Source organism: Ammospiza caudacuta, chromosome 5, assembly GCF_027887145.1.
Source record: "Ammospiza caudacuta isolate bAmmCau1 chromosome 5, bAmmCau1.pri, whole genome shotgun sequence".
In the NCBI taxonomy this organism is placed as follows: Eukaryota; Metazoa; Chordata; class Aves; order Passeriformes; family Passerellidae; genus Ammospiza; species Ammospiza caudacuta.
The window spans coordinates 70,469,223-70,613,401 of record NC_080597.1 but is presented as its reverse complement, the minus strand read 5'-3'; the positions used below and the strand labels follow the sequence as shown (position 1 = coordinate 70,613,401).

Here is a 144,179-nt window from a genome sequence, read left to right as displayed (position 1 = left end):
ACCCAATTTCATCTCAGTACAATTGGTTATAGTCACTCCATTTCAAATTTTCTGGAGTTTTCAATTTCATTTTTGGTTGATCATATCCCCTTTCAGGAGTGTTTGTTCAGCTCTATCCTCTGATTTCAAAATTTCATTCCCTTTCCTGAAAGGAAGAATTTGAGGTCTGTGCACAAGAGCTGCAAATCCCTTTTAGACTTTTTGCAAATTCCCTGCTGAGAAATACTGTCAGCTGTATCAAATAGAATTAATAGCCATATGTAATATCAGAATAATTGCCAGCTCTGGCAAACACTCCAGTGATTAGAAATCCTAGCAATTCAAAATTATTTTGGGAAAAAAATAGTTCTGGTTACACATATGTGAAAAAATGTGCATAAACACCTCAGTCCTCTTGAAAAGACAATAATTGACATCTTTAATAATTGATGTTTCTCTGTGGTATGTATTAGACACTACAGGCAGTTGTGAGGAGTAAATGGGAAAGTATCTAAAAAATGGAAAAAACCCAAGTACACTGCAATTCCAGTGAATGTTGAAGTTATCAATTTGGTGAGAGAACAAATAAAAGCTGTTGAGAAATATGTATGTATATGTGCAGTGATGTGGCTGAAATCCTTGATTGAATTTGTTGTTTTGGCTTTGGTTTTTTGTTTTTTTTTATCTTTATTTTCTTTTTTGCTTATCAGTACTATTCTTTTAATCTCAGAGCTGAGAGTCAAGTGTCTGAATCTGAATCTGCCTGCAGCAGCAGCTGAGAATCAGGCCAGTCCATCTGTTAGGTCTGGTGCAGGATGTTGAACAGATTCTTGTTTTTTCCCCTGTCTCTCCCCTTTTAATGATGTTTTGACCATAGAAGCTCTTCTAATTGACAGTAGAGATGCTGTAACCTTTTACACCCTGCTCTTTCAGGCTGCTGGAGTTGCCTTCACTGATCATTGGTGGCAGCAAGTCAGGCTCCAGCATTACAGAGCAGGTTTCAGGTGCAGATTTCCAATGTGAATTCATCTCTGAATATTTTCCAAATGTGGAGCTGCTTATGTCTGCAGCCAAGGCAGAGAGGCAGCAAAGGTCACTTGTAGAGATGATGTCTGCAGCCAGTTTTCACAGCATTCAGATGAAGGGATCTGGGTATGGTCGCTGTCAGAATTCAGTAGAATAAGATATTTTCTGAGCGCCATGTGAATTTGTGTGAAGTCCCTCTTGCTCTGTGACCTTCACAGAGTCTGCCAGTCAAGTTCATTTTGTCTGTGCAGCTATTTTTTAACCTTGCTGTGTGTGATAGCTCCATTATGTGCGTGAAGAGCCCAGAGAGAGGTGAATATCTCAAATGAAGTGACAAAAATGTGATGTATTTTCCCAGATGTTATTTCTGTGCAAGTTCATTGCATTCTTTAGTCACAAAAAAATTGCAGAGAACTATCTTCCCAGTAAATTAACAATAATATCTATTATGTGCTTTGCCAATGAGAGGCAGGGGAGTCAAATATATCAGAAAGAAAAAGCTCTGAAAAAAAAAACCCAATCCACCAACAGTTCAGCAGCATATATGAGAGTCAGACAGCTTTCTATAAAAATGACTGTGTTTTCTATTTGCTCATTGCAGGTAATCATTACATTTTGATTTGGACAGCTCTGTGCAAATTTGTTTTGCTCTTCTTCTGCAAATAGGAAATGGAAAGAAGTGTGATATAGTGGGGAAGCTGCACACAGAGCAGGTAAACCTGAGTTATCTCCTCACTGTGTGTTGCTGCCTAACCTTGCATGAATTATTCCCTTGTCCTGGTTGAAAATAAGAACTACTCAATTTTTAATTCACCCTTTTTCCAAAACTGGGGCCTTTCAGTAAAAAAAAAAGGTTTTGATTAAACCCTTATTGTTAATAATATTTGGATTTGATTAAAAAAAAAAAAAAAAAAAAAGAAGTTTTAAGATCTCTTTTCATCTAGACAACCCTAACCCAAAGTAATAATTTTTTTTTTCCTTTCTCTAAGAAGGAGATGTCTGAGCTGTTCTTTTAAAATTCATTAACTTTTGGAGCATCATCTGTCCATTTCTGTTTCTATGGCTGACATATCCCAGTTTGGGCTCCCATACAGGTTTTCATGGTTTCATAACATGGTTATAACACAGTTTGGTTCCACTCAAATGGACAAGACTGGTTTTAAGTGAGAGTCCAAGCACTGTGCATTTTAAAACTGAGTGTTTTAGCACCTCTTTCTCTTTATCTCATCATTGTCAACCTAGCAGGTTTTTTGTTTTTGAGAAAAGGAAAAAAATTCTTTAATGACTTAAAATGCCATGAAGTTTGATGAATATTGATGTAATATCCTTCATACTACATATGAAACTATATAACTAGCAAACAGTTATATTTATTTCTTCTTTGAGTTTGAAATCCTCTCTCTAATTTTTCCTTCTAGCTTGGCCACTTAGCCCATTCCAGTGTGAGATAATTTTCAGTGCTGAATGGTTCCTGTGCAGTGGTTGTAGGACTCTTCCATCATTTCCCCATCACAATTTGTGAAATACAATTCCCATTAGAGAATGGGGAGCTAAAGAAGAGCTTTTTTAACCTCCATCTGTCTTTGTTTCTGAGTTTCAAAAGTGAAAAGTCCCTGTAGCAGAGGCAGGACAAACATGGTAAATGGAGGATTCAGGATTGAATGCTGGCCCAGGGCAGTGACCCAGACCCCAGTATATCTCTAGAAAACCCCCTTGGCTCCAAGGCATGATTCTTAGTTTCTCCTGTGAGGTCTTTTACACTTTCTTTAATCATTTAAATAAACTTTGGGTCAGCCAGAGATTTCTCTGCCTTGGAAATAGCTGCTTTCAAAATAGTTTGGACTCAGAGGTACACCCCTCAGCCCAAGTAAATACATTTAATACAAAGGTTTTGGCTATTCTATTTTTTTTTCCCTCTACCTTTTCACAAATGAGCTTGCTCCATGGTGCAGAAAACAAGCTGACAATAGAGCCCAAAGGTCACATGATGGAAAAAAGTATTTCCTGCCCATCTGTGTTCAGGTTACTTCACTGGCAAACAAAGAAATAAATAATGAGATAATTTTTTCATAGAATTATTAGGACAATGATGGGATTTTTCTTGTGATAAGCATAAAATCTGATTATTACTTACAGCAATCTGAGGGCTAATGCTTCTCACAGGAACTGGGAGTCTGGATCAGTCTCCACATCCCTGTGGCTCAGCATCCTGCCCTTGTTGTGTCTGCACAGCTGCATCCAAAATCTCATCCAGGCAGATGGGGAAGAAACCAGCTCCAGCAATCACCTCATCGAGACCAAACTTCTCTGGGTTTTGACCTGCTATGAATTAATATCCTCAGAGTCCCTGTAAATGCTGAATCTCTTCCCTTCAACATCACTACTTGAATACCGGTGTGAGTTCTGTTTATTTCCAGGGGCTCTGCAGGCAACAGTGATTAAAGGATGAAATATTATCTGTTACTGTTCCAAGTGCTTCCTTAGACCCAAAGTGTCAAAGCCATGACCTGAAGCCCCTTGTGGGATCCACTACACAAAAAGAAACAATAGAAAGGTGGTTTTGCCTGCAAGCATTTTACAATCTGTTTCTGAGAGAAGGGATGGCAGAGGGGGGCAAATCAACACTTGAGGAATACCATGAAACAGGGAGTTTGGTCAGCAGGATCAGCAGCAGTTTCAGTCTCCCAGGTGCCTTTTCAGTGGTTTGGAGGCACCACTTCTGTGCCTGCTGTAGGGACTGGGGCACTGCTGGGGTGGGGACCAGCTATTTGCACTGCTCAAACAAATGGGCTTTTTCTGTGAATGACACTTCCATTTTATTTGTTATTTTGAACCAACCATGTTATTAAAGAGAAAAATTTGACCTTTTTTCTCGCTTTATCGGCATCCACAGTTCCAGCCTGTTGTTTATGACCATTACCTGAAATTTATATTTGTTGAGCCAGCTGCTGTTTGCTTTGGCTCTCTTTGCATCTTTTTCTGTTATGGCTACAATGGTGGTTTTATCTTTCTATCTCTCTGAGCTCTGTGGAAAGGGGAAATTTTTAACTTCTCCTTTCCACAGAGCTCAGAGAGATGATCAGAGAGAAAGAGTTTCTTGATTTTTCAAGTGGACGTTGGTAATCACCTTTAACTAACTCACCTCTTGTATAGCACAGACCTCCAAATCCCACATGGTAATTTCTTCATGGAGTAGAAAATTCTGTTTAAGCTCTAGTGGTTCTTTCAGAATAATATCTGACCATGATTTAAAGATTTCTGGTAATATATAACCCACACAACCCTATACATAACTTGCCTTTCCTGTTACCATTCTATGCCTTATTTATCTTTTTTTAATATGAAATTATTTAGCATCAGTTTCCAGCTGGATAGAATTCTCATTATATCTTTTTGGCGAGGGGGAAGGAACCACCTAGAATCCAAAATATGTTTCTTATACAAGCTGTGAACAAGGCACCTGTGAACAAAGAATATTTTAACATTCTTCAATAAATGGAGGAAAAGGGCTATCTTTTCCCTCTTGCTGTAAGCTGAGTTTCCCAGACTTAGATTAATTATGTGTCTAATTTTATTCAATTGCAGATTGGTTTAGGGGGCTTAGGTGCCTGCATTTTGGTTCTACTATTTCATAACCTCAGAAAATACCTGCCAATGGCTGAGCTTGCAGTCTCACCCTATAACCAGTCTGTGAAAAGGCACAAACCATTCACATACATATTTTATAGCCATTAGGAATTGGGAACACTCAGCGCTGCAGCTCCATGCACTGAATGAAGTGGTGATCATCTTGATCAAGGAAAGGCTCTCCCTGCTGAGTCAGAATTAAAATGAGCTGCAGTTTCTGGAGAAAGCCACTCCTTTATTATCAGAATTCTGTTAATTGTACAAAGGGAAATGAACCTCATCAGGAATATCCTTGATGAAATATAGTTGCACATTTCCATTTTCTTCAACAGATCTGAGGAGATCTGCAGGATCTTTTATTTCCTCCAAACAGCCCATTGTTTGACTTAGGACATATTAAGTCAACACATGTGTCCAGTGAATGGGGTATTTTCGGGGTCCCCAGGACAAAGGAGAAATTGAGAATCTGACTCCATGTTCTTAGAAGGCTAATTTATTATTTTATGATATATCATATCATATCATATCATATTATAACTATACTAAAGAATAGAGAAGGATAGAGACAGAAGGTTACAAAGAATGATAATGAAAACTTGTGACTGCTTCCAGTGGACACAGCTAGACAGTGATTGGTCATTAATTAAAACAATTCACATGAAACCAATCAAACAATGGCCAGTTGGTAAACAATCTCCACCCACATTCGAAAGCAGCAAACACATGAGAAGCAATGAGATAATTACTGTTTTCATTTTTCTCTGAGGCTTCTCAGCCTCCCAGGAGAAGAAATCCCAGTGAAGGGATTTTTCAGAAAATCTGACAGTGACAAGTGAACAAAAAGTTAACAGCTAAATAGTTTAATGTGCTGTCAGCGCAGGATTTCAGAAAAGTATGAAATAGTCAAGAAAAAAAGAACAGGGATATAAGGACTCACCAAGTCTCTTAAGCACTTTGCTAATTTCTGCCATGGCATCTTGCACTCAAGAGTTACCTCTCTTTACCAGTCACAGCAATCCTGACCCAGCCCAGTCCTACCTGCTGCCTAAAGGACAGCAATTTTGTTTCCTTTTCCAGGGCCCATCCAGCAAGGAATTTCTCTTGAAAATACTAAATCTTTTCACATGAATCTGGAACAAAGACAGTGATGAGCCCTGAAAGCTGCTTTTGCGATAGTGTGTCATCTTCCTTCAACTTTCAAAGTTTCAGGCATTAAAAAACGCTTTCCAGGCCAACTGGATGCTGCTGAGTGTTAATTGCACAATGCCCCTTGCCCTTTTCTTCCCTTCCTGGTTTATCTGAGCTGTGCTGTGGGTGCTGCTGGGTTGGGCAGGGCTGTGAGAGCAGCAGAAATGGTTCAAAGGCAGGGAGATGGGGTCAGTACACAGCAGTGGTACAGATATTGTAAAAAAATAGCTGAATTGTCACTCTATTACTAGAAGACAACATAGTTTAATTCTCTGTCAAAACGTGAAGTGAACCCGCACAGTCCAGGTGTTTATATCCTATAAAGATATTTAAATATTTGAAATTTGGAAGGAAGGAGAAGGAGAAGGGAGGAGGAGGGAAAAAAGGGGAAATGGAAGGGCAGGTTTATGTTTGAACCTGATCTCTGAGTACAAGCCATCTGGACCCTGCAACAGCCCTGACACACCTGAAAGTACAATACTTGATAAATGGAGGAAAACTCCCTTGCTACTTGTGTTTAAGTTTCATGGGTGTTTTAATACAATTGGGATGTTTTACAGAGTCAAAATATTAATAAAATCTAGTACCTAGCCTTCAGAAAATTGCTGATGTGACAATCCCTGTGTTACTTGAGCTCTGAAAGGAGTTCTGATGTTTGGAAAGCAGCCTGGAATAAAAGCACACGGGTTTTTTTTTTTGCCACAACATTGTTTAAATTTTTAATGAGAAAGCTTCCAGTATAAAAAATGTAACTGCACGTAAATAAGACTGCAGAGCAACAATATGGGAACAGGTGTGTTCCTCAGGACGGCTGTGTCAGAGGGTCAGTGTTGTGCATCTGCACTAATTTTGGCAGGGCTGAAGCAGATCTGGCCTGGAGGAAGATTTGGGTCGCCTGCAGAGCCACTGGAGATCTGCTCTGCACAGGATGGGTCACCCAGCTCCCATCATCAGTACCTGAATGAGCCAAGATGGACAGAACTGCCCTTTGAACAGATACTCCCTCCACACAGATTAGCTGTGGTACCAAAGAGAAATTTTCTGCCTGCTCTGAAGCTCTTTCAATCCTGGGGTTCAGCTTTGTGCTTTATTCCTAGAGGAGAAACCAGCTCAGGCTTTATTTTGCCAAATGAGTGAGAGCTTCCACAGCCAGGAGTGCCAGTGTGACACAGGGAAAATCCAGAGGTGACAATTCATCTCCTCCTGTTTCCAAATTTCACTTGCACCACTTTTTGTGGACATCCAAAGGGAAAGATAAAAATAAGTGAGGAACTCAAGACAGGCTTCTTCCATCAAAGCTTTCACTGTGACTGTGTTCACAGGGGTCTTGGGATGAGGGAAGAGATGAAGATCTGACTCCATGTTTCAGAAGGCTTGGTTTATTATTTTATGATATATATTACATTAAAACTATACTAAAAGCATGGAGGAAAGGATTTCATCAGAAGGCTGGCTAAGAATAGAAAAAGAAAGAATGATAACAAAGGTTTGTTTCTTGGACAGAGAGTCCAAACCAGCTGTGATTGGACATTAATTAGAAACAACCACATGAGCCCAATCCCAGATGCACCTGTTGCATTCCACAGCAGCAGATAATCATTGTTTGCATTTTGTTTCTGAGGCCTCTCAGCTTCTCAGGAGGAAAAATCCTAAGGAAAGGATTTTTCATAAAAGATGTCTGACATTTCACCTGTGTCTTTATTAGCAATACACTTTGCATACTTTGAGTTTCACTGATTGGCAGTACTCATCTGAATTCCTACAGGCAGCTTCAGCAAGTGCCTTAAAGATGTGTGATTATTAAAATTAAAAAAGGAACTGGTTATTTCTGTGCAAATTTTGCCAGAAATTTAGCATCCTACAAATGATAATTGCAAACCTTCACTATGAATATTCATCCATTACAAGAAAAGGTGATGTGAATGGTTCATTAGATTCTGGGCAGATTTGGAAGCAATTCTGCAGCTGGTAAAAAGGAAAATAATAAGTTTGTCTTCATGAGGCTGCAGTCATTTACAGACTGAAATAACCTCAGCATTTTCTGTTTGCTCCTTGAGGCTTTTACATGAAGGCATTCAGTGTTTTGGGGAACTCAAAGGTGTATTTCACAGGAAATATGACGTTCTTAAAAATCTCCTAACAATTACATCTGCTCAGCTTTACTTGTCATGGCAAAGGTTCAGATGTCTCCCATCCAGGCACCTCTGTTTACAGGTATGCACACCTTAGGTAATTTTTCCTGTACAAACAAGTGGCAAAGGGGGCAATAACAAGACCCAAATATGCAAATTAAACAGGAAAGTCAGAAATAATTGGAATAAACCCAGACTGGTCTGATCTTTTATATTCTGACATCTGTGTATTAAATGCTGTAGCAGCTGGAGAGGAATTTTGGCTTTTGGAGAGGAAATTTTGGCTGAGCATCACATTAGGAACTCCTAGGATCACAGAATATCCTGAGTTGGAAGGGGCACACAAGGATCATTGAGTCCAGCTCCTGGCCCTGCACAGGACACCCAGAGTCACACCCTGTGCCTGAGAGCGTTGTCCAAATGCTCCTTGAGCTCTGTCAGGCTCAGAGCTGTGACCACTGCCCTGGGGAGCCTCTCCCAGTGCCCAACCACCCTCTGGGTGAAGAAACTTTTCCTGATATCCAGCTTAAACCTCCCCTGACACAGCTTCAGGCCATTCCCTTGGGTCCTGTCACTGATCACCCTAGAAGACATCAGTGCCTGTCCCTCTGCTCCCCCTCATGAGGATGTTGAAGACCATCATAAGGTCCGCCCCTGTTGGGGTCTCTAGCTGGTCAGAATGACCCCGAGATACATTAGAAAGTCTCTTTTCCCCACCCAGCACTCAAAGAAGGAGTCAGAGCTCTTAATTTCTTAGTCTCAAGGTTGTTTATTGTATCTTATCTATAAAATTTTTTGTCCTGTCCTGCCAAGGTCCGTCCAGCAGGACAGTTCCAGGCACTCTGCCTGCCCCCAGGGTGGTGTTATCTTTTTATACTAAAAACTATGTATACACTATTTACAATTACTTTCCAACACCTATCACCTATGTTAGACAGTGAGCTTCTACTCTAAACCAATCCCAAAGTACCAACATCACAGCAGAAGATGGAGGCCAAGAAGAAGAAGAAAGGCTGGACATGCCCAGTTCCCTCCATCTTGCCCCCCTGAATCCCCATTCTAAAAACCCCAAAATCTACTTTTCACCCCATAATAAATTCACTATCATTCTACTTAATTTGTCATGGCTTGCAAATCTTCATCTAAGGTTGGTAATTTGCTCCATGGGTCATAATCAAAACCACTGGGGCATCCTGGGCTCGGTGTCAGGGGTCTTGGCTGCTCAGGACAGCCAGAGGGATGTCCTGGGTCCTGACATCCCCCCTGCCTCTTGTTCCATTGCCCTGGCCATGTCCTACCATGATTAAAGAGATCCCTCCAAGGTCATGTGGTGTCTCTGCAGTCAGGCATAGACATTTATTTTGACATACATGAAACTGTTTTTGAGGTTCTTAATCTTTGGGGGTAGAAGAGGCGTCTTTCTGCCATTTTACTTTTCTACTCAATCTTCATTTTGTACAGTATTCACTCTGCAATCTTAGCACGTTAGAATATTCAAATCCCATTTACATATATAGAAAAAGGCTCCTAAATGCTCTGTAATTAGATGATTCAGAGTAAGAGCCATTTCATTTGGTCTGACCCAAATCTGCTGTTTATCACTGCATACAGTCTGAGTACACGCCAGGGTTTTCTTCTGTGCTGTAACAAACTCATCAAATTGGTGGAGAAGTCTATTTTATTGTTCTCAGAGAATGAAATATTGTTTTTGCTTTCTTGGTCGTCATGGAAAGGAGTAGAGAAGCAATTTTAGAGCTGCCAACTTTTTATGAGGCTGATCTGGAATACTAATTCAAAACTCACATTAAACATCTGATCAAAGTGTTTTGGGTTCCATTATCGTGGATTTCTTAAATAGAAGCAGATGGTATTTTACTGTGTGACAGCATTGAGATTTCCTTTCTCTCCGTTTTATCCAGGGGGAGTACTATTCATGTGAATTCTTATGTAATTCTTAAAACCAAAAAGCCCAAATATATAAAAAGCTAACATGATGCATGCAACTTTTCCTAATGAGGTAAATTCTCCATCTCTATATCAGTCTTTATTGCACTTCCCAAAACAGAATTTGGAAGCCCCAGATCCTCCATGATTAAAACTTAAGGATGCAAACAGGTTTTGTGTGATTTATATTTTTTTGTGCAGTAATGTTCCTCTGGCAATAAAATTTGAACAAGAAATGGCGAAGGTCCTTAAGCATCACTATTAACAGGGATTAGCTAAGAAGAAAATCCCAGGTGTCAGGGTCACACTGTAGTGCTTTCTGTCATAGTTGTAACAATAACCTGAAATAGCATGTGAAATCTCCCATGGAAACATTGGTAGGGCTCCACCCAAATTTAAAGCTCTGCCCATGTAATCAGCGGGCTGTGAAAAGGTCTCATATCAATTTCCTGTATTTTCTTCCAAAAAACCAGTCATTTATCAAACAAAGTGGGGCATTGCTCCCTCTCCATCAGCTTTGCTACTGGTTTATCTATTTATTCCTTGCCCCAGAATTACAACTCATTTACTCTGTAAATCTGCAGGTTTGACTCTGCTGTATTCGGTGAAGAAATGTTGTTATTAGACTCCAAGTTTACATTGAAGACTAAGAGAGCAGCTTATGCTATTTTCTGTCCCAAGCTACTCCCTGAGGCAATCCAGGACAGTTCTGCATTACAGCAGATCTGAGAGGTGATTCTCCTAATGATGTGATTAAAAGCAGATCTTCTTTGGGTGGCAAAAGTAGATTTTCAGGGGATGATTTTATGAATTAAGCAGGCAGAACTAGTTCTATAAGCCAGAATTTGTCCTGTCTGGTCTAAATCAAAAAGAAAACGGAATATATATATATATATATTGCTTTGTTCTATGGGATAATAAAGTCTTCAGGAGTGTCAGACTATTACCATGACTGATAGAAAGTGAATCCTGGCTCCCAGCACTATGAATTTTGCATAGAGGTTAAGATAATGACCTTTATAAAAGCAGCTCCCAGAATTGCTGCACGAGGCCACGAGTTTCAGTGCCTGGAATGTGGATGAAGTATCCCCTGCCCTCGAGATTGCTTCCAGACCTGTGGTTCTGAGATTAGGAAGGGCTCTGCTTTCAGTTATCCTGCATAGTGGTATCATGCCAATGAGGCCATGCTAGTTTAATATAAATTGCACATCATAACTTTGCATTTCTGCACAAGACAAAAAAAAACCCCAAAACCAAAACCAAAACAAAACAGACCCTTCTCCCTGTCCAAAAATCAAAGCACTGTGAAACTTGTAAAGCACTTAAAATTCAGTTTCCTTGTGGAGACAACTGTGGGGTTTTACAGTTTTTGAGAATAAGGAATTCCAGACAGGGCAGTTCAGCTTTACCAACTGTGAATAATCAGTCCCTGCTGTTACTTGTAGACCCTAGTGTGGAGAAATATCCTCATGTTTGGGTACAGTCTTGGTGAAAACAACAGGCTTGGTATGGGCTTGAGTAATTTAAATGCCTTGTAGGGTCACTTTGTAGGGTCACTTTGTAGGGTCACTTTTAATCCTCATTGGAACAAGTGGAAATATTCTTAGCAATGTCAGTGATTCTTAACTATTCTCTGAAGGCGGGTGGTTTGGGATGGCCCTGAGCAAAGGTGTGTCTGCAGCACAGATACCTGCTTTTCAACACGTTCCTAGGACTATCCTAGCCAGAAAAAAATAGGTGTCTGCTGGATGTCATTCATCCCATTTTAGTGCAGGTGTCTGAAAGAAGCCATGTGAATCCAAATGCACAGCAGATGGTTCTGAAATGTTTGATACTCCAACAGCTCCACCTAAAAAATCAGAGAGAGCTTTAGGCTATTTTTAGCAAATCAGTGTAACAGGACAAAATCCTTCAATTCTTCAAAAGATAACAATCATCCCACAGTCTTTTTCAATGAAAACTGCAGTTGGTACAAAACACACTTATTGTTAGCTCACTTACTAAATTTATGTCATAGACTCAGTGCTACAATTGTGTGGAGGCCCCACAACCTCTCTCCACACGGTCTTGTTGGATATCGCAGCAGCTTTGGTTGATGTTTGCAAGTCCCTTCTCCATAAACTCAGTTGTCAGCTCTGGGAATTCCTGACACCACTTCAGGATGTTTGGCACAGCAGGCTGACTGTTTTAATGTTGCTCTTCCTTGGCTGTCACTCTGCCAAGGACTTTTTAAATCTCTGAAATTACTTAAGAAAGCTTTAAGATAAAATGAGCATCACTTAATAAAAAGCAAACTATTTAATCAGTTATTAGTTTCAAAGTGACATATCAAAAGATAAGTGATTATATATCTTAGAGTTTCCTCTGTGCTGGCAATGGGATGTCTGAAAACTATGAGGTGAATGTATTACAGATGGAGAAGGTCCTGGCCAGGCTTGCAGTCCATCAGCACAAAACTCAGAACGTGTTGGGTGATAAAAAGTGAATCAGACAATCAGACTTTACAATGGCTGTCACCATCATATTTTCTGAAAAATCCCCTTTCCCAGGATTCTTCTCCTGGAAAGCTGAGAAACCTCAGAGAAAAAGGAAAACAATAATTATCTGATTTTCTTCTCCTGTGTTTTGCTGCTTTGGAATGTGTTTGGAGATTGTTTACCAACAGGTGGTTGTTTCATTGGTTTAATGTGAATTGTTTTGACTCAATGGCCAATCAGGGCCAAGTTGTGTTGAGACTCTGGAAAGAGTCATGAGTTTCATTTTTTATCTTTCTAGTAAGTACTTTCTACTTCTGTAAGTACCCTTTCTGTATTCTTTAGTATAGTTTAGTATAGCATTCTTTAATATAATATAGTATCATAAAATAAAATCATAATAAATGAGCCTTCTGAGAACATAGAGTCAGATTCATCATTCCTTCCTTCATCTGGGCACCCCTCAAATACAATATATGCCTACATTTAATTAACTCTGAAGTTTGGCAGAAAAAATGCCTGGAAATAAGAATGTTCAGCCTGCAGGATTTGTCTCTGCATGTGGGAAAGTGATAGAGAAGCAACTTGTTCAGCTGCAGCAAAACCACCCAGTTGTTATGATGGGTGGGCTGAGCACAACCTCTCATCATCCTTTTGAAAAGGCTGTAATTTCATTACTCTGATAAATATCAAGGGTCACTTTAAGTCTTAAAACAGAGATTGCTTTCACAAAGCTTTTAACCTCAGGCTGACATTCTACCTTACCTCCATGGCAAAGCCCATTTTTTAGAGATTAATGCAAACACACTGTTCACTTTGCAAAGTTATTTTCAAATTCACTCCCTCTGATCTCTTGCAGGTCTGTGGGTTTCTAATGACGCCAGTGTTTGTATTTTTTACAGCCAGAGGTACTAAAGATTCACCTTGCCCTCACCTTCACTGCATCTCAGTAATATCTAGGGATGAGTTAATGCATAGTTTCATGAGGTGTTTAAACAAATCTTTCCATCCCTCAGCAGGGGAAGAGTTCTGTCATCTTTTTGGTCTGGAATGGGCTGTTTTGGTTCCATCCTGAGATGTTTGATCCTCCTCATGGCCCTGGAGGCCTGGCTAAAACCCACCTCTAATTAATTGTGCCAGGATGAGGCTCCTCATGGATCATCCTCTGCCTCATCTTGGGCAGGTCTAGGCTGCAATGAGCCTCCGTGTGCCAAGGGCAAACAGACAAATGCTCCAGCTTGAGCATCCATGGCTCTATAGAAGCATGGATCAAGGAGATTTGCATTCTACTTGCCAGATACTGAACTTTTTTGGATATAATCAGCTGGCAGACAAACTCCTCTTGTCCTGCTGTAAGTCCTTTTCATCCAAACATCTCAAAGGCTGATTAAATACTAATTTACAGAGACAGACATTGAAATAAAGAAATAAAAAGTGGCTTTCCTGAGACAACAGAAGCCACAGTAAGCCTTTAACTAAGGTGTAAGTTTTGAGGTGATGTTCTGAAAAAGAATAAATTTTATCTGGGATGAGTCAGTGGCAGTGATGTGAGTGGAAAGACATCCCTGGAGCTCTTGTTTTACCACCACACTCAGCTCTCTCTCAGGGACCCACCCCTGCTGTGCTGCTCTGCATCTTCATAAGCAGTGGGCTGGCACAGGAGTGGGATCTCTGTTCAGAAAGCTGGGTTTGAGATGAACCGGAGTGCCTCACAGACTTTTAATTCAAAGCATTTTCTTTCAGCTGAATTTGTAGGGAAAGGGGGCATTGGGAAAGATGATGGGGAAAATGGAATTACTACCTTTGGGTAAGGTAGTAAGGTAAGGAGTGGTTTTAAAGAGGGGGGGAAATTCAGGCACCAGCATAATCACAATGAAAGCAATGAAAGCAAACTCGTAAGGGAAAAATTAATAAATCATAAAAACTACATTTACAAGAATTCTACATAGCTTAGTGCCACTTGAACACCAGCATGTTAATGCAGCGAGCTATTTTTAGTGCAACAAATCACCTCATCCCTTAAACTGCAAATTCACCTTTGTGGATTTTGAAGGCTGAGGTGTATTACCAAATTTAAAAGTGCTGACAGAGCAATCAGTATTTTTGTGGAGCAAATCAAAGTGAGACTTTGTGTCAAAACAACGTCATCCTGAGGGAGCTGGAGAAGCAAACATGCAGAGAAAGGTATATTCCTTGTTTAAATACTGCCATATTCCTTGTAAGGGAAATAGGTTATACTCCGATATATATATATATATCCTAAAGATGATATATAATACTCTTTATAGGGCTCAGAGCACCTGCTTTAAGAGACAATTCTCCCTGAAACCACAGAGGGAGCAACCAAGGCTGACTCTGAGGCATCACCTGGAGGTAGGGACAGGGCTAACGTGAAATGTACAGGTCTGCTCCCTCCTCCTGCAGAAAACCATGCAAAGCCCAGCTGTCCCCCAGATCTGTACGTCCTTTTCTCCAGACAAGTGGTGTTCCCTCTGGGCAAGGGGTAAAAGCCCCCAGGATGGGAGGTGCTGCTCTGTGGCATTCGCATTCCCTGAACATGATTCCTTCACCCAGGGTTTTCTCCTGGGAAGCTGAAAGGCAGAGAGTGAAGCCTCAGAGAAAAGGAAAACAATTTTTATCTCATTTGCTTCTCCTGTGTTGTGCTCATCTGGAATGTGTTTGGAGATTGTTTACCCACAGGTGATTGTTTCATTGGATTCTGCTGTGAGTTGTTTGACTCTTTGGCCAAGCTGTGTCAGGGCTCTGGAGAGAGTCAGGAGTTTTCATTACTATCATTTTAGCCTTCTGTAAGTATTTTTTCTGTATTCTTTAATATAATATAGTATTCTTTAATATAATATATCAAAAACTAAAAAAAAAAAAAATATATCAAAAAGAAATAAATCAGCCTTCTGAGAACATGGAGTCAGATGCATCAATCCTCCCTTCCACAGGGCTCGCTGTGCATTTACAATACTGCTCCTCTGATGGGTTTGGCCCCAAACCTTGCTCTTTTTCCATGAAGATCCATAGAGTGAGCAGGGTCTAATGGATGAAAACCTGTGGGAGTTTTAGGAGAGGGAAGCTCAGCAAGGCAGGCAAAGAATTTACACAATGTTTATTTTTGAGCACGCCAGCATCTGCCTGCGGCACCTGAATGGCTGCAGAAATTGTTTTCAGAAATTAATCATAATTGAGGCTGATGCTCTGGGTAAATGCACCATGACTCATCCAGAGCTGAACCACAGAGAGCCTGCACGGTGACTGTCGCTGTGCTGGGCTAAAATAACTCCTCAAACAGATGATGCATGTGACACTTGGATGTGCTCATCTAATTGCAGTAACTGGCGCAGAGAAGAGGAGCTGTTATGAAGGTTTTTGCATTGGCACACACGTTTGAGGGTATTTATTGCTTCCAGGACTGCTGAGGATGGACAAAAGGCTCCCAGGTGCCCAGAAAGCTGCTAAGAGCACTCAGCATTTTAAGCTTTCCCTGTCATAGCTGCAAAATCATCTAACAGCATGTGCCTTGCTTTGCCTTACATCCTTACCCACAGGAGCAGCTTGATCTAGTGTGTGACATCCCTGCCCCTGGCAGGGGGGCTGGAACTGGGTGATCTTTCCAACACAAACCATTCCATGATTAGCAGTCAAGTGAATGTTGTGTCTTGCTCCTTCAGCCTCCTTACAGCTGAAGCCCCAGGAATGGAGATGGGACCCTGCACTGACATGTAGATCAGCCTTTTGAGGTAGATCAGGCTGCTTGGTGACAGCATCACCTTGAAATCACCTTGAAAAGTTGTATTTCTGTCACATGCTTTTGTAGGGCCAGCACAATTTCACACCCAGATGTGTGAGATCAGAGTCAGTCTTCTCACATGATGAATTACACCTCTGGCTTCTACTAAAATGACTTTATTACAATCTCTGACATTTAGTTGTGTGCTTTTTATTTGGAAAAACTGGGTTTTGAAAGTTTACAAAGGCTTTCTTGGGAGCAGAAAATCAATACTGTTGTTAATACTGAGTTGCAGTCATTTGCTGCCATTGCATGTGTCAGTGCTATCAGCAGTGTCAGCTCAATTCGTTTTTGCTACCAACCACAGCAATAATAAGGTGATAAAATATGTCCTATCTACAAAAAATCCTGTTTATCAAACAGGTGGGACTTTCAGAGCATTTTAATGTTGGCTCAGGATGGCTCCCATTGGTGTCCCTGGGAGTACCTGGTATTGTTTTGCTTGAAGCTTGTCGCAGACATCTTTTATGAAAAAATCCTTTCCTTAGGATTTTTCCTCCTGAGAAGCTGTGAGGCCTCAGGAACAAAATGTAAACAATGATTATCTTCTGCTGTAAAATGCAACAGGTGCATCTGTGATTGGTCTCATGTGGTTGTTTCTAATTAATGGCCAATCACAGCCCAGCTGGCTTGGACTTTGTCCGAGACAGAAGCTTTTGTTATCATTCTTTCTTTTTATATTCTTAGCTTAGCTAGCCTTCTGATGAAACCTTTTCTTCTATTATTTTAGTATAGTTTTAATGAAATATATATCATAAAATAATAAATCAAGCCGTCTGAAACATGGAGTCAGATCCTTGTCTGTTCCCTCATCCTTGGACCCCTGTGAACACGGTCACAGAAACTTTTGAAGAGATTTGAGGAGATATTGTCATTGATTCAGGGGATGCAGAAAGACCTTTGAGAAACCATTGAAAATGCAGTGTTTTAATCACAAAATTTCCATCAAGTTCAGGCAGGTCAATAGAAAACATGAGCCCTGTTTCCTTCCAGAGAACAGTATCATAAAATCATAAAATGTTTTGGGTTGGAAGGGACCTTTAAAGGTCATCTGGTCAAACTGTGTGAAAGCCTTATGATGTTTTGATTTTTCTTTTCCTTGAAAAGCAAGATGTTTCTGATAGGGTGGGTGGGAGAGGGAGTTCTGCTCACTACACTGTGGGATAGTGGCTTCTGACACTTTGGTGATGGAACAAGGGACAACGGTGACTGGAGAATCTGGGCAACATGGGGACCCCTTGGTCAGAAATACAGCAGTGCATGGAGGCTGCTTTGCTTTCTGCTCCTTCCTAGAGCCAAGAGTGCATCTGCAGAGCCCTTGCCAGCCTAGAGTGGATGTGATCAGCCTCAACACCCCTGCCATCACTGTTGAGATGAGTACAAAGTTACACCAAACTGTTCTCCTCTGCAGAAAGCAATTCAGTCCATGCCACTCCTCCTAACTTAGTTCACACACCAAACCAACACAGGCAGAACATGCAGATTTTAGCTTTCTAATAATTTACACTGCATTACTTTGCAGATTGCGAACCCTACCCCCCATCTCTTTGGACATAACCATGTCACCATGGATCCCTGACAGTCCTCTAACAAGGCAGGATTTTGCACACAAAGTCAAGAGGATCATCATTACTCAAAACCGTCTTTCTACCCAATAGCACACAAATAGGAAAAAGATGCCTGTGGATGAATAGCTGAGAAACCCTAATAACAGCAGTAAAAGTCTTTGGATACTGATCCTACTGTCTGTGCCCAGTTGTCTTCGAAATAATTACCCTTGCTATTCCTTCTTACTCAAAACAAACATGCTAACTTGATTTTCATGCAGTGATCATCTCTTTTTATCCTATATATGATAGGGAGGAGAATCAGATGGTCCATAGACTATAAAACTGAAAATTAGTATTTTTCCCTTAGTTTAGAAAGCAAAGAAAGAGCTGTCCAATCATGTGGCTATCTCAAAAGCAGAGAACTCAGAACTGAATTTCTTGTGATTCAGATTCAAGCAATCTTAACCTCTTTTCTCCAGGCCTGTGGATAGAAATGGTACAGAAGTGCTTTGGGTTTTTTATGTCTAACCTTTGCACAGCTCATATTAAATTGTATGTATTCAAGGAGCTGTTCTAGTGCCAAGCCAAGAGCAAGATTTACAGGGAAATACACCTAAAGTCACAATAAGAGAAAGGATGAACAGAGAAATCACAAATGGAAGGCTTTGAGAGGTTTAAAGTGGATCCAAAGGATGAAGTTTGCTAGAAAAGCAAAATATCAGGCACTCTAAACATCTCTAGGGAGAAAAGGCAAAAATACAGCATTGAGGAGCACAGGAGGGAAAGGGATAAATCCTGAATGTTCCACCTAGGAGTGGGTATTATGAAAAGGCTGTACAAGCTGATCCTGGCCTTCCTCCACCCAGCAAGCCTTGTTTTTCAGGTGTGGGTTTAAATCAGGAGGCTACAGCTATGTGATGAAGCCTCTCAATTGCGTCACTTGTAAACCCGGTACCACATCACTTCCCCTGTGCTGGGCTCTGGTTTGGAAGCAGGTGGCGCTGAGGGTAGGGTATAAACCAGCCAGACATGTACCAGTTAATACACCCCAAAGCTGGAAGATGTGAACCTTGTTTAAAGAGGACTCTCTCTAGATAGCAGAAAATTATTTAGGGTGGCTTCATTGCACCATGTATGAGTGTCTATATCAGAACCACCTGTACAGTTAATGGAGAGAAAAGACATTCAACTCCTCCTCAAGTAGATGATTAAAACAATGTCTGATGAAGGCTACCTTCACATTCAGCTCTGGATTCTGTAAGGTTCCCTTTAGAAAAAGGTTTCTGATGTGTTTATAACTTATATTTTAGGGGAAGGTGAATAGTGCTCCCAGAGCCCTACAAGCTGAGGGTGACAAAGTTAAATGAGGTGAATCCCAGCACTGGGTTCTTCCATGGGCTACAGGAGAACCTGAGAGAGATCTCAGTGCAAATGCCATCCATTTTTTACAGTGACTGCTCGGCCATCACATCAGCTGTCTCAGCTGGGCTCCCCAGATTATTCCAGCATGGAGTCACGATGGTCCTTGAATGATTTGACAGTATAAGTGATGTCTAAGTAGGTCAGAGGCCTGGGTATAAACATTCTTTTCGTATTGGTTTGTATCTTGAATTTCTAAAGAGCTTGAAAAGTTTGCAAGTACAAAAGTAAGAACATTTGTAGGAGCAAGCACATATTTTAAGGTTTTCTTGAACTGCACTCAGTAAAGCAGCAGAATGACACAAGGTCTTGAAAGAGTGCTGTTTTGTCTCAGATAAAGTATTTCCTCATGGAAGGTACACAGATGACCAGGTTATATGGGAAAATATATGGTTTACAAGAAAAAGAATAAGTCAGAGCAGGACATGCTGTGGTAGAGCTCACAGATGGATGTGTTAGCAAGCTAAAAGGATGGTACCTTCTGTGGGAAAGCAGTTACTCTTGCAGTGCAATCACAAAATTTAACCACATGGATAGTCAACAATGTTAGAAAACGAGTTTCAGCAAAGAAACTCCATGAAATTGTTCTATGTTGGTCAGCTTTTCCAAAAGTTGCAGTGAAATTTGTGTGCAGGCAAGGTTTTTAAGGCAATTTCACCAGAAAGAGGCAGAGCAGAAAGGGGTTAACAGCTTCATTTACTGCGTGATGTATTCTCACGAAAGGCACTGTCAGCCCACAGACCTGACTAATCCCCAGTGTGGTTACTAATTGCTGCCATCCAAACAGTAGCTGGCAGCCATTTAATTTTCCCTTTCACTTGGTGTCATTAACATTAGTGACATATGGCTCTGTCCCTGCCCCAACTAGTGGCTACCAGGGAAACCCATGGCCTGAGCTTTGCAAATATAAAAGTCCATGATTAACTTTCAGCATCTTGATGGTGTCAGGAAGAACTGTTTACAGATCTGGATCCTAAATGCCTGCAAGCTGTTGGGTTTTTTTCTGGGCACAACTTAGAATAGCAGTATAAAGGCACTTTTAGATCTTTAACTTATACCAGGCTGATGCACAATAAAATTCAGGTAATAGGGGAGATGTAGCTTGAAACACATTACAGTATAAATTAGTACTTGCTACTTTGCTTTTTTTCCTTTCTTTTTCACTTTAATGTAGTTGAGCTGAGCAATTGTTTATAAGTGAGATTGCATAAATCTTCTGAATTACTTTTGTATCTTTTCACTTGACTCAAAATATTAGGTCAAGATTTCAGATACAGATCTCAAAACTGTTTCACTCTCTGCTATCTGTTCTTACTACACTTAAAATTCCTTTATCTCTGCTACCTTATATATAGGTGCTACTCTTTTTTGTATGAAAGCCATACAATACATCTCAAATCCCTCACTGCTTTCCTCTACTTCATTTGTTCATGTCTATCTAAGCTCATTAATTTTTAAAACTTTTTATTTTCTGCTGGCCACATGATTACTATGCACTGCGGAATTTTTGCCATTCTGCTTTCAGATAAGATCTTCAGGATTTAGTATCACAGGCATTTCAGATCCTGTTCAGATAGCACAGCAACCATAGTGATGATATTGCTTTTAAAGATTGAGTAATTTCTGGACCTTGTGTCATCTGGAAACAAAGTAAGACAAAAAACAAAATCTCAGATCCTGGTGATTTTTCTTGCTCGGAAGGCAGCAAGTCCCACAGAGGACAGTAGAAAAGCTTTGGTGACTTTCAGCAAGTCTTGAAGAAGAGTATGTAGCCTTTTATTTGTAAATTTACTTAGCCCTGCTCTGAGTTTTAAGGTTAAATAATTTAGTGATGCAAAAGGGTGACAGAGCAGCTGACAAAGCACACTCTGGTACTCCCTTTCCTCACCTGTCCCTGTGCTGTATGGAAGCTGTGCTCACCTGAAGTGACTCTGCTGGCCCTGTTTCCTCCTGGAGGGTCCCTGGGAATCAGCAGCAGTAACCCCACAGTGCAGAGAGCCATTCTGCCAGCAGCCCCCCAGATCTGCTTCCCACTCTGCATTCTTACTCAGGGTCAGCCCCTGCAGCAAGAAGTTCACTTTTCTGCAAGCTGACCTTGTGCTGCAGCACATGCTTCAGTTGAGATGGCCACAATACACAGAGAAACACAATTTCAGAAGGTTTTAAGCACCAGCCCATACAGAGTAACACCATACCACTTCAGAAGGCTCCAAACACCTGCTCTTTATTGCTATTTAGCCCAACCTTTTATCCCCCTCATGTTGATGCACTCCCCTGTGTGCCCTCTGCTCCCTTGGGTGGTTGGTAGCACACCTGGGCACTCCCTGTCTCATCACCTTCAATGCTGCTCACATAATTTTCACAGCTGTACCCATTGAGGATGAGGCTCAGCCACAGCCCCACTCCCAGTCACCACAAACTGTGTGCCCACACCCTTGTACCCATTTTCCTTGTGTGAAAGCCGTGCTGTAACCAACCAATATAATTTTTCCCATATACTTTCAGCATTGCTGAAATTCCTGGGAGTGCCTGCAGTTGTGTGTGTTTTATTTTACCAAAGGTGAAGAGAAATGCTGCTCCAGCTGAAATCAGTGCTCCTCAGACACTGGATTTTATGCTGCAGTTAAGGTGAGCAACAAATCCTTGGGACCAATCTTGTGACCTACCCAGTGCAGAAGCACAAAACATAAAGCAGCAGCAGGATTTCTATTCTGTTTTCCACTTTTTCTGGAAAGATAATTTTATTTTTTTCATGTAACTGATTACACAAGGTGCTTTGTTTGTCATCCTGGTGAGCAATGGGGCCTTTGATGGAAGCACCATAACCCACTTTCCTTCCTCCAGCTGGAGCTCAAATCAGAGCAAGGTTCTGTACAAGAACAAAGGCAAATTGCAAACCTGTCTCCGTTAGCAGAGCATCACAGAGCTCCTTTCCTGACTGCTCCAGCAAGCGTCTCAAGTGACATAAAATGAGCAAATTGAACCATTTTTGTGTTAGCACACAGTCACAGCAATGACACCAGCCAGGGGTGGACAGGGAGCTTGCATGATGCAAAGATGTGACTATGCCCTTGTACCTGCATCTCTTTTCATGAGGTGAATAAAAGCTGAGTCAAACCTGAATCATGGTGAGCAGGAACTGCAGTAAAATTACTGAAAAAAGTCACTCCATGAATTGAAAGAAAAAGGAAAAAGGGCTATCTATTGGAGTCTGAAAAGTGGATCAATAAGGACAGGAACATCTTGTGCCAGCCATAGGAAGCCCTGTGCTGGGCTTTGCTAGTTAGAGAAGAGGAGGCAGAAAGGCAGACCCAGGAGGGATCAGGAAAGTGAGCAGGGCCAACCCCAGAGATGCCAGAGAAGCAGAGGATGATCCGTGCCTGAGGCAGTCACACACTTCATTAGCAATGAGTAGTTGGACATTGCTGGGGAGCAGGAGACAAAATTCGGACTGAAAGGCAACACCGAGGGAGAAACGTGCATAATTCTGGGGGATAAGAATAGTTTGGGTCAGGCCACGAGTAAGCTGCTTTCCCATCTCGCTGAGCCGGTCCCTGCCCTGCTCTGGCCATGAGCTGAGTGGTCCAGGGCACATCCTGCCCGTGGGATCCCACCTGGCCCGGGGGACAGAGGGCATCCTCAGCACATCCTGACCGTGGAATCCTGCCTGGCCTGGGGCACACGGGGCATGCTTAGCACATCCTGCTGGTGGGACACGGGGCATCCTCAGCACATCCTGCCCGTGGGATCCCGCCTGGCCTGGGGAACACGGGGCATCCTTAGCGGTCCGAGGAGAGAGGAGGTGGGTGCAGGCCACCATCCACTCCTAACCATCCTGGCTATCCTCTCAGCAGCCCTGGGAGGATGAATAGGTCAACCAAACACAAATCCGAAAAAACCTAGATTTTCTTCCATCTCCCACCTAGGCTGAATAGCAATCATTATCATCTACAACCTTAAACTCACCCTCCTCAACTTCTACCTATACGCTGTAATAACTGCGACCGTTCTCCTCACCCTAAACGCAATCCAAGTCCTAAAGCTATCTGCCCTAACAACTGCACGGACCAAAATTCTGTCACTACTCCTAACCCTGCTCTCTCTCGCAGGACTACCTCCCCTGACAGGATTCCTGCCCAAATTACTTGTCCTTCAAGAACTGACTGAGCAAGACATAGCCCCATCAGCCACACTTATCTCCCTCCTTTCCCTGCTAAGCCTGTCCTTTTACCTTCGTCTCGCATACTGCACAACAATTACAAACCCCACGCCGCCTGGCGCTGCCAAGGACAGGGACAGGGGTGCCAGCAGCCAGGCGGGGGATGCAGGCCAGCATCCCAGGGCAGGGCTGGGGAAGGGGGGATTCCATCCCGGAGCCTATCGACAGCAGAGGTGCCAGCGGGGGCTGCTGTGTGCTCCCCAGTGCGGGGGTTTTGGGGCTGGCGAGATGCAGCCGGAGGATGCTCCGCTCTCCCTTGGCCGCTCCGGGGCTGGACCGGCCTCGGCAGCGTGCGCCTGCGCTGCCAGCCTTCCTCCCCCTCCCGCCGCCGCTGCTCCTCCTCCCCCCGCTGCCGGCCCCTCCTCCCGGCTCTCCGGTGCCGGCTGCCGGGGCCGGCGGGGCCGCGGTGCGCCGGAGCCCCGGGGTTATGCGCAGGGCCAGGGGCAGCCCGCGGCCGGGGCTCGCAGGTGTCCGGCAGGAGCGGGGGGCGCTGAGCCCCAGCAGCACCCCCGGCCCCGGGAAGGGCTGAGCGGGGGAGGACGAGGATGATGCTGCTGAGGATGCTGAGGATGCGGCGGGCCGGAGGGTACCCGGGCAGCGCCTGGCTGTGCTGCTGGCTGCTGGGCTGGCAGGCGGCCGCCCTGCAGCTGCCGCCCTGCGAAGAGGTGAGATTTCCCGAGTGCTCTTTGGGTTTTCCCCATCCGTAAGGGCGGGTGGGGGGCACGCACCGGCTCGGGAGGAGGGTGGTATTCCAGCCAGGGGTATTCCTGGCTCCCCAGAGCTGTCCGGGGATGGCAGAGGGGTCAGACCCACGGGGAAGGATCCTCTGCGGCTGTGCCCCCCGCACCCCGAGCGGAGCCGCTCCTTGCCCGTCGGTCGCGATCCGCTCTCCCCACTCCCCTTGCCCGTGGTGATCCCTGCTCCTTTCAGTACATGGAAATAGCAGAGTCCTCCCTCCGAACCAAGAGGGCTCGCCCGGCCTCGCTGTTTTAATAAATACCGTGTTGGATCAGCGCAAAGGTGGAGAGTAAGGGAAGGATGGTGTGTGATGTCCCGCCCGCCCGGTGCCAGCTCGGTGTGTCCGGGGCTGAGCCGGGCGTGTGGCATGGCGAGAGAAACTTTCTGGCTCTGTGCTGCCGTAGGAACCCGAACCTGGCGGGAGTCGGTGTGTTCGGTGTGTTCGGAGCGGGGACGCTCCGCACGGCTGTGCGGGATGCGGGGCCGGACAGGGATGCGCAGCCCCGGGTGATCCCTGAGGTTTCCCGGGGAAGGGACCTGGGCTTCATGAAGGTTTTTTCCAGGGTTTCCAGCCTTACTCCTACATGCAGGGAAATCCTCTCTGCTGCTGTTAAAGAGCAAGTGGGTCTTTGCTGTGTTTTAAACCAGCAGCAGAGGTGAGCAGGCTGGGTATCACCATCCCAAACAGGTCTGGATGGCCGGAGCGCTGCTCAGGCAAGCAGAAACCTGTGAGTGCATTAACAATGGTCAGTCCTCTTCCTTTCTAACCCCCTCCTATCTGAGGGTGCTCTGGGACCACAGCTTCCCCAGTTTACCTCTGGCATTGCACCGTTTAGCGAGAGTGAATTTGTGCATTTTCAGAGTGGGCTCGGGCGGGTGACTGCGGCCAGAGGGGAGCACTCGGCTGATGAAGGGTCCTGATCCATGCTTGGAGGTTATTGCAGCTTGGGACCTCCTTGGCTGGGGGTGCAGAAGACCTTCCTGTGGTGAAGGAGAGCATTTCTGACCTGGGGAATATTCTCTCTTTGCCTATGAAATTTCCTTGTTTTCTTCCAAGTGGCAGAGCTCAGCGCTAGCCTAGCGTGGGAAATCTTGCAGCGGGGAGAGGTGATGTCTGGCAAATCAGTGTCTGTTTTGGGCATGTTTCTCCTAAATGTTGATCATTCTCAGGGCATGTTTTTCCTAAATGTTAGTCATTCTCAGAGAGAGGAATTTATGCAGCCACCTGCTTTAAATTACCTATCTGCCTTTTCAGCTAGCGAAGGGAAACAGGTACTTGTAGGGTTGTTTTCATCCTAAAGTCTTTGCATCAAAAAAATGAACCTCTGCAGACGGTTAAAGGTGAGAGCTGAACCTGTGCAGGGTACCAAAAGTATAGAGCTGGTATTTTGAGCATCTTGCACTGGGCTTTAGGTGTGCAAATTCTCTCTGGAGCCCCACTCCTGTACACCTGTGGATCTGGACCTGTGTGCTTTTGCTTTCTTTTCAGAGGGGCTGACAATGTGTTTTACTTGAATTGAGTGCTCTTTGAAACAGAGACAGGGCTCACTCACAGGGTTAAAAAGCTGTGTGTTTCTTGTGCTGGGGTGTGTGTCCCAGGAAATATAATTACAAACATGCCTGGATGGAGACAGAGGGGAGGAAAAAAAGGGAGCTTACAAAGAACCAGGATAGCAGATGAACTGCTTTACAAAAGGGAAGAACAAAAGTTAATATTTTTTGTCTCAAAACGTGTCCATTTGCCCTAGTTCAGTCCAATTTGAGTGACCTGGGTGTATTGTCATTTACAACCTGATGAGACTGTTTTGGGCAGACTCAGACAGGGATGAAGTTGTGCCCTAAGAAAGCGCAGCCTGTCAGAGGGCATTGCAGTCCTTTAAAGACTTGGTAAATGTCCTTTGTTTTACACCCAAAAGCTCTGAGAAGTACAAGGCTTAATGTACTGACAGGTAGCTCATTTTCAATCTATAGGGGATCCTTCTTTAGCAGCACTTTCCCCACTCCTTCCTTGACTACTTGTTTTGGGTTCCCTCACTTATGACAAATACAGATATCTGCTGGTTTGTGAGATTTCTGTGCTGGCACAACATTTGGAGCAGTGGGATCTCTGGCTGTGCCTGAGGCTCTGTGGTGCTCTCATTACATAGATGGTAAAATAATAATGTCTAGCAATGTCACTTTCCAGAAACCTTTTTGTCATTGACTCCATTGGTCAGGGACTGTAGTAATTGAGCCCACTGGATTTAGGAGGGGTGTGTTTGTGCTGCAAACCAAGGGTACAAGCAGCTTCAATGAATGCTCCTGTGAGATTTTGGAGTAAATTGACACAGCCATGAGCTTCTGGCACAGCAGTTCTCAGTCCAGGCTGTGATGGTCATTTACATCATGAGCCCTCCCTGAGCTCTCCAGTGCCAGCAGCAAGTTTAAAGGGGATTTGTGCATCTCCAAGAGATGGAGGCAGCCTCAGCTTGGATGCCTGGGGTACAGAACCTGGGGAGACCCATCACTGCTCCCTGTGCCTCTGGTGACCTGGCAGCTCAGATTAGGGCAGTGGTAGAAGAATAAGTATTTGGTGAATTCCTTCTGCTGTGCCAGTGACGATCAGGGTACTCATGCAAATGTTTCATGTGTTGCATAAATTATGACTTTGAGTGGAATTGATGACACCCATGCTTTTCACTGCCATTAAATACACATTAAGCTGTTATCTTGGAAATGATGAGGTATTTATGCCAGTCCCCCTGCTGCTGCAGGGACAATGGTTGTTGCATCTTATATTCCAGTGTTTTGTGCTTTTTCTTTTCTGAACTTTTCAACTGAATGGGTCTTCTTCAGCCTCCCCTTAGAGATTCACCCAAATCTGTGCAGATTTTGCTTTTAGGACATTTGATACTCAGCCTAAATGGATATTTTCTTCATTTCCTCTTTCCCTGAGTTGTTTTTTGCAATAATAATAAAAAAAAATTGAACTCCCTGAGTGACTCTTCTCTTGATTCCCGTTCAGCCAAATTGCTTTCAAAGAGATACAGAGTATCCTGCTGGCAAAGATGTTTTCTTTCATACTCCTGTGCAACTCTCAGTTATTATGCAGATTGAGAAGTGCCTTTGACATTGATAATAAATGTGATTCTGATACATTGCATGGTTTACCTGCTATTTTAGTAGACAGGTAAATTAAAGGGTAATGCTAAATGCTCTCTTTAAGGGAATGTATTTTTGCACTAGTCTGCTAGAATCCTTATGGAAAAGACAAAAACAATACAAGAAATGTTCCTGGAAAATAAGAGTCTTATAAAATCACTTGAAGGCAAAGGCATCTTAAGAATAAAGGAGGAGCATGAAATTGAACTTGGGTCAAGTAAGGGAGATTTGGTGTGTTGAAATAGTGCCAATTCTCATGAGGAGAAAAGGTTAAAAAATCTAGTATGCCTAAGCTAAGTGTGAAGTATTTTTAGTACATTAGTATGTTAAATCAGGATACTAGGTACTGAGATAAGCAGTGTGGGAAGCAAGGTGAAATTCTGTATTTGCAAGTAAAGGGTGGAGAGGAGATGTGTCAGTCCTGGAAAGGTGTCACATAAGCCAGCACACCTGTCACACATGGCAGGAGTGACAGGGATGTGTGCTGGCAGGAACCTGGATATCTGAAACACCTGAATATCTGAATATCCTGTGCTGTAAGTGAGCTGGACCTGCTTGGGAAGAGGTTTGGAGTCACTGCAGAAGGCTCTGTGGAGGCAGCACATGTGCAGGTGGTGAAGCAGTTTGGGTGGGTGATTAAAAGGAAAAGAGAAGAATAAAACCTGTCAGAGGGGTTGTGTGCCCTGTCATTAGCACTCAGGAACAGTGAATGCTGTGTTTGTTCTGCAGCTGGTTAATGAGCACACAGTGATCACAGCAGAGGGTGGGGCTGTCTTGGTGAGGAGGGAGTGACTTAAACAGAGCAAGAAGAAGAAGAATTATCCCATGTGTTAATGCATGGGATAGAGAAAATTAATGAGATGCAAATCTACGGGATAAGGTAGAAATAAAAATTACTTTTGTGCACTTGAAAGGCTAAATGTTTTTATTATTAAAAGATAATAATTTTTTATTTTTATGTAACCATAGACAACCTTTGGGTTGATCGAATACAACTATTTGATTTCTGTTGGCTTTAAAATCTTTGAAGGGATTTGCTCATTTAGGAAGGAATTCTCCCTCTAAACTGGTTTCCTTGCTGCCCCTTATTGGTACCCTCATCCATTTCTCTGAAGCATCTGCTGTTTTGGCAACAGAACAGGTGCTACCTAAACCAGCTTCTGGAATGATCCAATGTTGTATTCCCTAATTTCTAACCACCTTGAGAGATGTTAGACACAATCTATGAATGATTCATAGTCAGCAGAAGAGGCTGGGGAAAGGTTCCTGCACAGACCATTTTATTTCTTTCACGTCTTGCTACATGGATTTTGTGTTTGTGTGGGAAAGAGAAATGTACAGCTTCCATTTTCCATGGTGATGAAGGGTCATAAAGATGAGGAAAGAGGAGCAAAAAACAGGCTACAAAACTGCTGACAGTGAAGCTGGTGGAGTGGAAACATGTGCACAAAGTGTGAGGAGACAGATGCTAAAACACAGGTACCACAGCAGAGAGCACAGGAGCAGACCAAGGTGGGGGAAGTACAGGGAGATTGGTGAGGTGTCAGAAATGAAAACCTGGGAAGGAAGACAGATGCTGGCATAAAAGCTGGATAGTGAGCCATGGCTGTAATGATTCAAGGGTAAGAGATTTAGTCATAGTGGAAACTGCTGTAACAGACCATAAACTCAAAACAGGAGTAGCCATTAAACCAACACAAGATTGCATTTCTTCCACCATCAAATATCACTGGATCATTCAGGGTGAGATTTATCATTTATAAAGAAGGCCATGATTTTATTTTCTCTTTTCCCTCATAGGCTGAGGCTGAGTGAGAATGGGAGCTGTGCTGGGACTCCTGACACATCCATGAATCGTGGAGTCAGGATTACCAGCCAGCTAGGGGCCAGGATGGGTTTTTGCAGGATTTGGGCTCTCAGCTGCCTCATGCAGGCCATGTTTTCCTCCAGGTGTTGGTTGGGAAGGCTTTGGCAGTGCTGTGTGGTGCTTTATGCCAGGTCAGAAATTCTGGAATCACTTGAAGGGAACCTTTTCCATGAGCCAGAGCGTGTCAGGGAAGGTGTTGGCAGGGCTCCCACAGACTGCAGTGACCCTGGGGCAGAGCCAGGGGCTCCCAGACCTGCTGGGCTCAGCAGGGAATGCCATCACTGCAGGCTTCTCTGTGTCATAGGGTAGGTTGCTGTCAGCACCTGCTGAAGGAGGTAGTGAGCATCAACTAAGTAGAAATAAACAGATTAGAGGAGAAAAGATAATGGTTGGTAAAAGGAAAAGCAGCCTTGAGTGCCTCATGCTTGAGATAGGAAAGAAACAGTGTTTGGGAACAGGTCCCATGTGTCTCCCAGATGGTGCCAAGGTTTTTCTAGGGGTTGCTGCTGTGAAGGTCCAGTGTTATTATCCTGTTATTATCCATCATGGCCATATCTTCCCCAACTATTACATCTACTAGGAAAAGAGTGTCCTGCTCACTAGCCTTTGTTAATACCTTAGGTCTTACCCTGGACCAGAAAATGTGTTTAGATTTTGATTGCTGGTACTGGGAACATTTTGGTTTTCAAATGTTTGAAAACAAAACCCTCTGGTTTTGAAGGAGAGAAATGGATAAACCCTCCCTTTTGGTTTTTTTTTTATTTTATTTTGACAACCATCTTTTAAAGCAAACAAACAAACAAAACCCTTTCAAGTACAAAACATTGTCTAAATCTCATAATGACCTTGTTTCACCAGCATTGTGATACTCGCTGTGATAAATAGTGCCAGACAGTAATCACTGTGCACTTGGGACATGGCTCAGAGCTGATTTAAGATGATCTAGGACGACGTGTGCAGCTGAGCTGCTGGCTCTGCTGTGTTGGTGCTGATGATCCTGCCACTGTGCTGAGTCAGAACTGATGCTGATTTGGCTGCAAACTCACCTGCCATAAGGGAAAAATAAACCTAAAATAAGGCAAAAGAAAAAAAAAAGGGTGAGGGTTTAGCTGGGAGAGTGTCAGAGATGACTCAGGCAGGATTTAGGTTCTGGGGTGATAGAAGTGATACAGGTGGCTTTGGGATCTACTCAGGGGCACAAGTCTGGTCTTCTTTTATGTCTAGAACATAAAGTTTTGGTGGAATAGAGCTGGCCTGGATTTACACTGAGATAATGGCAAGGGGATTGCATTTTGTCATGTAGGAAGAAGAAAATGAGAGCTGTGTGTTAAAGGTGTGAAAGAACTGGATTGTTGCTCTCTGTTGTGCTTTGATTTAAGAGACACAAGTGCTGTCCCTGCAAGGAAAGGTATTTGCTGGCTGCAAGACGTTTTCAATGAAAAAAAATAATAGTTCCAGATGATGGTGTATTCCTAACTGGAAAATTTCTTTGGCATTGAGTTTTTACTGCTACAAAGAGAAGACAAATCACTCATCCCATTGATACGGAATTAATCTTACTTGTTAGTGTTTTGTGGTCAAGAACACAACGCACAACAGAGGTGATTTATGGTGACACTTGAAGACTATTGGAAAGTACCTATAAAAACGCATAGGAACTGTTATCTGGTGGTGAAAATGCTGGGTAATTCAAGTTTCATTTGGTTAGATTTTGTTCCACCTTAGAGGTACAAATATTTTCCAGGGATAACCCACAGGAAAGTGGCTCAGGGTGTTTGGGATTGGTTAAAAGGCTGTGCCCACCCTGCCAAGAACAGGAGCATCAGGAGAAGATATTCCTGTAAACAAGATGAGCAAGTCCATGAGTGTGGACAGATCCCTGGCCCTCGTCCAGTCAGCAGGGCTGACCCAGTCAAAAGAGCTATTTTCTATATGATAATTACCAATGTGGGCTACTAGTGCTAATCTCATAATCCAATTTGTTGAAAAACCCCTGCTTTAGGGAGAGGGTGAACTTTCCCTCTGAGGGTGGAACTGACCTGAACATGCTTGGAGGTGTTTTTGATGTAATGAATATGGTCAGAAAATTGAAATGCATTAGATAACCTAGCCAGAGGGAGGAGAGATGGGGAGTGCAAAACCTGGAGATGCCATTAACATAATTGCTGCTGGCTTGATAAAACACAGGACACATTTAATAGTGGAGAAATCAGTGTCTAAATTGATTGTACTGCCACAGAAAACTGAAGTGTACCAGGTGGTGACTGTAGCAGCAAACTGAAGGGTAAAGGTGATTTAGACCTGAGCTGTTGACTCTCTTCAAGTGTTAATTTCCCACGGTGTTTCCTGTGGTGTATGAAATCCTCCTGGTTTTGTACTTGCTCTCTGAAGTTTCTTAAAGGAAAGCCTTCACACAAGCTGGTGGTGTTTTATACACACAAGGGTGCTGCTGTGTCTTTGGAGAGATGTACAGCAGAAATGGATGCTGGCTGATTTTTCCCAGGCTTTTATATCCATGGCTCCCTCCTGCTGGCAGGTCAACAGTGCTGATCAAATGCTGCTTGTTTCTGGTTAAGCTGCTTTTTATCTCCAGCTCTGTGGCTCCCTGAAGCAAATGAAGAAAAGAAAGATTTCCCAGGACAGCTCTTTTCTTCTCCATTCTGTTTGTTCTTATTTAATCCAATTTTTTAAAAAATTCAGACTTCTCTTGAAAGGCAAGCATGAGGGGCTGTAACCAGACTTTCTTCATGGCAGGGTTCATGCTTGCATGGGGGGGACTGCGAGCTGATGTTCATCTCAGGGATGCTGGGGCCGGGCTGCATGACGGAATTGGAGTGGGAAATGAGTCAGCTCATGATGCTGCACCTTCCTCACAAGCACCTGCCCTGCAGAGCTGCTGATGAGCAGCTTGTATTCCTTGTGATGAATGTCAAGTGTCCTGATTAGCGGGAGAGAGGCTCTCCCCTAGAGCTGCTCAAGTAACAGCTGAACCCATTCCAGCTCTTTGCTTTTCCAGAAGTTCTGACAGGATGACTGTCAATTAATGCCTGGCTTTGGTGCTGAATATAGGATACACATGTGCTCTGAATTCTCCTTTTGTAGCCCACTGCTCTCTGTGTTAGCCTCTGCACAGTGAGGCAGTCGATCCAGAGGCATTTCTCCATCCTGCACCAAAGGAACACATCCTGTGGGAGTCAAACCATCCTTTCAGGGAGGCACTGACCAGGTATCACAAACAGCTCAACACTGAGCCTGAACTGCTGCTGAAATAGCTGTGATCAATGATCACACTCCCATTCACCCCAGCTGAGAGGGGGCATAATGCCAAACCCAATCAATTCCTGTATCTTCTTGTTTTGCAGTATTTTTAATAGCACTTAAAGCCAACTCTACTTAAATGTTTGCTGGCTCCTCTGAAAAGTCATTGCTTTGCAGTCAATTTCAGCTTTTAAATTACAAAAAATCCCAAACAAGTCAGCTGGTTTGCTGCATTGCTTATTGTGATACTGACCTGCAAATCTCTTGAACTGCTTTGCTAAACAAGGGAAAAAGATCTCCTTAAAGCCTCGTCATGTGCTCATGCAGGAATCACAACTTTCATTGAAAAGGTGGGAGAAAAGAAAAGTTAAGTTGGCTCCTCAGTATTGAAGAGTTGAAAATGTGAACTTTGAAAATCTGTAAAGTTAAATGAGGTGGAGCTAAGCTGCATAGTGTTTTAAGGTCCTGTGGCACTTAAATAGGTTATATGAATTTGATGGGGTGGAAGCAATGATGCCTGACTCAAGGTTTTGGGAGGCTTTATGTGACTGTTACTGAAAGTACAGTTTGATTAACAAACTTTGACATGATTTAAATTTGGCATTTACACTGTAGATAGTCTGATGGGAAGAGCAAGTAGTGCCCCATTGGGCACCACACATGCTAGAAATAGGAATAAATTACTGGGGTAATCACCTGCTCTCCATAGGCAGTCTCTAGCCTGCTGAACAGGACAGACCTGTGAAAAATGCGTATTTTATTATTGGCTTTTCAAAAATATTAAAATGAATATTATATGTGTTATGTTAGAAAGTTATGCTATATTAATTTTCTTAAGTAATGTGTTAAATATAATTTTAGGTTATAACATAATGTTAAAATAGAAACTATGCTATGGAAGATACTTTTTTTAAAGAAAGGACTCACAGCGAGACAGCAGCCACAGGACACCTGAATCTTTCAGAGAAAGAGAATTTATTGCTCCATTATCAGAAGAAATAAACTTCTTCCTGCCTTGCTCAGTTCTGAAGATGCCCTTAATCTTAGGATTAAGAGGAAGAAGCTGACACTGGCCAGACAGAATCCTGTGTTTGAATGGAATTTATGCATCATGTATGAGGTGTATGAATATGCAACAGGTTATTGTTTTTAAGGGTTAATCCTCTCTTAATGTGGGTCCTTTTTTGGGCTCATTTTGCCCAGAAAAGGCACCCGGCCATTTGTAACTATTTGTTTCTATTTTCTCATATTGTCCTAATTCAAATTTTCCAAATTATTGTTACTCTAATTATATTGCTATTTTTATAACCATTCTATTACTATTAAACTTTTTAAATTTTAAAAGCACGTGATTGGTGTTTTTCACAGACCCAAAGAGCTCTGGTCCCTGGGCTGTCAGTGTGTCCCCCTGGCATGGATTTGCCCATGGCAGCTGGCACAGCATGGGACACTGCAGTAGAAGCTCTTGATGAACTCTGGAATCCTGCAGTTAGGCAGTAAAGATGAGAGGAGGCAGTTTTGTCATGGGATGAGGATAACTGGGTACTTGCTAGATGTTAGGAAAGCAGGTAGCACACTCCTTGTTCTTCAGGACAGCAGAAAATCAGCATGAAGAGACCTTGTTCCAGTGATCCATGCATAGTCCAAGCATGTGTGTGCAAGTAACACAGGGCAGAACCAGCATTTCTACCATAAAAAGAACTTACCTTGCTTTTAATTGTACAAGTTGAGCACCTAGCTTGACTTTAGTGTCTGGCAGAGACATTCACCATTAAAGATTAATGTTTATCATCCTGAAAGTGATTTTTCTGTTGAATGTGCCCATTTTTTTCCACTGGCTACAGAGGGATGCTGGCTTTTGCCAGGTAGATGCTCAGCTTTTAGTTACCTGAAGCACAATAAGGAGGCATCAGTGGCATCAGATCAGTCCCCAGTGTGAGCTGCATTGGCTGTTACACAAGCCCCAAGGTCACTGTGCAGCACTCTGTAAGCTGCAGGGGTGAGGCTGCTTTGATAAGCTGGGACATCACAGCAGTGCAGCTAGGTCTCTGCAGTGACCTAATTATACTGGAGAAGGGATCTAAATCTTTGCCTCTGAACTGCTGAATTAGGAGGGAAACACAGCAGGAGCACAGTCTTGGTCCTTAGGTCTGGAGAGCTGTTTGTGAGCCAAGAGTTTTTATTGCTTTGCCTTGTAGCAGCTTCCTACCAAAGGTGCATTATCACACAGCAGGGTCCCTTCCTCTCCAGGAAATAATTAACACCAGGGTAAATTTCTGTATTATACATGCAGGATACATCTATGTCTGTCTGTCTGTCTATCTCTAGACACACACATTTAAGCCTGCCTGTAACGATCAGCTTGTAATTTGTCCAATGGGCTAGACCTTGTATTTGAGTTTAATTCACACTGCAAAAATGCAGCTGCAGGATTTTTCATGCCTTCCCATGTGTGTGGTTACAGGCTGGATGCATTGCCCAGGCAGGTGAAGCAGCTATGAATGCATTTCTCTCTTTGTGTCCCAGACTGGCACATTCAGCAGCAAGGGACAGCTATGGAACTGTGCCTGAGCAAAGCCCTGATCTCTCCCTCCTGCCTTTCCCCCAGTCCTGGCCTGATGAGTCACTGCTGATTGATTTGACTGATGCAGCCCTTTTGATAACACATTACCCTGCCCTGGAACAGGGTTTAATGGGGTTAGGGACAAAGCTCTGCCTACTGCTGTCACACCAAGCTCATCCCTCACCAGGCCCTGGCTGGATGCAAGAGGGAATCTTGCAGCTCTGGGCACTCTCTAGCTGCTAGAAATGCTAACAAATTTGGATTTGTAGCTGCCTAAGCTTCCTTAGCCCTGTGGGTAAATCTGGACTTCTGAGGAATAGTGCACTGAGCAAGGCTTGGCTAGACCCTGCTGCTGGAGGTCATTTCAGCTGCAGTCAGCAACACAGACACAGAAAAGAAGCTGAGTGTAGCTGATGGCCAAGTTAAATCTAAGATGTGTTTTCTCCACTGTTTACTTAGCTCAGGCTGCCTTGGGCTGCTAGTTTCTCCTTGGTTTTATTTATTTATTAGTTATTCTTGCAGTGGAAATGGACTCTGTGGGCTTGGAGACAGCCCTGGAGGGCAATATGGGATGAGGCTTGCTCATAATGTACAATGTTACATATTTCTCTTTGTCAGGCTGTGATTTAAGATATTGCTTTGTTCAATGAACAGGGTTGTTGCACATAAGGCAGTTAAGTGCTCACAAAGGGCTGCTCCTATCCTGGGATGAGTGGTTGCAAGTCAGGCAGAAGTTCCCAATTTAAACCTCCCAAGCATGATGTCCCTGTAGAGTTACAGGTGTCATCAGTCTCTATTTTGTCTTTTTTTTTTCCCCCCTCAAAATGGAATATTCATAAAAAACATACAGCATTTCCAAACGTGAATATTGATAAAGATTCAGCTAAATTTTATAAAGAAAAAATGTCTTATTTGCTATGGGGTTGTTTTTTTCCTTTCCTGTTTGAAAATACTCAGCCATCTGGTCAGCAAACAAATAAAATGCTGAATGATATTGGCAGCAAAAGATCCACTGAAAAACAATGAATGGGAGAAGGGAACAGTTCACAGTCTTTCTGTAGCCTGGTGGGTTTTGGTTTTGGAATATTTTTTTTTCCAAAGAGAAGACTCCTGGATAAAATTTGTATTTGTAAAATGCAGAACCTGTAATAATCTTCAAATGCAGCTTGGCAAAGTATAAAGTCAATGAAGTTATTTTTATTTTTACTTCCCCACAAGGATTAATTAGGTTTGGCAAAAGAAGCATGCCTTTCCTTAATTTTCAAAATGCTTACTTTGTAGTATTACATGTAAATGCAGTATTATATATTAGTGTAATATAGTAAGTAATACTGTATAGAAGTGTAACAAAGCCCTGTCTATAAACATGTTTGCTGTCAATGTGACCACTTTGCTTAAAATTGTGTGAGTTTGAGTGCACATCACTTGTTTTGACACAAAACTGACCAATACTTGTAGCTCTTCCTTTGGGGACTGTGTGTATGGGTGGAGGAGATTTTGGATTGGGCTAACATTCCCTTCCACACTGAAGGTTTATTTCACTGATTCTCTCCCTGGCTGCACCTAAAATCCAGCCCCTGAGGAAGTCAAAGTCTGAATGAAGGGAACAAGCTGAGCCCAGGAGTGAGCCAGACCCATCCATGCCATGGAGAAAGGGAGGAGCACGCCAGGAGCTCATGGATGTGGGTCACCAGGGATGAGGGATGAGGGATGGGTTTGTCACACCCTGCCCTGGGCAGCACAAGTAACTCATGGGCATTTTTTCATGTAGCAACATCTCTCAGGAGAAAGGGAAACGGGGAGCAAATGCATTTGGGAGGAAATTGTGGAGGAGGTGACAGGGCAGAAAAATGATACAAGATCAGACAAGTGAGCATCACATCACCCAGGCTTCCCTCTAATAATTGTGTTGTTCCTTTTCTAATAATTTTCTGGTGCCTGCTGTGAAAAATTCTTACACCTAATGGAAAGTGATAACCAAGAGCAGAGGGACAGGAGTGGAAGCTTTGCAAAATGCTCATGCATGTGCCTGCTTTTAAGCACATGAATAATTCCTCTGAAGTTTGAAAATGACTGCCTTATTTAAGATGAACTTGATGTTAAATACCATCCTGGATTAAAGTCAGGGAATTCTGTGTATTACAGAGTCAATGCTCTGACATAACTGAGATATATTATTGAATTTAAATCTTTTGCCTCCAGTAAGTTGAGGATTTTGCTTTAGGTTCAGTGTTGAAAAGAAAAACAATTGATTGGTGTTAAGAATATTTAAATGTTAAGTCAGTTTGGTTTAATTTCATGCTCTTTTGTGGGTTTTCGTAGAAATTTTTCTTCTGTATATATTCTGCAGATGTTTTAAGACTCACTAATAATGTCGTCCTATATGGTTTTTAAAGTGGAATTTGTGTAGCAGATTGGACAGGATGATGCTGTGGGACTGCTGCAGGAGGGGAACTGCAATGAAATGGGCTGTGTTGATTCCTCAGATGATTAAATCTGGCCATAGTTCAGGTCCTCACAGGATTAAAGCTGGCAACTTGTAAAATATTGTTACCTTTATCCTCCTCTGCATGAACCCCCTGGGAGCCCTGTGAGGATGAGGCAGTTTGGCAGTAGAGAACTGAATCACTGGAGATGGATTTTCCCTGTGGACGCTTTATTTGCACAAGTTGAACCTGGTTCAGAGCAGTGGCTCAGTGAGGAAGTGGCTGTACAGAAGGAGAGGCACAAACTCCTGGATGCACTTGCACATGCCCAAAAATATTAATGTTGAGCTAAATTGTTCTCTCAGATTGGAGGTAGATACATATGCTACAGAATTTGTCCTACCATTTCCTCCATCTGGTCAATTTTTCTCAAGTACATGGATATAATTTCCTCACTGAAGTTATCAGCTCAGGTCCTCATCTGAGGTAAGTTATTTTGTCCTACTCAGCTCTTTTATATCTGATGTAGCTCTAATTTGTGAATTCTACACATCTCAGGAGCACCCAAAGTGTGGGTTTGCCTGTGTCCTTTATTTTGAGATGATAAAAAGGGACCCCAATTTATCATCTTGTCTTGCATCTGATAAAGAGAGGCCATGACAAGGCATGAAAAGAAGTGAGTTCATTTGGCTGGTGCTTCAGGAAGCAGTGAAATTTGCCACTGTGTTGGTGTTCAGAAGAACAAGGAGCGGAAATAAAAAGGAAAAAGTTGTCTTGGGAGACGGGAAACTCAGTGCCCAGGGGAAACCTGGGCTGAAAGTTTATAAATCTGTTGAGTGGAGACTGCCTGGATGTGCTGGCTCACCTTGGAGCAGCTTGCTGTCCATCTCAGGCCTGGGATCACTGACTCACAAAATTATTTGGGTTGGAATGGACGTTAAAGATCCTCTGGTCCCATCCCTGCCATGAGCAGGGACACCTTTCCTTAGACCAGGCTGCTCAGGGCCCCCTCCCAGCCTGACCCTGATGGCCTTGAATCCTTCACAAACTAAAGCTCAGCAATTTTTTGCAGCGGCTTAATTAGAGCCACTTGGGATACTGCAGGTACCTTGGGTAATTGCTTTCTTAGGATTTGCTTCTGGGCTATTAAATAGTTATACCCTGAACCCTTTCTGTGCAGATTGCCTTCTGAATAGGCAACAGTCAGCAACATCCATGCTCAAAAACCAGAAGCTTCTCTTTTCATTTATGAGTCTTAAGCCCTGAATAGCTGGGAATAAAACATCAGGGTTGAAAAGGAGGAGGAATGAATAAAATCCAGCATATTAAAAGTTATAATTAGAACTGTGATCAACTTTGATACTGTCAGGCCTGTTCGACTGTAATAACAGAGTAGCTCTGAATAAAAAACTTCACCATATTGGTAGTGAAACATGAATCTTGTTCTCGGAGAACATTTTGGCTGATTGCACAGTGCCAGGGTGTGTGGATTGAGATACAGCTCGTGGGTGGCTTATCTGGTGTCCATATGCACGCAGCGTTTGCATAAGGCGTGCTGTAGACTGGATGGTTGGGAATAACAGGCACTAATATTTACTTTGCTGAAGAGAAAAGCTGGGTTTGTGTGTATGGAAGTGACCTTGTGCAAACAGATCTCTGCCAGCCTGGATGCTCTGTATGGATGCTGCTCTGTTTGTGAGGCAGGGAGGGACACCCAGACAGGTGGGGACTGTCCACAATGACATGTGGGGACACCACTGGTGCCACATTGTCATTGTCCCCTCTGCAGGGCACTTTGCTTTGTGCTCTTACTGGTGAATACCAAATGACAAAACAGCATTAAGTGAGCTTTCTCCTTTACAGTTTTGTAGGTAGAAATTTATTGCAGTGGGCGGGTGTGGCATTCCCATTCTCTGGAAAAATCCCTTTGCCCAGGATTTTTCTTCTGGGAAGCTGAGAAGCCTCAGAGAAAGAGGAAAACAATTCTTATCTCATTTGCTTCTCCACTGTTTTGCTCATGTGGAATGTGTTTGGAGATTGTTTACCCACAGGTGATTGTTTCATTGCATTCTGCTGTGAATTGTTTCGACTTATTGGCCAATCAGGGCAAATTTCTGTCAGGACTCTGGAAAGAGTCAGGAGTTTTCATTATTATCTTTTTAGCCTTCTGTAAGTATCCATTCTGTATTATTTAGTATAGTTTAGTATAGTATTCTTTAATATAATATAGTATCATAAAATAAAATCATAATAAATGAGCCTTCTGAGAACATAGAGTCAGATTCATCATTCCTCCCTGCCACAGGGATCCCTGCCAATACAATAGGCAGGAGGAAATAGTATAAAATTACACCTCTACACCTCTTTTTGCCTTTTTAAAATTGCTATAAAAGACTGTATAAGGGATAGATTTCCAGTAGTTAACAAGGCAACTATTTAAGCCATGAATAGGATGCCTAAATATTGAGAATTAAAAAGCTGTAGCCCATTAATGCTACTTTGATGGGCCTTTGTGAGATTGTGAATATTGGCATTAAAGCTGACAGTTTTTTCTTAAGCCTAACATTTCTGTTAATGCATGATCTTTCAATCTAGTTGACTTCAATAATTGCAGATTTAAGCCCTGAGAACCTATTTCAGCAAGGGGTTTTAGGGATTGGTCTTTTGGGGTTGTTGTCAAGGTGTGCCCTTGTGGCCCTGTTCTCCACCACAAACCTGCACTTGCAGTGACCTGAAAACCTCTTGTCACAAACAAGAACAAGTGAAAAAAGTGTTATTTTTTAAATGCTTTTTTTGAGTATTGGAATTCCTGCTTTGGAAGAGAGACCCTCAGGAAAATCACTGAAAAGCCTGGATCTCCTGAAAATGCTGATTCTTGCTGTGTGAAAGCAAAGTGAGGTGAAAGGCAGTGGGGTGAATATCTGTAGGATTGTGTAAAATCACCATATATAGTGAAAGTATCACTGAAAAAGTTCAGCCATGTAGGAAGTTGTGTGCATTTATTAAACTTAAAATATGATTATGTGTGGATTAAAATGTGTGTAATAAAAAGAAAGTAAAACCCACAGAAACAAGCCATGATGTATAAATTTTAAATTGTAAGATTTTCATGTCATGAATATTAAAGAAGAGTGTAATACATAGGTGATAATAAAAATCCTTCTCAGTTTGACAAACTACATTTATTTGGTTGTAAAAATCTGAGGAAAAATACAAAAACTCATAGAAAGCTTGTTGCAGTTAATGGAAAAATATTCAGTTTGTGGAGTTGGATTAAAGCTGTCCAAATATTACTGCTGGATGAGTAAAAGACTGGATGACTCAATAACATTAGAACAATGAAGATAAACTTATGTATCAACATCCTTTATGATCACATACTTTACTTCGGCTTTCTCTGTAGCCTGGTTTTGTGTTAGAAAATTTAGAAGCTCACTGAAAAATTATGATTTTCCAATCAGTCTTGTCTAAAACTTGTTTGAGAAGCAATAGAGATTTGCAGATGAATTTGTTAGGTTTCAAGACTGAAGGGTTAAAAACCCCATAACCCAAAACATGATGGCATAAAAGGAATAATTTTGGGATTTTTGCTTTGGTTGTGAGGTTATCTCCATCCTGTGTAAAGGACATTGGAGAATTCCCTGAGAAGGAAGGCTGGTGAATTGGGATGAAACCTCAGTGTTTATGGAGTAATTAGGGTGTGAAGCAAGCTTTCAAAAGAGTATTTGAAAGGGTCAACCCCTTCTGCCTGGTCACAAAGTAATGGTCAAGTTCTCTGTTAAATAAAACCCCCAGTTTGAATTCACAAGTGCAACAGCATGCTTGGTGGTATTTATTTTAATGGGTTGGGCTTCTCTCAGTGTGTGAAACTGAGTGGAATTCATCTCTCTGAGTGGGGCTTCTCCAGTGGGCAGCACTGCCCTCTTCACCAGCATCCCACCCTGTCCTGCCTGCACCAATGCATGCTCCACCTGTGCTTGCTGACCACAAAATAATTTGGTATTTCCTTTAGTGGTACAAGGGACTTTCACCAGCACACTCCTGGGGAAGAAAATGGAGAAGGGAGGGAAGCTCAGTCCCAGGGAATTCACCTTCATAGAGGTTAATTTTCAAGAGGGAAGGCTCTGAACTATCTGTTGGTCTCTTTTGACATTTGTGGAGCTTTGTGAGCATGAAAGGCTGTGAGTGCTCAGTGGTACAGCTCTCAGAGACTGCAGTGATGTGCTGCTACCCTGCAGAAAGCCAATGTGCCTCTGACAAGTCTATTACCAGGGAGGTCTGACTCTGGCTTATTGCATTCAACATCTTTTTACAAAGGGTAAACTGTTTTAAAGCATTTCGAGGAAGAACTGGGAGAAAATGGTTGCAGCAATTTCTTTTCTCCACACCAAAGACAATGCTGGTGTTAAAGCAGCTGACCTCCTCCAAAGCAGCTGGTATTTAAGGGCAGAAATGGTAAAATCTGGCCTTATAATCAAGTCCAAGGTGGTATTTAGACTGTAAAACCCTTTGAGCAAGGTCCTCTGGATCAGAAAGAGCAAGATCCTGGGTGGTTTAAGCATTATAACTGGATGAGTGTGTATCAGAAAAAACACAGGGTTGCTGCTGAGAATCCTGAAAGGCAAATCAACACATGGGATAGCCAAACCTTACATGTATCCTAGGGGCTGGAAAGAACAATTGCTAAATGTGTGGTGTAACACTGGCAGGTGGGAATACTGACATGCATGGTGTCCTGGCAGGAGCAGGGGCTGCAGAGAAGGGGAAGCTGGGGATGGGTGGTGGGAATGGCTCCCTCCTTGTGGAAGTTGTTTGAATATTGTCTGTGCTGTTTTTTGCACCACAATTATATAAAGCTACATTACAAACTAAACGAGATTCTATATAATATGGTCTCCTAACTAGGCAGCTTCTTATGTTTTCCTGCTCCTAAAGTTTCTCTGTGTTAATACAATAAATGCTGCTGGATTACAAGCACTGGTTATCACAGGAGGGGTCATGACAAGCTTGAAGCTTCAAGCTGCAGCTGTACTGGCTGGAAGAGGAATCTCCCCCCACCCTTGTCACAGACATCTTTTATGAAAAATCCTTTCCTTAGGATTTTTCTTCCTGAGAGGCCTCAGGAACAAAATGTAAACATTGATTATCTGCTGCTGTGGAATGCAACAGGTGCATCTGTGATTGGTCTCATGTGGTTGTTTGTAATTAATGGCCAATCACAGTCAGCTGGCTCAGACAGAGAATCCAAGCCACAAGCCTTTGCTATCATTCTTTCTTTTTCTATTTTTAGCTGGCCTTCTGAGGAAATCCTTTCTTCTATTCTTTTAGTATAGTTTTGATGTAATATATATCATAAAATAATAAATCAAGCCTTCTGAAACATGGAGTCAGATCGTCATCTCTTCCCTCAACCTGAGACCCCTGTGAACATGGTCACACTCCCTGGATGCTGTGCCAAGTTTTTTGCCTGTCCAGAGATGTATTGTGCCCCAGGCATCATCGCCTTTGAGCCACAAAGAAGTTTTGTGCCAGTACCCCTTGGTCTCTGAGGACTGGGCAGCCCCATCACTGCATGGCAGAAGTTAATTAAGCAAAGCACATGAGGCTTTATGTGTTTGGGGGCTACTGAAAAACCTCAGTTGCATGGGGAGATCACAGAATTACAGAGTGGTTTGTGTTGGAAAGGACCTTAATGCTTATCCACTCCCAACTTCCATCTTTCACTAGACCAGGTTGCTCCAAGCCCCATCCAGCCTGAACACTTCCAGTGAAGGAGCATCCACAGCTTCTCTGGGCAAACAGTTCCAATATCTCACTACCCTCAGAGTAAAGAATTTCTTCTTAATATTTAATCTAAACTTGCCTTCTTTCATTTAAAACCATTGCCCCTTCATCCTGGCATTACATGCCCTTCTGAGATGCCCCTCTCCACCTCACCTGCAGATCTCATTTAGGAAGTGGAAGGTGCTGGAAAGTCTCCTCAGACACTTGGAATATTTACCATAAAATATTCCTTGTATTCCCTGAGCCCTCTAAGAGGATAGGTAGTACCTTTGTGCCTCTCACCTCCTCATTAGGGAATTAATTAGGTGTGCTTTTCAAGATATATTGACAGTCCTGAGGTCTTTGTCTGTAATTATTATAATCTGTTTTGGCTCAAGTGTTTCACCTCTAGAATTGGGCAGCATTTTACTGCCTTTTGGGCAATTTGACTGTCAAAGCTGTTGTTTTCACTCAGTGTTATGGCCTGATATAATTCCTTGCTCTAATTCTACAAAAGAGAAAAATTGACATCTCAGTTTCTCAGCCTCCTACGCAGGGTAACACAGTGTTTGCCTTTTATTCCCAGAGTAACAGAGTTAGCAGTGGTAAAATCTGGTCTTGTTCTGTGTTACTGGAGAAGTAATAAAAATAAAATTATAGAGGAAATTGGCTTTTTTGTTTGTTGCTATGTTGGCTTGAGGATTGAGTGATGTGCTGCTGAAACTGGAGCCTTCATGATGTCCCATTCTCTCTCCATTGCTGCATGTTGCCTTTTGAATTAATCTCTAGGTCTTTGAACTAATTATTTCGAGAACATATGAGGATGTGTAAGTGTTGCCTCCCTTCCCCCATGCTGGCATGGCCTTTGGGGAGGGAAGGGACTTACACAAAGTCGGATATAAACCCTGACCCTGTCTGAGCAAATTAAGAAGGAGGTGGAATTACTGATAGGAGCGCTCGGCTCCGTAATCCGAACAGAAATGAACACTCTGATGAGAAATGCTTTGGGTGCTTAGGTGAATCCATAGTGAAGTTTTAATTGTGTCCTTTTGAGACTCAGCCTAAATTGCTGCCTTAACAACTTCCCTATCAGTAAGGCTGGATGAAATGGTGTTAAATAATATTAGTGTTTTGCCACTGACATTTCTTAGGAGCAAGACCTCTCTGTTAATTTTCCATAAGAAGAGCACTGAACCATTTTCTGCTCTGCTTTTGCTCTCTCTGATGCCATCAGGAAGGTGCTTGCCCATTGGAGTGGGAGCTGACTGTGCAATGGGCAGCTGTGATGGCCACAAGCTGCTGCCATCATTCCAAGAACAGCAGGGTCAGTTCAGACCATCAGATGTCCAGGGGAACCCCAGGTCCTACTGCAGTCAGGAAAATTGGGATCTGCATCTGAATTTTTTTATTATCAGAGCACAGTTTAGGTTTTGCAGCTATTTTTCTCAGCTATTATGAGACCTGCTTTGCTGTCTGGAAGTTAAACAAGCCCTAAGTGTGCCTTGCTTCTGAGTTTTCCATGTTCCCAGCAGTGAGGCATCGCCCAATATGCTGCAGCCCTTGGCCAGTTTATAGTGGGACATTTACAAGCCTGTGTGTGCATGCATGCTCAGATCTGGTAATACCCATTTCTTCTGGAGAAGGGCTTTATCAGAGCATGCTTTTAAGCTATTAGAGATGCAGAGATTTAAGTGGGTGGCCCAGTGGTACTCTCAAAGCCACAGAACAGCTCAGGCTGGTGGCAGAAGGAGGATCAGGAGCTTTAAGCCTTATTCCCAGTGTTTGCTCTAAACATTAATGAACACTTTTCTTAATGCAAAGCCAAAGCCTAAAGTCAGTGTTGTGAAATATTCAGGAGAGTGAAACTTAGGATGCTTATAAGCCAGTTATCTTCAACCCTCCCAGGCATTTAATGGACAGTTCTGACTCACTCTTCTGTACCATTATGAGTAATCTAGGTGGTAAAATTAAGTTAATCTCTGCTTACAGTTTTTTATAACAGTTTCTCAGGTTCAGGTGAAAGCATTCAACTAGTGTCTAGCTTAGGGTAGGTACTAAAACTACCCACAGCTCAAAGAGTGACAGCATTCATTCTAACATGTACATTTTCATTGTACTTAGTCATCACAGGACTCCTCAGGAAGAAATAAAAAAACATATAATTATTTAGATGGGATATTGGGAAAAAGTGGGTGGAAAATGAGTCAGTGACTGTAGTTGTTGTGGTACCCAGATGTGCATGTTATGGACAGGTCTGGTAGTTTCATTTGGATACATACTCATGAGTAATTCTCTGTTCCCTTCTGCCATGCAGATAAGAGCATCTGCACTCTCATTTATTATTTATCTGTGAGCAATGTTTTTCTTTTAATTAGAAATGTCAAAGTAAAATGATCTTTTCTGGGACTAGAAATGGCTCTTGTACGTGAAGGATAATGTGTGCTTGGAAAATGTTAATACATTTCAATTTCGTGAACATCATGTTAAAGCTGCTGTACTGCACCAAGATTTGTAGAAACGGTGTTTTGGAGAAGATGATGAAATTTGATAAAAAGCCCCACTATTTTTCGTCAATTTGTAACATATCATCCCCATAGGTTTCAAAGCCTTTTGCTGGTGGATGCACATGAAGTGTAAAATGTAAGATGAGAGGCAGTGCTGTACCACACCTCTACTCTGCACTCAGCCCAATTCACATTTGGTCACTTCTCAGTCTGCTGCCTTGATTGCTCTCTATAATTAAATTCTCAGCAGCAAATTCAATATCTGGGCAGCTGTGGCAGTGAACATGCTCCTCCTGTGTCTTCTTGGATGGTGCAGAGAAAAGCAAGGCAGCACTTGTAAAAACTGTCAATTGTCTCTAGCAGGAGAGTTGAGGAGGGAAGTGCAGTGAGATAAGGGTTAGTCCTGCCAGTCTAAAATAAATAAAAACACTCCTTAATAAAAGCACTCTTGAATTCATGGAAAAGGCATCTGTCTTCTTGGAAAAGGCATCTGTATTTGTGGGATATGGTTTCCATTCCCTTTTTCCAGGCAGTGTAGCTCTGGGAGGGTGGGTGCTGTGGATGTTGTATATTCAGGCCCATGACAGAAGTGCTGGAGCAGGGTGCTAGCAAAGGGGATCCAGTTTTTAGTGTTCAATGCCAGTTCAATAATCCAGTTTTTAGTGTTCAATGCAAGTTCAATAATCCAGTTTTTAGTGTTCAATGCCACCTGGGCACCAGGTCACTCAGGGGGATATCTGCCCATTCAGATTAACCTGGGCATGCTCAGTCCCCCTGTGCTACAGAGAGACCTTTCCATGTGGCTTCCCATTTTTTAATGTGGCTAAAAGGGGAGTCCACAGCCTTTGGGTTGCCAGACTTTGCTAAATAACCCAGGTTCATCAGCACTAAATCTTGTAGCCCTTTTTAAAAAGGAGCAGCTGTAGGAAGATTAATGTGTTTGAAAGCATCAGTCTGTGACAAATGGTGTTTTTTGGTAACTCTGGCTCACGTGAGCAATTTCTCTGGAGTCAGTGGGATGGCTTGCTTGAGCAGAAGCCATCAGTCACAGCTCCTGCACAGCCCCAGTGAAGTGTGTGGCACTGAAGGAAGGATGCTGCTTCTCAGAGGAAGGCACAGATCCAGCTTTACTGAGTAGATGATGCAGGCAATCATCCCTGCGCTGTGGTTTCATCACTTTAGGAAGCATGCCTAAAAAAATAGTTTCCTTCAAGAATTCCCAGTATGTTTTGAGTCAGGTTAGGTTAGATGCCATTGGGTCAGCAGGAAGAGAGTCTCCACTAGCCTAGAAGCTGTGCCACAAATAACATCTCTAGCCACAAATAAAAATCCCTGCTGTAATAATTTGTACGCCAGTGATGAGGGCTTTGATGGATTTGATAGCCTAATTTGGATGACTTTAATAGTCATAATTTCTTCATCAGGTTAAAAGAATGCAGATAGACTGGGATATTGTGAAACTGTTACCTAAAGGTGTTTAAAAGCAAATCCCTGGCTAAGAAAGCTGCTCAATTCAAGTAATATTAATGTGTCTAGATTTTCCCAGACAGCTGCATATGTTCTTCAAGTTGCCATGCATTTTCCATGGTGGGACGTAGGGTGAGAATGGCAGGAGAACTTTGCCGCCTGAGTTGGCCTTCTTTTATCATTTAGTGTTTTTTTTTTTCTCTCTGGTGATCTGATTCAATGAACTTTTGATGTGGGGTGTTGCAACATGCAGCTCATAGCATCAAAAAGCTGCTTCCCAAGGAGCTAGGTATGCAGCAAGAAATAACAACAACAACAACAACAACAGCAGCAACAGCAACAACAACAACAACAACAAGAAGAAAGAAATCAAAACCAACCAAACAAATAAAGCAACGTCAACAAAAAAACCAAAACCAAAACAAAAAACCAAACATAAATACCCCCCAAAAGCTTGAGCAGATCAAAAATATCAAAACTAGACTGCAGAACCACTAACTGCTCCACTAATCATCCTGGTCATGATGAAAGTGATGGTATTATAAAAACAGTGGGGATAAAGATGCCTGCTCTGAAAAAGGTAAACAACCAGGTGAACAAAAAATGAGGCATCTTTGTGTAATACAGGAAAAGTAGCAAACAGAAATGAAGAATTATATGTATTATATAAAATAGGTGATGTAGGGCTAAAATATATCAAAGAAATTGAGAGATATTTTAGACTCTTAGAGAAGAGTGAATAATGTTTGCTTTACACTAATTCCATTACTGATAATATCTTAACTATTTTATGATGAAAGGATACTGACTCATGAAATACCTTTATGGAAAATAATTAGTAGTAAAGGTCTTGTACAATAACTGGAAGGATGATTGGAATCTAGAGAACAAATATTCAATCAATGTATATGAAGAGTTTGGTATGATAATGAGTAACAGAAAATTCTGAGAAATATAAAAGAATAATGCTTAGTGTTTCTCTAAAAAAAAGACCCTGGGCCACCACTGGCCCATAAACCTGATGGAAACAGTGTAACAAATAACAGGGAGAGAAAACCATTATCTTGCAAATAAAAAATCATGGATTTCACTGGAACAAATAATGCCGATGAATTTCATTGCATTTTTGCACTTGCTATCCTATTGCATTGAAATATCCTCATAAAGGAAATTCAGCCTGTGCTTTGAACCCCATCACATTGATAAGTGACCAAAGAACTAAAAACAAAGCAGTGGCATGCCCAGACAGAGATTCATAGCAGGGAATTTATGCACAGAGCAAAAAGCACTTTCATTTAGCATTTCCTTTGATGAGGGCATGTTTTAACTGTGTAGATGGTACTAAACTGGCAGGCACAGGAAACACTGAGGAAAAGGGAATAATTCATGGCATGGAGAAATTTGGTTGCTACACATGTAACTTAGTGACAAAGCATCCACTAAATTATTTTTACATCCTCAGTGTCAGCTTTATTTTTTCTTCAGTATTTTAAGTGTACACAAAAAAAAGAAAGATGACATGAAGCTCTCCCTTGTTTCTATGCAGGAGAAAGGGTTGTCCATATGCAGTGAATCCACTCAAGAGCAGATTTGCAGTGCTTTGCTCAGAAGGAGACTGAGCCAAATGTGCCCAAATTTGCAATGGTAATCCAGTTCTGTCTTACATCTCCTTTAAGGGCTGTTCCTGCACCTGTAGGCAGCTTTTTGTCCACATGCATATTTGTTAATTTTAATTTTAAAAGTTCCATCTCTCCTGTAAAATGATTGAATCCAACAAACAGCAGGGAATGCAACTGACAGGAGAGAAAATAGATCCTGGTCTCTGATCTATCAGCCCTCTACAGATACATGCTTAGTGCTGAGGTTGGGCTGGGTATGAAATACCCAGTGTTTTGGGTTTAAATAGTGGATTCACATGCTGGAATGCTGTCCTGTGTAGCTGCAGGTGGAAATGCTCTCCCAGATGATTCAGTGTCTGCCTGATAGCTAATATCTAGCAATAATTAAAAAAATTACTTTCTAATGACTCTTTAGAGGAGAATTATATTAACCAGTAAAAATTACTTCCAGTGAATAATTAAAGTATCTGTAGTAAAAATAGTCTGGAAGACATGATTAGTGGAAGGTAGAAACCTGTAAATAGGAAATTCTAAATAGACACAGGGATAACAGATGAAATTCAGAGTAGTGAGAAAGATCAGTTTGGTGACAAAAAAGTGCTAGTCTGTCTTGTGGAGGCTTTCCCTGAAGAAATAATAGAAGATACCAGTGATGAAGGGTGTAAATAAACAGCTTATGGAAAAATCCAATTAAAATTCAAATTTGATTCAAGCTCAATTCAAATTAAATTCAAAAGTTCAATTCAAATTCAAATAGATTGTAAGTGGTTGTAATGGAGAAGGAAAATCTGGCATTAGTTTTATTCTATTTTCCTGTTTATGGCCCCTGAGCACTGAGTTGAAGCTGAGCTGTCTGGAACACCACCAGGATGAGATGAGGACATCTCACTGCTGGCAGGGTGAACAATTTGGGATGTCTGTGGTTGCTGGGGCTGGCTCCAGGACTCTTGGTTCCATCCCTGCATCCCATGGTGGCAGCAGTGGAGGCTTTCCAGGGCGCTTCTTTTTCACTGGGGAGCAGAGGTGTGGTATAAAAATACTTTCCTGGGAAACTGGGGTGGATTTAGCCTTTTAAAATCAAATACAGGTATCCTGAGTGACAGCATTGGTGGAACTGCTGGCTTTAAAACTGTGAAAAACGCCAATCTCTTGTTTTTAAAATTTTAAAAGTTTAATAGTAATAAAATGGTTATAAAAATTAGTATTACAATTCGAGTAATAACAATTTGGACAATTTGGATTAGGGCAATATGAGACAATAAATACAAAGAGTTATGGATGGTCCAGGTACCTTTTTCTGGGCAGCACGAGCCTGAAAAAGGACACACGTTAACAAAGAATTAACCCTTAAAAGCAACAGCCTGTTGCATATTCATACATCTCATACATGATGCATAAATTCCATTCAAACACAGGATTCTGTCTGATCAGTGTCAAATTCTTCCTCTGAATCCTAACAGCGCCTTCAAGGCAGGAAGAAGTTCATTTCTCCTGATGAGGGTGCAATAAATTCTTTTTCTCTGAAAGATTCAGGTGTCCTGTGGCTGCTATCTCCCTGCGAGTCCTTTCTTTAAAAAAAAAATATCCTACATAGCATCATTTCTATTTTAACATTTTGTTATAACCTAAAACGATATTTAACACACTACTTAAGAGAATTAATACAGCATAACTTTCTAACACAACACATATAATATTCATTTTAATATTTGCGAAAAGCCAATCATAAAATACGTGCATTTTTCACAAAAACCCTTGCAGATGCAGGTAAGATGATTACCAAAACAGTGTTGACACAGCTTCTGCCCCTTTCCCTGTTCCTTTCCCGCGCCCCCGTGTGAGCTGTGCTGGATCCCAGATCCAGCAGCCTGTCCTGGCTGGGATGGGATGGGCTGTGCATCCATGGAGGAACAGCTCTGCTGGCACCCACCCCACGTTGCTGAGGCTGATGGAGGGCTGGAAGCTCTGTCCCCTCCCGGCTTGCAGCTCCCAGCAGTGCTGAAGCCTTTAATGAGCCTCTGCCTCTCATAATGGCCCAGACCGAGGGCCAATTACAGGTGGTGTTTGGGTTTCAGGGTCATTAAATTAATCAGGAAAGCGCAGCCTAGTTCCTGTGAGGATGTTGTGTTTTGTGGCTGATGACACTGTGTTCTACCTGCTGCCTTTGTGCACTGCCCAGAAATGGAGAGAAAAGCTGGAAAAAAAAGGAAAAAAAAAATATCCTGCTGGAAAAAGAAGCAGCTTAATGTTCATTATGGTGAGATGAAAACAGCCCTGAATGTGGGATGTTCTATTGACTTCCTGTAACCATGCTGCAATATTAGCTGCATGTTTACCATTTACCTGGTTTACTCTGTGAATGTTTAACATGAGAGCTGATATATTTCTTTCTAATGTATCCCTTACAGTTAAAACAACCCCCTACTTCCTATTTGGCAGCAATGACCTTGCCTGCTGCCTCCATCTTAGTTTTATTTCTTCCTTCTCCTTATAATCCTTTAATTTATGTCCTTTCCCTACTAGGCTTGTGCTTTTCCCCCTGCTATAGCACAGGCAGGTTTAGAAATGGTTTTATGAACTGAAATAACAGAGATAAAGAGCCAGCTTGTGCAAGTCATCTGTACATAAAAGACCAATTAACCTTGAGAATCAATCCTGAAGGGAGCTGGGGAAGATTTCTGCTACTCATAAGCCTATGGTGCTTTTTCTTTTCCCTCTTTTCTTTGAAACGTGCTATTGGATCAAGCTGGAAAGAAACTCCATTGACTTCAATGGTGCAAATGAAATTACATTTTGATACTGAGTTTGTCTCAGTAGTTTCCTTTCAAGAATGCATGTTCTAGGGAAAAAAGCACTGGGACAAGTTGTAGCTTCAGTAAAGATATAAAAGGGTGACTTTGGACCAAAGAAATTTCTTTTAATCAAGAGAATTGTAGAAATCTTTGTGATTTGCATTTTTCACAGCTTGCTCTCTGGGGCAGAAATTCAGTTCTGTGAAGTTGGATGTAAATGCACGAGGGGTCATTTTAGTGTAGATAGGAGTTATCAAAATAGAGCAAGTTGTTTGTTTAAAGAAAGAAGAACATAGGCAGCAAAGATAAAGGCAAATGTTGGCAACCAATTCTGTTGTGCTCAAAGATAAATTGGTAATAATACCAAAGATTTAAATGAAAAGTGGCTTCTAGATGTGGGGTGAAATCTTTACATTTATATTGAAGGTATAAAATACATTGGAATCTCTCATTGCTTTCTTGGGGCATTACATTCACAGGGCACTGACTTTATTTATTTTTTTAATACACAAATGTGCTATATATAGATACCCTTGATTTCAATTAAAAAAATAACCCTTGGATTAGAGAACACTTCTCACCAGTCTAAATAATATCTCCTGTCTGACATGCTACAAGCTGGGAATTGTATTGAATTTGTAATTTTCCCTCTAACTTTTGCAAGACTTTATTTATGTCAAGCTAAAGGAAAGGAATTATCATTTGGTTATTGAATCATACTTTGGAGTTAAAAAGAGATCATATTAGGGAAATTCAAGGAAGGAAACTCTTACTACTAACAGGAAACTGATAAGAAACCTCCAGTGAAGCCAAGTTGGCGTAGGAGTCTGGAAATTCATAGATATTTGCAAATTGCAATGTGGCAATCCTGAAAAGCACTGAAGTTGTCCTTGAAGTCGATAAGAGATGAGAAGGCTTCTCTCCTCAGCTGAACTCCAGGACAATTTTCAGCTCTGAAGCAAATATTGTTGGGTTTTTATTTGAAAAAAATCCAAAATGCAAATCTCTTGAAGGAGGATGGACTCAAAGTGTGCTGAAGGCAGGGCAAGTTTTTCCTCTGAATTCAGGGGTTCCTTTAACTGCTCTGTGTCCTTCCCTCCCATCCATTTCTCACTTGGAGCCTTTGCTCTTGCTTCTGTGTTTTGCTTCTTCACAATGAAAACACAGAGCTGCTCTTTTTATAGTTGGCTTGGCAACAGTGTCATAGGATGCTGTGAGACTAAACTACATTAAAGATAAAAGGATGTATAAGCAGCTCCAGTCTATATCAAACCTCATCCTCAGTCTGTCCTTGATGTCCAATCATGCTAAAAACACACATGGCTCAAGGAGTGAGGTTGGGTGATAGATCTGAAGTTTTTTATAATTTGGGTAACAAAAATACAGTGACATCAATGAAGGCTATGTTGTTATTAAACTTTTTAACCAGGGCATTTTGGAAATGGTGAATGGCAATGGAGATTTTTCTCCTTCTCTTGCTTCAATTTTGTTTCCCCTTGGAGCTCATTGCTGCCCCAGAGGGATTTCTCTGGGGTGAGGTGGGGACAGGTGTGTCTCAGTGGTCCCTTTTAAAATAGTTTTTTCTGTGTGGAGAACTTTTCTTTTAAAAGAGGTTTTTCCTTCTCTCATTTAATTTCTTTATCCACACTAGATTTCTTGGTTCACGGAGTGAGGGTCCTGCTGTCAGCTTTGCTCTGCTCACTTTGGCTTACTTGGGACTCCAGAAATGTGGACTCCAAATGCAGTCAGACAGAACAAACCAAAGTGTGAGCTGTTTCTCCAGCAAAGCAGGGGACTCTTCCAGCCACTTCAGAAACAAATAACACATGTTTTATCACACAGTTTTTCTGCTGACAGATTATATTACATTTTTTTCTTATCAGTTGATGGGAGTACCAAATCCCCAGTGGCAGAAGGACTTTGTGGATCAAATCCTAGGTGCCCTTTCAGAGGTTCATTCTTTAAAGGCTGCAGCTTTATTATGCTGTGGAAATGAAGACAGTTTGGTGTATTGCATGTCCTGAGTAAGACATTTTTGTTTTCCTTTATGAAGCTAATTGAAAGATAGTTACTGATTTGGTGGATTTGGATGGTGGCCATTTTCTGAGCCAGTTAAAAGCTGAGCTTCTCTGGAACCAGCTGTTTCTCTGCTCAGCAAAACTCAGAACAAGCACACTCCCATTCATATAGAAGTCAAGCTTCATTTTGAAAACAAAAAATGTAAAAGAAATCTGAAAAAGACAAGGCTAGATGTTAAGAGTTTGTTTACTTGGAGGTTAAAGTATTCTATACCATTTAAATGAAAAAGTGGATCATGCATGTATGAAATGACTAGTGAGAATATGTGGGCCATAAAGATTTTCTAAAATGGTCCAGTTTGAAAAGTTTACAATGATGTTGTCACTTCCCACAGAATTTCTCAGGAAACTGATGCATTTCAAGAGAGCAATTTCTCAACCAGAAACTCCCAGCCAGTTCCTGTCCATAAGCACTGATCTGACTGAGCCAGAGCCTCTGCCATGGTGTGAGGCCAGATGAGGTGCCCTGGATGGGAAATGGGAAATGTGCCCTGCTGTTCTGGAGCATTTTGGCAGCAGCAGGAGCTTTGGGGGATGCTGGAGCCCTGGGAGAGCATCCTCCAGAGCCCTGCCATCACTGCATTCCCATTCAGTAGAGGACAGGAGGGGATCTGTATATCCTGGATGTATTTATGGGGTAAGAAGATGTTTTTTGAGGGTGATCATTTCCCTGGTAAACACTAATCACTTCCTTTCCTAAGTTAAAAAACAGGGTATTTTTACCTCTAGATTTCCTCCTGCTCCTATTCCCAGAACAATTTATTTTCTGTCTTTTCATGTGTAGCCTCTTAGCTTTAAGCTTACAAATGTCCTGTGTTTGTGCTGAATATAATCTGTTTAATAGAGAATGATTGCCTGAGGCTACAGATCTTAACCAAGCATTAGGCAGATCTAATTCAGCTCTGGTGCTTATTGGCCTGCAAAAGCCAGTTCTTTTTTTTTTAAATTATTATTATTTTATTATTTCCCCCTTCCTGGCTACATAAATCTTCAGAGAATCCTTAGTCATGTGTTAAAGCTTGCTGGGCCTGAGGAGTTAATCCTTTCTAAGACAAGCCTTTTCTCCCTCACATGTGTGGGTATTCATGAAAGCTTGGTGTAAATCCAGGAGAGCTTTCTTCAGAAACTCATGGCCTTTGCTAAGGAAAGCACATTATTCACCTAAGGAAGAGGCCACCAAAGCTGAGCTCTTTAACATTTTCCTCATTTATCATGATTTCTGATTATATAATAATCTCTTTAGACTAATCTCTGCCTTAACTTTGGACAAGTAAATTGTTTAATTGCTGGAAATTTGTTTCTTTCTCTAAGACAGGGAGCACAGAATCTCCTGCCCAATCTTCCTGCAGCAGCCCCCCAGCCTGAGCTCCAAGGGTTAAGAACTATTGCGAGTTCTGTGATTTTTAGTAGGGTTTGAGATACAATACAATACATCTGTGCCTCCTTTTCTTCCTTTCCTAAATTCTGCTCATGAAAAATAGTTTTTTAGCTGTTTGGGCTCACATTCATTTCCATGAAGTCACTCTGGTTCATCAGGACTTTAGGGGGAGCCTGTGACTGAATGTGACCATAAAGGAGCATTTTCCCCCCCTTAGGATGAAAGTGAAATGGTTCTGTGAGCTGCAATACTGAATAATGATTTTAAAGAAAAGACAGCTGTGCCTTGCAGGCTGCAGATTTTTCACCACTTACCAAATGGTGGGACCTTGTTTGGCAGAGAGCTTCCCATGGGCAAAAAAAAACACTCTAAAAAGCTGCTTTCCTGCCTCTGTCTGCCACCATCTAACATGGTGCAGCATATGGTTTGGGTAGCATGTGGTGGTAGAAGAAAAAGGTAATTAGAACTTGATTATGTGCCTGGTAGCATCATCTGCACCATTTTTCCTTCTTTAAAAGCTGCTCTGCGTAAGTGCAATGGCCCTGTGCAAACAGCTGGTGGTCAGCCTAATCATTACTATTCCAGAATACTGAGAATTATTCTCTGTGCAGGAGGTTAGCATGGTGTTTAATGGCCCTGTTACACTCACTTCTGCCTACAAAATGTAGGTCCAGAGTGTTTCTCTGTTTGGGATCACTTGCAGTGAGAGCTGGTGTGCAGCTCCTGGCAGCTGGGGGGCTGCAGGCAGGACCAGCCACTGATGCTTATAAATTTCTTCTGGGCAGCAGAAGGTGAGGATGGGAATTGTCTGTGTGTCTGCAGTGTGCTGGGTTCCACAGTTGCACAGCTGGAGTGAATGGCAGAAAGTGTAAGAGCCAAAATGAGGGATATTGGACTCCAGGGGCTCTCCAAAATGCAGTTTATTACATCCAAGAGTTACAGCAGTCCAGGGTCATGGGTGGCAGAGCCTGTGCCTACAGCTGTCAGCTCCAGACCCTTTGGATTTGGTTACAATGCATTCTATACTTTTCTTTGCTGAGCATCTTCATACAGTAGAACCAATCTATACCTTAACTTTTATCTATAGCCTGTCATAACTACTGTAATTACCATATTCATGTTACTGTTCTCCAATCACTAAAAGTTAGTACATTACAGTTTAAGCTAGAAGTTGTTTTTCAGTTTTCTTGCAGTGGAAAATTCTAAGACCTTTTTTTCTACTTGCACCTTTGCTGACTTGTTTGCCTGTGCTATCTTTCTGCTTGGTAAAAACATCTTCTTGTTTGGGGTGGGTTTATCCTTCGCTCAAAGTCATAAAAACCCCTTCTAACTAACACACCCTTTGGCTTCTTGGTTTTCCAATAAGAATGGCTCAGCAATTCTTTTTTTCTATATCAAAACTTGCTTCCATCTCTATTCCTTCATCAGACTCTGCATTTAAAATATTTCTGCTAAGCACACACATCTGTGAGACTTTCTTGTCAAACCTTCATCCTTTCCAATAAGAAAGGAAAAGGCATCAGGATGTGCATCACTGTCCTCCAGTGTGCATTCATCACTGATCTCAGGCAATGAACAGCATTTTCTCTGTCCTCTCTGTGAGTGGGATGAGGACATCTCCCACTCTGTTGCACTGATAGAGGGTTGCTGTTGTTGCACCTCTGTGATTTGCCCTGTCAGGTTGTGCCTCTTCACCAGGTACCTTAAAGTGCTTCCTTGCTTTAAATACAAAGATAATCCTGGTATTACACCTTCCTCCTTCACTCTGCAGGGCACCCATCACCCACCTTTGCTATCCTATGGCCCTTTGGTCTCCAGGAGGAGGACCTGACCCCTGCATCCCTCAGTGATTCTGCTTCCTGGCCATGGCTTTCACACCCAGCAAGCAGCCCTGTTACTCTGCCAACACGGGGAAAACATCTCAGAGCTTCTCCTCTGGCCTGGCTTCTGCTGCTTGCTGACAGCCCTGCCCTTCCTCGTTTGCTTTTTCATCCATAAGGGCCAATTAAATCCCTAATGCCATCATTTGCCTGCCACGTGACTCCCCCTTACATTTTGCTGTGTAATAACACAGAGGCGCTTGTTTCTTTGAGGCTGTCTCTGTGAATCACTGTAATGTGTTTGCACAGTGAAAGGGATTTGGAATTAATGTAGCCTGGATTGTGGCTATTGATTTAGTCCCCCTTTCAGTTTGGCACTGTGTTTTTAACAAAGAAACGCTGGCCAATCAGTTCATATCGTGCTGAATCATTGTTCAGGGGTGTTTTCTATTTTAATATCCTTGGATGGTGGAGTGCTGATAGTGGTGCTCCAGGGGCAGCTCAGCCCCAATGGCATCAGCCTCTCCTGGGTTTAATTTTGTCCTGATTTACTGCAGCATCATACAGTAAAAAACAAAACCAAAAAGCAAAGCAAACCCCCAAGCTCGGGCAGATGGCCTGTGCTGGTAATCCTTCATCATAATGGCTCCTGACAGAGCAGCTGTGGCTCACTGCTTCTCAGGGTATTCCATCAGAGAGAACAGTTTTCCTGGGATATGAAACTTAGCTGTAGCAGTTTGCTTCACTCAGGCATCTCTCACAGAAAGGATAACACAGAAGAGGAAATTACTTTTTTGGAAAGGAAAGCAACCTCATTCCTGTTGAGATAACCTACCAACATGTGACTTTTTGCTTATAACTTGTGTTTATGTATTTTTAAAAATATCTTTCAGCCTTTTAATTGGAAAGCTTTTGTAGAGGCTGGAGGTAAAAGCCTACAGAAGCAAAACAGCTTAAAATGGTCACAGATCTTCACAGGAGGCAGTTGTGAGTTAGGGGCTCTGGCATTGCTCATTAGGGATTTGATTAAGCAGTTAATTCCTGCTCTTTATGGATTCCATGGATGTAAAGGTAATACTTCTGCAGGAAATCCCCAGGATTCTTCACTGGGGGTTTCCTGCAGAACCCCCCTGGTTATTTTCTTCAGGAAAGCCCCAGAATGCCTCGCTGACTTTGCCATCCCTTGTGTTGGATTTTCCAGCCCTGCTGGAGGTGTCAGGTGGGTAGAAAGGCTGTAACTGAGATTTGCTGCCTTTGCTTCTGTGTCTGTCTGTGTGTGTGTGAAATACTCAGCCAGTGGTGGAAGATTCATAATTATTTCCCTGTCTCTGTGCCTGATGGTGCATAGTTGTATATTGATTTGCTGTGGTTGAGATGAGCAGACAATTATGATGTTTCATTACAAACCTTGAATTATGGCATTAGGCAGCCAGTTGTTTGGTGTGTGACAGGTTATGAATAAATATGATAGGATGTTGAGTTTGCAGGGGTTCCCAGGACGAGGTGAGAGATGAGAATCTGACTCCATGTTCTCAGAAGGCTGATTCTATTCTATTCTATTCTATTCTATTCTATTCTATTCTATTCTATTCTATTCTATTCTATTCTATTCTATTCTATTCTATTCTATTCTATTCTATCCTATCCTATCCTACTGTACTAAAACTACACTGAAGAAAGAGAAAGGATACAGACAGAAGGTTTAACAAGAGTGATAATGAAAACCTCGTGACTGACTCCTCAGTGTCCAACACAGCTGATGGTGATTGGTCATTAAGTAAAAACAATTCACATGAAACCAATCAAACAATGACCGGTTGGTAAACAATGTCCAAACCACATCCCAAAGCAGCAAACACAGGAGAAGCAATCAGATAAGTCTTGTCTTAATTTTTCTCAGAGGCTTCTCAGATTCCCAGGAGAAGAAATCCTGGCAAAGGGATTTTTCAGAAAATATGACAGTGACAATAGGACATTGCAGGGAGATAGGCACAGGGAAGGTGGTATGTTGGGAAGGGATGGAGTGGCTTTGTCAGGGCTGCTTTATCCCTGGAGTCTCCCTGTGTGCTGCAGGAGACCCTTAATTCACATTGATTTGCGTTATCTCTGCACTGGTGTTACAATTAATTAGTGCTGAGGCTGTCTCCATCTGATGTGATAAAGCTTTGGCTGGGTTCTGTGGGTTGTGCTGTGGTTGTATTCTGAGTCCTGAAAAAATCTGATGTCTGCATTATTTCAAATGAGGGAAAATGTCCACTGGGTTGGTTTTGTGCCTTTTTATTTCCTTTTTTTCTTTTGCCTTAGAAGCATATGCTATTCTGGGTGGGATTTTCAGTCTTCCACATTGAAGGGAATGTTTTCTAATGCATTTTGACAAGCACACTTTTGTCTGGAAAGCAGACTATCTCCTGTTGCACGAGTATTTCAGAATGAAATATCCTTTGTTTTTCATCTGAGCAAACCCCACAACTCAAACCCTTCCTCCTCCTCCCCTCCTTCCTTCCAGCCTTCAAGGTGAATGACTTTGACATCCTGAGTGGTTTCAGCTTAAAGACTCTCAGGTGGCAGGGACTCTTCTGGGATGACAGGTACCATCCTCTGGAGGCCCCACCTCTCTCCTTGGACACCCAAAAGAGACATTTAGACTCTTTTAAATGAGGACAGCAAACTTCCAGACTCCCAGCTCAGGACAGATTTGATACTGTTGAAATAGGTGCAGTTTGTGGGGAAGAATGGAAATGTAATTATGCTATAGCTGTTCTTAATTCTGATTTTAGTAGCCAACTAAAAATATGTTTGGTTGCCACTTCAAAATATAATCACGTCATGCCCATATAACATCTCTTAATTTCATCTCTTAATTTCCACTGCTCTTCGTTCAATGTTGAACCTTGCTTAAAACTTGAGAGCTTGCAAAGTACCAAAGTACACTGTGGTCAGGGGTGGGAGGAGGCTGTGGGAATCTGTGCCAGCACTAGCCTGAGAATTGCAGAGTTCACAGTATTGGGAAATTAGCTTTCTATATGCACGTTGCCTTTCAATGTATTATTATCCTTTATTTCTTCTTTTTTTTTTTTTTTTGCACCTTGACTACATTAACCTTGTGCTGGCTCTCTGGGGCTGGCTGACAGAAGATGGATGGTGCTGGTGGCCTGGCACAGCACCACAGGCTGTGCCTGCAGAGGGGAAGCCTGTTCAGCCTGTTTGCTCAGGCTGGGCAGCACCACCTGCCAGATTGGCTGGAGAACCCTGTGCCCCTGATTCTATGTGATGAGCTTTCCTTGGCAAGAAAACAGATGGATTATCAAGAAAGCTTTGCAGAATTGTAAAAGTGGGGCTAAATGTTCCTATTTTGTTGCTTTTTGAAGCTCTGCAGAAGTGCTCTCTGGAATTGCCATGGCAGGGCTGCTGCGAGATTTCCTCCCACGGCGAAAGCAGCTCCCTTCCAGCAGTGCCTCAGGCAGGATCAACACTGCAGATTTAGAAAGCTCTTAGCAAAGAGTTTGATCCAGTCTTTTGACCCTCAGCAGACCTGCATTTGATCTTCTTGTGTGCCACTTGCCACAGCACTTGGGACATGATTCCAAGCTGGTGAAGAGCCCAGCTGCTGTTGTAACAGGTGCCTGGATAGGAGCAAAGCTCTTTTGTGCCTTTTACAAATAAGGACCTAAATGTCCTGGCTTTTAGCTCCTGGGCAGAATTACATTTGGTATAAGAACACTTGTTTTTATTGAAAGTGTTCAAGGCCATGTGGGATGGGGCTTTGAGCAGCCTCGTCTAGCGTGTGGCATCCCTGCCCATGGCAGGGAGGTTGGAAGTAGGTGATTTTTAAGATCATTTCCAATCCAAATGATTTTGTGGTTCTGTGTTGGAAAGATGCTCTGAGGATAAAATTACCAGAGCACCCAAGCTGTGCTTCAATGTTCTGTGTCACAAGAAAGCAGATGTAAGTTAAACACTGAATTATCAGGGTTTTTTAATAGCTGAGCTGAGAAGAGCACTACAGAGCAGGTGTGGATATCAGGGCTGTTCTCACCCATTTCACTGGGTGTCAACACTACCTCAGAATTCAGATTTTCCAGTTAGGGTAGGAATTTGAACCCCTGCAGACAGATCCTTCTTTGGACGTGAATTTGCAGCAAGCTTATTGAAACTGGTTCAGAGCTCATGTGCTGAACTTGCAGCATGCTGGGAAAACTTTTGCTTAATGGAGACTGACTTGAGTAGGGAATAGTCTTCCCTCATACGCTGGCCTCAGGTGATGCTTTGGGGAGAGGCGTAGGTTTGTTCTATTCTTACAATTTCAAAATTGCTTTGAATTTTGCCTTTGGTGCTTTTGGTTGTTTCTTGTAGATTTTGATGTTAGGGCGTGCATCTCCCTCCCTGCTGCATGGCAGGGATGTGGAGCCCGACTGCGGATCTGTCTTGGAGCAGTGCAGCAAGCCTGAGCCTACTGTTCTGTAAATCCCTGATTATTTAATTCCTTATGCAATGAAACTGCTGATAATCTCAGAGGGAGTCACATGCAAATCCTGCAGCCCCAGGAGCAAACATGACACCTCTTTCAGCTCTGTGTGCACTCGAGCCCGGGCAGCCCTTGCTGTGCGCTGTCGTGGCAGTCAGCACGGTCTTGTTTCTATTTTCAGCCTAAATTGATTGAACTTCTGTTTGCTGGCTTTTGGCTCCATTTCTCCACGCTACCTGAAAAGGAACTGAGGGAGCAAACAGCTTTCCTGAGCTATTGTTACTGCCTGGGGCAGCTCCAACCCCCGTGCTGGGGGCTGGCCAAGGGAACTGGGACAACAGGGGAGTCTGGCATCTGCTCCTTGCTGCAAGGATCAGGCTGAGCTGGCTTGGCAAGGATGCAGGGAAAATTCTCACTGGAATCTCTGATGTCACAAGAGAGGGAGGAGGGTTGTCATTGCCCCAGGAAAAGGGTTGTAAATCGTGTTTCCTGCTCCGCTTGCTGAAGGGTATTTCCATCCAAATCTTTTGTGACCTTTTCCCATGGGAGTTATGGATAGAAATAGGAAGTAGAAATAATGAAAGGGATTATGTGGAGCTTGTGGGGAAATATTACTGCAGCTATTTTAGCTGGAGCTTTAGGTCACAGCCCTTAAAGGAAAGGGAGGAGCCTTTGGTTGTTCCTGGTTTTTCATGTGGGTCTGAATGCCTTCATGATTTGTCCCAAGTTATATATTGTTCCTCCTGTATTCCTGGGGCATCTGTATCCGCTCTGCAAATACCTGCTCTTGTCTCAGGCCAGGTTAGGGTGGTCTGCTGGCAACTATGCTTTTCCTGAGCTGTGATTTTTATCTTACCAGAGCCACAGGTTTGTCTCCAGCAGCTGAGGTGAAGCACTCATAGTGCTATGAATGGGCAACTGCATTGCCTTCATGATGTGTTTCCCTCCCAGTGTCCATGGGGATATTTTCTATCCAGCTCTAGATGCTTGTTTCCTTGCTCCTGACAATCCCTTGTGGCTGATCTGAACCTCTGTAGAGGTTAATTGGAGTGGAGCCTGTGTATTTGCAATTTGTTGGGGTGCTGCAGAGACAGAGGCTGCAGGAGAGATCACGAGGCTGGAGTAGCTCTGGGAGAGGAGAACAGATTTGTAATCAACAGAAAGGAACAGATGGCTTTGGTTGTAATGCCTATATTTGTATTTGATGTTAATATTCCTCCCTGAGCACCAGCACTTCAGTGATATGTAACACAACTTAAAAGCATCTGGGGAGGGAGGGGATAAAATAAATAGGGTTTTGAATCCCGTGAGGAAATACAGCTGTGGATTTAGCCACAAGATTTCAGTGGGTGTTAGCAAGCAGAGAAGGCAGAAGTTTGCTGCTATCTTCCTTCACAGCACTGTGGGCATTGCCTTGATGTGCCCACGCCACAGACCCCAAGGAGCCGTGGTGGGACCCTGGAAGGGAGCAGCATTTGTGCCCAGGGCTCCACCTGCAGCAAGGTGTTGTGCCATGACAGGAGCTCTTTCTCAGAGCAGTTTTTGATTCAAATGTGGGGGAAGACATCAAGACCTTTCTCTGTTCATCCATGTTCTGGTGAGGTCAACCCCATCCTTAGAGCATCTTCTCCTGCTTGTCCATGCTGGGATTTATTGGTGTATTTGCTATGGTGAACTGATTCATTCTGTGAATGCAATTAGTCACCACCAGCACACAGGTGGAAGATGAAAGTTAATTCTGCCCCACCTAATTAGCTGCCATTGCTGGAAGGGCTCAAGAGCAGAGCCAAGATGTTTTGGTTGTGGCTGCACCATCAGGGGCTCTCATGGAGCAATGGTCAGGTACCTCAAACTTCCCCCAAGACCTGTGTGTTACTTTGACAACCTTTTGTCATTCTGTTAAAAGATAAACAAGAAGCTGGATTCTCCGTGGGTGTAAGTCAGTGTGGCTCTGCAGGCAGCAGAGCTGTACCAAATTTTATCAGCCAAAGAGAGATGGAGCTCGTGGGTTAAATGATGGCAGAATTATCCTTGTGTGAGTTGCTATGTGTGCATAGAGAAATGCACAAGCAGGTGTGTATGTGCCCACACATTCATTAAAGGTGACTGTTTTTTTTATTTGCTTGTATTTAGTGCACCTTGGAGGCTTTACCTAGACAAGAGTCGTAAATGAAATGTCATCAGATTGTTAACACATCCCCGACTTGTTAACAAATAATCCCATGATTTACAGCTAAAAAAGCCAGTTGAAAGACACGCTGAGTAACATTCTTCCAGGTCCCCTGGCATGTGCATATATTAGAAATCCATGTGATACAAAGCACAGGACAAAAATGATTGATAGCAGGTTACAGTGTTCTTCATTACAATGAATTAATTGATCATGTCTAGCAGATTTTCCTCCCAGTGGAATCTCTGGATATTGGACATGTCTGTCTCATTTCTCTTCTATCCTCTCTGTTGGAAACAAGCCAGGCAGTTTTATACCATCATTTAAATTTATTTGTGACCTGAGAAAGTTGTGTTGCCCTTGAGACAGCTAACTTTATAACTTTCAGCTGAAAAGTTTGGTGGTATTTTAGGAGATACAGGTATGGATATTATAAAAAATTTTCTGATGAGGTGGAGCTCCTCAATCCAGTCATGGCAGCAGGTCCCACCTGAGTTCAAGTGTTTTTCCTGATGCTTGAACTGCTCTTATTTGACTGGCATTCTGTTCTAAACCAAATATACTCCAAAGACATTAATCAGCACTGTTTTCCATAGTTCTGAGCAGTGGAAGCCAAAAGCCAGTGCTTGCAGGAAGTATTCCTTCAGCACAGGGATGGGACTTCTTGAGACAGATGATGACAGGGATGTGATGGTAGGTAACTGGAGTGGGAAACCTGCTGCTTTCTGTGCCATGCTATATCACTTCTTATTCCCTCTTTCTGGTAGGTGCTTTTGGTGGCTCTTATATGTGGAATGACCTGCCAGAGGTAGAGAACATGTTATTAACCTGCTGTTTTTACAAGGTTTCTCCTGGCAGAACTATCCTATTTATTTCACTTGTGACTGGCCTATTACAGAGTCTTAAATGTAAAGAAAATAAGTGCTCCAAGCTTTCCATTTCCCAGAAGCCATGCAGACAGTGGGCAAAATACTGTGGAATTGCATTAGTAAATTCAAATCTGGTTTGTGGTTTTGCTCTTTGCCTGTGGATAAGACATTTATTATCTGTTTAAGGACTCAGCTTCTGGATTCCACTCCTGACCTGCCTCAGTATTTGGCATTAGGTAAGACAATACAAAGTGGTCTGGTTCCCAGAATAATTTGCAGAGAAATATATCATCTCCAGGTGTGCCAAATGAGATTATACTTGAAAGGCAGGTGAGTGAACACTTCTCTGGTACTCCTCAAGCAAGCCAGCAGCTGATGAAGAAGTAGGATTTAAACCCCTGGCCCATGATAACCTTTCTGTAAGGGAGACCCAGCCCTGTTTGCCAGAGGATTTGATGTCTCCTGCCATTTTTACAAGGTGACATTTGCTACATCCATCTCATGCTTTATCTGAGATGTGTTACACCCTCACTCCCCCATCTCCAAATCACCCAAGTCAGCTATGGGGGGGACAATGGAGCTGGGTGGGAGGTTTAACTCCTCCTTTCTCCTTTAGGAAAAGAATATTTTAGGCCTTAAGATACAATGCAAATGTGCATAATCATGTCTGAATTTCTTCTTGATGGCTTCCCTGCAAGTTGCTTTCTGTAAAGCGGGGATAGGAGGTTTTGAAACAGGAATCAGAATTTCACCAAAGATGCAGTTAAAGCACAAAGCTTATTCTCTTAACTTTCAATTTTCTATGGTCTGACTGGCATTAAAAAGTCTCTCTTTGATGAAGATTTGTAAGGCTATCTTGCTAAGAACCAGAATATGCATTTGGAAATTCTATTGAGTGGCTTTGGAAATGTGTATCCCTAGAGACTGTGTTAATTTCCATATTCATTAAAATGTTCTGTCGTGCCTGAGAGACCCAAACCCTTGAATAATAAAGCTGTGGAAGCTGGGAAAGAAGACATTAAGATCAAGGAGTAGTTTCATCACCAATTTAATGCAGTCTAAGTCTGTGTGACCAATAGGTCAGTCCTTTTCCTGACTCAAAATGCTTTTCTTCCTCTGTCCATCTTTCTGCCTTGGCCATCCATTGCCACTCCTGCCTGTGTCCCCAGCAGTGCTGACACAGTCTGCAGGGAGCTCTTCTGCTGAAAACTAAGAGAAAAAAATGACTTTATGATGGATCAGCTTCTTTTTAGATTCAGTGCTGACACAAAGGAAAAGAAAAATGTGGTTTGGGGCAGGCAAACTGCTCAACACTTCTTATTAGCTTATTAAGCCATCACTGGATATGGCTCTGCAAATGCAGTTTGTCTGGCTGAAAATAACCTTTTTGAGGGCCTTTTTGTGCCATCCTGTAGAATTCTCTGTTTGGTATCTCCTTCCCTGAAATTCAATGGGATTATTTTAAAAGAGAGGAAGGGTTTTGCCTTCTCTAGAGCTTCACTTTCAAGGATGACAGTGACCATTACCTGTTATTAAAACAACATCAGGGTGATGAGTACATGAGCTGGTTAACTGTGGCTCATCCTGTTGTCCTTTGAAGTGAATGGATATCTTTTATTGACTTAACTGGGCAACAGATAAGGCCCTGGATGAAAGAGACAGTGTTTTACTAGAGGCTACTTGTTTCTGCAGATTGCAAAAACAAATAATCCCAGACACTTTCAAAGATGGCTGGGGTTGGGCTGCAGATATTTTTTGGTGAAGTTTTATTTAAAAGAAAAATGAATTTCTCATAGTCAAAGGGCTGCTGGCTGACCTGACCTTTTCAGACTGAAAATGGTCCCTGAAAAGAAAAATAAGGTAATGATAATAAGAACTCTCCTAGCCATTACTAGACTGCTGCTGAAAGGGATTTGGCAAAGGCTGCAGAAGTGTCAGAGTGAGGAAGCACCATCTCTGCTGGAAGATGACAGTCTCTGGCCTGGCTGCTGCCCTGTGAGGCTGCAGAAATCTCCACTGATTCCAGCCAGAGGGAGGGTCCCTGACAGCCAAGAGAAGAACTGCTCAGAGCACAGCCCTGCAGTTTCTTGAAGTTGATGTTGTTACATGGGAATTCACTGTCCTTAAGAAACTATGTTCAACTAATCATGTACTTGTCACAGACATTTTTTATGAAAAATCCTTTCCTTAGGATTTTTCCTCCTGAGAAGCTGAGACCCCTCAGGAACAAAATGTAAACAATGATTATCTGCTGCTGTGGAATGCAACAGGTGGATCTGTGATTGGTCTCATAGAGTTGTTTGTAATTAATGGCCAATCACAGTCAGCTGGCTCAGACTCTCTGTCTAAGCCACAAACCTTTGTTATTGATTCCTTCTTTTTCTATTCTTAGCCAGCCTTCTGATGAAATCTATTCTTCTAATAGATCTAATCTTCTTCTATTCTTTTAGTATAGTTTTAATATAATATATATCATAAAATAATAAATCAGCCTTCTTAAACATGGAGTCAGATCCTCATCTTTTCCCTCATCCTAAGATCCCTGTGAACAGTGTCACAATGTACTAAATATATATAAATGTATAGCTTAGTAAATGTGATTTCTTTGAGGGATGCAGCCAGCCTTTGGGGCCAGCCATGCTCTCTGAATCTCTTTATATGCTGAAATGGTATCTTTAGGGCTGCACTTTTCAACAAATAAACTCTCCACCCCTAGATATTTCTTCCAGCCCTTCTGCTCAGCTCCCTGGCTGATGATATCTGCTTCATTAGCTGCCTGATGAATGCTCTGAGTGCATTAGCATCGTTTTATTGAGCCAATAACTGTGAGCTTCACCCTGCAGAGCTGGGCAATATCCGTCACTGGGAGGTTGCTAAAAGGTTAGGCAAACTTCTGTCAGGAATGGTTTAGGTGTGGGGGGCAAGAACATGGACTAAATAGTTTCTGAAATGCCCTTCTACCTCTGAAATTCTTAATTTAAAACCCTGCTGCAGTAATAGCACATGATTTCTATGACAAGCCTCTCTGGGAGGCTCAGGTGAGCGGTGGACTGGGAGCTGTTCAGAGGCTGCACCAGCACATTCAGAACGTCCATGCAGCCCAGCACATTCAGAATGTCTGTGGCAGCCCAGCAGGTGCCAGCTGGGTGCAGCAGGAGGGAACAGCAAGGACTTGTCCCACCTAACTCAGGTACCTGTATGGAAAGGAGTCTGTATAAACTCCAGGTGTGGAGGGAGAAATGGATGCAGTTCCTGTGTCCTACTCTGAACATCGGGGATGCGCTGGAACCACCTCCTGGTTATCTCCCTGGTGGTCTTCATCCCGTGCTGCAGCAGGTTCACCAAGAGCAAAGGAAGTCCTTTGGCCTGGTTAGTGTGAGAGCTGAATGCCTTTTTCATTTCCAGTGGGGCACCATTGTCATTACAGTGCAAGAGTTCTATTATCATAACATTACAAAGGTTCCACATTTCTAGAGTTTTGTACCGCCTTGATGTTTCTTGTAGGCAGCTCCTCCTGGCACTGACTCTTCCTTGTCCTCACAGCAGCCACCTGACTGCAGTTCCCCTCAACCACCCAATGCACTCTTTTATAACACTCTTCTTATTGGCTACAGCTGTGGCCTGTTAAAATCAGGCCTGCTGCTAATCTTTAATAATTAACCCAGCTGCAATTCTTTAGGGGGCAAGAATACTTTCTATAGTACCTTTATTTACCTATGTTCTGTCCCCCTATAGGGCACTATATTAATCCAAACACTTCTTTATCAGTTGTTGTTTGTAAACATTGCTAAGGACTGTCCCTGTCTTCCTCCTGCTGACAGAGCTGCTCATGGCTCTCTGAACTTCACCCATCATTCTGCAGACATCTGTCCACTCTAGGTCTCTCTGCTCACTGGCCTAGGACAACTGGACATCTATTTTAACACATTTGGGTTAGAATTCTGGTTTACATTCAAATAGGTTTCATAAAAACTTAGTGAAATGTCATTTATTCTGATTCCTTGCAAATATTGATGATATATTTTTGCTGAATTCTGGCTTTCATTCAGTAAACCTCTTCAGTTCATCTTTAATTTGCAGATGGCTTTGGCAGTGTTCCAACCTCAGCTTCTGGTGATTGAAACCTGGTGCATGAATTAGATTCAAGATGCAAATAGCCTGATTTTGAGAAAGTCTGAATATATGCAGCTGCCCTGTAAAGTTCTAAGTAATGCAATTAGGTCTGGGATTCTTACTGCCAAAACAGCCTCAAATGAATTAGGGGTCCAGAAAAGAGAAATGTGGTGGAATACACGTAAATGTCTTTAGGAATTTGGGGATTTAGGAATAAATGAAAACCTGGCTCAAATTTTCAGCTGAAAATCACTGATATAAGTAATTTCAAAGGAGATTAAAGGGGAATGTGCTCATGTTGGGGAGGTGTAGAGCTGGGCATTAGGTCTGCAGGAGTGATGGGACAGCCCTACTGACTCAGAGGTCTGTTGCTTCCTCATGGGCTGGGTGATAGGAGCACAGAGGGGCAGCAGGGATATTTGGGATAGAATTACAAATAATGAGCATGGTAAAAGAGGAAGAGGGGCTAGAAGCTCAAAACTAACAAGAAATGGGAACTTGCTTCTCCTTTTCAAGGCCTGAGTTGGAAGTGACTGATAAGCAGCCCTTGAAAGCTCTGGAGATGTCTCAGAGTGTTGAAAGCATCATCCCTGAGTGTGCTAATGCTATGGATGCCAGACTTGGGAAACAGCCATGCAGGAAGAATGCCATTTCCCTGCATCTGCTGTCTTTTGGGGTGACATTTCCTGGTGTAGCAGGGAAGTGAAAATGTTGACTCATTTTCATTGAGATTTGTCTGGGGGGAATCACAGCAGTGCTCAGTGAGGTTGGGTTCCCTTCTTATCTCTGCCTGTAGCCATTCTTTCCTTAAAAGAGGCTTTTATTTGTGAGGAGGGTTGAGGTTTTTTTTAAATAAATACCCAACTAATCCCTATTGTACATGTAAATATAGACAGCACAGAGGTCTGCAAAGATTATGGATGCCCCTTTTGGCAAGCAGTGTCTTTTAATAGCATTGTGTGCAGTTAATCGGGTTAAGCAGAAGTATCAGTGGAACAAGAAGTCCATGTTCAGGGAAGGAGTAACAACCTCTGGAGAGGTTTTGGTTAGTAATATTGGCCAGGTAGCATTCTTTTTCTTTTTCTTTTTCTTTTTCTTTTTCTTTTTCTTTTTCTTTTTCTTTTTTTCTTTTTCTCTCCTCTGTTTGTTAATTTTTTGTGTTTTTTTTGTTTGTTTGTTTGTTTTTATTTGACTCAGGGATGTCTGTGGTTGGAAAACAACAGGAGTAGAGCAAGCTGTTAAATTCCAGGAGGTTTTTGCTATTGTGTTCCATAACAGATATGGCAAATGCTCTTTGCTCCTGGGCTTCATCCAGTGTTTTCTGCTCAGACTGAGGGTTCAGTGCATTGGGAACTGGTTGTAAGGTCTTGTGCCCTCTCTGCTCATCGTTTCTAATTAAGTGGAAGGCATGCAAGGCATCTCCTGTCTGTGTGAAAGGCAAGAATGAAGAAATTGGTACAGAAAAATAGGAAGAGCACTGAAGAGATGTTGCTCTTTGTTATGGAGAAAGCTCATTGCTGTGGGGGTTGTCTGGAAGAAAGCTCTGCAGACAGTGGAGAAGAAAACAATACTTGTAGAGTTTCAGAAATGCCCTGAAATAGTAATTTACTTTAAGACAGAGGATCTGTGCCCCGGAAATGCCTGTGTCAGTCAACTCTTGTGGAGGACTGTGAGATGTCTAACTCAGATGTAGAGGTCTGGAAACATCTAACACCACATGCACTGGGCCTGGGGAGCTGGGCACGGAGGGACCTTGGTACCGCTTAAAGTGAAGGCAAGAATTGGATGAGGCGGGGGCAGTGGGGCTGCAGGGACACAGGGTGGCACACACCTTGCTCCTGGTGGGCTGGAGCTGAGGAAGGGCTGCAGGCAGGAGGTGTGGGAGCCCCAGGGAGCCAGGAGATCTCAGCTGGAGCTCTCACAGGATGGGTGCAGGGATGCCAGGCCCACACCATCGATCCCATATTGATGGGCTTGGAGCAGAGGGTGCTGGAAACATTCTGTCCCCCTGGCAGGGCTGTGACCAGTGCACCACCTCTTTGACGTCATGTGCATGCACAAGGGCTTCTTTTTGTGCAGGGTGTCCTTCAAAGAGAGCATGTGTAGGTCAGAGAGTTTCTCATTACAGCTTTGCATAGTGCTGCTGATGTGATTTCACTAATTCTCCAAGAACAATAAAGCAAAATTCAGCACAGGGTAAAGCAAATGCAGATGCCTATTTTTGGTAGCATTTTTTCAGGTTACTATTAACCTTTCATTTGAAATTTAATGCTGAGGACTACACATTGATCCTGAGCGATTTCTTGGAACAGCATCAATTTTCCATTTAGAAAATTGCTTTTTTTCCAAGTTTAACCCTGTGTGGGATGCTGTTAATTTTTTCCTGAGAGACACTTTCCAATGGAAACTTCCTCTTTTGGTCTGAAATTCAAACTGGTTTTGCCAAACCCTAGGAATTATGATCAATAAAATAGGAAATGCTATATAGGAAATTATAGTTGAATTGGAGGAGTGACATATTTAGAAGATGAAGGCTAAGTGCAGAAAAGTAATAAAACAGAGTCAGAATTGCAGTTAAAATTAAAACAGGCCTGTGGCCAAATGTAAAGATACTGTATGAATGAATGATAGTGGGAAAAAATATTGAAAGCAAAGCCAGAGTAGTAGGTGGCAACAGATAACATCTGGCAATGGATTTGCCATGAAATTAACTTCAGAGAACTGGTGGGTGAAGACAGTTTTCTGTCATGGGGTTGGAAGTAGACAATCTTTAATGTTCCTTTCAATACAAACCATTCTATGATTCCATGAGGAAATCCGAACATAATGGCATTTTTCCACGAGGACCAAAGGTGTTGTAAGTGTCCCACGGTGCTGTGGTGGCTCCGTGGTCAGCCTTCTATATTTGGGAGTTCAAATTCCTGAGGCAAATTAGAGGCTCTGAGCCCTGTAAGCAGCATTAAAGGGCAATTCCCAGTAAACATTCCTGCAAACACTGTGTGTGATGGAAGCTGTGGGTGCTGCAGCTTACAGGGATGGACCTGAGCTGTGCTGGATGCTGAGGACATCACCATGGCTGTGGAAGCAGTTGGAGGTGCAGGAACATGCAACTGAACCAGGGGCTCCTGCAGTCACATTCACCCACCATGAGGAGCCAGGCTGGTGAATTTAAAGCTGAAGTTGTGAGTTGCTGCCCTGCCTGTGAGGCAGCACAAATGTATTCTGGTTATTGAATAAGGATAAAGCTGGGCCTCAATGTTTGCTTCATAGAATCATGGAATCACAGAATGGTTTGTGTTGGGAAGGAACCTTAAACATCTCATGCCAAACCCTGTGCCATGGGCAGGGATGTAGGGGGATACAGTATGGGTAAATGAAGATGGTGTGGAGTGTAATGTAATCCCCTAAAGAGTTGCAGCTGGAGCAAATACTAAAGATTAAGAGCAGGCCTGATGTTAACAGGCCACACCTGTAGCAAATAAGAAGAGTGTTATAAAAGAGTGGATTGGTGGGAACTGGAGTCAGATGGCTGCTGTGAGGACCAGGAACAGTCAGTGCTTAGAGGAGCCGCCTATGAGAAACATCAAGGAGGTACAGAACTGGTGATACAGAATCCTTGTGCTATAATGATGAGAGAACTCTTGATATATAAGACAACACAGGGGCATCTTGCACTATTCTAGGTTGCTCAAAGCCCCATCCAGCCTGGCCTCGAACACTTTCATGGATGAGGTATCTACAGTTTCTCTGGGCAATTTTTTTTTTGCAGATTCTTTGCAGGAGGGTTGGAACTATATGATCTTTAATGTTCCAGCCTAGACCATTCTGTCATTCTCTCATTTTAAGAGAGTAGCATTGGTAGCTGGCAGAGATCTTCGGAGCTATGCATGTGTGCACAACCAAAGGCAAAAGTGAATTTGAAGAGTCCTGAATACAGTCACTTATCAGATAAATGCCATGTCTATAGAGAGGTTTTCAGACACAAAGCTGAGTTGAAAATCAGATAGAAAACAAACAAATAAAAAACCCCACTCTGACCACTCATCCACAAGGGAACTGAGCATAGTACAGGGAAAAGTGATGGAAAGAGACCACACAGACCTCTTGTTCTGCTATACAAACATTTTGAGTCCTGTGGCTCCTCTGTGGACACAGCTACACCCAGGGATGGGATGATGAGAGGGAATGACATGTATTGGGTCCATCTCTCCAGGAACCTCACCTGACTGGTTAAAGCTGGAGAGTTTTCCATGGAGGGATGGAAATTTAATTTATCTGCCTGAACATGGAAGGAGAGCAGATACCTTTTATTCTTAATAATTTTTGTTAGTGTCCTGAATTTTGAATCCCTGTTGATAGTTGACAGTTATCCAGCCATTAGAGGGGATGTTTCTGCACTACTTGATGTGCCCCTCACAGCTGCCCCACTTTTGGGACTGCTTGGCTGCAGAGGGATTGCATTGCTGGCTCAATGTCACTGGAGTATGCTTTGAGAAGGTGGCTATGAGAGCAGCCTGCGTTGTTGACTCCAAACTGCTTGCTGTAATTTTTTTAAAATCTGATATTAAATAGAAAATGGATCTGAAAGTAAGTCAGAGTCAGAGCACTTCAATATCCCTTTCTTTGCTTCGCTCCAGTCTTGCATATTTAATTTAATAGACACATTTTTTTTCTTATATCATATGAACTAGGAGATGAATCTATTACATTTGTGTATTCTGCTTGCCTTGTGGCAGATTTTATACTGAGATGATTCAGGAATATTTTTTCAATGTATTCCTGAAAGATTGCATAATGAGATGAAGGGGGAAAATACATATTATAATTGAGTATATTTGTAGAGTTGGCAGTGTGTTTTATCATATTTCCTGTGTTGGTATGGGTTTAGTTTTTTTGAGACAAATAGTTTTCCTTTCCACTGTGCTGCAAGATAGGATTCTAAACCATTGGTTGAGCTACAAAGATAATTATTCAGCCATGAACATATTAATTCCAGAGAAATCAGATTATTATTTGCACCTGGATGCAAAATAGCAAAGGCTTTAATGATGTTTAGGTAGAACTTTATTAACATCTGAATATCTCTGGAGAGCTATGGTAACAGTAGGAGAAGTATTAAACTCAGAATTGTTTGTTTTTCTGCAAGTAAATGAGGAGAATTGCAACTCTTCTCCATGTGAGCCAGCTGAATATTTGCAGGAATTAGCCAATTTATATCAGAGCCAGCATGGATCCACTCTTATCCACTTTCTCCCTTTTCTTCTGCTCTATCATGTACAATGTTAGTTGCAAGGAAAGGAACAGGAGAAGATTGCCCCCAAAATATCCTTGTGTTCCAGTGTGAGGTACATGTTTTCTGCAGCAGTGTTGATCCCTGGAAGGTTTCTGACTGCTTGCAAGCATCATTTGAGAGTGTGTTATTTCTTCTGCTGCACAACCACTTTTGGTGTACCCTGGAGGACATAGGTATAACTATTTTTTTGTGATGTATGTTATTTCTTCTTAAATCCTGTGATAAATGGTTTAAGTCCAGCAACCTTACAAGTCTTCATGTGAGTCAGCTGAATATTTGCAGGAATTAACCAATCTACATCAGAGCCAGCATGGATCCACTCTTATCCACCTGCTCCCCCTTCTTCTCTTCCATCGCAATGTCAGTTGCAAGGAAAGGAACAGGAGAAGATTGCCCCCAAAATAATCCCTGTGTGCACAGAGCTGCTCCTCCTAGGGCAGCAGAATTAGGGCCTGATGTCTGCAGTCATAGCAGGAAGGCAGATTTCTGCTGCCCCTTGGGTGGGGATTGCTGCAGCAGCTGGAGAGCTCTTGTTGGAGAGCTCTGTGTCTGCAGCCCAAAGCTGTTGTGCCCGGGGCTGCAGACACAGCCACTGCCTCCCCTCCTTGGCTCAGGGCCAGTCCTGCCTGGAAAAGATAGATAAACTGAAAGGAACCCACCAGACTTTATGGATCACCACTCCAGGCTGTCCCAAAACTTCTCAAATATTGAGCTGGTGGCTAAATTTTCTCATTACCATGGTTTTAGGTGGTGCTTTCATGGGCCAGGAAGAGATGTGCAGTGTTGGAGGTGGGATTCCCCTGAGGAAATGGAGAAGACTCCATCCAAATTAAGTGGCTAGTTTTCCTCTGTAGCCAGTGGGGAGAAAGAAGTGTTTCTAGGATGTTTTGTCTCCTTGTCCCCCTCTGCAACAGGTGTCTGAAATAGGCATATGAGCCCAAATTTGGTACATCTTTCAATTTTGCCCTAGACTAGAAGCAATATTTTACTTTGATTAACTGTAGAGGGAGCTGGAGGTGGCTTTGCTTTATGAAACCATCTTATGAAGCTTGCATGTTATTTGAACATGAGTCTGTTCCTTCAGAAGGAGGTTATTTACCATTTTTGCCAGCTCCGCCCAAACTGACTGAAAAATGAGATGTGGCTGAAGTTTATTTTAATCACAAACTTCTGAGCTATGAATTTGAAAACAGAGCTATAAACACAAAACAAAAAATGTAATTAAATGTAAGTCTAGATTATATGTGGGATCTGAATCAATACTATTAATAAGACAAATAGCTAATATTCTTTCCTAGCTAACTAGGAAGTTTCTTACTCTATTTCACTGAGTCTGCCCAGGGCTTATCTCAGCCCCAGAGACCATGGGTCTGATCTCCCCTTGCATCACAATTCTGCCTTGAGGTGCTCCTCAGAGCTGACCCTGGATGACATTTTCAGGTAGCCCAATACTGGGGTTGTCTGCCCTTATTTGCCTGGGATTCCTCTTAAACTGACAAAGAGGGAAAGGCACTTGCAGGAGGAATGATTCCATCCATCTTACACATTCAGCCTATCAAGGGATGACTTGTGCTCAAGTGTGGCTTCATCCATTGATCAAAGAGGAAACCTCCTTGGCTGCTGTAGATCAGATACTGTGATGGACAGAAATTTTCCATCAATCCTACTCTAAGAGACTGGGAAAATATTCCAGGGGCATCTGCCTCATGTCTATCAAGTGCTTTGGCAAATCCCTCCTTCTGCCCCAGCATCTGTGCTGCACAGCACCTGATGAGAGCCACGCTTGCTCTGTGATGAGACACAGCAATCATCACAGCTGCACAGTGTGTTCCACACCAGCCACTTCCTCTCTGGTTTAATTACAACTGAGTTTGCTAATCCCAGCCTTGATTAATGAGCTTAATATGCAAATGTTATGATGAAACTGAACCTCTTTGTGATTGCTTGCAGACAGATTACCACTTCGAGTACACGGAGTGCGACAGCAGTGGCTCCAGGTGGAGGGTGGCTGTCCCCAACCCGGCTGTGGAGTGCTCTGGACTACCTGACCCCGTGAGAGGGAAGGAATGCAGTATGTTGTGACTTCTCATTTTACAGACTGTTACTGCTTTTTTGTGCTGTTTACATTTGTAAGGTTGTCACTGATGTCCCCAGTTTCCCTGAGTTGTCCTTTCCCTCCAAGCCAGCTTTCTGTCTGCTGGAGATGTGGAGCAGGGATTGTCTGTGCAGTGTATCCATGAAAGGCACTGTCTGCTGCAGGTACCCTTGTATGCTGATTCACAGACACATCTCTGACAGCACCCCCTGAAGAGCTGTGGTTGCTTGTCTTGAGCTGCCCTGCAGCTCTCCAGTCAAAATGGTGACCACCAGTGCTCAAACTATATTTGCTATCTATTGTTCAAGCTATATAGTGTCCACATTCTCATTATTTCCTGTCCACATTCTCATTATTTCCGTTATTTAGCTAATTCATAAACTGAATGCATAAAGAATGGTAAATGTCTTATTTGCCTCAGTTATTTTTATGATAAATCTCCTGCATTTTATTTATTTATGCATTTTTTTTACATTTTGGAGTGTTTTCATATCACTTGGTTCTGCATTTTTTTAATGTTGAAACACTTTTTTGCATCTGGGGGATATAAACAAACTGCTGCTCTGCAAACACATCCCTCACTGTTTCATTGCTCCCCAGTCTGAATGCTCTTTCCCATCACACTTCCTTGCTCCAGCAATTCTCTCCACAAAAGATCCTAGCAGTAATTTATACCAGAGGGTATAAATTATTGTATCTGACAAACAGGATGAACAATGGCTATGTCTTTTCAGTTCTATTGCAGCAGATGTCAGATTTACTCACTTCTGACTCTGCTCCTCTAAAGGTTTATTTTCATTTCTCTGTGTTCCAGTGTGAGGTGCATAAATGTTTTCTGTAGCAGTGTTGATCACTGGAAGGTTTCTGACTGCTTCCAAGCAGCATTTGAGAATGTGTCATTCCTGGTATTTGGATTTAGTTTCCAAGGTTTTAAATGTGGAATCTCTGTATATCCTTAGAATGGGCTTTTTCAATTACAGAAATCTAGACCTGAGAAGCACCTCAGGTGATCCCATAATTCACCCTCCAGCCCAAATAGCTGTAGTAGCAATGACTGTCATTCATGGCTGATATTTGGCCGGGCTGTTTTCAGGCACCTCTTGTGATGAAGAGCCCAGAAGCTCTCCAAATATTTGCTCATATATTTAGTTCTTTTCATTTTCCCTCCTGTTAAAGATTTTTCTGCTGTTGAATCTCCCTTGTTATACTTCAAGCCTATCACTTTTTGCTGCCTGCACTATAAAGGAGCTGATAGTTTTATTTCTTCTGCTGCACAACCACTTTTGGTGTACCCTGGAGGACATAGGTATAACTATTTTTTTTGTGACATACATTATTTCTTCTTAAATCTTGTGATAAATGGTTTAAGTCCAGCAATATTACACTATCCTCAACTTTCTGCTACAGATCTTGACAAATGGTTCACTTCCCTCTCCATCTTCTATTGTTTGTGCCTGTTTCTGGTCTTAAATCAATTCCAATGAGAATTCAGCTGGTTTATAACAATAGATGAATCTGGCTTTTCAATATCTGGCCCCTGCTAGACAAGGTGAAAACTTTTCCTGGGAGATGGGCTCTGATATTATACACCAAAATACAGGATTCTGTTAAATATATTGGAAAACTCTTCTCCTTCTTGTGGTGTTGCTGTTAAATCCCATGGCAATTCAGCTGGTTTGAGAAGCAATCAGATGTTTGACTTTTTTACTGAACCCCTCAGATCCCAACTCCCTGGGCTCTTGGAGTTGTATATTTTCTTTCTGTGTGTAGTAAATTAACTGGCAGCAGGGGCTGTCTGGCTATGTTCTGATAGCAAAAGTAATTTTAGGTTTTCTCATCTCTTAGTCTTTCACCTTTTGCTTAAAGAACAACCATTCTTTCAGCCTGAAAACATGAATCTGTCAACAGCAGTCAGTCACTGTGGGAATGTGTGGGGAACACCTTTCACATTCAGCTTGGTTAACGTAGTGGTTTTTGCTGTAAAATATTTTAACCAGCAGAGAGTTTGGCTGACAGTCCATTCTCCAGTGGGTGGGATAAACTGGGAGAGGCAGCTTTTGAAAAGTGACTGCCCCACAAATCTCTGGAGTTTGCACGTGGGGTCTGTTGTTGATGATGAGTTGTATTGAAGGTGCTGACAGATATCTCCTTGTCACATTCTCTAAGCTGGTGGCTTCTGTCTCACCTGACAATGCAGCAGCTGCACCAAGGACATCTTACTCTAAAAGCATGAATTTCTGCAGCCTAAGGAAAACAAAAGGTTCTGTATCTGAGGCTTCTACAAGTCACGTTCTTTGTGGATTGTGTGCAGAGTGAGATTTGTGCTGCAGGCTTGGCCAGGGTTTGCACACAACTCACATTATTGGCTCTTTGAGATGCATTCCTTCTCTCAGGCCTGGTGCTATTTTATCCCAAGGTCTATGAAGAAATGCCAGAACTATGCCATATCCTCTGAGCTGAGTCTTTCTGGACATTCTACAAATTTATTCAGATTATCCTACATCTTTCAAGTCCTACCCTATGCCAGGACATAGGAACTGGGCTCCTTCTGGCATTTGGTAGAATCCTGGAGTCCCCTTGGGTTTCTCCTTGGTCCTTCAACCTGCAGAATCAGGGCCTACAGTAAAATCACTCTGGGTAGGACAATTTCCAGCTTCCAGTTTCCCCCTTCCAGAGGTCTGCTATCTTCAGAAGTTGTGTTCAGCATCTATTAGTCCTGAGATACCCTGTGGCCAACAATGTCTCTGCCTTTAAGGGAGGGTTGCACTTGTATAGCAGTTGCAGTTGTGAAGCACCATGAGTTCTTAGGGCTTTTTTTTATTGTTTCCTTGGGGTTGGTAGAGCCCTTAGTGGACACAATGGTATGAGGGAATCTGTATGAGAATGTGAAGTCAGCAGTGATTGCAGATGTGCTCCAAAAGAAATCACTATGTTTGCAGTTGTTTCCATCTACTCAGAAATGCTGTTGGTTGGGAATATCTGCCACTGGTCTTTACTGCTCCCTGAAAAGAGAAGTGATGTGCAGTCTGTCATTAATTTTGAATCCTGAGAATACTGTGCCAACCTCTCCTTCTTCCAAATGCTCAGCAGTCGCTCTCTTTAAGTTGTGTCTGAACTAGAAATGTGAAAGATGGCATAACAATATGTTAAATGTCTTCTGCTTTGTAAATATGTCTAGACTGTGGCCTCCAGTGGAGTGGAAAGACACTTGAGATTGCTAAAAATGTGTTAGCTCAGGTGCTTCCCATATCTGGAGCAATTGGACTGTGGCATCAGAGCTCAGTCGGTGTCCCGAGATGTGCTTGTGTTCAGGATGTTGTGTTTTACTGCTTCTCATTTGGATGAAACCATTTCAAATTACCTTGGGTGTCTCTGTGCTCTGCTGCATTTTGGAGCACACAGTGACCTGCAAATCACAGCTGACTGTGTCCTGCTGAGCACAGCCTCAACATTCCCTGAAACTGCTGTAGGCTCCAAAACCTGCCAGGATTCTACCCCGTTTTTGTGTCTTCAGAAACTTCATCAGCACAGCTCACCTGCAGAGCAGACAGTGTCCTCAGCAGGCAGGGCTATCATATTTTGACTGCTTTGTGACCTGCTTCCCAGGAGAAGGATTTTAAGGTTTTTTTCTTTCCATGAGCACAGAGCAGCACAATGATCCATTTTCCCTCCTGCTGCCCTCCTGCCCTCCACACCTCTCCCATGTAGGTGGGAAGGAAGGAGGAGGCTCACATGAGAGATTTTTGTGGTGCTGTAGGAAGTCCTGCTAAGCAGTGACCCAGATATGTGAGGGAAGCTGCAGTAGCAGCTCTGCAGTTGCAGCATGCCCTGTTCTGTATTTCACTCCCCTCTGTTTTTTTCTGTTCTCCTTGCTCTGTGGGGCTGCAGCCATCACCACTTTGAGGCCCTGCAGCCTGTGTGCATGGTGTGGTACCTCTGTGGGACTGGCCACAGCTGTGTCACCTGTGTCATGGCCACAGCAGGCTGCTTGGGCATCTCTCTCAGGTTTCTGTTTGTTCAGAGCTGAATCCCATTTTTTGATGCTGCCACATCACGGTTGCAAGGGTTCCTGTGAAGAGATGCATTAAAAGTCCAGAAAGATTTTGGCCAGGGAAAAGGTAATATTTATTACTCCTAGAGCTATTCTGGCTCTCCTCTGCTTCCCATTTAAGGTATCCCCTCTGGGCATCTTCCCAATACTGTTCTGGAGGTTGGGTACATACAGGGAGGTGGGAGTGGCAGACAGAGATCCTCCTTCTGCAGAATCCAGACCTCTGAATCACTCCTGACATTTGGGAATGTGCTTTACTAATTTGATCTCCTTCATTTTTAATTACCACAGATCTCTCTCTGATCCCTCCATGAGTCTGATAGCAGGAAGGGAGTTTAGCTGATAAGGATCACTGCCATCAGGGCAGTTGCTTGGCTTTTTAAATGGAAAATATTGATGGCAGTCCCCGGGAGCAGCTTCCTTTAGGGCTAGGCCCTTTCCTGCACCCCCTGATGGCTGGGATCTCTGGGAGCCCTTTGCTTTGGTGTGGGGCTGTAGGCAGTGTTTAATGGGGACTTTTTGGGATTTGGCAGTGGGAGCAGCACTTGGCATGGTGCTCCTGCTGACACTGCACTGCAGTCTGTTTCTGTGGCCACCATCAGGCTCTTCTGCCAGCCTGACATATGCTGCATGATTTACAGTCCAGACTCTGAATTTGGACCTTCCCTTCCCTTCCCTTCCCTTCCCTTCCCTTCCCTTCCCTTCCCTTCCCTTCCCTTCCCTTCCCTTCCCTTCCCTTCCCTTCCCTTCCCTTCCCTTCCCTTCCCTTCCCTTCCCTTCGATATTCTCATCTCCGAGCAGAATTTTTTGCTAAAAAAGAGCTGAAAGGGTTCACATTTTGACCTTGCGCCATCTTAATATATTATCTCTTATTCCACAGAATATTAGTTCTTTTTTGCCATCCTAGATAAGAATAGGTTGTACCTTATCTCCTTACCTCATAAATGTCTGCTCATTTTGTAGTGATGTGAGCATAATAAAGAAATTATAGTGAAAATAATGGAGCATTTTTAAAGGAGCTGGATTTACTGTGTTCAAGAGCTGATAGGGTCATTATTATAGCCAGCATCAAAATGCCAGTTGTAATCAGGAAGATTTCTTAAGAAAAGAGACAAAAAAAGAGTTGATAATATAGAACTTGATCATATTATTGGAACCAGGGAGGTGGTGGAATCACCATCCTTGCCAAGTGTTGAAAAACCATGTAGATGTGGCACCTGGGGACATGGTTTATTGCTGGAGTTGGCAGTGTTGGGTTAAGGTTGGACTTGATGCTTATAGATCTTTTTTTCTGGGTGCTTTAGGTCTTTTCCAACCTCAATGATTCTGTGATTCTGTGGCTCTGCTTAGCAAAGCGCACCTTCACCTGGTGCCACTAAAGTGGGAGCAACTTCTTTGAAATCAGAAATGTTTTGAAGATATTTGTGTGAGCCTGTAGCAAATGAGAAATGTGAAAAGCTCCACCGACTTCAGAAAATAGACTATCCTCAATTACAATGGGCTTTATGGAGTCTGAGAGCAGAATTTGACCTGATTTATTGCTACTGAGCTGTGTTTGTTGAGTGTATTCTAACATGTGTAATCTGCTCCCAGGATACCACAGGAGGAGATAGGGATCTTCCTGCTAATTGCAGACTCAATTAGGCAAAATGACCTTTTTGAGGTTGTCCACTTTATAACCCTTTAGGGCAATTTAAGTGATCAGAAGGAGTTTTAGCATTTTTCTTTCATAACAGAAAACTTAAAAGAAGGTTTTGAGTTTGATGTTCTCTCAGTCTTTGGTAAAGTTGGATATCCCAAGCATGTAAGAACTGGGCCTGCTCCTAACTCCCCTGGAGTCAGGAGGCATCTGCAAATTTTGTGTGCACACACATTAATGCAGGGCTGCCATGGAGCAAAGCTGTTCAGCTAGCAGGGGTGTGCACAGCACAGTTTGAGAGTTGCTATTGAAAGGCTGTGATTTAGCAAAGCACTTGAGCAGGTTTATTCCTGTTCCTCTTTGAGCATCCCTGCTAATTCATGTTCCTGACTCCAGTCAGGTATGAGTCTTACTGATGCTATTAGGTTTCTCACCTGGGCTGAAGCTTGAGGCTAGACTTCATGGCATTTCCATGTGACATACCCCAGTTTTACAATTATTTTTCCAGAATTTTTACTCTGTGCATGAGCAAGACTCTGTCTTTGCAAAAGGAGTCACATTGTTAACTTTTTGAAGGAGAGAGTCAAAACAAAATAGGTAAATAGTTTAAAAAGCTGAAAAGTTTGCACTGAACCCTCAGAATTTGATTCTCTTCTCTGAGGAAGAGTTACTGGGAGCTGCATGTTGATGTGTGTACTGAGTTTATGAGGAGAAAGGTTGGCCTTAGTGTCTTTTGATGAATTATTCACCTTGGTTGTGTACAAAATGTAATTAAAAAAGGGAAAAAGAAAGTCCTCTGAGTCACTAATTTCTCTTTCAAGAGGGAAGCAGCTGGCAAGACCTTGAGATTGGTTATGGCTTGGTAGAGGGATGAGAGGCAAGGGCTGTGTGTGTGTGCAGAGACCATCAAATGGCACTAGAACCACTTTGGTTGATGAACAATCAAAATGTGCCTGATGGAGTCAGTAGGGCTGGAGAGATGCTCACTCACCTCCAGATCTGTTTCCTGCCATCTCCACTGGGATGGCTGCTCAAACCCTGGTAGCAAGTGTGCTTCCTAAACTCTTGGTGATCGCTGCATTCCTGCTCTCCTCACCACACTGCTGTGAATTGATTATTTCCATTCCAAACCCACACCTTTCAGTGTCCAAATGATGCAATAAAGCGATAATAAAGTGTCCTATGTGCCAGGCCAGCTGGGGAAAAGAGGTGAACTGAAAAAAGCTTTGCTGTATTTCATTATTTTTTGGATAAAAGGAAAAGTTATGTATTCCTATGAAATGCAGAGGTATTCCACAAAAGGTACTCTTGCCCAAGTTGTATCAGGTTTCAGTATGATCACATTTCTAAGACTAAACAGCCTAGACAGACTTTTTTCTTTTTTTAATTAAGATTCAGTCTAGTTCCTGGTAACACATTGGGAAATAATGACTGAAGAAAACGAACATCAATTATTCACAGCCTATTGGAGAAGCCTTGTATAAATTATTCACAGAAGACATTCTGAAGCTGGCAAGATTATAGGAAACATTAATAATAAAGCAATTATTTCCTCTCATCCTTTGTCTTCCTCTCTTTTTTTTTCCCTCCTCATTCTGTGTTTTGGTTGCTCCTTGGTTCCATGTTGTGTGGCCCCTGATGCCCCAGGGTATCACTGAAAAGCCTCCATGTGCTTGTCCTTGGCCACAGCTTCCCCTCCAGGCTTGTGCCATGTGTCTGCTGAAAACAGCAGCTGTTCTGGGACACAGCTGCCTGATGCTGCCAACCTCACATTTCCACCTCTGCCCATGGGAGGCTGAGACAGTTCAGCCCTGACTCTGCCTGCAGGGGATGGCTGCACATCACCTGAATCCCAGATCATGGGGCTTTGGATGAACAACACAGCAATGGAGAGGGGAGAGATGGAAAACAGTGTTTGAGATTATCTTTGCTTTGTATTTTCATTGATTTGTGTAGAACTGCTCAATTGCTATCCCCTTCTGATGTTGTACAAATTGGTAAAGTCCAGTCCTGTGTCTTTTTCTTTTTTAATCCTAATTTTTGAAAGGTGGGGGGACACAGAACAATACACATAAATGTGCACATGTTCAGTGGCAACAGAATAAACAGAAGACCTGAGATAGTTTAGTTTCAGTTTTAAATAAGAAATATCTGGAGGTAAAAGTCTGCTGAGAAGAGTGGTGGAAGTAGTGGGCCCAAATGGGATGGGAAGCTGGATGAGGAAAGAGGGAAGAGTTAGAGGCCAGTGCTGCATAAGGGGGAAAGCAAATAATTACATTATTTGCTTATACATTTTGGTGTTGGAGGATGTAAGGTATTGAGACCACTTTGGTTAATTTTCTGGTGAAATCTCAAATATTCTGATCCCTCTCACAATGTGGCAGTATCTGCAAGATACTTGACATGAGAAAACACTCCAGAGGAAAGTTTCAGAGCTCAGGAGAAGCTGAGTAGCCAAATACATGTGAGGATCTACTCTGTTTGGCAATCTTTGCTTATGATAATCCTGTCCTGATCTGATGCTGGAGCATCAGAGAGTTAAGCAATGTGAGAATGATGTGGTCACTTAATAGAAGAGATATGTGCCAGCTAATATTGTTCCAAGTCCACCAAAATCACCAGGAGGGTCACTGTGAACTAAAAGACAGAATGTGACCCTGGAGACTTGCAGTCAAAGGGCAAATGAGACAAGCTTGTTTATGGTCTGTTTTGGCCTCTGGAGAGCTGTTTCCATGGCTGGCGAGTGATTGTGAAGTGCAATCAGATCTGCCAAGTGATGGACTGCAAGCACTCCTTGGAAGTGGTTACACCATGGGCAGGGCTCCTGCTTCAGGACGCCCCAGTCCTCATGGTGTGTCCTAGGAGGGAGGCAGGGCACCCCTGATCTTGACTCAGAGCTTACGAGTAAGGGGTTTAATTAAATTTGCTGGTCTGACCTCACAGACCATTAAAATACACCCAGCCAGGCTGATGGAGAGGCTGATAATGGGTATTTGGCATGAGATTTTCTTCCATATGCTATCCAGTTATGGCACGAAACACTTGAGAGACAAAGGGTCCATCACATGCCATGACAGATTGTTCCAGCAGTCAGTCATTCCTCCTATTAAAAATCTGTGCCTTATTTCTAATTTGAGTTTGTTTGGGTTCAGCTTCCAGAAGGTAGCTCTTCTCATGCATTTGTCTGCTTGATTAAAAAGTGCAGCAGGATCTTGTGTTTTCTCCCCCTGGAGATACTTATATATTAATCAAGTTGACTTTCAATCTTCTTGTGATAAACTAACTAGATTAAGCACTTCAGATCTCTCACTGGAGGACATTACCTCTAATTTTAAAACCATTTGAAATCCTTTTGTTTTGTACTGACCTCCTAAAAATGCCAAATCATATCTATATGCAGCATTATAACAATCTTCTTCTCTGTAATACATGTTTCATCCTCCATATCTCTACCTGCACCTCTGAATTTATCCAGATCTCACTAGTGTCAGCACACTGACTTTGAGTGGGCTCAGGCTTGGTAACAGCCTCTCCCCTGCCAGTCTTGATACCATTCTTTTTCTTTTTGCCTGCAGATTGTTGAGAAAAATGTGGGCAGCCATCAGACTCAGTCCTGGGCAGGCAGAACTGCCCCTTCCTCCCTGCTCAAGGATAATTTCTAATTTCTAACAGCCCCACCTGAGATCTGTTACTCAGGCAGTTCTCAATCCCTTTAAGGTGTTCCCCACCTTTCTTCATCAGAGTGACATGCAACTGTGTTAGGAGCCCTAAGTCCGTGACATCCACTCTATTGTATTTGTGGGGTCCCTCGTGGCAGGAAGGAATGATGAATCTGACTCCATGTTCTCAAAAGGCTAATTTATTATTTTATGATACTATATTATAATAAAGAATACTATACTAAACTATACTGAAGAATACAGAAAGGATACTTACAGAATGCTGAAAAGATAATAATGAAAACTCCTGACTCTTTCCAGAGTCCTGACACAGCTTGGCCTGATTGGCCAATGAGTCAAAACAACTCACAGCAGAATGCAATGAAACAATCACCTGTGGGGAGACAATCTCCAAACACATTCCACATGAGCACAGCACAGGAGAAGGAAATCAGATAATTATTGTTTTCCTTTTTCTCTGAGGCTTTTCAGCTTCTCAGGAGAGAAATCCTGGGCAAAGGGATTTTTCCAGAAAATGTGAATGCCACATCCACTCCATCACCTTTGTCAAGTGACTTGTAATCTCTTTAAAGAATGAAATGAGGTCTGTTTGACAAGACTTATACAGTGGTGGCTATTAGCGCTGGGTCTCATGTAAATTTTTTATTAAGTGTGTACATACACTGTCAGCTTTATTGCATGTGTGTAGGAATATGTGTGGCTGCCTGGGAAAATATCTAGTTAAGCTGTACTTTACAACATCTTTTTGTGAGAAAGACTAGTCACCTCCACAAACTAAATTTTTTTTTCCCTTCTGTAGTTATTTAGGAAAGCTGCAGCTTCAATCACCAATAATTGTATCAGCTCCAAAGGCAGCAGTGTATCCAGCACCACAGCGTGTCCTGCTGTTCCTAACTGCCTCTGGAAATGTTCTCCCAATTTTAAAAATGCCCATGATGGGGCAAACCATGAAATCTTTCCATTCATTTCACAGTTTTCTTTAAAGAAATATCACATTCAGTCTTCACAATGTGCATTACTCTGTCTAAGTTGGTGTGTAACAGCCAAACTGATATTTGAGAGGTGTAATAGTAAAGTTTGCAATTAGAGAGGGACAGAAAACTGTGATGTCCAGTTATTCAGTAGAAATGGTTTCTTTGAAAATAACGTATCAAATGCCTAAACAAATGAACTCTTGAGTCAGGGGTGTTCACAGAATCTTCCTCTAATGTGGAAGAATATTTTTTCCTCTGGATTCTGAAGAGGGAGGATTTAGTGGAGGACAAATCAGAGCACACACCTAAAATATAGAATTTGTGTTCCCACAACTTTGCATCATTCCTTAACTTCCTAAGTTGTGATGCAGTCCTTCTTGTTGGCAGCATCTCGTGTGTGTCACCCTCACAAACACAGCAGTGCTGCAATAATTTCAGCTGTTTCTGTGGCTGCTGGGAAGTGCTGCATCTGTGCTCAGCTATGTCTTAGTGCTATGGAGTAGCCATGAGAAAGGAGAAGCTCCTGGGATACCCTGGGATGGATCTGTGCTCTGTCCCTCCACAAGTGACTGATCTTCCTGTCTCCAGCTGGGATGAACTCGTGAAATGATGCGATTTAGACTAAAGAAAGTTTGCCCTGTTTTTGGTCTCTCCCTTGATGAAAGACCAAGCTGTAGGACTCCAGGAAAGGAGACCATCTTCATGCTCACCACACACTGGATTTCCTCCCCACCCTTCTCCAGCTGGAGCGAGACCAAATGCTGCATCTGTTCCAGTGTTGAAAGTGGTTCATGTTGCCTTTAGCCACATTCAGCCCCAAATTGAACCTGGCAAGCAGCTGCATGCTCAGAGCCAGTTTGCTTGCAGGGGAATGTGTTTTGATGGGAAATGCTGCGGCCTTTGAAATACAATTCTTACAAGGAAAGAAAGTAATTCCCCAAAAAATAAGAGAAAGGCTCACCTATTTCCTGGAAGGTGAGAGATGTGTGATGTGTCTTGCACAAATCTCTTGCACTCTTTTATTTCTCTCAAATGATCAATTTGCAAGGGGTTAAAACATATTAGTTCAACTAAAGTAATAATCTCTGTTCAACCTCACTGTGATGGAAGAGGAGGCTCTGCTGCCCTCAGCATCTTCATTATGGCAGTGAATTGCTCATGGTTCTTGACTCCTGAGTTGAATTTCATGATTCTGGAATGGCTAAGCCGCACTCTCAATTTCTTGCTATTTAGCTTTCCTTAAAAAAAAAAAAGCTGAAACTGTTAAAGAATTCAAAGATGTCATGAGAGATCTTACTTTTCTGCTTCCCTTTCTGATAGCTTTTCTCTGCACCCTTCAAAAGGAAAAAATAAAGCAATATTTATTAATTATGCTAAAGCAGTGAGTCAGGACATCTTTATATATTTAAGGTGAAAAGCTGTACAAAATGTGGTCACAGTTCAGACACACAGGGATGTGTTTACTGCTTTTACTTCCCAAATCTCTGAAGGAAGCTGTTTCCCACCCCAGGTGCAGGGAGATCCTGTGGCTTGAGCTGAGGTCACACAGTCAGGCGGGGTGTTAGCTCTGTCTTGTTGCTTATAGTGAACCACTTGCCCTTATTGAGGGTGGATTTTCTGTCTGTCTGTCAGTCTTTCACAGAACTCCATCATGGCAGGATTTCTTTCTTTGTTCCCACCCACACCCATCTCTGCCTGGATCCTGCCCACTTTCCTTCTTGGTCCATCACCAGTGAGCAGCAGGGTTAGAAATCTGTCTCAAGTTCAGAGTATGCTGATAGGACCAAGAAGGAAAAATGACCCTTTGGCAGATCACTCCATCAAAACAGATCTTTAATCTGCTTTCCAGTGCCATGCACTAAGGACAATTACAGAAAGAAATCCTGCTGGTACTGGGACAGAAATGGGAGCCAGAATTGTTAGTTGGATTCAGATGGAGATTCATGTTACACAGCCATGAGTTAATCAAAGTTCTTACAATAAAACAAGTTTTTCTGCAGCTTAGATAAACACTGGCACATCTGTGGAACCACATTTTCTGGGATTTCAGCCGACATCATTGTTTTGGGCCAGATTCACCACTTTGGCTGCCAGTCTGGTCTCATCCTGCAGTTTTCCAGGCTAATGAGTTTACGTCTGTCAAAGAGAGTGTCTGAAAGATCTGTCACTGTGCAATGTGGCATGTGTGAAACAGAAGAAAATCCCATCATTTCTTGGGATGTGAGTTGTGTGCATTGCTCTGGATCCTGCTTTGGCTTGACTGGAGTAATTAAAAAACCTGCAAACGTTGTAGGAAGTACTATGGGCTGCAGAAAGTGCTCATTTTTTTTCCATTCAGGATGCTCAGTCTCAAAGAGGACAGGATGCAGCATGGTACTGAGGGAAAATGGGATGGCCTGCCATTGAAATGAGTGTCCAGGCAGGAATTGTGATTCCTGACACAGACATGGGGCTCTGTGGGCTGACAGGACTTCAGCTACTGTCTAGGTATCTCTTTCATAATGGGAATAATCTTCCCTTACCAGGCAGAGATGTGATCAGGGGGACAAGGAGCATACAGCTGTTAGGAGGAAATAATTTTAGAGACATCAGAAAAAAAAAGCACTTTGTGAATATACCTCCTAATTGTACTTCCCTTAATTACACAGATTTTGAATAATGTCTTTGCTGTGCTGACAACCAGTGGTTATTTTCTCAGGATGTTAATGTCACCCTAATCAAAGATCCTCATCTTCTAGTCACAACCCTGTGGGTGACCTTTTCCAAGACCACATGGTCTATCAGGCAAGATGTTTGAGGCTTTGTAGGTAGTTCATGTGAGGAGAAACACAGAGAGGCCTTTGGATTAGGTCTGCTACTCTCAGGCAAGGTTTGTAGTGTTATATGACTGTCAGCCTGCTGCTGTGTGCCCTTCTTAGCTTAGGTGAGTAGAAAAGTCTGTTCTGGCTCTCAAGTACTGTTGGTTTTAATTGAGTTCAAAGTGTAACAGTTGGGTGAGCAAGTGTGAGGAGAACTCTATTATAAATACTCATTTTCACAAATTGCTTTTTGACACAATCTGTCAATAGAGATTTTGTTTCTAAAAATCTTCTTTTGCCAGTGGAGGCAAGCTGCAAATCAGGAGCTGTCACCAGGGTTTGGTTTCAGTGCTGCCACTCCAGTGAAAACCCAGGTGAACATCTCAATTTTACTGATGATGTTGGTAGTTCTGCTGTTGTGTTCCTGGGACTGGGACATTCTGTTTGCTTTCCTTTAGTGGCAGTTCAATCTTAATTAATTAAGCGACAGAAAAAAAAAAGCAAATTAATAAGGATTGATGAATTCATTCCTGTGTTGTAAATTATTGTCTCCCCAGCTTTCTCCTGTGCCTCTGGAGAGTACCTGGAGATGAAGAACCAGGTGTGCAGCAAGTGTGCAGAGGGGACCTACTCACTGGGCAGTGGGATCAAGTTTGACGAGTGGGATGAGCTGCCAGCAGGATTCTCCAACGTGGCGACGTTCATGGACACGGCGCTGGGCTCCTCCGAGGGCAAAGCCGACAGCTGCAACAAGTGAGGAGCTCTGCTTGCGCCTGGCCTGGGCAGCTGGGGGCAAACCTGGGACAGCTCAGCAGCACAAAGCTGCTTAATGACTCACCTAAGCTCTGCAGAGAGCAGCCAGCCCTGCTGATGGCAAAGGAGGGTGGCTGGGAGGTGAAATCTGTACCCCATCTCTTTGCTGTCACCGTGGCCTCCTTGGGCTCATCAGCAGCCCCTGAGTTTAAGGCCAGCCTGGAGCTGCTCTTTTTTGGGTCATGGTATAGTGAATGTGGCTTTATAGTAAAAGGTCCTTTTATGGCCTATTTAGGGACCTGTGGTGCTTGCAGAATGCTGTTTCTGAGTGTAATTGAAGGTATATTGAACCTGTGGATAATAAAACTTTCTTATATAGGCTGAGTCCTAAATTTTTCATACCATATCCTTTCCCTTGCACAGTTTCAGGGAAAATTATTGTTTTATATTATTAATGTAACATATAAAACTATATAAAGATATAAAATAAAATTATTAAATATTATTATATATTATGATATACTATATATAAATATATGAAATAATATTTATATAGAGAGAATTTAAATTATCTATTATTAATTTATTATTTATACTTTATAAAGATCTATTATTTATATTTTTATATATTATTAATTTTTATTTTAGATATTAATTATATATAAATAATGCATATATAATTTATATAAAATATATTTTATATATAATAAATACATTATATAGAATGATATACTATTATTTATTTTTATACAAAATAATATATAATATATTATATAATATATAATTCTATTACATAATATATGAGATATAATATATATTATTATATAAAATTATATATAAAGATATAAAATAAAATTATTATATTTACTATATCTGAAAAAATAAATAGAGATCCTATAATAAATTTATAAATTCACTGCAGTTAGCTGTTTTGGGATTCAGGGGTCTTTATTATGTAACATGTAGTTGTGTATTAGTGTACAAAAAGCCTCTTCAGTATCTGTGATCTCAGTTGAGGCTTGTTTTGTTTATGTTCCCCAGCTCTTCATGGACACCTCGAGGGAATTACATTGAGTCCAACAGGGATGACTGTACAGTTTCTCTCATCTACGCTGTGCACCTGAAGAAATCCGGCTCTGTCTTCTTTGAGTACCAGTATATTGACAACAACATCTTCTTTGAATTTTTTGTAAGGCCTTTAAAATGGTGAATCCAACCTTATTTTGCAAGAATTCACCCCAGATCATTAGCAGCAGCTTTCTCCCTTTTAAGTTCCCTGCGTGCCCATAACTTGTTATTGCTGAACGATATAAAAAATTCTGCTTCTATTTCTGTCACTTATACTGTCTTGTGACATTTATTTAATCTTCAAAACTCAGTCTGAACTGATTCTGTCTGCCATGCACTGGGATTTTGCCATTAGGGATCATGACTGCCCCAGTTAGTCCATCCTTTTGCAAGACAGGTGTTGGTGGTAGATGCTCCTATTTAGGGGTGTCTGATTTGAGATGTCTTTGAAGGGACTTGACATTTCAAAAGACTTCCTCCAGGGTGGTACTATGTGGAAACCTTTAGTTTTAGGTCAGTTTGTGTCCTAGTAATTTAGTAATTAAGATGAAAAGAAAAGCAGGAGAAATTCAGGTGGCTTTCAGCAGGAATTAGTCTCTGAGGATGTGTCCATGCTGTGAAAAGGAGGGGCTGGGGATCATTAGCTCTGACTGGGAACAGCCTGGCTGGGCTTGCACCATGGTGTGCTCAAATTGCTGAAAGTGTCTGGTCAGCAGTGAGCAGAATGGGGAAGGCAGCCCTTCTCTGCCCACCTGGATGGACTGGCTACTGCCCAGTGAGCTGGAGGGTTCCCAGCACCAGGATTTGCAGTGGGGTGTAAATGCCCCACATTACTGAGGTGCTTTGGAAGGTTCCACTGTCCTTGTCATGTTGTACCTGCCATGTGGGACAGAAAGAAATGTGATGGGAGGGTGACTCAGAGAGGCAGATGACTGGAAATTTTCAGTCTCCTCTGTTACTGCCCCTTTACCTGTCTGACAAGCTCTGTTTTTCATCAGAAGGACACAGCTCATGGCACCTCACAGGAGTGAGAACTCCTAGCTGGTGTTGGTTAATATTTATTGAAGTTTGGGGGAAAGTGCAAAGTATCTTATCCTTAGTAGACCCAGAAAAGGAAGACAAAAATTACCTGTTGGAGGCACCTTCATGCTGCTCCATCAGTGTGATAGCTTGCTGCTGCACTTGGATAACAGATCATGCAGGCAATGTTATTTAGGCATTTCTGTTTTGTATTAGACTACCCTGCCTTCTTCATGGGAAGAAAGCAGCAACCATGCTTTGCTGTCAGGTGAGTGTGCCAGGATTATGAATCCCAGCTCCAGTTGCTCGACTGACTGGCAGATCTGCAAATATATTGTTTCTGTGAGCACTGGCTTTGAGAATGGCTTCTTGATTATTGCTTTTGTCCATATCCCACTCATTCACCTTCTCTGAATTTATCATCCCCTGTTCAAGAAGCAATGTGTGCTGCAGCCCTTTATAGAAATGTCCATAAATTCCTAGTCAGTCTCAGTATTTCAGGGAAACCATATTTAATTCTCCTGTGAAAGTCATTTTTTAGCTCTGGACAGTGGCATTTCAGTGGCAGTGGCATTGGCATTTCAGTCCCAGTGGCACCATTTCACTGGGATATGGTGAGGTGTTTTATCTGCCCTTCTTTGGCTCTATTTATGTATTGAAGCCCTTTACATCTGCTGAGAAGAGGCTGTATATTCTTACCTCCTCTTTGCAGGTGGGAACCAAGACAAAAGAGTGTTGTAGCTCAGGTTGCACAAGATAATTAGGGATTTTCCTTCTACACAGGTGCTTCTTCACACCTCTTTTCCTCAATGCAGTTGGTCTAGGTGGGAATTGAGTGTATAGATGCTTTGGAGGATGTGGAGTTGCACAGCTTATTTCAGATTTGATTTGGAGCAACTTTAAGGAGGATCCTTGACTCCAGGTCAAGTGTGTGAAAGTGTTGAAGAGGCCTTTCTCCCTGGTGCAATAAAAGCTGAGTATGTGATCTTGTGCCTCAAAGGGAACTTGATACTTTTTCATCTGAGAAGACAGGTATAAGAAGAAAGAGCTACACCAAACCCTGCTGTAAGGAAATTATTCTGAGCTGCCCTGGACCCAGGCAAGGGACAGACAGCCTCCCACTTCTGCCAGGACAGACTCCCCATGGCATGTTGCCTCTGCCTTGAAAGATATACTCTCATCCCTAGGTCAGGTGGCAGCAGGCCAAAGGTAAAGCACATATTGGCTGTAGAGATAACATTTTGTCTTCCAGCTTTGGCCCATCCACTCCTGCTTCCCCTATGACTTAGAAACCTCTGGGTTTTAGAGAATTAAGTCTTGGTAGGCTCAGGAGAAGGATAAAGGAACAAGACAAGATGCTCAACATCCTTGTCTGCCCATAGAGCATGAGGACAAGCCTGAGATCATCTCATCCTCCTCTTTTTTTACCATCTGTGTCAGAGGGGGCTGGTGGAGGCACTGTTAAGCTGTTGCAGATGTTGAAAGTTTGGGGTTTATTTTGCCACAAGTAAGGCAGCTGTCTAAATATGCAGACAAGAGGAGCAGAACCAAATCTTATCATTCCCAGAAGTCATTATGCTGCCAGAGAGATGCACCTGATTGAAGTCACTCATATTGTGTTTTTATTAACAGATTCAAAATGACCAGTGCAAAGAAATGGAGTCCACAGCAGACAAATGGGTGAAGCTCACAGACAACGGGGAATGGGGCTCTCATTCTGTAAGTGTATGAAAAATTCCTCAATGAAGTTTTTTTCCATTTATAAATGTCTGTAATTTCCTCTGTCCAGACACCAAACATGGGCCAGCTCCTGTGAATGCATTTGAAGAAGCAGAGTGTTCCTAGCACTGAGGGGAAAAGTCATGGAGATCCCTAAGGAGCTGATCCCAAAGGAAATTATATAGATGCAAGAGTTTGTATTGATTTCCCTGGGCTTTGAATTAACTGTTTTATGAGGTTGAATAGATTTATGCAAATCTGCGTGCCACAATCACTCTGCATGATTGTAATTGAAATCTTGTACAGCAGTTGCTTGCTCATGAGAACACAAGATTATTCTCAGTGCCTTGGCAGAGCAGTGGGAGTGGGGTGTGCATGTGGAGACAAGCAGGATGGGCATTTCATTCCCAAGCGTGTGCAGAAGAGCTGGAGCTGGACTGCACCCAACCTCTGCTCCATGGGGGCTTGTGTGAAAAACCAGCTGGCAGCACCAGGGTGGCTCCTGCAGCAGGGATATGAACCTGTCTGTGTTGGGGGTAGGAGCCCTTTGGCTGCCTGAGTTTGGCCTGTGAACATCACATTCACAGGATCATGCGCAGACCAGCTCATCAGCTGAGGCCTGGCTCCCACTACACCATCACACCCTTGTCCCCAGAGCCATATCAGCAAAGGCCCAGCACAGGGGACATTGTGCCAGAAGAAAAAGGCTTTTGTGGGCATAGGCAACTGCACACTCTCTGTTTTCCATCGGGTGCTTTTCCTCCTGGAGGAGAAACTATGTTCCTGAGCCAGCTCTGGTTGGAGTGCCTGTTGGGTCAGGTGCAAGACCAATACAGGTTACTCTGGGAAGCTGGAAAACTGGCTGAGGAGGGATGAGTGGCATGAGCTGAGAGGTAGATCCAAGGCCAGGGCACTGATTTGGGTGAGCTGAAGGATGTAGGCAGTCTGCATGGGAGATGGTGCCATCTGAGCTCCTCATCTGGAATGTGCAAGCGTCCTCACTGTCTATAAAAGTTGTTGGGATGACTGGCTGAAATGTAGACATGGGCTAGGTGAGATGATGATTCTGGCTGTTCTGAGGGACTTTTTCTGTAAATCCTGACAAGGTGTCTTCTGTGAGCACAATTTTCCAGGTGCTGCAGTCTCTGCTCTCAGCAGGTGAGTCCTGCTGCTGGAGCTGGTGTTGGGTCCCTCACCTCACACAACCTGGTGCCTGTTTCAGTATGGTCCCAGCTCCCCTGTTACATGTGACAGCTCAGCTCTCCTCTGCCCCTGTGGGTAGCAGATGTTTGGGTGTGGGAGATACAATATGCTGTATCTTCTCTTAGCTAAATTTTTCAACTCTCTACCCTGGGTGAACAAGAACTGTGATCCTGCCAGGCCTGCTGTAAAACACATTATCCTGGACCCTTATGCTGGTAGAGTTTATCCCTCTTCTTGTGTGAAAATATAGCACTTTCAGGCCATTATCCTGCTGTTTGCACTAAAAATCTTGTACTGGGCTAGTAGGTATGGAACACCAGGCCAGGCAGGGGCTTGGTGAACCTGCTGCTTTTAGTGATGAGAGTTATACCATAGTTACACAAGTGAGTTGAAGGCAGAAGGCACCAAAACTGCTGCTGGAGAAGTTTTCCTGCCTTCCTACAGACTGGATTAGCAAATAAAGAGAAAAAGGAATAAATAGGTTTTCCTTACCTCAGCCATGATGCCACCCACCCACCACCCTTCCACAGGGGTTGTGCACCATGCCATGAACACAAGTGGGTCAGGGCAGTCAGAAACCAGGTTGTTTTCTGCATCTCATTTGCTGTTTGCAGTCAGAAATGAGCAGGAGGGATGAGACTGCTGCTGGAGATAGCCGTGGATTCTGTCTGGCTTTCTGGTCATGATACTGTGGTGTTACGTGCAGATAGAAGTTGATTTTTAAAACCTATAAACAAAATTCACTTGTGGACTGGATTTTCAAAGTCTGGGTCCTGTTGAGTTTCTTTATGAAAGAGTATCTCAAGGCTTTAAAAACAAACTGATTGACTATATCTGAACATAAGGCTGGAGATAAAAGCTCTTGAGTGCCAAGGGTAGTTGGATAAAGACAGGAACAGCTTTTTCCAAATTCTGCTTACAACAAGGTCAGAAACAGCTCTTGGTGTTTTTCCAGCTGGGGTGTTGAGAAACATTTCCATAAAGCACATTTTGGCACTCCTCAGATATGTCTGTACAACATCTGTCTATTGTTTTACCATTACCTCTTGACCCACTAAACAGCACAGGAAAAGCTGCTAGGATGCAAGAAATTTGAATGGAAGTAGGAAATAAAACAAAGTCTTGGCAAGGGGATGTTTGCTAACTCACATGTGTTGTTGCAGGTAACTCTGAAATCAGGTAGCAATATATTATACTGGAGAACAACAGGGATTCTCATGGGCTCCAAAGTCGTAAAACCAGTTTTAGTGAAGAACATCACAATTGAAGGTAAGTAGAATTTGTCTTTGAGGTTTTATCTCACTCTTTTGTCACAATGTTTGCCAAGTGCTACTTATACTGCTGTGCCTACAGCACTGAAGTGTTTTTTTTAGCCCCTTGCCCCCTGTCTCCTCCTCTGAAGAGTAGAAACAGAACAGCAAAACTTCACAGCGAGGAAAGGCTGAAAAATTAGTTTATCTGGAAAATGTTGCCATCTACTGGAAAAGACTAGATTAGCAAATAAAGAGAAAAAGGAATAAACAGGTTTTCTTTGTTGTAGGATAGAAAGACTGTGGTTATTGGTAAGCCTCTCAACAGTGATAACTGGATATATATCATAACAGTGACAGTTGAAGTAATATTCAAATGATCTGTTTTTTTCTGGAATTGCTCTTTTGGTACTGGGCTAAGTGTAATAAAACTGGGAGTGTCATATAAGGTTCTTAGATGGGTCAGACTTTATTGAGGTATAAACATTAAAGACCTAAATTATGGGTCAGCAAAGCTGAAGTGTATTAAGTGAGTGGTGGAACTGAGTGTGATTTTTATGCTGCTTTATACAGCTGGTTTGCTCTCAGCCATAAACCCAGGTAGGCAGGAGTTACAGATGGGTCTCTGTGAAAAAAGCCAATCACTTGTTTTTAAAATTTTAAAAGTTTGATAGTAATAAAATGTTTATAAAAATAGTAATACAATTAGAGTAATGAGAATTTGGACAATTTGAATTAGAGACAATAAATACAAAGAGTTACGGACGTCCGGGTACCTTTTCCTGGGCAGCACGAGCCCAAAAAAGGACACACGTTAACAGAGGATTAACTATTAAAAGCCATAGCCTGTTGCATATTCATACACCTCATACATGATGCATAAATTCTATTCAAACACAGAATTCTGTCTGGTCATCGTCACCCTCTTCCTCCAAATCCTAACAGCGCTTTCGAGGTGGGAAGAAGTTAGTTTCTTCTGATAATAGAGCAATAAATTCTTTTTCTCTGAAAGATTCAGGTGTCCTGTGGCTGCTATCTCAGTGCAAGTCCTTTCTTTAAGAAAGTATCCTACATAGCATAGTTTCTATTTTAACATTTTTTATAACCTAAACCTATATTTAACACACTACACTACACACTAAGAGAATTACACTACACTAAGAGAATTAATACAGAATTAATACACATTACACTAAGAGAATTGATTCACACTAAGAGAATTAATACAGCATTACTTTCTAACACAACACATATAATATTCATTTTCATATTTTCAAAAAGCCAATCATAAAATATGCATTTTTCACAGTCTCTTTCAGTGCTTTACCCAGAATTTTTCTTACAGGGGTTGCGTACACGTCTGAATGCTTCGCATGCAAGCCTGGAACCTTCAGTGACAAACCAGGTGCCTCTGGCTGCCAGGTGTGCCCACGAGACACTTACTCTGAGAAAGGGGCTAAAGAGTGCACCAAGTGTAAAGAAGAAATGTATTATGCAGGTACATAAACCAACTGGGACAAAGCAAAACCAGGAAGGTCTGAGTATGTGCAGTCATGGGCTGTTTCAGATCTGAGTGTGGTTGTATCCAGCAGTGATAGTCTCCAGCTAATATCTAAAGGGGAAATGATTGACTTCCCAAATTATGCAGAGGGCACATAGATACATAATGGGCCACAATCAAACGTTGTTAGTGCCATCAGTGTTAGCATGAAGGGATGGAGGCCTTTATGAGCAAGAAGGGGAGAGTTCTTCTGAAGAATAGAGTGGTGGTGCTGTGCCCTCTCGTGGTAATTTGTGTTATGAGTTGGCAATGACAGGAATTTGCTTCATCACTGCCTTCAGCCTTAACATGTTTTGAGGATGTCCTTTCCAAACACTGTCTCCTGCCTTGCCCCTGCCTCCTGTGGGGTGGGAAAATGGGGTTATCTAGTTGCAAAACCTAGTCCCAAAGTGTTCTGTGTTTCCAGCTACGGTTAGGTGGTGATCTTCAAATGACATGGTCCTAATCTATTCTTCATAGTCAAAAGGTCTTCAGATTTCTTCCTTGTAGTAGTTTTAGAAAGTTCTTGAAGAATCAGTTACTGACCATAGCACCAGCTATCACCAATGGCTGCAAATGCCTGGGGACCTGTGCCTCTGCTCACAGTGGGAATGGAAATATCACAATATTGTCTGGCAAGAGAAAAAATTGGGCCAGTGTTGTAAGGAAGTCTCTACAGGATTAGAGTGGTTGTGTTCCTTATCAAGTGATAAAATATTTCCATGCTCTGTAAACTGTATAAATTGTTGTTTGAAGTGGGGAGGGTGTGATGGAATCATAGAGTGGTTTGGGTTGGAAAGGACCTGAGAAATAAGCTCGTTCCAACCTCTGTGCCATGTGAAGGGAATTTTCCACTAGACCAGTTTGCTCAAAGCCCTATCCAACCAGGCCTTAACTGTTTCCAGAGATGGGATATTCACAACTTTTCTGGGTGACCTGTTCCAGTGTCTCACCATCCTCAGATTAAAAAACTTCTTCCTAACAATTGTCCCTGCATACACTGAATCAGTGGATTTCAGTGTGACAGTATTTCACAGCTGGTATTTCCTCTGTTCCCCTGCTTCATTTCAGGGGAAGGTTCATGCAGACAACATTAAGAGCTTGACTTTTCATTTTCCTTTTATAATTTTCTGCTGACTCGTTTTAACCTCCAGATTTCAAGCTTGTTATGTTTGTTTCCAGGGACCATTTGATAATTTAATATCCTGTTTCTCACCTTTTCTTTTAGAGGAGGGATCCAGTGCGTGCATAGAGCGACCTCCATGCACAAGCAAAGACTTTTTCCAGATCCACACCCCATGTGATAAGGAGGGAAAAGTAAGTAGAAGGCAAGATACTATTTTTAAGCTCACTGACCTTATTGCTATCTCTGCATTTGAAAGCAAGGTAGTTCTTTTCAGGAATCCATTTCCCAATTACTTTCCCAATTTTGCTTTCAGTATAGAATCTGTGGCTTTGGGCTTGTCCTTTGCCTGCCCTCTCTGCAGCCTTTATCCCTCTGTAAGGCTCTGCCAGATATGGGTCTGCCTAAAGGATGTGTTTTGCTGAGATGATAAGCTCCTTGCATTTGTGAAGGGTCTGATGGGGTCACTGGGGCTGCTTCCATACTTCCATGCTGCTGGAACACAGGGTGAAGCACTGTCCCAGCACAAGCCCATCTCTTTAGTTGTTAATAATCTTTCTGGCATACTTTAAGCTTGTGATGACTGTCCCTGCAGCACCCAGGGATAATTCAGGTGATGCCATGGCCCAGGAGCAGTGGATACAACCATCTCTATTTCAGGTGGAGGAGTGTTTGGCTGTGTGTGTGTGTGAATGTGTCATGTCCCTTGGTTTGAGCATCAAAGGACAGGTTAAACTCTTGCCTGTGGTCAGGTAAAATACTGGTATATACAAAGTCTGGAGTGTCCATGTGTGTCAGCTCAGCTGCTGGTAATGTGCTTGTCCTATGGGATGCCTCAAATCACCTGGACTCTCAGGACATTATTTCACCCAGAGACCTTAGATCCACTTGGTCTCTTATAGCAGGACCTCCTGATGGAGCAGCCTGGCTTTATCCTAGCAGTTAAGTGAAATTTTGGGAGGAATTTGGAGAAGAAACTGCGTGGACACATGGTCAGGCCTGTTTCATGTCTTTCCTTTCCCATCTCTCACTTAGATCCCATTTCTCATATGGAATTGCAAATAGTCAAATTCCCTAACACCTGTGTGTTGCTGGCCTAATGCTTGCTGGCAGGATTGGGTATTTTGGAATCTCCTGATCAGTGAATTCTAAATGCAGCTTAGAGCTTGCATGCTTTGCTAACGAAGCATCAGTGAGTTTAGCCCCAGAGCTGTCAGGCTCTGCAACCTGGTCTTGACTCAGATTTCTGCTCTGTTAACTGTCTCTAATGACTCCAGAAATCAGCAGCAGTGTTCATGGCTACACCCCCAGGTACAGCTCTAATTGCAGCCTCCTGTGGTTTGTTCTGCCACTGCTCTGTGTGGTCCAAGTCTCCCTGACACTGAACAAGTTCCTGTTATTTGACCCTTTTCCAGTGGCCTTTCCCTTTACTGATGGATATCATTAGAATGCAAAGTGGGTTTTTCTGCAGACAGCCTTCCCTGCCCAGCTGCAATGACAGCAGCAGGTGTCACAGGCACACAGATACTGGCTGAGTTTTCAGGATTGGTTTCACTGCTCTGCATGGCTGGAAATTGGTTCAGCTTTGCTGTACTCCACATCTCTCTGTGTGATGCAGCTCAATGAGAGGGCCTGACTCTGCAGGCCATCCACAGGAGAATAGTGGCTGTAAAAGACCAGGCTATTGATCCCTGGTTGCTGAAATAAGCCAGGTTTTCACTGAACAATAGATTGTGTTCTCCTTTCTGCTGCCCCACTCCATGTGTAGAAGGGACCTCTGGAGATTTATGCACTTTACTCTTGTCTTTCCATCTACCTGCTGATTTAAAAATCCCAAGCTGAATGCTTCAGCCCCAGTCTGAGAAGCCCCTCACCCCATGGCCACAGGCACCCTCTGACCCTGCTCTCCCTGCTCAGATGCAGGGGGATTCCTGTGGTAGGCTGTGTGTTTGGGCTCTGGTGCTTTGCCATCTTCTGAGCCTTTTCATTTTAAACACTGTGCACCCTGATGCTGCTCAACCATTTCTAGGGTGATTCTCCAGAAAATCCTCCAGGTGCTCAGGAGCAGCAAGGACATGCTGATCCATAGGAAGAGGTGCCACTCTGGCAGCAGGAGCAGTTCCTCAGTGCTTGAGGACCCTGTGCCAGTGACCCGATTGAGCTAAGGTGGCCAGACAAGCCCATGGAGAAAAGACACAACCAGTGTCCAGCTGGGACATTGTGTCCAAGGGTCAGCCAGGGAACATGACCTGGCACAGCCATGGCTGCAACAAAGCACAGGCAGGGATGGAGAGTGAGAGCCTCAGCATCATTGGAGCTCCCAGGAGCCAGGGCTCAAATGTGAACTGAGGCTTCTCCCAGCTTATTCTGTGGAACAGTTTCAAGAGGGATCAATGCTTCAGGTGCTCTGTGTTACCAGAGGGCTAACCCTGAGTGCAAGCAGCTCAACACCCAGGGTGACAGGGGGTCTGGATCAAATTCACAAGGTGAAATCTCCATTACCCGAGCTTCCAGCCTCAAAGGTCCCTGAGTGCTGGGACCAAAGGGTGGAAGTACCCAGAATGGGAACTGTGGACAGGTTAAACTCTTGCCAGTTGGGTTTCTCAGCTGTGGAACTCAGATAAGTTTCATCTTGAGATGTAAAACCCTTTCAGAGAGAGACACAAAGTCAGATGAAATTTGAAACACAACTTTGTGGGTGATACATCTCACCAAAGCTTCTCCTGAAGACAGAAGCTTGTGTCCTCAAAGGGGGGTGATGATGAAGAGGTGGCACCATGGTAACACTGTGGACTGATTCAAATTTGTGTTCATAGACTGCTTTTTATGTGATGACAAGGGATTGGAGGGGCTTGGGGAGAGCTCCTGCATGTTTTTGACATTTTCTCAATAGGTGAAAAATGGCAGGAGAGAAACTGGGAACTTTTCAAAGGACAGGCCAGTATGAATTAAAAATGCAGAACTTGGGGTTCTCTCTGCTAATCCAAATAAAGGGCTTTTATATGGCAGAAGTTGTATTTTGTGTTACTGGGGTTAAAATGCAGAGATTGCATATCCAGTTAGAATTATTTATCTGATGTTCCTCAGAATCCCCTTGCATGGAAAATTTACTAAATAAAGAGAAATTAAATTTACTGATTAAAGAGGAAATTTACTAATTAAATAATAATTGTTTTAAGCTTCACATTTTTGTTTTGTCCTTAAAGCCCCATATCTTGCAATCTCCTGTGAACCCAGTCATTTCTGCTGCCCTTACCTGCACTTCCCTTTATTGTCCTGTGTGTGCAAGGTCTGTTTTTGGCCTCAAATGATGAGAACACCCTAATTTAGTTTACATGGGGGACCTTAATTGGTGCATCTACTTCTAAAGCTTCGTGGTACATGGTGGGAGCTCAGTGTCTCTTCCTTCCAGACTCAGATCATGTACAAGTGGATTGAACCCAAGATCTGCAGAGAGGATCTCCCTGATGCATTGACCCTTCCTCCTTCTGGAGAGAGGCAGGACTGTCCACCCTGCAATCCTGGCTTTTACAACAATGCCTCATCTTCCTGTACTCCCTGTCCACCAGGCACATTTTCGGATGGGACACAGGGTAAGAGTCTGCAAAAAAATTTTGTGTGTCTCCAAAAGCAGTCATCATCAGTTTAGTGACATATCATCATAAGCCAGTGTTTGTTTTGCTTTAAATACTTGTTAAATAACATTTGAGAGCAAGATGTGGATATCTGCTTTCTCTCCTGAGTCCTTTCTTATCAGGGATCACTGCTCCAAGTTGGCCTGTGTTCTGGATGCATTTCTTGGCTGATAGAAACATCCTGAGAGTTATTTTAAGGGATTCTGAGAGGAGAATCAGAAATTTCCAGTCAGCAATTCCTCCTCAACTGTCACAGACATTTTTTCATAGAAATCCTTTCTTTGGGATTTGTTCATCTTCTGGGAAGCTGAGGCCCCAGAAGAATGTAAACAATTGTTATCGGCTGGTGTGGAATGCAACAGGTGCAGTGGTGATTTAGCTTCTATGTGTGCTTGGATTTGCTGACCACTCACAGGAGAGTTTGTCCTTGCTTTCTGCTGGACACAGAACTTTGTTATTCATTCTTTTCTATGCTATTCTTAGGTTAGCAGCCTCTGCAACTTCTCTCTTTATTCTTTTTAGTATAGTTATAATGTATTATATATCATATATCAATAAATCCAGCCTTCTGATCATCAACCAAGATTCTCGTCCACTTCTCTCACCCTGAAGACCCTCATCAGGTCGCTGTAATACTCAACCATTCTCCTATCCATGCCAAATTCTTTCCTGCAAAAACCTCATTTTAAGCCCAGTCAGATGAATACCCTGCCAAAATACCCTGCCAACATTGTCTAGCCTAAACTCTGGCTTGTTGATTCTGAGATGCATTGGCCCAGTGGTCCCCTTCAGTATGTTGGGGGAGCTCTTGTTTTTCAAACTTTCAGCTGAATCTATTAAAAAGTAAATGGGGGACCAGTTGCAGATTACTTAACACAATGTTATGATCTACAATTTACAAAATGCTGATCTCACTTCCACTCTCCTGGTCCTGACAGGTCTTCGACTGTTTAACTACAAAGAAATAAATTATTTTCTTTGCTTATTACTTGCACCAGAGAGTAAAACAGCAGTATCTATGTACTTCAAAGCACTGTTTGACATGTGCCTTGGCTGTGTGATATCCTTTTCTGCCCTCTCACCCTTAGAGTGCAAAGCCTGCCCTGCTGGGACTGAGCCAGCTCTTGGCTTTGAGTACAAGTGGTGGAACATCCTGCCAGGAAACATGAAGACATCTTGCTTTAATGTTGGCAACTCCAAGTGTGACGGGATGAATGGTGAGCCAAACTCCCTGTTTTGTGTGATCCCATTCCTCCTGCATGGATCCCTGCGGTAATGGAGCACCTATCACAATGAGTGTGCTCTTGGCTGCACGACTCACAGCAGTTTCCTCCCTTTCCTTTAGTTGCACCAGGCTTGAAATTTCTTGTGGGAAGCAATGTCACAGTATCACAAAGGAATAAAAAATCTCTTGTATACCAGAGGAGGGCAGGAGCTGCAGCCTATGTGAAATTCCCTCAGCAAAGACCTATCCCACACTGGCTTTAATGCATCTTCAGATGCATTCATATCCCCATTGAAAAAAGCATTGTTTTGTCTTCTCCCTAGTTTATCTCCTTTTCTGCTTTGTGATAAGTGTGCCCATCGAGGTCACAAATAATTCTTTTGGAAAACTTAATTACAGCCTGTAATTTTATTACTTTAGTGCTCGGAGCTTTCTCTCTGCACATGTGCTAAAATTGCAGCAGAGAGCAGTCACAGCTCACTGGTGAAAATGATCCTGTTTGGACTCCTCCAGCCTTCTCTGACAGATTTTCCTCAGCCTGATCCACCCTGTCAGACTGGTGTAACTCAAGCTTTGAATTATGCGTGTTGAGCAGAGGGGAACTGAAGTATGTGCTTAACATTTAACACACAGATTCACTGATTCATCTGTTTTAAAGCTGAAAGATATCAGATGGATTATCCCCCTTGAGCTGCACTGCACAGATCAGGGAATATCAATTGCTCTGCTGATTTGAAAGGTGAAAACTGCCTGTAAAATCAGCGGTTCATACAATTGCTAAAATTCTTCATTCAAATCATCGTGATATTGTTCTGTAGTTGATATCAGGCATCTTTAAAATACACTGACATACTGAATTGTTTAAAAATTATGGTAACATAGATTTCCTTTGCCACCCATTGATTGAATTTTTTTTCTTTTTCTGTTCTGTAAAGGTTGGGAGGTGGCTGGTGATCACATCCAGAGTGGGGCAGGAGGCTCTGACAATGACTATCTTATCTTGAGCCTGCACATCCCAGGATTTAAGTAAGGAATTTTTTCATCTATTTCTCAGTTATTTCTGTCTCTTATACCTCTTTCACACTATCCCAGGGATAATTTGAGTGTTACTTTCTGAAGTGAAATAATGCAATGAATAGGAGACAAGAGGAATCTTGAATTTTATTCCCATGTCCCCAGTTTGTCTATTGAGGCAGGCAAGCCTGTGGGACTTTGGTTTTTAGCAAGGACATCTTGGACTGAAGTATTTGCTTCAGTCAAAGATGCAGCCAGCTGGCTGTCTGGAAGCTGAGAAAAGATATTACCATCCTCTGTTTCTAAATTATTCCACAGTAACCAGCTAAACCTGCCATGGGGTGGATACTGGAGTCTGCCCTAAAAGTATTTTAGTGAAACCCAGGTTACTTTGCCCTGTGGCTCCAGGCAGCCTCCACAGTCTGTGCTTCCCTTGGAGCCAGTGGGGAGGTGCAGGCACTGCAGGAGAATGGGAATGCCACCACTCCTGCACACTCACACAGGATGAAATACCTGCTTAAGATGTCTTCTGTCAAAAGAGTGAGCTTAGACTCCTAGCTCAGACCAGGTGCTGAATATTGAGACCAGCATGGTGTGGAAGATGAGCCCCACCCTCCCTCTGCTGTTTTCCAGCTGAGGTAGATGCAATTACCTTGGTGTAAATCACTTGAAGTATGTAATGTGTTTTAATAATAAGGCTCCCTACCAAATATGGTCAAATTTGGGTGTTCATTATAAGGAGGGAAGTGTACAATAAAGAACTTAGACACTTAAAAAATGACCCTGCTGCACCCAATACTCAGTGCAGAGGCTCCCACCATTCTGCAAAGACAGGTTTTCTATGACAGGACTTTGATGGCTTCACTGAACAAAAAGGAATTTGAAGGATTGACTGCTGCCTGTCTGGAGAGCATTGTATAAATATTTTGTTCCTTCTATGTTAAACAGACCTCCAACATCAGTGACCGGAGCAACTGGGTCAGAACTCGGCCGGATTACTTTTATTTTTGAGACCATCTGTTCAGCAGATTGTGTACTGTACTTTATGGCAGTAAGTGAGACCTCTTTCTCCATGAGCCTGGTATTCCACAAGTCACTTTTATACCTCTGCATAGGTGTGATTAGCTGCACTTGGTTTATTGTGATTATTCATGGCATTAGTTTAATATCTGCAGTGCCCTTGCAGGAAGGATTTAATGAATGACCTAGTGAAATTCCTCCAGCACGTGAGTTGTGAACCATTCCTGGCTATCTGCTTATTCTAAAAGTAATCACTGGACACTAAGGAGCCCCTATTAAATTAATTTTTCCCCTATTAAATTGACTGATGAAATTATCAGTGTCTCTTGTGCTGTTGAGTTAGCATCTAGTAACAGAGTGACAAGTGAAGATCTGGGATGGAGAATGGGAAGAGGACAGTTTGGAAATTTAGACTTGATCCTGTCAGTGACCTGGAGGATCAGTAGAGCAGCAGAGAGATGTTTGTTTGAATGTCCATTAGCTGAGGAAGGCAAATGGATCTGCAATGGTTCCCTTGCCCCTTCCACTGAAAGGGGAAGCTGGTTATTTTTTGTATTTAGTGGCTCTTTAAAGGAACCTGCTTTTAATTTAAAGAGAATTGAGTGGAAATTAGGTGGCAATTTAGAACAGTCTAAAAATTTGTCAGTTGTGCAAAACAAAACAAGTATGTTTGCTTTATTAAATGTTAGATGATGTTGTGGAGTCCTTTTAATATGCTAATCTCTAGATCATAAAACACTGGTGCTTAGTGTAGTATGACCACACTTTGTTCCTTTTTTTAAAATTATGCCCATTTTGTAGGATGTAAATCGAAAAAATACCAATGTGGTGGAATCATGGGAAAAAAGTAAAGAAAGACAATCCTACACTCACATCATCTCCAAAAATGCTTCCTTCACATTCACCTGGGCCTTTCAGAGAATAAATGAAGGCCAAGATGTAAGTACTTCTTTATGTGTGGGGCTTTACAAAACATCATTCTTTGGACACTCTCTGCCAGAACTCCAGCCCTCTGTTGAAGCTCACAGGTTTCCCATAAGGGACGAGTGGCTCTCACCACAAAGCACAGCTGGGAGGCAGCTGTGCATAACCAATCCATGAGCAAGGACAGAGCCATGGATGAGCTGATCCCTGAATTGGTGCACAGAGGTGTGGGTGGTGTCCCCAGTGTGATGACACCAGGTGTGGTATTTGCAGGGATCCCCTTGGCAGGGAGGAATGATGAGGAGGACTCCATCTTATCAGAAGGCTAATTAATTACTTTATTATACTATATTATTTTATACTATATTACACTATGTTACATTGCATCTAAACTGAATCTGCCAAGCACTCAACTCTACACAGAACTGCACAGAATCCTGTGACTGTCAGCCAACAGTCCTGACACACACACACACACACTTGGCCCTGATAGGCCAAGGAAACAAAACACCATCACTCTGGGCAAACAATCTCCACATTGCATTCTACTTTGGCACAAGCACGGGCACAGCAAACGATAAGAATTGTGTTTTCTTTCTCTGATGTTCAGAGAATGTGAAACCCAGAAATATTCTTGGGAAAAATTGTGCATTGCTTTTCTCTGTGAAGAGAAATGTGGCGACACCCGGGGTGGTTTCCTTGGCTCTCATTCCAGAGCAGGCAGTTCATCAATGACATGGCCAAGATCTACTCCATCACGGTGACCAACGCAGTGGATGGAGTGGCCTCCTCCTGTCGGGCCTGTGCCCTGGGCTCCGAGCAGTCGGGCTCGTCCTGCGTGCCCTGCCCTCCAGGACACTACATCGAGAAGGAGAGCAGCCAGTGCAAGGAGTGTCCTGACAACACCTTCCTGTCCATCCACCAGGTGTACGGCAGGGAGGCCTGCATCCCGTGCGGGCCTGGCAGCAAGAGCACCAAGGTACCCAGCCTGGGTGTTTCTGGGAGATGGGCACACAGGGTTTGTCGAGCTGGAAGCTCTCAGGGGGCTGCTTCTAGTGCTTTCCTACAGGCATGTGCCTTGTGAGCACTGGAACATGGCTATGACCAATGTGCCCACCAAAGATGTCACTTATTGCTATATATTGGAATATTACAGATACAGCCAGACTGATGTGCTTGAACTTGTCTGGCCCTTGGTGCTGAACCAAATAGCAGCACTGTGGTGTTTTCACCCCAGAGACACTTTTGGGTAGCTGTGTGCTGCAGCTGGGCACATGGAGACAAGTCCAGGCGTGCAGCTCTGGTGGTGGCAGGATGGAGCTCTTCTCACAGAGGGGCCACTCTATCGCTGTGCGGGGGTCTCTGTACGAGTCACAAACGGGACGGGACTGCTGTGGAACGGGCCTTGAGCTGTTTTATTTTCCAGCATCAGTCTCATTACATGGTTATGACAATGGGAAGCTGCTGCTTAGGTCAAATCACAGTTCTTCTGTTTCTGAGGCCTGCATTTTGCAGCTTTCTCGAAACCCTCTGATTTTGTGCGTTCCCATACCACTCCTCAGGCTTACCTCTGGTGGAGAAGCTTTAAGGTGGTGGTGAAGGAAAGGAGTCAGTTCTGACGGAGGGTTTCGATCCAGAGCTTTATTCCTGGCCCACAGGCCTCTGAATCCAGCAGCAGCTCCAACAGAACTCTCTGAACCTCATGGTTGCTGTTCCTTTTAACCCCAGGGATAAGTGGGAGGGAAGGGGTAGGAATCTCACCAACCAGGTACAGGAGGGGAGGGACAAAGGGACAAAGGACACCTGGATGGCCCAATGCCCCCCCAGGGGTAGAGGGCATCCTTTGGATCTGCCAATCACTCAATGCCCTTCTGGAATTCCAGGATTGACAGACAGCACTCAGCAGGGTTCAGTGAGGGGAATTATCAGGGGAGGGACCCGAGGTTCTGAGGTAAATCCTGAAATCACAATGCAACAGCAATAGGACACGAATAACACAACGTGGACATGCAGCTCTCTGATGGTGAAAAGAGAACATTTAATTTCTGACTCCAACATTTATAGATTTCCAAAAGTGAGAGTGGATTGGATGGTGATGGTGCTGCCTCTCCAATGACACTGGACAAACCAGCAGTCCATCAAAATTGTCCTCCTCCATAAAAGAATGCAAACAATAAATTATTTATATGAAGTGTGTGAGAAAGTTCATTACAAGAATGTAAACATCAGAAAGCTTAGACAAACTAAAAAAAAACCAGGGAGACAGTCACTAGTCTAATTTCTGTTTGTAAATAATCAGATAAAAGTGACAACTTCAGTTCAAAAAAAGGTTCATTTCATGAAGCTGTAGTGTAGACAGTGTACAAACAGGGCAAGTATCTATGTTACTTCCACCAAAGCTATCCCAATCCCTGCTCTTTTAAACTCAGGGACTTCCCCAGCTGGATGATATTTCTGGGCCTTTAGAAACCTGTAACAAGTTCCTCTTATATGAAACTGTAAGCATAAGTAAACATTTATCATGTTCAAGGAGCTGCACTGGTGCTGGAAGAACAGCTCCAGTTTGTTTGTATTCTGCCTGTTTTCTGCTGTGTTCATATCCTGCCCTTGTTTCTTGAGCTGTTCTTGTGTTTCCTTTACAAAATGCAAGTGTAACCAAGGACATGTTTTGGTCTGTTTACAGGGATTTAAGCTGGAATATTGGGATCCTAAAAGTACCCGGAACAAAAGAAAGCAAGAAATTGCATTCTCTTGGCTAATGCAGCAGACAACAGAAAAACCAGGCTTAGGGAACATTTTAGTCCTGATATGTGATTGCAAGGGACTGGAATGGGAATGGGAATTATCCCAAGGGAAAGATGAGTTACAGGATAGGACAGAGTTCCTATTCATCCTTAACAAGGAAAGCAGTCCTGTCTGCACCCGTGCTTTAACTCTGAGGTGAATGGTTTGCTGCTGTTCCATGACTGCTTTTTAATGGATGCCTCTGCCTTGCAGGACCACTCTGCCTGCTTCAGTGATTGCCTGCTGTCCTATGTCAAGGATAACCAGAGCCTGAATTACAATTTTAGCAACCTCAGCCAGGTGGGCTCGCTGATGAGTGGACCCAGCTTCACTTCCCGCGGGACCAAGTTCTTCCACTTCTTTAACATCAGCCTGTGTGGGAATGAGGTGAGCTCAGCTGGGCCTGAGGGTTGGGAGAATAGAGCAATTTGTTGCTTGTGCTGATGCTCTGGGATGACAATGAGACAGGACAAAGACTCCCTGTCAGCTGAGTTGTCACCAATACTGTGCAAACACTTCCCTTTGGATCTCGCTTTGCAGTGCAAGAGGACTTTTGAGCAGCCAAGTGATTTTCCAGAGCAGAGATACTGTGTTATAGGCCATGAATAAAGCTCAGAAGAAAATTCCTGTCACATCCCTGCTTTTTCTTTTCTGTGCCTTTAAGTCACTTGCATCGTGACCCTGTCCTTTGTGTGCTGCCACCAAGGAGCCCAAATTAAGAGTTTGAGTCTTTCAGCTGGCAACTGCTTTCCATATGTGTCCCTCATTGCTTCACTGGAGATGCTGTATGCAGAGCCCCTGGTCACCCTGTTGTCTGCCAGTGGCCAAGATGCCCAGTGCTGACTTTGCAGCCTTGGAGAGTGGCAGAAAAATGTGTTTAGTTTGTGAGTTAAACAGGCTCTGTCTGGAGCTTGGACTGAAGCAGAGCATGTTGTCACACACATAAATTGACTTTCAGAGCAGTACCAGTGTTGTGCATTGTCCCATGAAAGACAACATGTGTAGTTAACAATAATGCTCAGCCCTGTGAAGTTCTGAAGTCTTTTTGCCGTGTATCAAAGGATTTGCATGAGTTAAGACAAATGAGTAGTCACATTTCTTTATAGCATTTTGCATACTTTTAGGCTTGTTTGTGTGTTTTACTACCTGGATTAGACCTACTGACAGCTAGATCCACAAATGTAGATATTTTTCTCTCCTCTGTGGACCTGGTCTTCACTTTCCCAAACTACTACAATGGTATTACAGTACAACCAACCACATGGTTAGGTGGTGAGTGCTTGACATTTTGTTAGGAAAACTGAGTCTGGTAATTTGTCTTTCATTGCTGCTGCTCTGATTCTAGCACTGATCTTGACATTCCACATTAAAGCAGTCTTGAAGGCTATATATCTGTTTAGGGATTTCATGTATTTGTGCTTTGAAAATATTTTATCTGGATTAAATCCCAAATAAAGAGGTATTCTACAGTATATTATTTAAAGGCAAGAAAAATAGGGTTTTCCTTTGCAATATTTTACTATGCTCTGCAAGTAAACAGTGTGCTGTCAAGATAAACAAAGAAGAGTGCTCCACAGTACAGATTTCTGATAAGTCACCTGCCAGAGGTGACATTGTATTTCTGAGTCTGTACAAGGCTTTAATGGGAGCTTTGACAATGGCACAGTTTGTTGTGGTTTGTCCCTCTTATGACTGACACATAGAGACATGAACTTGTTGTAAGGTAAAGTAATGAATCTCATCCAGTTTGCAATCAGCAAGTTTGCAATCTCTCTCTTCCCAAACTTTTTCACATCTTATCAACAACCAACAGCTTCTCCCTTTTTTCCTGATTGTCCGCAGGGGAAGAAGATGGCAATTTGCACTGACAATATCACAGATGTTACTCTGAAGGACATGGTTGCAGAATCAGAAGATTTTTCCAATTTTGTGGGAGCTTTTGTCTGTCAGTCCACCATCATCCCATCAGACAGCAAGGGCTTCCGAACAGCCCTGGCTCTGCAGTCCAACAGCCTTGCTGACAGGTTCTTAGGTACACGTTTTGTCTTCTCCTTGTGAATGCACTCTCATGTATTTAGGGCTGCAGAGTAAATCCTTCCTGGCTCAGCAGCTGCATTACTTTGAGGGAAGGGTGAAGGGGCAGCCCAGGATCAGTCTGAGGGTTCCTGAGCTGTGAAGCAGCTCTGCACAGATGCCTGCGTGTTTTGCTGATGTTTCAGTTCAGCTGATGGCTGGAGGAGAAAAGCAAGGGCTGTGCACATTTTTAGTTTTTTGTTTCTGTGTTATTCACTCTTCCTTGTGCTTGGTTGTGTGGGTCTCACAGTGCATAGCATTTCAGCACAAAAATCTGGAGAGTGTAATTAAAAAGCACTGGTTTTATTTTATGTTCTGTACCCACCTCACTCAGGGCAGGACCAATGACTGTGAGAGTCACTTTAGTCCAAGTGTTTCTGCCCGTACCAAGATCCCACTTGGGCAATTTTAGAAGAAGAAACTGATGTGGGGACATAATTAGACAAGGAACCAGGAGGCTTAGGGCAGCACGTGGCTTTGCACATCATTAAGTTTTACATTGGTCCAGATCACAAATTCCCAGAATCTGAGGCCAGATGAGACAATGAAGTCATTTGCTCTGCTCACTTATCCATTACAGGCACTGAGTGTTTGTACTTTCTCCCTGGCACTGAGCCCAGAAACTTATGTTTGACAAAAGCACATCTTTGGAAGAGCATTCAACCTGGACTTCTAAGACTGCCAGAAAGAACAACTTTGCCACAGTCACTGGTATTTTTTTCCACTGATCAAACACCATCTCTCTGTTTTTAAAGTAGGCTTGTCTCCTATTTGAATTTCCCTGACTTCAGTTTCCAGCCCTTGCTTTTTATTAGTCTTTCTCCAGATCACACCAATGTTTTCCTTCTTGAAGAAATATTTTGTGTACTGGAATTGTCACACCCTTCTGATAAATTAAGTAGACCAAGTTCTTCTACTTGTCTTGCTATCATGTATTTATTTTGACCACCTAAAGTGCTCACCTAAAGTGCACTTTTGAGGCTCTTTCTACACATTCAGTAACTTCTTATATTTTTTAAAGCACAGAATGGAATAGTATCCCAGTATTTAATTTGCTATAATGGCAATAAAAATTTTGCATTTGGAATCCCTGCATCCTTCTTTCTCTAAACTTAAGGGATTTAGTTATGGCTTCTTGGATCTGATGTAGAAGTTACAGTTTCCAAAGGAAATCTCTCTTTCTTAAGACTGGCCTTCAATTCTTGCTACACTTGTATTATATATTTTATTAATATAATATAATATAATATAACATAACATAACATAACATAACATAACATAACATAACATAACATAATATAATATAATATAATATAATATAATATAATATACTATAAACTATAGAGTTTGTTTGGGACCATCTTGCTAAGTGAACCCAGCAACCAAGTTGCTCTGAATTTTATTTTTAATCCTCTTAATCTTTGTCTCATCTACACACTTTACCAGCATGGATTATACAGTTACTTGCAGATCCCTGATGGAAATCTTGCATTTTCACACTTCAATATTGATGTCTAGAGAAGCCTGGAGACATCCCATGTTTGATGAGAATTTCCCATGGCCAGATAATTTTATAATGACTTAGCTAAATAGTTTTTAATGCAGAGTGTGCTCCTAATTGATAGTACACTGCTAACTTTTTAATTAGAACCTCATGTGGTAATTAGTGAAATACTTGATACGTTTACATAACTTTAGCAACCAAGTTCATCAGCACTCAAGGAATGAGATCAGATTTGTTCAACCAACGAGGTTCTCCCTAAATTCTTTTTGACTTTCTGTCATTGTGCATCTGTCCATGAACTGAGACCCATTTTCCATCACCATTATTGCGTCTCATTGTGAGAGACACATTGCAATTCAGGTCACCATATCTCCTCTCCATGAGTCTTTTGACAATTCACTGTCATCAAAAGCTCTGTTAAAGGTCACTCTTAGCTATGGGTTTCTAGTTCACAAACATTCATGCCAGTAAATGCCAATATTGTCTCCTGCCACCAGAGGAATGAGAGAGGGCAATTATTGTCTTGAAAAACAAGGAGATAGTCCTGACTTTTTTTCTAATACAAAGAAATGATGTCAAGCTCTTCTGGCACCTTTTTTTATCTCAGTTGCTAAATTTTAAATTGTTGGAGTTTGCCTTTCCTAACATAGCAAGGATGTGGAGCTGCTGAAGTGAGTCCAGAGGAGGCCAAAACGTGGTCAGGGGGCTGACCACCCCTCCTGGGTGACAGGCTGAGAGAACTGGGGTTGTTCAGCCTGGAGAAGGTTTCAAGGAGATTTTAGAGCATCTTCCAGTACCTAAAGGGGCTGCAAGAGAGCTGGAGAGGGATTTTTTACAAGAGCATGCAGTGACAGAAGAAGGTGGAGTGGTTCCAACTTAAAGAGAGTAGGTTTAGATTAGATATTAGGAATAAATTCCCTGTGAGGATGGTGAGACAATGGCACAGGTTGCCCAGAGAAGCTGTGGCTGCCCCATCCCTGGAAACATTCAAGAAGAGGTTGGACAGGGTTTTGAGCAACCTGGTCTGTGTAAGGTGTCCCTGCCCAGGGCAGGGTTTGCAACAAAATTATCTTTAAGGTTGTTTCCAACCCAAACCATTCTGTGAGTCTGTGATTCTATCAACTGTTTCATGAGCAAGTGGAAAGCTTCTTTTCTTCAGTCTTTTCACCAGTTTCTGACCACTACCACTTCTTGTTCTATCAATTTTTAACTCCTGGGAAGGATGCACCCCCCTTTGTACAACTCCCTCTTCTGAAATGTTGCAGTGGAGCACCAATATTTTCTGTCTTCTTTGGTTCATGGGGTTGGAAAGATCTCAAAGAACTTTGATTACTTGCATTTTCCTCCTTTTCAGCTTTTGCCCAGAATCCATGTACTTCATACACCAGCCTGTCATTTGTTCCAAAAAGTGCCATCAAGACTTCCCCATGATTCCATAATACTTCTGAGTCTTGTTATTCCATCTCTCAAAGCACTGCAAATTGCTCAGGTCATTACCTGGTTTTGATGTGTGAGGGCTGTACACTCAAGGCATATGCTCTGAGGGGTTGCATCAGATATCTTCAGCAGTCCTTTGTCAGCCTAAATTATTTAATGTTTCTCTAATATCCGGTCATTGCTTTAAATTAATATAAAAGAGTAATAAGTATTTACACAGGTGTTTGGGTTTGTTTTTTTTTTGCTCTATCTGCATGAGGAAATCGGACTGTATGAAGAACATATATATCTGCAAAATTTAGTTAGAAAAAAGTGTGTGTAATGTACAGCGGTGTCATTAAATGCTATAAAGTGAGATCCACAGCTTTCAGATTGAGAAAATATTACACATGGACCCCTCTAAAATTCATTAATAGATTGCTTTTTTTTTTTTTTTTTTAATGTCTTACATTTTAGGAGCTACTGTTGAAACAGTGCTGGAAAATATCAGCATCAAGGCAGATATATTTCCTCCCTCTCCAAGCAAAATACCAGATGTGCATTTCTTTTACAAGTGGGTAAAAACTGCTGTTTATTGCATTGTCAAATGTCTTCATTTGTTTAGAGGAAACTAAAACTGTGAGGGGGGATCTATAACCCACCTTTAACCCTTGCACTTTAAGCAATATCTGCCTGATATTGATTGACATGTTGAAGATCATCTTATGAAATCAGCAAACACTCTTTACTCAAATCTAAATAAGTCTTGATCCATAGAAAGTGATCCCAGAGCTTTGATTCATCCAGATTATTTGTGTCCTGTTGCTTTCCATGTTTTCTCATATATTACTTGGAAATGTCCACTTGTGGTTGCATATTTTCTTTCACTTTCATTTATGTTTACTTTGATGCTACAGATTAAAAGTAATTGTTTCAACACACACAGTTACTAGAATGCTTTTCCCATTCTTCACTCTTCTCCATAAAAAGAATGCCTCAGTTTGGGTAGGAAGCAGCTCAAAGATCAGCTCAGTTCAGATGTCAACATGCTGATCTTCATGTCAGCTGTGTTTCTAAGCTGGGAACTAATTGAATATAGGACTTTGGATATCAGCATTTTATGCTTATGTGAATACTTAAATTATGTGTCTGATTCTGCAAATTGAGCCCCACACCAGAGACCCTACTTTGAGCATATTATGAACTTGGCTTACAAGGTCTATCATGCTGGAATAAGATCTTTTAAATCCCCTTTAGCTGGGGGTACAAGTTGTGGGTTTCTCTGGGTCTGGATTGAAGGCACTTGAGATGGCAGTTCATGTTGGGACTCAGCTGTTTATTATTTCTTATCAGTAAAACAGTCTCACTGCTGTGAGTTGGGCAGCTTTTCATTAGAAGGCACAAAATGGCCAACAATCTCTTGTTACAAGGTCTTTTAAAGCTAAGCTATCCAACTAAGAACTGACACCAGATTGTTTTCCCTTTTAACCCAATAACTGATCCCACAGAGCCTACAATGGGGACTTTCCTGCCCAATTACAAAATGCCACCCAAACCCATGGAGAAGAAGGAAGAAGGAGCACGAAGAAGAAACCCAGGATGGCACCCTGTGCCCTCCATCTTGCTTCCATCCACAGCATACTAAACATCCCAAAACCTCAATTTCTCACCAAGTGATACACCTACACTGCTCTCTATAATCTATTGCACACTTTTGTGGATTCCAGTCTATCTTGAAGTCTGGGAAACTTTCTCCCTGAATGAGGGTCAAAGTCAGTGCTGCCCTGGAGGTCTGGGCACCCCAGAGCAGACAGAGGAATATTCCCAGTGCTCTGGGTTTCCATACAGGACAGTTTGTTTCTCAGGTTGCTAGGCTGGGAGTGAGCCCTCAGAGCCTCTCCAGCAGAGTAACACAACAACCACAGCACCTGTGACTCTCCTTTTCAATAATTTTGTTCTGATGTGGCAAAGTTCACTCCTTGATGCAGCAGATTTAGAAAACCAGAGCAGTTCCCTGAGTAGCATCTCAGAGCACTTTGAGATTTAAATGAATTGGAGAGGCCTACCCTGATTCTGTTGCTCTTTTTTTTGTTTGTTTGTTTGTGTGTTTTACACCTGGCAAAGTCAAAACCATTGTGGTAAAGGGTATTTTGCTAGTATTACAGCTGCATGAGTGTTTACAGACCTCTGAAACAGTAATTTCCATTTAATGTAGTGGAAATATGTTCCTTTTCTCCTCTTGTTTGACATTAGGTCTTCAACAGTGACAACCTCCTGTGAAAATGGCCGAGAAACTGTTGTGACAATGAGATGCAACCCCCACAAACCAGACCAAGGAGAGCTTTCTGTGCCCAGGTATTTCAGTCTTTGCATCCTACTAGTACCAAAAAGCCTTTGCTCCTCAGGTAATCCTTACAAAACTCATTAGTAATTTTATACTACAATAGCAATGAGGAGAGAGCTCTGTCCCTCATCAGTCACTTGTTCTCCTAGGTGTCCATCAGCTTCCAGCAGACCAACTGATCTGTGTTTAGGCTGTGTGGCAGGTTGTTCTGAGCTTAAATGCAAAAGAAAATGCAGTGATGTTTGCTTGTTTTCACTTCTCCTTTATTTCAGTTCCTTATTTTAATCTTCAGCCTCCTGATTAAACTGCCTAGTTGAGGCTTTGAGAGGTAGTTTTTCTTCCTTGAGCTACAGCAGTAGCTAGTTAAAATTATCTTTTTGGACAAAGGCAATCTGCTCTAGGAATTTTGAAATCTGCTATTGCAATGCTTGTGTGAGCTCTGTCTATTTTATGTTTGGGATATATTTATTTATGTGCTTCATTGCTGCATCCTGGCTGCCTGGTACCAGTTGTGTTTAATTTGCCTGGTGTTTTTTTCCTTCATTCTGATTTGAGGTACTTTAAAAAGCTTCTTTCTTCCAAAATCCTGTTTATGCCCGCATAAGCATAACTTAAGGCATAAGCATGATTGAAAAACTGCAGAGAAAAAAAACAACAGTAAAATACTAAATTCTATTAATTTTTAGCAACACACTGTGATTTTTCAGAAGCTTCCTTCAACTCTGATAACTCTCCTCTTTGGTTATCAAGGCCTATTTTAGTCTGTCTGGATGTTACTATAAATCTGCTGATAGCTCTCACTCATCCTCCTTCCCAAAAGTGAGCAGTGTGAGAGGAGTGGGATCCTTTGGTCCCTGTCCCCTCGTGGCACACAAACTGTGCTTGCCTGGAAGAAGGCAGAGTAGAGTTTACCTCACAGGTGATGGATGAATGATTGGGATTTGAGCACCTTTGGAGATGCTTACCCCAGTTTCTGAGGGACCTGTCCTACTACAAATTCTGCTGGGCAGTGATCCACTATCAGCTTCTGCATGAAAATTCTTCAGTTGTTCTTCCAGTGCCACAGGAAAAACATGATGGGAACTGTGATAAAGCACCAGCAGTGAGGGAGGAACAGCCTCCCTTGCTTTTGAAAGTGTGAGGGTAGAAATGGTACATAGCTGACATGTGTACCTTATCTCAGTTCATGTTGGCTTTTCCTTTCCTATCCCCCTTTGATTAGCTCAGCAGTCAGCTGCTTTCACACAGGGAGGTATCAGGAATATGTCAAATAATGTAACTCCTTGATCCTCCAGGCTTGGTGTTTAGTATCACATGAATGTGCAGTACAAGATGAAAGCAGTTGAGAAGAAAGGTCTGTCAGTGCTCTTGCCATGTAGGTTGGAAAAATGCTCCATAATTCACAGAGGAATGTACCTGTTGTCAGGTATTCAAATCTGGGTAAGCCAAAATGGGCTTTTAGGGCTGGGGATTTTTCAGTGCTTCAGATCAGGATACCAGGTTTCCAGATAATATAAAATAATACAACTTTAAATAAATTTTTTTCTGCATGAATATATTTCATATTTATATCACCAAAATTCTTGCATGGCCTTTGGCCATTGCTGCTGTTAGGCCTGATGTGATTGTCAGTAAAAAAATCTACGTGACTGTCCTGCCACTGCCAGTGCAACTTCCTTCTGCAGGCTGAATACAAAATAGGCCATTAGTTTTTCTTGGAGTAAGAGAAGCTGTTATCTCTTCATTAATGGGTGAACATCCTTCTAGTAATTAACCATGACAGGACAAGTCCATTCCATATGGACTAAATCACCCTGACATCATTAGAACAATGGCAGGAACCAGATAGCAGCAGTCAGGTGGAACAGCCACACTGTGCAGGAGAACAGTGATGCTCCATCAGTGTATGCTAGTGTAGTAACACAACACCTCTTCTCTCTTTCTCTTTCTCTTTCTCTTTCTCTTTCTCTTTCTCTTTCTCTTTCTCTTTCTCTTTCTCTTTCTCTTTCTCTTTCTCTTTCTCTTTCTCTTTCCCTTTCCCTCTCCCTCTCCCTCTCCCTCTCCCTCTCCCTCTCCCTCTCCACACTCCTTTTAGATCTTTGAAAGCTCAACACCTGTTTTCACTTGAAAAAGCACTCTAAAAACCAGGAAAAATTCTCCCCCCAGATTCTTCCATCTGCTAACTCGATTGATGTTTACCCATTTCTCACACTTCCCATTCCTAATCTTCAGCAGCAGAAGGTGGATGAGGATGCAAACCCCAGAGTGTTTCTTTCCTGACTGATAACTGAGCTCTGCTCTCCTCGTAGCTCCTGCCCTGCAGGCACCTGTGATGGATGCACTTTCTACTTCCTCTGGGAAAGTGCAGAAGCTTGTCCTCTCTGCACAGAGCAAGACTACCATGAGATTGAGGGAGCCTGCAAAAAAGGATTTCAGGTACAGCACCCATGTCTCAAAGTCAGATGGGCTCATTTGGATATAACTTGGACTCTTGTTGAGATTTGGTGTGCAAATTAATGTGTGAGTGGGTTGGAAGGCTCTGAGCTGGCTGGGATGCAAGCTGAGGGAGGAGCTGTGTTGAGACTCAGGAATGTTTGTGTCAATGTCAGTGTGGTTCCTGCAAGAGAGCTGGTGTGTGCTGCCAGCTGTGTGAGTAAGGATGTGAACTCTCAATGCCTTCAGATTTGCAGGACAGTTATTTCTGAAGGATGGAGTGCCCTAAAGACTTCAGTTGTTTCGTAGCCATAAGCCTCGGGGCAGGCTAGGAAAGGTTTCCAAATGTCAATTTATAAATTCATCCTACTTGCTTGCAATGTTTTTGCTGCTGCCTTCTCTAGTCAAATATTAGGAAGTTCTTCCACAAGTTCAAACTCTGCTGTTGATCAACAGCTCCTGTGCAGGCACAACTTATTCCCAATAGCTGTCCAGCCCATATTGTGCCACATGGAGACCTATACAGGGGAGGAAATCCTTTTGCCATGCCTGAACCTGCAGGCCCAAGCAAGGAGAGGACTGATTATACAATATAACTGAAAACCTAAAGGGTGTGTTTTGGTTTGCTTTCACTAAATGTTATCTGACCTTTCTACCTGAGAACAGCTTGTTTTCTGTAAGTCTAAACAGTTCTCTCTTTTCCTACAAGCAGCTCACTTTTTGGTGTTTTCTGTTTGAAAGGAAACCTTATATGTGTGGAACGAGCCAAAGCATTGCATTAAAGGAGTTTCCTTGCCAGAAAAAAGGACCAGCACTTGTGAAACAGTGGATTTTTGGCTTAAAGTTGGAGCTGGTGTTGGTGCTTTCACAGCTGTTCTGCTCATAGCCTTGACTTGTTACTTTTGGAAGAAGAACCAGAAGTAAGTACTGCAAATTGTATTGCATTTAAAAGTTAGCTAAAAGCTTGATGGAGTGACATTTCCTTCATCTGACTTTATGACACTCTTGATAAGCAGTACCTTGTGGGATCAATCCATTCACACACCAAGTTGATTTTCTTCTGTCATGGTGGCTATAAAAAATTTCAGTGAGGAAAGTATAGAACATCCACGGTAATTTGCAATGGCATAATTTCCAAATGTTTTTTTAACCCTTGAGAGTTTTAAGTTGACTTTAGTTTCTGAAACAACGTGGCTTTCTCAAGATCTGAAGACCAAAAGAGTATCTTTAGTCTAATTAGTCCTTTCAGCTTGGTAAAAAATTAGGTTCTTGACCATATTGTTCAGTTCTGTTTTGGTTGTTACTCCAACCAGCACTTCTTCATGCAGGAAGTCCTCTTGACCTCCCCTTGGTCTGGTGGGAAAATATGGTTCTTTTATAAGGATAGAGGACTAATTGGAAAGCAAGAGCTCAGTGTATTGTTAGTACTATTTTGGTTACATATTTTTAATGATTGAAAAGTATCTAATTTCCACTGCCTCAGAAGTAACTATGTGGGAGGACTGCAGACAATCTAAATTACAAAACCCCTGAGTATGGGACATTTGAGAAAAAAAAATCTATTCCTGTGTGGCTTTATATCTTCAGGCTGGAGTATAAATATTCCAAATTAGTGATGACAACGAACTCAAAAGAGTGTGAACTGCCAGCTGCTGACAGCTGTGCTATAATGGAAGGAGAAGATAATGAAGAAGAAATTGTGTATTCAAATAAGCAGTCACTGCTGGGGAAGCTCAAATCCTTGGCAACAAAGGTGAGTAGTAATTACCAATATTAATACAAAAATAATTATTACCTTTTTTTATTACTGGATATGATGAGTCTTTGATGCTAATTTCACAGCAGTGCAGCCTCCCACGCACACCTCATCCAGTCCATAGTGATCTGCTGAAATCCACAGTCTGGATAAAATTAGGAAATGTTGTAGGGTTTTTGGGTAAATGCTCCTTCCTCCACAGAGATTTCAGTAGCATTTTTTAATTGCATGGATGACACCAGAAAAAAACAGGTAATGGCAGAGAGAACTTTTTTGCCTGGAATCCTCCCAGGCACATCCATTGCTGAGGCAAACACAGCTATTAGGGATACAAAAAATTAACACTGGCAGCACAGCCACCAGCCACTGCTTGCAGCTCACCTGGGCTGGCTTCATGGCTGGCTGGAGAGCCATAATTTTGAGTAGGATTCAGTTGAAGATAAGTCATCTTCATCCTGTTGCCCAACACAGCAGCCTCCTCCATTTCAGTGGGAAGCAGCGCCAAAAGAAGCATTTTTTCTGCAGTAGATGTGATGTGGATTGTTGCATGTCTGAATTGACGGCACCAAACTCTTTGGTGTCCTTCGAGCATTTCTGAGAGGAGCCACAGAGGACCATCATGGTAGATCCCAAAAGCCCTGTGCTGTGGAAAGGGTAGTGTTGTCTTTAAGGGATTCCAGTGAGGACATCTGTTATGATCAGAATAAAGGCAAATGACATTTTCCCTTGCAGTTTTGTTGAAGTCAATTTCTTGGAAAGTCTCTTAAAATACCATGATAAAAATTAATTTTAAAACATTGTACTCCAGTTTATTGTCCAAATAGTATCTCAGAATATTGAATTTTGAGATTTTTTTCCTTGTATCCCTTTTTGTTTCCTTCTGTGATTGGCTGCAAAATAATTAAAACTTGTGTGGTGCCTTTCTTTTCCCTTATTATTCTTTTCTATTCATTTTTTTACTTTTTTTTTGTTTGACTGGTGTCCTCTTGCCACACTACCTGCTCCTCAGATATCCCTCCTAGGAGAAGTTACCATTGCACAGATAATGTGCAGAAACTTTCCCTTGAACCCAGCCTGACTATTTGTCCTGCAAAATCAATATTTTTCCTTGTGGAAGGGGGCAGAAATTCAATATTAATTCTTAATTCAATATTAAGAATATTGAAGATGTAAATAAAATCAAATCACATAAAGTTTTCTGGTGATGTTGCTAAAATAGAATTAAGCTTTAGTACTTCAGTATTCAGACAGCTTGAATGCCTTGTTGGAGTTTTTTAATGTTCCTGTATCCACTGTAGCAGGCCTCCTGAGTGTTCTCTCCATTTTCAACAAGCTTGTCAGGTATTTCTAAGTTTGTTCCTTTTTTTACTGCTAGATAACAATAGCTGGTAAATTCAACTTCCAGTACCTCATTAGCTTTCTCAGCTCTGTGTCCTGTAGCCCCATAGATAACTCAAATTTAATATATATTTATAAGAAACCAAATGTTATAGGCATTGCTTTTCATTTATGCAAAAGATGAAGAAATTAATGTCCTGCTAAATATGCATGTAAAATACAGAAAAAAAAAAATAAATGGAGGAAAACAGGGGAGAAAAAGGAGAAATGTATAATGACAGAGAAAGAGAATCTGCAGTGTCCTAACTATATGTTCAAGCCTCAGGCTATGGCATTTCTGCCAGCGTGTCACAAAGATATCAGTGGGTTCAAGTACCCAAGGGATTGAGGGCTGGGCCTGTAATATAGAAAGGGATGACTTATTTTTAATGGGAAGATATAAGCCAAATAATTACAAACCTGTTTCAGATTGGGGGCTGTTCTTGTTGGGTCTGTTGTCTCCAGCATGACAATACCAGGCTGTTCAGAACAGATATTTTTCACTGGACTAGCATAGGACAATTTCTCCCCTTCTTTCTCAAGTCTGCACTAGACTGTCCTGATCTGTGTGAGAGGGCTTTAAAAATCAGATTATGAAGGTAATTCAGGACATTTTTGCAGACTATTTCCGTGTGTAAGTCCACATTTCTTGCTCACCCTGATGCCTGCTGGCCAAATGAAAACAGAGAGAAAACTCAACTCTCCAGCCCTGATTTTTAAGACGGAAACTGATGTTTTGTCTTGTGGGTCTCCCAGAGGAGTTGTTGAGATTGGAATCCAGGACCAAGGCAGTGGTGTTCACACTCACATGCTGTGCTTCAAGCATTTTATATTTTGCAGAAAACACACTGATAAGTAATAATAACCATAGAGATGATTACCTTGCAATTCCCCAGCTCAGACTACCTGTCCTATTCTCTGAATATGAAATGACTTTCCCTGCACCCTCTAAAATAAGTGCCATGAACAATAGCTATAGCATAATTTTATTGTTTTTTGCAATTTTTTTACAGAATTAGTAATGTTATTAAATATTAAAGGATCAAACTGTGCACTTAATTACCATAGTAAAAATAAAGTGAAGTTTTTGGCAAAGGATATTGAGAGCAGAAATGATTGTGCTGACTGCTGGAGAGATTTTGAAGAAATCCAGTTGATGGGAACCTGTCTTTCCATTGCAGGAAAAGGAAGATAATTTTGAATCTGTTCAGCTGAAATCTTCAAGATCCCAGAATATATGAAGAATTAATGCTGCCTTCAAAGGAACAAACCTAATTTCTATTTTTACAGGACTATATTTTAAACATATTCTGGCACACATTATAGTGGTGATCTTGGTGAGAAATGCTTGGCCTTTTAAGAGGAAAGAAGACAGGAAGCAAACCAGAAAAATGGATTGCCTTACCATGTGATTGAGTACCTTGCCAAAAAAAGAAAGCAGATTCTTGGATTCCTTACTGGGAATGAAATTCAACTCAGGAAGAGATATACATACTGCAAATAACATGAATTTTTTGCATTCACCTGGGCAACACTCAGTCATGCCATATGATTTATAGGTACCTTTCATTTCCTTCTCATTCTTGTGCATATTCCTAAGAAATTATTTTCAGAGAGGCCTGCAACCTCCTGCTAAGGTTGTGTGTTGTTGTTCACTGGCACAACTGTGAGTCTTTCTTGAAATCAAAATTGTGAATGGTACTCGGAATGAGCCTCGGGTGAGTTTTGAACTTTGGAAAATACTTTTGATTTTAATGCTTTGAAGGTCTGGATGGTCTGTGTTAACCTCTAATGTAAAAAGGAATTTTGTTGCACCTGCAAATTGAACCCATTCTGGTGCCCAAGTCATGGCCATCAAGGTTGGAGTAAAACCTAGTGCTATTAAATTTAAACTTGGTAACAGCTGTTGTGTGAGTTGTAGGTCTGGGCCCCTGAGTTTGTAGGCAGTAGCAGGTTCAAACTCTTCACAGAGATGTAAAGTGGTACCTACAGTGCAAGTGGCACTTGTCCCTCTCTGTGGAAGCTTGTCCTTTCAAGAGAAGTCTTTGGCAGATTCAGTGTTCTCCCTTGGGCTGGGTAAATGTCACTTTTCCCAGGGCTAGGAACCAGCAAAACCTGAATTCTAGAGGTACAGTAAAAATCTCAACTTTTGGGAATGAAGGATCAGCTCTGTCAGTTGAGAGGCTTGTTAGAAATACCCAGCCTCCTTTAGTCCTGAGCTCATGTGAGGAATGGGTAGGGATGGAAAGATAGAGGGATGGATGGATATGGATGGAGGGATGGATGATGGATGGATGGACGAGGAATGGTTAGACGTGTGGATGGATGATGGAGGAATGGATGGATGGATGATGGAGGAATGGATGGATGGATGGATGGATGGATGGATGGATGGATGGATGGATGGATGTCCAGCAGAGCTGAGCATGGGTTATGTACTTGCACAGCATCTGAATGCATCCTGTGGCAGTGCAAGTAGCAGCTCTGGAGGAAAGGCACAAAATGGTGCCTTGGAAACTGGAGGCTGGGTGATTTTATTTCCATAAAATCAGCCACGTTATAAGCATGTGATCTTCATAATATCCACAGTAATAATTTCCTGAAATTCCCTCTGAGGTCGAACTCAAAGGAATCTGAAACTTGGGCAAAAAATATTTGAGTAAAATTATGCAAGACTTGTACAGAGCCAGAGAAAATGAGTCACAATTCTTGTATTGACCTCTGGTCAGACTCATATTTCCATTACAGCAAATTTATGGGAATTGTGGAATGCATCAAAATCAGAAAAGAGACATGGGCAGAAATGGTCTTTTTACTATAAGGAATATTGATTTTTTTGATTTTATATGACTGAGCTAGGTCTATCAATAAAAGAGGGTCCACTTTTAAGTAAAATTTAAATGCAACTGAATTTTCTGCACTCTAAATATTTTATTATACTCTAGATGTGAACAAAAATTTTATGAAGTTTAGGTTTTTTTTCAATAGGGAAAATTCAGCTCTGTTATTTTATAGTTCCAATCAAAGAACACACACTTTACTTTTTTGATGGGAGATCCTTCAGGCATCTTAACTGAAGTGGTGTACATTTTCTGTTGGTCTTGAAAAGGCACTTCACTTTCCCAACAAAGATTTTTATGGGGTAATGTTGAATGTACACTAAATACACATTCCTTTTTGTATATTTTGTACCATTGCACACTTATTATTGTACATTGTATTTGTTGTCATGATGTCATTTATATATGGTTGTCAAAGATGATATGCTCACAGAGTAAATGGTTATGGCTTTGGGGTTTCACGTCTTGAATCTTTTATGATGAGGGGTTTTATGTTGTTGATTTTTATTCAACTAGTGTGTTGTAGCATCAAAGATATATATCTGATGGACATTCATAAAATAAAATAAAAATATATTTGAAATTTTGGACTTGAGATGTTTGGTGGCCCTGCAGCCTTCCCTGAACATTGCTGGTCTTCAATAATGAGTAGAGCTTTTCACTGTCATCAAGTTGCATTTGTCTATATCTCCTTTAATTTTTCCCCTTCTCTCTCCGTATGTTTTCTCAGCCATAATTACACTTCATTCTCCAGAACACCATTTCTTTTCTTATTGCTGGACCCAGATCCCTATAATACAGAAACAACTTATTTTAAAAAATATATTTAATTTGAATTAATACTGCACAGGTTTCATTGGGTTCCCGTCACTTTCCATTAGGTTTCCCAAATAAAATGGAGTGGAATTTCGTTAAAAGCTGTGACAGATTTTGCTGTATGACTCTTCTCAGCTCTGCTTCCAAAAATTTTATCATGATGTTGTGGAATATTCTCCAAGGCATTCTAATGGTGTATATGGTGCAGTGCTAACATAGTGGGAAAGAAACCAATGCTGTAGACTTTATTTACCAAAAAAAAAAAAAAAAAAAAAGTGCATTTTCCAAGAATTAGGCAAAGAAAAACTGAAATATTTGAGGAGACTTATACTATACATTCTGTTAAAGATGAAGAAGAGAGGGGAAGTTTCCACTTTCCCATAAGAGGGGGATGCAACAAAGATTCCTCTATTGCTGCCCATTGAAATCACAAGACTTATTTTCCCTTCCCGAATCCAAACAGATAGGCTTAGAAACACTCTGGAAAAAAGATAGGATCAAATGAAATGCAATTAAAAAAAACAGAAAAAAGAGAAAACCGGGACTTTTAGTGTCTTCAGAAAAATGGTCTGTGAGGAAATGAGCTGCGTTACAAAGGAGCAAAACATGCAAAAACTAAGCTCAGAGATGTTGCAAAAGGAAGGGAAAAGTAAAGAAGGAAGGCCATACTTGCAAGGGAAGATAACAGGGACATGGCATGGATACTTAAAAAAAAATAAAATTTTCCCTAAGGTCAAAACATAAGCTGTGAGAAAAGGAGCTCCATCGCAAAGGACCAAAACATGCAAAAACTAAGCTCACAGACGTTGTAAAAGCAAGGGAAAAAGTCAAGGAGGAAGACAAAACTTGGAGGGAAAGATAACAGGGACATGGCAGGCATACTTAAAAAGAAGAAAACACAAGCAAATAATCTTTCCCTAAGTCAAAGCCATCAAATAGGATCAAATGAAATGCAATTGAAAAAACACCCCAAAAAACCTCAGAAAATTGGGACTTTTAGTGTCTACAAAAAAGAGGCTGTGAGGAAATGAGCTGCATTGCAAAGGAACAAAACCTGCAAAAACTAAGCTCAGAGATGTTGCAAAAGCAGAGGAAAAGTCAAGAAGGAAGACAACACTTGGAAGGGAAGATACCAGGGAAATGGCATGGATTCTTTAAAAAAAAAATTTCCCTAAGTCATAAAGATAACGTTTGAGAAAATGAGCTACATTCCAAAGCACCAAAACATGCTAAACTAAGCTCACAGCTGTTGCAAAAGAAGGGAAAAAGTCAAGGAGGAATACAATACTTGGAGGGGAAGATACCAGGGACATGCCATGGATACCATAAAAAATACAAAAAAAATTTTCCTAAGCTGTATACATAACTTTTGAGACAAGAGCTACATTGCAAATGACCAAAACATACAAAAAGCAAGCTCACAGATGTTGCAAAAGCAAGGGAAAAAGTCAGGGAGGAAGACACAACTTAGAGGGGAAGATATGAGTGATGTGGCATGGGTACTTTAAAAAAAAAAACATTTTTCCATGTCACATCCATCAAAAAGCAGGCCATATGCCATCAGGTGCAGGCACATGCAGCAAGCTTGCCAAAATTGATCCCCGCAGAAGGCCAAAAGAGAAAAGAAGGACTTCCAAACATGCTGGAATGGAGATACCATCAAAGAAATTGCAATTGGAGGAGAAAAAAAAAAAAGTGGAAATTTGGGACATTTAGTGACTTTAAGAAAATGGACCGGGATTGTATCAGGAGCAGTGGAAAGGACCAAAAGATGCAACAACTAAGCTTGCAGATGTTGCAAAAGCAGAAAAAAAAGGCCAAGGAGGAACCCACAACTTGGAGAGGGAGATATGAAGTACATGGCATGGATAGTGTAATAACAAAAAAAAAGAGAGAAAAAAATCTCTCCCAAAGTCAAAGGCATCGAATGGCATGACATGCCATCAAGTGCAGGGACATGCACCAAAGATTCCTCTATTGGTGCCCATTGAAATCGCAAGATTCCTTTTCCCTTACCAAAAGGAAATGAAATTTCCTTTCGGGAAGGGAAAAGGAATCTTGCGAACTGCAAAAGAAAGGCTTACAAACACTCAGGAAAGGAGATAGGATCAAATGAAATGCAATTGAAAAAACCCAGAAAATCGGCAATTTTAGTGTCTTCAAAAAATGGTCTGTGAGTTATTGAGCTGCATTGCAAAGGACCAAAACATGGCAAAACTAAGCCCACAGATGTTGCAAAAGCAAGGGAAAAAGTCAGGGAGGAAGACACAGCTTAGAGGGGAAGATATGAGTGATGTGGCATGGGTACTTTAAAAAAAAAACAACTTTTTCCATGTCACATCCATCAAAAAGCAGACCATATGTCATCAGGTGCAGGCACATGCAGCACGCTTGCCAAAACTGATCCCCGCAGAAGGCCAAAACAGAAAAGAAGGACTTCCAAACATGCTGGAATGGACATACCATCAAAGAAATTGCAATTGGAGGAGAAAAAAAAAAAAGTGGAAATTTGGGACATTTAGTGACTTTAAGAAAATGGACCGGGATTGTATCAGGAGCAGTGGAAAGGACCAAAAGATGCAACAACTAAGCTTGCAGATGTTGCAAAAGCAGAAAAAAAAGGCCAAGGAGGAACCCACAACTTGGAGAGGGAGATATGAAGGACATGGCATGGATAGTGTAATAACAAAAAAGAAGAGAGAAAAAAAATCTCTCCCAAAGTCAAAGGCATCGAATGGCATGACATGCCATCAAGTGCAGGGACATGCACCAAAGATTCCTCTATTGGTGCCCATTGAAATCGCAAGATTCCTTTTCCCTTACCAAAAGGAAATTTCATTTCCTTTCAGGAAGGGAAAAGGAATCTTGCGAACTGCAAAAGAAAGGCTTACAAACACTCAGGAAAGGAGATAGGATCAAATGAAATGCAATTGAAAAAACCCAGAAAATCGGCAATTTTAGTGTCTTCAAAAAATGGTCTGTGAGTTAGTGAGCTGCATTGCAAAGGACCAAAACATGGCAAAACTAAGGCCACAGATGTTGCAAAAGCAAGGGAAAAAGTCAGGGAGGAAGACAGAACTTAGAGGGGAAGATATGAGTGATGTGGCATGGGTACTTTAAAAAAAAAAATTATTTTTCCAAGTCACATCCATCAAAAAGCAGGCCATATGCCATCATGTGCAGGCACATGCAGCAAGCTTGCCAAAATTGATCCCCGCAGAAGGCCAAAAGAGAAAAGAAGGACTTCCAAACATGCTGGAAGGGAGATACCATCAAAGAAATTGCAATTGGAGGAGAAAAAAAAAAAAAGTGGAAATTTGGGACATTTAGTGACTTTAAGAAAATGGACCGGGATTGTATCTGGAGCAGTGGAAAGGACCAAAAGATGCAACAACTAAGCTTGCAGATGTTGCAAAAGCAGAAAAAAAAGGCCAAGGAGGAACCCACAACTTGTAGAGGGAGATATGAAGTACATGGCATGGATAGTGTAATAACAAAAAAAAAGAGAGAAAAAAATCTCTCTGCAGAAGGCGAAAAGAGAAAAGAAGGACTTCCAAACATGCTGGAATGGACATACCATCAAAGAAATTGCAATTGGAGGAGAAAAAAAAAAAGTGGAAATTTGGGACATTTAGTGACTTTAAGAAAATGGACCGGGATTGTATCAGGAGCAGTGGAAAGGACCAAAAGATGCAACAACTAAGCTTGCAGATGTTGCAAAAGCAGAAAAAAAAGGCCAAGGAGGAACCCACAACTTGGAGAGGGAGATATGAAGGACATGGCATGGATAGTGTAATAACAAAAAAAAAGAGAGAAAAAAATCTCTCCCAAAGTCAAAGGCATCGAAAGGCATGACATGCCATCAAGTGCAGGGACATGCACCAAAGATTCCTCTATTGGCGCCCATTGAAATCGCAAGATTCCTTTTCCCTTCCCGAAAGGAAATGGAATTTCCTTTCGGGAAGGGAAAAGGAATCTTGCGAACTGCAAAAGAAAGGCTTACAAACACTCAGGAAAGGAGATAGGATCAAATGAAATGCAATTGAAAAAACCCAGAAAATCGGCAATTTTAGTGTCTTCAAAAAATGGTCTGTGAGTTATTGAGCTGCATTGCAAAGGACCAAAACATGGCAAAACTAAGGCCACAGATGTTGCAAAAGCAAGGGAAAAAGTCAGGGAGGAAGACACAACTTAGAGGGGAAGATATGAGTGATGTGGCATGGGTACTTTAAAAAAAAAAAAACTTTTTCCATGTCACATCCATCAAAAAGCAGACCATATGTCATCAGGTGCAGGCACATGCAGCACGCTTGCCAAAACTGATCCCCGCAGAAGGCCAAAACAGAAAAGAAGGACTTCCAAACATGCTGGAATGGACATACCATCAAAGAAATTGCAATTGGAGGAGAAAAAAAAAAAAGTGGAAATTTGGGACATTTAGTGACTTTAAGAAAATGGACCGGGATTGTATCAGGAGCAGTGGAAAGGACCAAAAGATGCAACAACTAAGCTTGCAGATGTTGCAAAAGCAGAAAAAAAAGGCCAAGGAGGAACCCACAACTTGGAGAGGGAGATATGAAGGACATGGCATGGATAGTGTAATAACAAAAAAGAAGAGAGAAAAAAATCTCTCCCAAAGTCAAAGGCATCGAATGGCATGACATGCCATCAAGTGCAGGGACATGCACCAAAGATTCCTCTATTGGTGCCCATTGAAATCGCAAGATTCCTTTTCCCTTACCAAAAGGAAATTTCATTTCCTTTCGGGAAGGGAAAAGGAATCTTGCGAACTGCAAAAGAAAGGCTTACAAACACTCAGGAAAGGAGATAGGATCAAATGAAATGCAATTGAAAAAACCCAGAAAATCGGCAATTTTAGTGTCTTCAAAAAATGGTCTGTGAGTTAGTGAGCTGCATTGCAAAGGACCAAAACATGGCAAAACTAAGGCCACAGATGTTGCAAAAGCAAGGGAAAAAGTCAGGGAGGAAGACAGAACTTAGAGGGGAAGATATGAGTGATGTGGCATGGGTACTTTAAAAAAAAAAATTATTTTTCCAAGTCACATCCATCAAAAAGCAGGCCATATGCCATCATGTGAAGGCACATGCAGCACGCTTGCCAAAATTGATCCCCGCAGAAGGCCAAAAGAGAAAAGAAGGACTTCCAAACATGCTGGAAGGGAGATACCATCAAAGAAATTGCAATTGGAGGAGAAAAAAAAAAAAGTGGAAATTTGGGACATTTAGTGACTTTAAGAAAATGGACCGGGATTGTATCAGGAGCAGTGGAAAGGACCAAAAGATGCAACAACTAAGCTTGCAGATGTTGCAAAAGCAGAAAAAAAAGGCCAAGGAGGAACCCACAACTTGTAGAGGAAGATATGAAGTACATGGCATGGATAGTGTAATAACAAAAAAAAAGAGAGAAAAAAATCTCTCTGCAGAAGGCCAAAAGAGAAAAGAAGGACTTCCAAACATGCTGGAATGGAGATACCATCAAAGAAATTGCAATTGGAGGAGAAAAAAAAAAAAGTGGAAATTTGGGACATTTAGTGACTTTAAGAAAATGGACCGGGATTGTATCAGGAGCAGTGGAAAGGACCAAAAGATGCAACAACTAAGCTTGCAGATGTTGCAAAAGCAGAAAAAAAAGGCCAAGGAGGAACCCACAACTTGGAGAGGGAGATATGAAGGACATGGCATGGATAGTGTAATAACAAAAAAGAAGAGAGAAAAAAATCTCTCCCAAAGTCAAAGGCATCGAATGGCATGACATGCCATCAAGTGCAGGGACATGCACCAAAGATTCCTCTATTGGTGCCCATTGAAATCGCAAGATTCCTTTTCCCTTCCCGAAAGGAAATTCCATTTCCTTTCGGGAAGGGAAAAGGAATCTTGCGAACTGCAAAAGAAAGGCTTACAAACACTCAGGAAAGGAGATAGGATCAAATGAAATGCAATTGAAAAAACCCAGAAAATCGGCAATTTTAGTGTCTTCAAAAAATGGTCTGTGAGTTAGTGAGCTGCATTGCAAAGGACCAAAACATGGCAAAACTAAGGCCACAGATGTTGCAAAAGCAAGGGAAAAAGTCAGGGAGGAAGACACAACTTAGAGGGGAAGATATGAGTGATGTGGCATGGGTACTTTAAAAAAAAAAAAACTTTTTCCATGTCACATCCATCAAAAAGCAGACCAAATGCCATCAGGTGCAGGCACATGCAGCACGTTTGCCAAAACTGATCCCCGCAGAAGGCGAAAAGAGAAAAGAAGGACTTCCAAACATGCTGGAAGGGAGATACCATCAAAGAAATTGCAATTGGAGGAGAAAAAAAAAAAAGTGGAAATTTGGGACATTTAGTGACTTTAAGAAAATGGACCGGGATTGTATCAGGAGCAGTGGAAAGGACCAAAAGATGCAACAACTAAGCTTGCAGATGTTGCAAAAGCAGAAAAAAAAGGCCAAGGAGGAACCCACAACTTGGAGAGGGAGATATGAAGGACATGGCATGGATAGTGTAATAACAAAAAAGAAGAGAGAAAAAAATCTCTCCCAAAGTCAAAGGCATCGAATGGCATGACATGCCATCAAGTGCAGGGACATGCACCAAAGATTCCTCTATTGGTGCCCATTGAAATCGCAAGATTTCTTTTCCCTTCCCGAAAGGAAATTTCATTTCCCTTCGGGAAGGGAAAAGGAATCTTGCGAACTGCAAAAGAAAGGCTTACAAACACTCAGGAAAGGAGATAGGATCAAATGAAATGCAATTGAAAAAACCCAGAAAATCGGCAATTTTAGTGTCTTCACAAAATGGTCTGTGAGTTAGTGAGCTGCATTGCAAAGGACCAAAACATGGCAAAAAAAAGCCCACAGATGTTGCAAAAGCAAGGGAAAAAGTCAGGGAGGAAGACACAACTTAGAGGGGAAGATATGAGTCATGTGGCATGGGTACTTTAAAAAAAAAAAACATTTTTCCATGTCACATCCATCAAAAAGCAGGCCATATGCCATCAGGTGCAGGCACATGCAGCAAGCTTGCACAAATTGATCCCCGCAGAAGGCCAAAAGAGAAAAGAAGGACTTCCAAACATGCTGGAATGGACATACCATCAAAGAAATTGCAATTGGAGGAGAAAAAAAAAAAGTGGAAATTTGGGACATTTAGTGACTTTAAGAAAATGGACCGGGATTGTATCAGGAGCAGTGGAAAGGACCAAAAGATGCAACAACTAAGCTTGCAGATGTTGCAAAAGCAGAAAAAAAAGGCTAAGGAGGAACCCACAACTTGGAGAGGGAGATATGAAGGACATGGCATGGATAGTGTAATAACAAAAAAAAAGAGAGAAAAAAATCTCTCCCAAAGTCAAAGGCATCGAAAGGCATGACATGCCATCAAGTGCAGGGACATGCACCAAAGATTCCTCTATTGGCGCCCATTGAAATCGCAAGATTCCTTTTCCCTTCCCGAAAGGAAATTCCATTTCCTTTCGGGAAGGGAAAAGGAATCTTGCGAACTGCAAAAGAAAGGCTTACAAACACTCAGGAAAGGAGATAGGATCAAATGAAATGCAATTGAAAAAACCCAGAAAATCGGCAATTTTAGTGTCTTCAAAAAATGGTCTGTGAGTTATTGAGCTGCATTGCAAAGGACCAAAACATGGCAAAACTAAGGCCACAGATGTTGCAAAAGCAAGGGAAAAAGTCAGGGAGGAAGACACAACTTAGAGGGGAAGATATGAGTGATGTGGCATGGGTACTTTAAAAAAAAAAAAACTTTTTCCATGTCACATCCATCAAAAAGCAGACCAAATGCCATCAGGTGCAGGCACATGCAGCACGCTTGCCAAAACTGATCCCCGCAGAAGGCGAAAAGAGAAAAGAAGGACTTCCAAACATGCTGGAATGGAGATACCATCAAAGAAATTGCAATTGGAGGAGAAAAAAAAAAAAGTGGAAATTTGGGACATTTAGTGACTTTAAGAAAATGGACCGGGATTGTATCAGGAGCAGTGGAAAGGACCAAAAGATGCAACAACTAAGCTTGCAGATGTTGCAAAAGCAGAAAAAAAAGGCCAAGGAGGAACCCACAACTTGGAGAGGGAGATATGAAGGACATGGCATGGATAGTGTAATAACAAAAAAGAAGAGAGAAAAAAATCTCTCCCAAAGTCAAAGGCATCGAATGGCATGACATGCCATCAAGTGCAGGGACATGCACCAAAGATTCCTCTATTGGTGCCCATTGAAATCGCAAGATTCCTTTTCCCTTACCAAAAGGAAATTTCATTTCCTTTCAGGAAGGGAAAAGGAATCTTGCGAACTGCAAAAGAAAGGCTTACAAACACTCAGGAAAGGAGATAGGATCAAATGAAATGCAATTGAAAAAACCCAGAAAATCGGCAATTTTAGTGTCTTCAAAAAATGGTCTGTGAGTTAGTGAGCTGCATTGCAAAGGACCAAAACATGGCAAAACTAAGGCCACAGATGTTGCAAAAGCAAGGGAAAAAGTCAGGGAGGAAGACAGAACTTAGAGGGGAAGATATGAGTGATGTGGCATGGGTACTTTAAAAAAAAAAATTATTTTTCCAAGTCACATCCATCAAAAAGCAGGCCATATGCCATCATGTGCAGGCACATGCAGCAAGCTTGCCAAAATTGATCCCCGCAGAAGGCCAAAAGAGAAAAGAAGGACTTCCAAACATGCTGGAAGGGAGATACCATCAAAGAAATTGCAATTGGAGGAGAAAAAAAAAAAAAGTGGAAATTTGGGACATTTAGTGACTTTAAGAAAATGGACCGGGATTGTATCTGGAGCAGTGGAAAGAACCAAAAGATGCAACAACTAAGCTTGCAGATGTTGCAAAAGCAGAAAAAAAAGGCCAAGGAGGAACCCACAACTTGGAGAGGGAGATATGAAGGACATGGCATGGATAGTGTAATAACAAAAAAGAAGAGAGAAAAAAATCTCTCCCAAAGTCAAAGGCATCGAATGGCATGACATGCCATCAAGTGCAGGGACATGCACCAAAGATTCCTCTATTGGTGCCCATTGAAATCGCAAGATTCCTTTTCCCTTCCCGAAAGGAAATGAAATTTCCTTTCGGGAAGGGAAAAGCAATCTTGCGAACTGCAAAAGAAAGGCTTACAAACACTCAGGAAAGGAGATAGGATCAAATGAAATGCCACTGAAAAAACCCAGAAAATCGGCAATTTTAGTGTCTTCAAAAAATGGTCTGTGAGTTAGTGAGCTGCATTGCAAAGGACCAAAACATGGCAAAACTAAGGCCACAGATGTTGCAAAAGCAAGGGAAAAAGTCAGGGAGGAAGACACAACTTAGAGGGGAAGATATGAGTGATGTGGCATGGGTACTTTAAAAAAAAAAAAACTTTTTCCATGTCACATCCATCAAAAAGCAGACCAAATGCCATCAGGTGCAGGCACATGCAGCACGCTTGCCAAAACTGATCCCCGCAGAAGGCGAAAAGAGAAAAGAAGGACTTCCAAACATGCTGGAATGGAGATACCATCAAAGAAATTGCAATTGGAGGAGAAAAAAAAAAAAGTGGAAATTTGGGACATTTAGTGACTTTAAGAAAATGGACCGGGATTGTATCAGGAGCAGTGGAAAGGACCAAAAGATGCAACAACTAAGCTTGCAGATGTTGCAAAAGCAGAAAAAAAAGGCCAAGGAGGAACCCACAACTTGGAGAGGGAGATATGAAGGACATGGCATGGATAGTGTAATAACAAAAAAGAAGAGAGAAAAAAATCTCTCCCAAAGTCAAAGGCATCGAATGGCATGACATGCCATCAAGTGCAGGGACATGCACCAAAGATTCCTCTATTGGTGCCCATTGAAATCGCAAGATTTCTTTTCCCTTCCCGAAAGGAAATTTCATTTCCCTTCGGGAAGGGAAAAGGAATCTTGCGAACTGCAAAAGAAAGGCTTACAAACACTCAGGAAAGGAGATAGGATCAAATGAAATGCAATTGAAAAAACCCAGAAAATCGGCAATTTTAGTGTCTTCACAAAATGGTCTGTGAGTTAGTGAGCTGCATTGCAAAGGACCAAAACATGGCAAAAAAAAGCCCACAGATGTTGCAAAAGCAAGGGAAAAAGTCAGGGAGGAAGACACAACTTAGAGGGGAAGATATGAGTCATGTGGCATGGGTACTTTAAAAAAAAAAAACATTTTTCCATGTCACATCCATCAAAAAGCAGGCCATATGCCATCAGGTGCAGGCACATGCAGCAAGCTTGCACAAATTGATCCCCGCAGAAGGCCAAAAGAGAAAAGAAGGACTTCCAAACATGCTGGAATGGACATACCATCAAAGAAATTGCAATTGGAGGAGAAAAAAAAAAAGTGGAAATTTGGGACATTTAGTGACTTTAAGAAAATGGACCGGGATTGTATCAGGAGCAGTGGAAAGGACCAAAAGATGCAACAACTAAGCTTGCAGATGTTGCAAAAGCAGAAAAAAAAGGCTAAGGAGGAACCCACAACTTGGAGAGGGAGATATGAAGGACATGGCATGGATAGTGTAATAACAAAAAAAAAGAGAGAAAAAAATCTCTCCCAAAGTCAAAGGCATCGAAAGGCATGACATGCCATCAAGTGCAGGGACATGCACCAAAGATTCCTCTATTGGCGCCCATTGAAATCGCAAGATTCCTTTTCCCTTCCCGAAAGGAAATTCCATTTCCTTTCGGGAAGGGAAAAGGAATCTTGCGAACTGCAAAAGAAAGGCTTACAAACACTCAGGAAAGGAGATAGGATCAAATGAAATGCCACTGAAAAAACCCAGAAAATTGGCAATTTTAGTGTCTTCAAAAAATGGTCTGTGAGTTATTGAGCTGCATTGCAAAGGACCAAAACATGGCAAAACTAAGGCCACAGATGTTGCAAAAGCAAGGGAAAAAGTCAGGGAGGAAGACACAACTTAGAGGGGAAGATATGAGTGATGTGGCATGGGTACTTTAAAAAAAAAAAAACTTTTTCCATGTCACATCCATCAAAAAGCAGACCAAATGCCATCAGGTGCAGGCACATGCAGCACGCTTGCCAAAACTGATCCCCGCAGAAGGCGAAAAGAGAAAAGAAGGACTTCCAAACATGCTGGAATGGAGATACCATCAAAGAAATTGCAATTGGAGGAGAAAAAAAAAAAAAGTGGAAATTTGGGACATTTAGTGACTTTAAGAAAATGGACCGGGATTGTATCAGGAGCAGTGGAAAGGACCAAAAGATGCAACAACTAAGCTTGCAGATGTTGCAAAAGCAGAAAAAAAAGGCCAAGGAGGAACCCACAACTTGGAGAGGGAGATATGAAGGACATGGCATGGATAGTGTAATAACAAAAAAGAAGAGAGAAAAAAATCTCTCCCAAAGTCAAAGGCATCGAATGGCATGACATGCCATCAAGTGCAGGGACATGCACCAAAGATTCCTCTATTGCTGCCCATTGAAATCGCAAGATTCCTTTTCCCTTCCCGAAAGGAAATTTCATTTCCTTTCAGGAAGGGAAAAGGAATCTTGCGAACTGCAAAAGAAAGGCTTACAAACACTCAGGAAAGGAGATAGGATCAAATGAAATGCCACTGAAAAAACCCAGAAAATCGGCAATTTTAGTGTCTTCAAAAAATGGTCTGTGAGTTAGTGAGCTGCATTGCAAAGGACCAAAACATGGCAAAACTAAGGCCACAGGTGTTGCAAAAGCAAGGGAAAAAGTCAGGGAGGAAGACACAACTTAGAGGGGAAGATATGAGTGATGTGGCATGGGTACTTTAAAAAAAAAAATTATTTTTCCAAGTCACATCCATCAAAAAGCAGGCCATATGCCATCATGTGCAGGCACATGCAGCAAGCTTGCCAAAATTGATCCCCGCAGAAGGCCAAAAGAGAAAAGAAGGACTTCCAAACATGCTGGAAGGGAGATACCATCAAAGAAATTGCAATTGGAGGAGAAAAAAAAAAAAGTGGAAATTTGGGACATTTAGTGACTTTAAGAAAATGGACCGGGATTGTATCAGGAGCAGTGGAAAGAACCAAAAGATGCAACAACTAAGCTTGCAGATGTTGCAAAAGCAGAAAAAAAAGGCCAAGGAGGAACCCACAACTTGGAGAGGGAGATATGAAGGACATGGCATGGATAGTGTAATAACAAAAAAGAAGAGAGAAAAAAATCTCTCCCAAAGTCAAAGGCATCGAATGGCATGACATGCCATCAAGTGCAGGGACATGCACCAAAGATTCCTCTATTGGTGCCCATTGAAATCGCAAGATTCCTTTTCCCTTCCCGAAAGGAAATGAAATTTCCTTTCGGGAAGGGAAAAGGAATCTTGCGAACTGCAAAAGAAAGGCTTACAAACACTCAGGAAAGGAGATAGGATCAAATGAAATGCCACTGAAAAAACCCAGAAAATCGGCAATTTTAGTGTCTTCAAAAAATGGTCTGTGAGTTAGTGAGCTGCATTGCAAAGGACCAAAACATGGCAAAACTAAGGCCACAGATGTTGCAAAAGCAAGGGAAAAAGTCAGGGAGGAAGACACAACTTAGAGGGGAAGATATGAGTGATGTGGCATGGGTACTTTAAAAAAAAAAAAACTTTTTCCATGTCACATCCATCAAAAAGCAGGCCATATGCCATCAGGTGCAGGCACATGCAGCACGCTTGCCAAAATTGATCCCCGCAGAAGGCGAAAAGAGAAAAGAAGGACTTCCAAACATGCTGGAATGGAGATACCATCAAAGAAATTGCAATTGGAGGAGAAAAAAAAAAAAGTGGAAATTTGGGACATTTAGTGACTTTAAGAAAATGGACCGGGATTGTATCAGGAGCAGTGGAAAGGACCAAAAGATGCAACAACTAAGCTTGCAGATGTTGCAAAAGCAGAAAAAAAAGGCCAAGGAGGAACCCACAACTTGGAGAGGGAGATATGAAGGACATGGCATGGATAGTGTAATAACAAAAAAGAAGAGAGAAAAAAATCTCTCCCAAAGTCAAAGGCATCGAATGGCATGACATGCCATCAAGTGCAGGGACATGCACCAAAGATTCCTCTATTGGTGCCCATTGAAATCGCAAGATTTCTTTTCCCTTCCCGAAAGGAAATTTCATTTCCCTTCGGGAAGGGAAAAGGAATCTTGCGAACTGCAAAAGAAAGGCTTACAAACACTCAGGAAAGGAGATAGGATCAAATGAAATGCAATTGAAAAAACCCAGAAAATCGGCAATTTTAGTGTCTTCACAAAATGGTCTGTGAGTTAGTGAGCTGCATTGCAAAGGACCAAAACATGGCAAAAAAAAGCCCACAGATGTTGCAAAAGCAAGGGAAAAAGTCAGGGAGGAAGACACAACTTAGAGGGGAAGATATGAGTCATGTGGCATGGGTACTTTAAAAAAAAAACACTTTTTTCCATGTCACATCCATCAAAAAGCAGGCCATATGCCATCAGGTGCAGGCACATGCAGCAAGCTTGCACAAATTGATCCCCGCAGAAGGCCAAAAGAGAAAAGAAGGACTTCCAAACATGCTGGAATGGACATACCATCAAAGAAATTGCAATTGGAGGAGAAAAAAAAAAAGTGGAAATTTGGGACATTTAGTGACTTTAAGAAAATGGACCGGGATTGTATCAGGAGCAGTGGAAAGGACCAAAAGATGCAACAACTAAGCTTGCAGATGTTGCAAAAGCAGAAAAAAAAGGCTAAGGAGGAACCCACAACTTGGAGAGGGAGATATGAAGGACATGGCATGGATAGTGTAATAACAAAAAAAAAGAGAGAAAAAAATCTCTCCCAAAGTCAAAGGCATCGAAAGGCATGACATGCCATCAAGTGCAGGGACATGCACCAAAGATTCCTCTATTGGCGCCCATTGAAATCGCAAGATTCCTTTTCCCTTCCCGAAAGGAAATTCCATTTCCTTTCGGGAAGGGAAAAGGAATCTTGCGAACTGCAAAAGAAAGGCTTACAAACACTCAGGAAAGGAGATAGGATCAAATGAAATGCAATTGAAAAAACCCAGAAAATCGGCAATTTTAGTGTCTTCAAAAAATGGTCTGTGAGTTATTGAGCTGCATTGCAAAGGACCAAAACATGGCAAAACTAAGGCCACAGATGTTGCAAAAGCAAGGGAAAAAGTCAGGGAGGAAGACACAACTTAGAGGGGAAGATATGAGTGATGTGGCATGGGTACTTTAAAAAAAAAAAAACTTTTTCCATGTCACATCCATCAAAAAGCAGACCATATGTCATCAGGTGCAGGCACATGCAGCACGCTTGCCAAAACTGATCCCCGCAGAAGGCCAAAACAGAAAAGAAGGACTTCCAAACATGCTGGAATGGACATACCATCAAAGAAATTGCAATTGGAGGAGAAAAAAAAAAAGTGGAAATTTGGGACATTTAGTGACTTTAAGAAAATGGACCGGGATTGTATCAGGAGCAGTGGAAAGGACCAAAAGATGCAACAACTAAGCTTGCAGATGTTGCAAAAGCAGAAAAAAAAGGCCAAGGAGGAACCCACAACTTGAAGAGGGAGATATGAAGGACATGGCATGGATAGTGTAATAACAAAAAAGAAGAGAGAAAAAAATCTCTCCCAAAGTCAAAGGCATCGAATGGCATGACATGCCATCAAGTGCAGGGACATGCACCAAAGATTCCTCTATTGGTGCCCATTGAAATCGCAAGATTCCTTTTCCCTTCCCGAAAGGAAATTTCATTTCCTTTCAGGAAGGGAAAAGGAATCTTGCGAACTGCAAAAGAAAGGCTTACAAACACTCAGGAAAGGAGATAGGATCAAATGAAATGCAATTGAAAAAACCCAGAAAATCGGCAATTTTAGTGTCTTCAAAAAATGGTCTGTGAGTTATTGAGCTGCATTGCAAAGGACCAAAACATGGCAAAACTAAGGCCACAGATGTTGCAAAAGCAAGGGAAAAAGTCAGGGAGGAAGACACAACTTAGAGGGGAAGATATGAGTGATGTGGCATGGGTACTTTAAAAAAAAAAAAACTTTTTCCATGTCACATCCATCAAAAAGCAGACCATATGTCATCAGGTGCAGGCACATGCAGCACGCTTGCCAAAACTGATCCCCGCAGAAGGCCAAAACAGAAAAGAAGGACTTCCAAACATGCTGGAATGGACATACCATCAAAGAAATTGCAATTGGAGGAGAAAAAAAAAAAAGTGGAAATTTGGGACATTTAGTGACTTTAAGAAAATGGACCGGGATTGTATCAGGAGCAGTGGAAAGGACCAAAAGATGCAACAACTAAGCTTGCAGATGTTGCAAAAGCAGAAAAAAAAGGCCAAGGAGGAACCCACAACTTGAAGAGGGAGATATGAAGGACATGGCATGGATAGTGTAATAACAAAAAAGAAGAGAGAAAAAAATCTCTCCCAAAGTCAAAGGCATCGAATGGCATGACATGCCATCAAGTGCAGGGACATGCACCAAAGATTCCTCTATTGGTGCCCATTGAAATCGCAAGATTCCTTTTCCCTTCCCGAAAGGAAATTTCATTTCCTTTCAGGAAGGGAAAAGGAATCTTGCGAACTGCAAAAGAAAGGCTTACAAACACTCAGGAAAGGAGATAGGATCAAATGAAATGCAACTGAAAAAACCCAGAAAATCGGCAATTTTAGTGTCTTCAAAAAATGGTCTGTGAGTTAGTGAGCTGCATTGCAAAGGACCAAAACATGGCAAAACTAAGCCCACAGATGTTGCAAAAGCAAGGGAAAAAGTCAGGGAGGAAGACAGAACTTAGAGGGGAAGATATGAGTGATGTGGCATGGGTACTTTAAAAAAAAAAATTATTTTTCCAAGTCACATCCATCAAAAAGCAGGCCATATGCCATCATGTGCAGGCACATGCAGCAAGCTTGCCAAAATTGATCCCCGCAGAAGGCCAAAACAGAAAAGAAGGACTTCCAAACATGCTGGAAGGGAGATACCATCAAAGAAATTGCAATTGGAGGAGAAAAAAAAAAAAAGTGGAAATTTGGGACATTTAGTGACTTTAAGAAAATGGACCGGGATTGTATCTGGAGCAGTGGAAAGAACCAAAAGATGCAACAACTAAGCTTGCAGATGTTGCAAAAGCAGAAAAAAAAGGCCAAGGAGGAACCCACAACTTGGAGAGGGAGATATGAAGGACATGGCATGGATAGTGTAATAACAAAAAAGAAGAGAGAAAAAAATCTCTCCCAAAGTCAAAGGCATCGAATGGCATGACATGCCATCAAGTGCAGGGACATGCACCAAAGATTCCTCTATTGCTGCCCATTTTAGTGTCTTCAAAAAATGGTCTGTGAGTTATTGAGCTGCATTGCAAAGGACCAAAACATGGCAAAACTAAGGCCACAGATGTTGCAAAAGCAAGGGAAAAAGTCAGGGAGGAAGACACAACTTAGAGGGGAAGATATGAGTGATGTGGCATGGGTACTTTAAAAAAAAAAAAACTTTTTCCATGTCACATCCATCAAAAAGCAGACCAAATGCCATCAGGTGCAGGCACATGCAGCAAGCTTGCCAAAACTGATCCCCGCAGAAGGCGAAAAGAGAAAAGAAGGACTTCCAAACATGCTGGAATGGAGATACCATCAAAGAAATTGCAATTGGAGGAGAAAAAAAAAAAAGTGGAAATTTGGGACATTTAGTGACTTTAAGAAAATGGACCGGGATTGTATCAGGAGCAGTGGAAAGGACCAAAAGATGCAACAACTAAGCTTGCAGATGTTGCAAAAGCAGAAAAAAAAGGCCAAGGAGGAACCCACAACTTGGAGAGGGAGATATGAAGGACATGGCATGGATAGTGTAATAACAAAAAAGAAGAGAGAAAAAAATCTCTCCCAAAGTCAAAGGCATCGAATGGCATGACATGCCATCAAGTGCAGGGACATGCACCAAAGATTCCTCTATTGGTGCCCATTGAAATCGCAAGATTCCTTTTCCCTTCCCGAAAGGAAATGAAATTTCCTTTCGGGAAGGGAAAAGGAATCTTGCGAACTGCAAAAGAAAGGCTTACAAACACTCAGGAAAGGAGATAGGATCAAATGAAATGCCACTGAAAAAACCCAGAAAATCGGCAATTTTAGTGTCTTCAAAAAATGGTCTGTGAGTTAGTGAGCTGCATTGCAAAGGACCAAAACATGGCAAAACTAAGGCCACAGATGTTGCAAAAGCAAGGGAAAAAGTCAGGGAGGAAGACACAACTTAGAGGGGAAGATATGAGTGATGTGGCATGGGTACTTTAAAAAAAAAAAAACTTTTTCCATGTCACATCCATCAAAAAGCAGACCAAATGCCATCAGGTGCAGGCACATGCAGCACGCTTGCCAAAACTGATCCCCGCAGAAGGCGAAAAGAGAAAAGAAGGACTTCCAAACATGCTGGAATGGAGATACCATCAAAGAAATTGCAATTGGAGGAGAAAAAAAAAAAAGTGGAAATTTGGGACATTTAGTGACTTTAAGAAAATGGACCGGGATTGTATCAGGAGCAGTGGAAAGGACCAAAAGATGCAACAACTAAGCTTGCAGATGTTGCAAAAGCAGAAAAAAAAGGCCAAGGAGGAACCCACAACTTGGAGAGGGAGATATGAAGGACATGGCATGGATAGTGTAATAACAAAAAAGAAGAGAGAAAAAAATCTCTCCCAAAGTCAAAGGCATCGAATGGCATGACATGCCATCAAGTGCAGGGACATGCACCAAAGATTCCTCTATTGCTGCCCATTGAAATCGCAAGATTCCTTTTCCCTTCCCGAAAGGAAATTTCATTTCCTTTCAGGAAGGGAAAAGGAATCTTGCGAACTGCAAAAGAAAGGCTTACAAACACTCAGGAAAGGAGATAGGATCAAATGAAATGCAATTGAAAAAACCCAGAAAATCGGCAATTTTAGTGTCTTCAAAAAATGGTCTGTGAGTTATTGAGCTGCATTGCAAAGGACCAAAACATGGCAAAACTAAGGCCACAGATGTTGCAAAAGCAAGGGAAAAAGTCAGGGAGGAAGACACAACTTAGAGGGGAAGATATGAGTGATGTGGCATGGGTACTTTAAAAAAAAAAAAACTTTTTCCATGTCACATCCATCAAAAAGCAGACCATATGTCATCAGGTGCAGGCACATGCAGCACGCTTGCCAAAACTGATCCCCGCAGAAGGCCAAAACAGAAAAGAAGGACTTCCAAACATGCTGGAATGGACATACCATCAAAGAAATTGCAATTGGAGGAGAAAAAAAAAAAAGTGGAAATTTGGGACATTTAGTGACTTTAAGAAAATGGACCGGGATTGTATCAGGAGCAGTGGAAAGGACCAAAAGATGCAACAACTAAGCTTGCAGATGTTGCAAAAGCAGAAAAAAAAGGCCAAGGAGGAACCCACAACTTGAAGAGGGAGATATG

At 42.2% G+C, this 144,179-nt stretch overlaps 1 protein-coding gene across 1 annotated transcript; it reads left to right on the top strand.

Moving 5' to 3' along the window:
- The first annotated feature begins 23,798 nt into the window (after window positions 1-23,798).
- On the top strand, window positions 23,799-125,497 carry ELAPOR2 (endosome-lysosome associated apoptosis and autophagy regulator family member 2). Its single transcript, XM_058804875.1, has 22 exons — window positions 23,799-24,022; window positions 75,632-75,752; window positions 89,476-89,671; window positions 90,713-90,860; window positions 93,392-93,478; window positions 95,845-95,950; window positions 97,277-97,429; window positions 98,700-98,788; window positions 102,007-102,187; window positions 103,318-103,446; window positions 104,390-104,480; window positions 105,417-105,519; window positions 106,290-106,427; window positions 107,128-107,391; window positions 109,410-109,583; window positions 111,039-111,228; window positions 114,667-114,763; window positions 116,443-116,544; window positions 118,843-118,969; window positions 119,708-119,886; window positions 120,554-120,719; window positions 123,281-125,497. Exons 1-22 carry the CDS (start codon window positions 23,903-23,905, stop codon window positions 123,338-123,340), a joined length of 3,021 nt encoding a protein of 1,006 aa, XP_058660858.1. The 5' UTR covers window positions 23,799-23,902; the 3' UTR covers window positions 123,341-125,497.
- Window positions 125,498-144,179: the final 18,682 nt, after the last annotated feature.

What these genes read in the sequence shown, in the direction of transcription:
- ELAPOR2 (XM_058804875.1), top strand. Translation starts at nt 23,903, where the DNA reads ATGATGCTGCTGAGGATGCTGAGGATGCGGCGGGCCGGAGGGTACCCG. An exon ending in AGAAGAAATGTATTATGCAG is followed by an intron (nt 97,430 to 98,699) that starts GTACATAAACCA and finishes CTTTTCTTTTAG; the next exon opens with AGGAGGGATCCAGTGCGTGC. An exon ending in TCAAATCCTTGGCAACAAAG is followed by an intron (nt 120,720 to 123,280) that starts GTGAGTAGTAAT and finishes TTTCCATTGCAG; the next exon opens with GAAAAGGAAGATAATTTTGA.